The sequence below is a fragment of the Setaria italica genome, chromosome III, assembly GCF_000263155.2.
Source record: "Setaria italica strain Yugu1 chromosome III, Setaria_italica_v2.0, whole genome shotgun sequence".
Lineage (NCBI taxonomy): Eukaryota > Viridiplantae > Streptophyta > Magnoliopsida > Poales > Poaceae > Setaria > Setaria italica.
In genome coordinates this window covers 11770738-11891846 of record NC_028452.1, presented here as the reverse complement: position 1 = coordinate 11891846, position 121109 = coordinate 11770738, and the positions used below count along the sequence as shown (strand labels likewise).

Below are 121109 nucleotides of genomic sequence, written 5' to 3'. Positions count from 1 at the left end.
CGATTGCGATGGGGGGAACGTCATGGCCCGTTAGGGAGGTGGCATGGGGGGGCGTTTTCTGGCATTGCGCCGATGTCTCCTGGGGATGGAGTCGGCGGCTGTGGCATCGATGTGGGAGGTGGTGGCGCCATCATGCGTCCGAGTAGGGCCGCCGCTCCACCCACGTCTGCTCCATCGCGCGTGGTAGGTAGTGGGAGAGAAGGGGAGGAAAGGAAGGAGAAGGGTGGGTGTGGTGGGGCTTACATTCTTCCATAAGGGTAAAATCGTCTTTTCACAGGGCATTTAACGGTGATCGGATGAAAAATCTAACAAAGTGTCATAGAAGGAACCAAAGTTATACCCGGTGTCAAATAGGGAACGAAAAATTTTTAAGGATCAAGAAAGTAACTTTTCTGATGTCAAATAGGAAATTATCTCATTATATAGAACAAGAACACTGCAAAATCTCTGGTAGATTGCCGGTCATCAAGGTATCCACATCTGTAAAACTACTTACTAGTAACGACGAAGACTTGCCAATCTTAAGCCAGAGTTTTGCCGTATGCTTGAGATATCTCAAAATTCTTTTCACAACTGCCCAATATATAGTTGTAGGAGCATGTAGATACTAAACACTTTATTTATTGAAAAAGAAATGTCAGGTCTTGTCAGAATCGAATACCGTAGAGAACTAACTACACTTCTATATTGGGTAGCATCATTCTGACCGAGTAGATCCTCTTCGTGAACCGAAAGCTTTTCTAAGACAGACATAGGTCTTGTTTATTTTCGCTTATATGAGTAGCAAGCTTATCTGATAAGCCTGGTGTTTGGAGAACCCGTTATCTGAATAAAGCTAAGTGTTTAGCAATTTTGATTATTTTCAGTCGATTATCTGACCTGAGTGCTAAAATGACCCGAATACCCCTGAAGCTAGTAATAACTTTCTTTTTGAATATGAGGATAAATCAATAATTCTAATGTCCAGTGGTTGGAGTTCGGATTGGTGCAGCCTTTGCAGCGACCGCAGATGGGGTGAAAACAAGAAGGCACGAGAGGCAGTGGAGGTCAGGGAGGCGGCGACCGTGGAGCGGGTGTGTGAGGCGGCGGAGTGCAGGCAGGCGGTGGCGCGGAGAGAGACGTGGAGTCGTGGTACCAGGCATTGGTGGAAGGGGTATTAGGGAAAAGCGTATGCTTATGGGATAAGCGGCCTTCAGGCCGTGAAGTGGAAAAGTCTACACGCCGTTATTTCTAGGATTGTGAGCAAATCGTCTTGTGTGGGAAGTCGAAAATAAGCGAAGTAGTTGTGTGAGATTATTGCTTATTTTCGCTGGTAAGTGAGAAATAAGAGGAAACATGCTCATAGGAGTGCTCACGTGCTTACAATCACTCATACAACTTGTTTCAGAATATCATATGCATATATTTTTTTCTTGTGATAATGTTATGCCGTCACACACTTTATTTACCTGTATGCCAAGAAAATAGTGAAGATCACCTAAGTCCTTGTCAGCCAACAATGCTGAAGTTGCACTCTGCATCGAATTTGGCAATAATTATGTCATCCGCAATGCAAGGGTCTAGGGGCAAGCCGCAATGAATTAATGCCAGTTAATTGGGTTTCCATCGAACTCATGTTTATATCTGCCGGACTGTTTCCTCCCCTACTATTTGCCATCATGAATTCTACTATGTCGCGAATGGAATGATCATAACATGGAACTAGCAAAGCAGCAAGGATTTTTAGCATCAACTTTTGCATTACGTTTCATTAGAAAACTGGGCCGCGGTCAACATTACATGACTGGGCTGGCCCACTGCACACTGGCCCGGCCCAAGGTCGCTCGTAACAGCTGGACATTTCTCTTTTCAGTTTTCACAGGACCTCTCCAATAAAGCTTAGAATTTCACAGCCGGAAGAGTGACGAGCTGGGACGATCTTGGCAGTCCATGTGAAGATCAACGGCTAGGGGTGGCCCGGCGCTGCGCTGATAGGATCCGGTTCTGGAGTCCCCGAGGGGTCAGGAGCGGGGGAGAATGGAGGAGGCATATAAAACGCGAAGGCCTTCTTCTTCTCCCTCCTCACCTGGCTTCCAGAGAGGAAGAGGAGGGAGGAACACGGGGCACAGGGGCGTCCGGAATTTCCTCCGATTCCGTTTACCGCGAAACCTCTGCCTCCAAGAATCCATTCCTCTGGTTGATCTGTATTCTTCCTGGAGGAGGAGAGAAGCGGATAATTACTGGCCCCGAAGGTGAATTGGAGGGCGTTGAGGCGCGCGCGGTGCTTTCAGGTACTGCTCCTTCCAGTTTACCGGACTGCGGTTCCTTTGCTCTTTTCTCCGATTGTTGCTGTTTCAAGCGGTAATTTCGGTGCGGATTGGAGTTGGGAGGTTCGCACTCCGATGGAAAGTTTTCCTTCGAATTGTTGTGAGTTGCTACTCGTGATTTGTTTGAATTCTCGATTTGTGAGGTTCTTCATGGGTGGTTGATTGATCTGAACGATCCACCCCCTTTTTTTCTTGCTGGGATTGGATTCTACCCGCGCTTCTCTTCCTGTGCTGGGATTCCTCTGGTTCTGTGCTTGCGGGATCCCACATGAAGTGCGGGGACATCTGAAGTGGATTAATTGAATTCAATTCTTCCTGAGCTGCATTTCGGCGTGACCTGAATCAGTTCGCGCTACGATCGAGCGCAATCTGAGCTGCTTGACTTGCGATTCCTGTGATTGGGACTTGGGAGTTAAACTGATTCGGATCGAGCGATTTTACCGAAGAATCTATTTGCTGTCTGCAATTCAGAATTCCTTTACCTGTTTCATTTGGTGTTCCTCGGTGGGACGGTTGGAGGAGGAACCGGAATCAGGAGGTGTTTGGTTGTTGTTTTGGATCTCCTCCATTTTCCCCTGTTTTCTGATCGTCAAGTCTGCACATTTCAGTCTCTTTTTCCCCCCCTTTTGCAAGTTGATCTCTTCCATGCTTATTGTTTCTTTCTTGCACTTATCCTGATTTGTTGTCGCTGTCTCAACTTGTTGAATTTGTAATAACCGAAAATTGGGTACAATACAAGCACAGTGCCCGGATTCTACATTCGATTGATTAGTTTTTTTTTTCAAATTTACTCTTGAACAAATGAGTTATATTGAGCTGAATTACATTTTTATTCCAATTCGATTTCTTGTAACTTTTCCTGGTTTGACACGGGTTCAATCAGATGACCAGTAGCTCATCAATTTCTTTCTAAGAAATTAGCTCACCATTTTCCCCCAGCTTTTCCCTTGTTGATTTGATCAGTCAGTTAAAGTTGAGTTAGATTTCAGTGGTCATCCCGTTTATCGCAGAGATTGATCGGTCAGCGGAATCACTTTATCTGTTTCCAAAAAATATTTTTGAGTAAGAATTGTTTTTGTGAAATGAATCGAAATTAAACAGAAATTTGTTCATTACTTGACGGGTCATCCCAATTCAATCAGTCTCCTATCTTCAGTCTCTCCTCCTCTGTTTGGTTTTGCATCAATCCAGGCAGATAATTAAATTGGACGACCACTCCTCTGATCTTGAGATTCTATTTTATTAGCTGATCTGAGTTTGAATTATTTTTACCAGCATTTTCCGTTCAATTTACATTATCACTCCTCCAGTTTCATTGTGATTTCATCCCTTCTATCCACTGGAATTTCAGCCTGTCGGAAAATGGAGAAAGAAGGGAGAAACCACTACCACACGCGGGGCTCCTCGCGCGGTGGCGGCGGGGGCACCGCGGCGGAGCGCGACCTGCTGTTACAGTGGGGCAACCGGAAGCGCCTGCGCTGCGTCAAGGTTCAGCGTCGCGACGTCGAGGCCGCCGCCACCGCGGCCGCCGAGAAGGCAGCCATCGGCCAGCGCCGCGCCGCCGCCGCGGCAGCAGCGGCCGCGCAGCACCACCCAACCGGCCACACCCACCACCGCGTCCTCAGGTCCGTGCCTTTGTGATCTTCTCTGAAATTTTTTATCGTTCGTGGTGCCGATGTGCGCGTTGCGTGTGCTCTCTGAATGGTTGCTTCGGTTTGGTGGCTAACTGGCTACTGGTTAAACTAGTAACCATTTTGGGGCTATTTGGTGAAGCAACAACTGGCTGTCACGTGATGTCGTCTTCGGCACGTGCCATCTTCCATGCATCGATCAGAAGAGTAGAGGCCTGAGCTGGTTTAGTTTTGATTTGAAGAGAAATTTAATTCGAGTGAACGGCGGACATCAAATTCGAAGATGTGGTCTGTCTTTTTCCTGAAGAACTGAAAAATAGCAAAATTGCCTTCTTTTTTCTTTGTAAAGGGGCGTGCATGTTAGGTAAAACAGTGATGTTTTTGGTTTTGTTGGGGGAAGCATGATTGCCTGATCGGCATTGATTGGCTTATGGTGTTGAACTGTTGATTAGTCCAACGTTCTCTTCCAGAAATATGGAGTAGTCCATGCCTAATATTGCTGAATTGGTATGTGGATGCTACATGCTGGGTTGTTCTAGTTATTTACCCCGTTGAATCTTGATATATATTCTTGGGAGAAGTACTAATCTGCTTCGTTAGCTGTGGTATTGTTTGGTGTTTCCTCACATCACTCAAATTGGGTCCCTGAAAGACTGAAAGAAGCTAGTGCTTACAACAGAGCGCCTGATTTTAGTTACTAACTCTGAATAAAAGATTCTTCGTCTTATCCCCTCTCCTTTGCTATCTGGAGTTTAAGGACCAGCAGATTAGTACTTCTTATTTCCATCTTCGATCAAACCAGATGAGTTATCTGTATTTGAATTTATTCTCTGAATTATCAGGAATTCTAGCTTATGTTTCAGTTTGATTTCTACATCTCTTATGCCATTTTGCTGGTAAACTTTTGTCAAACTGATCCGTGATTTTGCTTCACTGAAACTATTTGTGAAAAAAGAGAGCTATGAGATGAGACTGGTGCCAAGAGCTTATCAGCATTCTCTCTTTAGAAAGGCTTATCAGCACTATGATAGATGTTCTTTGATGGTTGAATGTATGGTACTTCGGTGCCTTCATCTGTTGCTATCTTTGGACTCTGAGGTCACGTCATATGAACTATATTTTGTTGACTAATTTTGGATTCCGAAGAAAACACCAATTTTATCTCAAATCAGTCACCACCACACGTAAAGTGGATGGTGAGGACTTGCTCATTCATTGCTCTCCCTTTTTCCTCTTCTCCTTGAATTCATAGCTTCTTGCCTGGACACAACAAAGTGGAATAGGTAATTGGTGGAAGTTTTGCCTTCTATGTTGCCTCTTTCCCCTAATTTGGAGGTGAATCGTGAATTTTGCAGCCTCTTCAGAATTTTAATAATGTCTTGAAGTTAATTGCATGAGGGTTGCTCGAGAAAAATTGCATGAGGGTTAAAAATCCAGCATTTGATTCTCATTTTTTTGAAATGTAACCATTGGAGTGTTCCTCTTTCTTGCCAACTGCAGTAGTCTAATCCATGCCTCCTCGTTTTAATAAACAATGAAATTTAGGCCCTCTTTGTTGACTGAAAAAAATATACACGGACTCATTGAATCTTATTCGAAGGAATATATCTTGAAGTTAGTTGCATGAACCTTCCCATTACCAGAACATGGGTGATTCTGTCCATTGTGTATCCTTCTCCTTATCATGTTTCTTTTTACTAGGCCTTACTTATGAGCAACAAGATGCTTTTTTTCTGGTAGATTCAAACTAATGAGGCATTCTTCTGCATCTTTCCTAATCGACTATGTTGTTACTGAATTTGTAGGAACTCGGAAGAGTTTGCAACCATGAAATCGCCAGCACATCAACAACAAAACAATGGCATCCACACGGTTGCTTCACCAGACAGGGAACGTCCTGGTAGAGGTAACAACAACGGAGTTCCACAGACCTTTCCAGATGACAAGAAAGGCTCTTCATCAGGGAGTGAGGGATCCATCTGGCCGAAGTTTGCAATCACCCTGTCAAACAGGGAAAAGGAAGAGGATTTTCTGGTTTTCAAAGGATCCAAGCTGCCTCAAAGACCCAAGAAAAGAGCCAAAGTTATCCAGAGAACCGTCAATGTATGACTATGATCCTCGCATATTAGCTTTCAATCTGAAGAATTTATTTTCAGTTAAATTGAATGCTCTCGGTTCACATCAATGCATATAGGATTCTATATTATATTGCAGTCCATAGTAACAAATAATAAATAAGTATACGTTGCTTCATGCAGAGAGATTCCAAACTCAAAATTCAAAATACTGGTAGACAGCAGTAATCTACTTTCTGCCTGTTTGTTTAGAAAAATAGTAATCTACTCCAAACTTTAGATATCCCTGGAATGCAAGGATTTACCAGCGCTGTCAATCATTTTGGATATGCATATTTAATAGATATAGCCATACGGGGCATCAGATCACATGGGTTATAGGGCCACCTCTGTGCACGCTGTCCCTCTGGCATAGGAGGCTTGCAAATAAAATACATTTGGCGGATTCCTTGCTTTCTTATACCTGGAGATTTAATTTGTTTGCCAAGAAGCATGATCTATATTCTATAACACCACAGCATGCTTCTGTCTGAAGCAAATAAGGTAGTTTAAAAGCTGATGCTTCCCGTTTGGTTGTCCCCTCAATGCTTGATGAGTTGCACTGACACCTGGGGTCCCTACAAGTACTATCAGAAAGCACCTTTATTTCAAACGGTAGAACTAATTAGCTAGTCTTGATGTCATGATACCAAGTTTCAATTCTTGTACTAGTTAGCTAATATTCAGTGCCTTTGGGCAGGGGTTGTTTCCCTATGTCAGTTTAAATCCATCTCTAAAAATGTTACTATGCTTTTTATTTTGCGATCAAGCATGCTTGGAACTAAGCCTAAGAAAACTTTTACATCTACTATTTTTCTCGTATGCTTTCTTGATGGTGCATATTAGAAAAGTCACCATTCTGTGATTCCTGCCTTAATTTTCTTCATCTTTCGCAGTTTGTCTGCCCGGGAACGTGGCTATGTGACTTGACTCTGGAAAGATATGAAGTCCGAGAGAAGAAGGTTTCCAAGAAGGTGGGTGGATTGGCATGCTGATACCAACTTCAGACTGTAGCTCGCGCTACAAATCCTATACAATGCTCATGAAGGAATTCAGTCACCTGATATTTTAATTGATTTTGCAGCGGCCCAGGGGACTGAAAGCTATGCACGATATGGACAGCGACTCGGAATAAAAAGAGATCACTGAACCGTGAGAAGGCGAGTATTAGAAAAGAAAGCCAGGACAGGACCAAACCCAACAGAAGAAATTGACGTAAAAGCATTCTGACGGAATGATTGTTCACCATTTCTCGCGATTGCTACCGGAGATCAATCCCTTCCAAAAGAACTTCAGGAAATCAAGGATGGCAGAAGTGGCGGACTTTGCAAAGAAGAGCACGGAGGGGCTGCAGGAGCAGGAACTTTACTAGTCTGCTTTTGCTCCTGTGAACATGAGCTACTATTCACTTCCCTGTAAAGCAGCAACTCATTTTCTCAAGCCCCTCATGTTAATAACGGCCGAGCGCATCTTCCCTTGTCAAATGGCAGAGTGATCCAGAAGGCAGTCCAGGTGGACGTGTAGTTCGCCCTGTGTCTGACAATAATACTGGCCTTCAGTAGCTTTTCTCTGTTTCCCCCTCTTGTGCATGGTGCTGTAAAGGTTCAGTGTATATTCAGTTAGGAGCATGCATGGCGCCGTGTCAAGTTGTTGATCAGGCAACACGAATGACTGGACCTCGTGTAATTCAGGACTTGTAAAATTTTGAAGTTTCAGTAAATTTTGTCACAGGCTCACAGTTCCACTGTTTCTGTTGTGGACTCATTGATATGTGGTGATTGTCCTGCCACCCGCAGCGACGCTCGGTGCGTGGCGGCTGGCGAGCGAGGAGCGGTCGTTCGCGGCCGGCCGAGGCGCCGTTCGCGGCGTTGCGGGTCGCAGGTTGCCTTTGGGCACGCCCTGCGCGTAGGCGTGGCGAACGGCACGTCGCAGTCGGGCTGCGACGACCGACGAGCAAGGCTAGCAGCCTAGCATTAACAACCACGCGTTGTTTCTTTTTTCCACATTTTTTAAGAACATCTTTTTAGAGAAATGTGAAAAGGAAAGTAAGGAAGCGGAAGTAAACTACACCATGTTCCTCGACCCGCTATCCCTCCCGTCGCCGCCCCCTATGCTGCTAGCGGATGGCAGAGCCCAACCCGCCCGCTCCAAAAAAATCCTGCGCCGCAAGCCACAACACCAGAACATGCTGCAGATCCATACATCCCCCACCCCGGTGAAGCAAAGCTCGTGGGAGAGCTTCTTCCTCGACTCCCCGTCTCCGTGCCCCGCCATGGCCGACCGCTAACCAACGAGGTCGATTGGGTGCCACCCACACTGGATCTGCGTACCTCTCAACTGAATCTAGTCTCCGCCACGCCAAAACTTCCCTCCACCTACGCGGAGGCTGTCTACCATGGAAGGTCAAGCACCCCACTTCCAGCATTTACTCCACTGGCCGCCCAAGATATACCAACTTGCCGCTCCTCTGTGCACCAGGATTCCCCTGCTACAGGCTTTACTCCTCCACGCGATCCTCCTCCATGGAAGCACATCAAATCCACCGGAGCCGAGGGGACTGCTCAAGCTAGGGGTAGTACAAGGAATGGCGTGGAGCCGGGCTAGACTGCGGCGCGAGGATGCAAACAACGTTCAATGCGCCGCGAGCTGGCAAGTCCGCGCTGACACGACGGCTGACAAGACCCCTCTTCAAGGCCATCTTCAAGACGCCAGCCCACCGCCGTTCTCCAAGCCTTCAATTGGGCAACCGCGGGGAGGTGCTTCAACTGCCTCGCCCGGGACCATCGTGTGTCTGCCTGCAGAGATCCCAAGAGCACCACTGCCGCGCCCGCCGCCAGCAACGCCCAACCCCAACTTCGGATCCCCACCGCCAACGAAGCAAATCCCAAGTGCGCCGGACCACAGCTCATCCACCGCGACCAACTCCTCTGCCCCCGCTGCCCCAACCGTTGTCGACTACACCTCCTTTGCCGCCACCACCGCCACTGCACCCAGGCGTCAAGCCGATGGCGATTGGAGATCCCGACACGCACCCGGAGGTGGACACGGTCTTCATCCCCAACTCCTTCAACCTCGAGTGGGATGTCCGTGACTGGGAGGGCTGCACGCTGGTCCCGTGGGCAATTCACTTGCCACGGGACGCCGGGGCTCAGGACTTTGAAGCCCTCCTACTTGACAAGCTGCAGCTGCGTCGTGGCGCCATCACCGTCACCATCAACCAACCGGAGCCATTCCTCATCTGGTTTGAGCACAATGACAAGTGTGATGAGGCGCTGCGCCAAGGCAGGTTCCAGGGAAACGACATTGACATATGCCTGCGGTGTTGGTGTAGCCTCACGCATGCGCTGAGCATACGGATCTTCTACCGCGTTAGGCTCTACCTCGACGACATCCCCGACCATGCCTGGACGCCGAACATCATCGAACGCGTCATTGGCAGCAAGTGCGCCCTACAGTGCATCAACACCGACCTCATCCAACCTACGGACATGAGGCACATCGACCTGTATGCGTAGACTGCCAATTCGAGCGAGATCCCCAAGCGTGTGTGGCTCGTCTTCACCCACAAGTCGTCTTACAAATCCACGCCGGTCTTCGTCACAAAGGAGCTGCCGAAACGCTGGCATCAGGGGATCTGCTATGAAATATTCCTTCAAATTGGCCTCGTTGAAGACTACTCAACAACTGCTCATGACCTTCCGAGCGCGGCGGCAAACCCCGCCGCCTTTGCTCCGATCCAGCGCCCCTATGTTTGGCACTACAACATCATGGATGGAGCTTTGGCGGACACAAGGTCGAGGTTCCCTACACGCCTTCCTAAGCCCATCTCCCCCCCTCCGCAGGAAGGACGACTGCGACTAGGAGCGTGCGTGCGGCAACGCGCACGACAAAAGGCGAGCAGCCGGCGAGCAGGGGCGCGACAACAGGCGCGACTACAAGCGAGGGGATGGCAGGCGCCGTGATGGCAGGCGCACTTGCAAGGAAGGGGGATTCACCTGGCCTCGACGCAACGATGACGGCAGCAGTGATGACTACACGCACCCTGGCCGGGGTGTTAGTGGCACTTGCCGCAACATCGAATGACACCATGTCGTGCGCCGGGAGCGGACATGGTCACCACGCTGCTGCGACGGAGCGTTCCATGGGGGACATCGTAGGAGTGAGGGAGCAGCACCTCTTCAAGCCCTCCCCAAGGTCATCCACTCCAGCTTCAGCGCCTTCTCCCCCGCCTTGCCAAATGCGGAGGAGCTCAGGGCCATGGAGCCTATGGCAATACAGGCTCTGTTCTACGTGCAGGCCTCGGCGCTCAGGAGAGCGATGCAGGCACTTCTCGGTGACAAATCGAAGGGGTTGCTCCATGATGCCATGGACTACATCGACAAAGCATCCTGCCTTGCTGACTGGCTCGGCATCGACGACGCCCCTTGTCGGTGTTTAGACCCGACAACCTACTGAGGGGGTTCCCGAAGTAGTATTTTATGTGTAGGGCTCGCTGAGATTAGGAACTCGAAGATGAACTCGAACACACGATTTAGACAGATTCAAGCCGCTTAGATCGCATAATACCCTACGTCTTGTGTGTTGGTTGTGTTGTATTGATTGAACTTGTTTGGAAGGGGGTCCCTGCCTTGCCTTATATTGCTGGGGGCAGGGTTACAGGTCGGTTGTTTATAAGAATACTAGTCGTATTCGACTAGAGGGTCCTACTATATCTGCTATGAGTAATTTTCTAATCCTCGACTAGTTCTTGTCCTCCACGTAGACCACGCCGTCCTGCACCGTAGTCTTCATGTCTGACACATCTCTTTGTACAGTCCCGTATCTAGGACTATCCAAACCTTTAAGTGGACCCATAAATGTATGGACGACAAGCCCTCGAGTACTTTTTAGTCAAATGTAGCAATCTCGAGTACTTCTGTAGACACCTCCGGCTAGTTTGTGGTGCTTTTTTAGTACTCCATCGGATTGAGTCTTCGAATGTAAACGAGTACTGCCATGCGGCAAGAATGTGCTCAAGCCTCATTCGACTTGGCCTTGAATCTTCAATCTTGAATCTTATTTGGAAGTGCGATGAAAATCACACTCCAGATGGAGTAGCCCCCGAGCCTTAGGTTGAAGGTTGAATTGAAGAATCAGGCTGAGGGCCAATCTTATAATTTCACATCTCTTTTACCTTAAAACCCAAAGAAAAAACTTTTTAGCCAATGGGCATGTGGTACACAACCCTTGAGTTGTTACATGACTAGTTTGGGTATAAGGGTCAACCACTGGTCAACGTGACCGTTCGTCAACAGTAACCTTATCTCTTTTTGAAAAAATTGGAAACTGTCAAGCGATAACTTCGGACGTTTAAAAATGGAATATTCCCGTTAATCTCACCTTTGTTTTAACTATGCTGCGGTTATAAATAACGGAGGAAATCATCCCTTCCGTTTTCACCTAAGCCATCTGCCCTTTCATCTTCCACATTGTAGCCCTAGTGCCGCCGCTTGCTTGAGCTCAAGCGCCACCGACCCCCACCGTTTAGCCCCCAAGCACATGCGCAAGAAGACCCTCGTGAGAACATGAATGAGGAAGAAGGCAACATCCAGCAAGGCAGCGTTGAGCAAGAAGAAAAAAGGTTGAGAAGAAAAAGGAGATCCAGTTGCCAGCTCTGAAGTACGGCAAGACGGACCAGACAGCTCCGCCAAACCAAGCATGCGCCTGAAAGAAATCCATGTTGAAGGATACAGGTATCCAAGCATTGGTGATGGCCAATCTTCTCCAGGAGCCAGACTTCATCAACTGGAGGGTGTCCTGTAGCAAACCGTGGCCAATGGAGAACTATACCCATGAAACGGTAATTTTCACGCATTTTATTGAGCGTGGTTTGGCTTTGCCCACATCAGACTTCTTCCACGGGCTTATGCATTATTACAAGTTGGAGTTAGTCCACCTCAACCCCAACTCGATTCTGCACATAGTAATTTTCGTGCATATGTGCGAAGCGTTTCTCGGAATCCAGCCACACTTCCAACTCTTCTGCAAGTTCTTCAGGGTTAAGCCCCAGCCCAGAATGGATCATACCGAAGTAGTCGAGTGGGGGGGGGGCAGGCATTCAGTTACGGGAGAAGGTTAAAGGCTTGTACTTGGATTACGAGATGATTGACTCTCATTCTGGCTAGAAGGAGAGGTGGTGTTACATCAGGAATCATGAGCCCCGACTACCCAAGGTGACAGGCCACTGCCCAGTTTGGAACAATCAGTGGTTGGACGAGCCTACGCATGGAGATAGCCTTCAGCTACCCAAGCTTCTAGAGAAGATCTCCGTACTCAAGTCGCAAGAGCTGACCAGAGTCGGGGTAATTTTTAGTTTTATGAAGAGGCGAGTCCAACCCCTTCAACTGCGCTACACCTGAGGGTACGACTACTCGGGCCCTAATGATCCATCCCGGATGATGTCAGACAACATCTCTGTGGATGAAGTCATGGCGCGATTGAGGCACCTTTTCAAGCGCGCGAGCATTATCCGAACTATTCTTCGGGAGTTTTGCACCGTGAACCCGCCAAGCAGTGCAACTACCCGTGGCCTTAGCCCCCGAGTACTAATTTTTGTACTTATCTTTCTTTTTGCAGGAAGAAGTTCACTTGTTTTGCTCCGCTCCTCCTCCACCCAGATCGGATGGCTCTAACACCACTCTGCATGTACATACAACTGTGGATGTACAGAAGGCAGTCGAGGAGGAGGAGTCGGAAGTTTCTCTTCCTTCAACAGCTCTGACTCAGAGGCTACCGAGGAATTTGTCATAATGGCCTGACCATCGGACAAGGCTGGATCTTGCTCTAGGACATCAAAGTGTGAAGCTGAAGATAATTTGGAGGCCGGATTAGTGCCACCACCAAAGAAGAGGTGCACTGTTGCCGTGAAGCGTGTGGTGAAGAAGCCGCTCACCGCCGAGGACGTCCCTCCTCCGGTAATCACATACGAAGAAGGATAAAATCCTGAGGATCAAGTACTCTTAAGTTGTTTCCTTACTACCATGTTTGCTCAGTTATGACATTAGAGGATTGCAGGTAGTCGGGGAGGAGACAGAGGCGGAGAAAATGACTACAGAAGTTGTGTAGTAGGAGCTGCCAGCGATCAAGGAGGTCATCGAGCTGGATGATGACGAGGAGCCTCCCATTGCTAGAGCCAACCCCATCAGTGCGTAAACTACTCAAGAAGCGGAGATGGCAACCAAGGTTAGTGAAGATCAAGCTGCGATCCAACCGGCCGCACCGAAGAAGCTGTCACCCACTATCAAGCCTATGCGCTTGACGGGAGAGCCCTCTTTGAAAACAAATAGGTCCACCAAGTAAGTACTAGAATTTTATCCGAGTACTAATTGTGTCTTCATATTGCCTTGCAGTGTGTCTTAACACTTGTTGTTTTTAGGAAATCTGCCAGCGTGGACATTGGAGGCCCGAGCCCAAAGTCTGCAGCTGATGGCAGCAGCCGTAGCCTAAGACCTCATCCCAGCACCCACAATTCCACCGCTGGAGAAGCAACCTGCGCCAGAAGTAGTTCCAGGTGTTGTATCCCTTATTGCTGCACTTATGCATGATGTTATTACATCACTAAATGTCACTTTAGTGCCAGCCCCCGAGCTACCAGTAGCCAAGCCCATCGCGGCAACTACTTCTAGTGTGGTGGCTACATTTGTAGCCCTCGAGCCGGAGGCAGAGACCGGGGCGGCAGAGGCAACTATTTCTGGTATCGTGGCTACACTTGTAGAGGTGGAAGCTACTGGAGTCCTTCAAGTATTGCTGTCGTTCCCACCTTCTGAAGCGGGACCATCTACTAGGCGCGCCATGGCCTCCATCTTGTCTTCTGAAGCTGGTCCATTGACTAGCTGAGCTCTGGTTCCTCTTGGTGCACTAATTGCTGAAGAGCACGAGGAACCTTGGATAGCTAAAGGGGTGAACCTGGAGGATATCCAGCTCCTTGCTGACCCTCTGACCATTATAGAGATAAAGGCTACAATTAAGGAGATGCACTGCCATGTAGGTGAATACATAGGGGTAAGTTTCTCCTCTGCCTTTTATCTTCAACTTGAAATCAGTACTCAATCCTTATACGAGTACTTGTTCTATTTTGCAGGATTTGATCAATCGCTCCCACTGGAAGTCGGAGATGCTCCAAGGCTGTGGGGACACCATAATGCGGGCTGAGGTGCTTGAACGCGAGCTGATCAGGGAGTGGCAGTACTCCTCCTAGCTACTTATGAAGTACAATGGCCAAGCCGCCGAGTACCGCAACCTCGTCCAGAAAGCTGCAAAGGAGAAGAACTACCTTCGAAAGTGCAATAAGAAGTTGAAGCATCAGTTGGAAGGTAACTTGTCACCTCCTGTTGGAGAAGGAGCAAAAGTTGCGCACCGACGGAGAAGTCGATCTGGTGAACGCCATGACGACCCTCTGAGAGCGTGAGGCTGAGCTAGAGGTGACCAAGCTTGATCTAAAGGAGCTAACAGAAGCTGCTCAGCTCATCGCTGATATGGTGGAGCCCCTGACAGTAGGTGTGAAGCCCCGTCCTCTAGCGGAAGAACTCAAGGAAGTGCTTGCAAAGATAACCGACTACATCCAGAAGATGGCAAAGTCCATCCCAAAGTAGTTGTTGGCAATGGTGAAGTCCTTCTACCCGCAAGCTGACTTGGCTCCAGTTATGGAGGGGATTGTACAAGGCTGCTCTAATGAGCAGTTTCAACAGTAGCTACAAGAGGTGGCTCCTATTGCCAAGGAGGTAGCCGGTCAGATAGACCTTAAGTAGTTGTTATGTAAAACATGAAATCATTGTAATATAAACATTATTCGAATGAAAAGTAAGTTATTTGAAGTCTTGTTGCAAATTTTATTGCTAGTCGACTTGTTTGAAATCTTTGTTTTAGTGCATCCCCCAAACTACCCTGTTAGTTGTTCATACGGTAGTCGGGGGTGTCTGCGCACAAGGCTACTCTTGTGAGCCTCTTCAGATACGCAGTGTAGAGTACGTTAAGGATGCAACCCCTTTTTGTGGAGCGAAAGTACTCGGGTATCTAGCTAGTCAGACTCTTTAGGCGAGTAGACTCTTCAGGACTTCGTCATCTGGATCCTATCTTTGCGAGCTCTCTAGGTTGTTCGGATGTTGTGCTCCCGAAGACCTAGAACTACAAAATTGTTATTACAAGCTGCGACTAGATAGACTTGTCTAGGTAAGAGTTTGGGTAGTTATGAATAACCCCCAAAACACGGACAACTTCTTTTCTGAAGGCTGCTGATGGATAGACTTGTCCAAGGAGCTGACCAGCTCACAATTTTTTTACGCAGGCTTGTCTCTACAAGTCGCTGTTATCCAACGAGTTGAATAATAAATATGTGTGTAGACTTGTTATTACAAGCCACATGTGGACAATTTTGCCCAAAGAGTTGAATAACTCCAAAATATCTTTTGCAGGCATGTGACCACAAGCCGCGAGGGGGGCGATAGTATCCGAGGAGCTGAATAGCTCGGCGAGGGGGGCAATCAAGCAGAAATAGATAGTCATTTTAAGATAAAAATAAATCTGATTTATTAAATTGTAATTGTACAACTAAGGCTGATGGCCAAATTTACATGAATATGTAAACTATGGGTAGATTCGACACAGGTGTTCGATGTTCCATGAGTTGTCAACTTCTTTGACATAGAGAGATTATAGCCTGTATGACCTAGGTCCAGTGACCTTGGAGACGATGAAAGGACCCTTTCATGGTGATTTTAGTTTGTGCAGCCCCTTGGTATCTTGAATATGCTTGAGGACCATGTCGCCAATGTTGAACGAACTTTCTTTGACGGTGCGATCATGATAGCAGCGAATTACTTCAAGGTATCTTGCTGACTGGACGAGTGCTGCACAACGAGTTTCTTCGAGGCTGTCTAAATCTACACGCCTTGTTTCTCTTGCCGCGCCCTCCTTGTATTGCTCAACTACTGGAGATTTCCAGATGATGTCGACGGGAAGAACGGCTTCTGATCCGTATACAAGGAAGTAGGGTGAGTACCCTATAGACTTGTGTGGCTGGGGGAGAAGCTCCCAGAAGATATTGGGTAGCTCCTTGAGCCACTTGCCCCCTTTGGTGTTTTCAATATTATGTAGTCTTTTCTTGAGAGCCTCCAGTAACATCCCATTAGCGCGCTCAACCTGGCCGTTGGCCCGCGAACGAGTGACAGAGATGTACCGAACGTCAATTCTGTTGTTCTCACAGTACTCTCAAAACTCGTAATTGTTGAAATTTAAGCCCAGGTCTGTGATGATGTGATTGGGGAAGCTGTAGTGATGGACAATTTCATTGAGAAAGTTGAGTAGTCTATCTGCCTTGGGGCAAGTTACTGGCTTCACCTCAATCTACTTGGTGAACTTGTCGATCATCACGAGTACTCGGTTGAAGCCCCCAAGCGCTGTAGGCAGAGGGCCAATCATGTCTAGCCCCCAGCATGCGAAGGGTCAAGAGGGTGGTATGGTGATCAACTTGTAGGCAGGAACGTGTTGTTGCTTGGTGAAGAATTTACACCCTTGGCATCGGCGGACTAGTTCTTCGGCATCAGCAAGAGTTGTAGGCCAATAGAATCCTGCTCCAAAAGCCTTTCCCGCAACCATTCTTGAAGATACGTGGTTGCCACAGATGCCTTTGTCGATTTCCTCCAATATGTCCTTGCCATCTTGCTGTGAGACGCACTTCATGAGTACTCCCGATGATACACCTCGTCTGTAGAGCCTGTCCTTGACTAGAATGTAGTTCTTGCCGCGCTGTGAGACTTGCTCTGCTTCTCTCTTGTCAGGAGGTAACTTGTGCACCTTGATGTAGTCGATGAAGGGTTTCTCCAGTCTACATCGATCATCATAACCTCCCGATCTAGTGCATCATGACCTCAATCGGTGGTTTTTGACGGTGCCGGCTCCACTATGGATGGCTTATGTAGTTCATGGACGAAGACCCCAGCTGGAACTTGAGCACGAGTAGATCCGAGCTTGAATAAGACATCTGCGGCTATGTTGTTATCACGAGGCACATGATGGAACTCCAGACTAGAGAACTTGTTCTCTAGCTTTCGTACTTCCAGGCAGTATGCATCCATGTTGTCCTTGTGGCGATCCCACTCATCGTTGACTTGATTGATGACTACCAGTGAGTCACCGTAGACCAACAATCGCTTGAGTCCCAGCGAGACTGCCAGGCGAAGCCCGTGCAGAAGCGTTTCGTATTTAGCTTTAATGTTGGACACCTCCCAGAAGATTTGCAACACATATTTGAGTTGTTCGTCTTTGTGAGAGATTAAGAGTACTCCTGTGCCGGCGTCCTTGAGCTTGAGTGATCTATCAAAGTACATGACTCAATGCTCTAGGCGCTCTGCCGGCGTTGATACTTGATTTTCCCACCACTCTGCCATGAAATCGACTAGTGCTTGTGACTTTATGGTAGCTCTTGACTTGAATTTCTAGGACAATGCTCTGAGTTCAACTGGATCCGCAATCAAGTCGTCAGGATTTCTAGTTTTTACGACCACATCATCCACATACGCTTCTATGTTGCGGTGTAGTTGTTTCTTGAAGTACTCATGGATGGCCCGTTGATAGGTGGCACTTGCGTTCTTCAACTCGAAGTACATTGTAGTATAGCAGAATGATCCATTCGGGGTGATGAATGTGGTCTTGATTTGGTCTTCTTCCTTGAGAGCTATCTGGTGATACCCTAAATAGCAATCAAGCAAACAGAGTAGAGCACACCCAACCGTCGAGTCGATGACCTGATCAATCCTAGGGAGCCCGAAGGGATCCTTTAACAGTGCTTGTTGAGGTCTGTGTAGTCGACACACATCCTCCACCTGTTATTTTTTTTTCACACCAAGACCGGATTGCCAGCCACTCTGAATGATAGACTTCTTTTATGAAGCCAGCCATGAGTAGTTTGGCCAACTCTTTTTTGATTTCTTCTCTTCTATGTTGAGCGAATCGATGTAGTCGTTGTCATTCTGGCGTAGCTTTGGGATCCACATTTAGTGAGTGCTCGATCAACTCCCTGGGCACCCCTGGCTTATCTGATGGCTTCCATGGAAAGATGTCTCGGTTGGCTCGGAGGAAGCTGACGAGCACATCTTCCTATTTGGGGTCCAGCCCCGAGCCAATTAGGGCTATCTTCGAGCTATCACTAGTCTCAAGGTCAATGGTTTTGATATCAACTTCACTTGCTGGCTTGACCTTGGTTGCCTCTGACTTCTTCTCTGGGATCTCGAGTTCAGTTGAGGACAGTTTTTTGGAAGCGGCGAAGACTTGCATCATCGAATGTGGCACTTGAGTAGTCGCTGCCAGCTCCACGGCTTCTCTGTCGCAGTTATAAGGTCTCTACAAGTCTTCGCGCAGGAAGAGTACTCCCTTGGGTCCCGGCATTTTGAGTACTAAGTACACATAATGCAGGATGGCCATGAATTTGGCCAATGCAGGTCTTCCAAGGATAGTGTGATACGAGGATTCGAAATTGGCTACCTCAAACCAGATGTACTCTATCCGGTAGTGTTCTTTGGTTCCAAAGGTAACTGGCAAAACCACCTGACCAAGAGGTACAGCCTCATTGCCTGGGACAATCCCACAGAATGGAGAGTTCGTCAGGGTGAGCATATCCGTAATGTCGAGGCCCATCTTCCTCAAAGTCTTGGAGAAGAGTATGTTGTGACCACTACCACCATCAATGAGTACTTTTGTAAGTTTGGAGCCTGCGACTACTGGGTCGAGGACGAGAGGATAGCACCCTGGATCTAGAAACTAGTCCATTGATCCTTTCTGGAGAATGTGATTGGCATCTCGAACCACTTGAGGAACGTAGGGGTGCTGGTTCAATGGACATATTCTCTCAGAGGGCTAATTTCTAGGACCGCTTAGTGACAGTACCCGGTGTGCCACCGAAGATGACATTGACGGTGTTGGATGGGTTCTGGAATTTGCCGTTGTCGCCATCGTATTGGTCTTATTTCACCTTGCCCTTGTCATTTGCTCCTGAAGGTTCTGGCAGACCTTTCATGGCTCTGCGTAGACTGAAACAATCCATCGTAGAGTGCTTATGGTGTGGCTGCCACGGGCACTGCTTTTTCAGGAGCTCACTTAACAGAGTCCTTTCTTGATTCTTGCCGCCTTTCCTGGAAGACTGGGACATTGCCGCGATAGTATTGTCTCGCTTTCTCTTGCGATTTTGACCACTTGAGTAGTTGCCTCGGTTATCATTATTGGGGCGATTGTTACAGTTCTTATCATTGTGTTGGCCATTATTGTTTTGGCCTCTGTTACAACTAGACTTGAACCTCTCGATCTCCTTGTCTTCTTCATCCGCCCAGGCTTGTATCATGATCTTGAGAGACTTTGTATCTTCGGGGTGTCTCCTGCCGAAATCTAGGAACATCCAGCGGTCATAGAGACCATTTTGCAAGCAATCTATGGCATCCCGCTCCGTGATGTCTCGCCTTGTTGCTGTTTAACTTGAGATAATTCAATATTGTTGCCAGGTCACTGCATTGCCCCTGCGAAGTTGTTTGTGAACACCGCCTTTAGGTGCTTCCATGTGTCGATGGAGTTCTTCTCTAGAGACTCGAGCCATGTGAGTGGCCCTGCCTCCATGCAAATGGGGAAATAGATGACCTTGGTGTCATTGTTTCCTCCCGCCGCCTGGACTGACAACAAGTAGCACCACAGCCATTAGACTGGGTCCTCCTTGTCATTGTACTTGGTGATACCTGGAGGTTTAAACTTGTCAGGTAGAATTATCTTTCGTACTCATTTTGAGAAGGCAGGAAACCCATCAGAATCCTCTCCCAAATACTCGACTTGTTGATGGTGCTCACGGCAGCGCCCTTCAATGATTGTACGGGCGTCGCGGCTGTTGTTGATCTTCTAACGAAGGTCATGTACTGGGGGCTCAGGCTCTAGGTGGGGCCCATGGTGGCCACGGCCTCCCGAGGGTTCCGCCCAACTACCCTCTGCCCTATTTTGGCTTGGTCTCGCACCCTCGTTTCTACTTGGTCATCTATGGCTACTACCATGCTAGGATGAGGTGTGTCGAACCGAGTGTATTGGACTCTGTTGATCGAGTTGCTCGTATGCGTGCTCTGCTAGCTGAGCCAGTTGCCGGATGTACTTGGTTTGTGGCATTGCCCGAGTAATCAGGTTAATGGATGCGATGGTGGTGAGAGGAGTATGATGTTGATGCAATTGAACTGCTTCAAATGCGTGATCTAAGTTAATGATGGGTAGTTCAGTTGTGAGGCGGCGGCGACGATCTGCTCCTGCAGCGTTTCTTGCTCACCATCGATTCCTTTGAGCTTCAGTTTTTCTCTTTCTATGTTGGTGGTGAGCTCATCCTGCAAGACACCATCTGGGTGACGTTAGCGTCACGGATTCCTTTCTGGCGGTTCTTCATCGTCGCCTTCTTGTGCTATCAAGAGGGCGAAGAGTTCCCGCTCCAGAGAGAAACTACCCGAACTTGATGTGATGATCTCTGTGGGGCTATTTTCTTCGTAGATAGGTGACAGAGGGGTTGTCTCCTAGTATGGAAGAGTGTCAAGGTAGGCAACAAGATGGGACTCGTCGTCCTTGGCGAGAGCAGGCGCCTTCATGTTCGCGCAGTAGACGAATCTACTTTTTGGAGTAGATGTGATAACCAGGCCTTCTTGTGGACCTAATAAAGGAATCTCCTCGTCCGGATCCAAGTAGTAGTCGAGGTTCTCGATCATATCCGAGTTGGACTGTGATGTGGACAGGGTAGCTTGGTAGGTAGCACCCGAGTTTCAAAATCCGAATGGGAATCGACTTGTATTATAGACTGATTCGCATGATGGCTTAAGCGCCAGCTCGTGGGAACCAATCCGGCTAGTGGGAGAAGTCAAGTTGTACTTTGACTCGTCCCCCAAGCCTCTAAATAGGTCGAAAGTTTTGTTGAATTTCTCAACGAAATCCTCGACAGCTTGGCGATGAAGGTTGATGTCGTACTGCTTCTCCTCCGAGGCCGGTGCAATGTGGCGGTGGAAGTTTCCAGCACCGTCTGCGACGCAAACCCAGGAGCTGAAGATAAATATTGTGCCCGCTTCGAACGCAACGGTGTGCTTGATGATGACTTGAGCCATCAAGTTCACCAGTGGATTCTGATCGAGAGCCCCTAGCTGGCACACCAGCTGTCGGTGTTTAGACCCGGCAACCTACCAAGGGGTGCCCGAGGTAGTGTTTTATGTGTGTGGCTCATCGAGATCAAGAACTAGAAGGTGAACTCGAACACACAATTTAGACAGGTTCGGACCGCTTAGATCGTTTAATACCTACATCCTTGGAGTTAGTTGTGTTGTATTGATTGAACTTGTTTGGAGGGGATCCTTGCCTCGCCTTATACTATCGGGGTAGGGTTACAGGTCGGTTGCTTACAAGAATACTAGTTGGATTTGACTGGAGAGTGCTACTATATCTGTTACAAGTAATTTCCTAATCCTTGACTAGTTCTTGTCCTCCACGTAGACCACGCCATCATGCACCATAGTCTCCATATCTGATACATCTCGGTGTATAGTCCCGTATCTAGAACTGTCCAAACCTTCTAGTGGGCCCATAGATGTAAGGATGACACCCCTATCCCAGCGCGCTGGGAGCTCACCCCCGGGAATGGAGCCTAGTCCATGCCTAGTGCGCATAGAGAGTCACTGATCCCCGTTGATCGAGTTTTTGATGGGATTAACATGGCGATAGCAGCTGACGTCGAGCACGCTCTAGACCACCTGGAGATCTCTGTGGCGGCAGCGGCGACTACAGCCACGACTACGAGGCCGGGAGCGGAGGCCCCACCGGCCACTGCTGCGGCGGCCGTTCCAGCGATGCTGGAGATGATTTCGCGGCGGCTGCGGCCACGACGCTGGGAGAGGAGGTCCCAGCGGTGGATGCTGTGGTGGCCACAGTGGAAAGACCGAGGCAAGAGGCCCCGACAGATGTGGAAGCTTCAAAAATAGCCAAGATGTTGGGCCAACAGGCTCACACAGCGTCGGGCCAAAATGCCCCAATGGGCCAAAAGCAGGCCATGCCAAGTGGGCCTCCTAACCATCCTGCCGGGACAATGGCGAGCGGGCCTTCCAACCTGGCCCAGGCGGAGAAGCTGATGACGGAGAAGATGAAGACCACACAGCGCCTCTTGTCAGCGAGCTAGAACCGGCCGACGGTGAGTCTGCGTTGATGTCGTCCGTCTATGACCTCTTCACCACCCCTGCACCGCCCGCGCTATAGCTGCAACCAGCACGACACGCGCACCAACGCCACACCTTTGACATGAACGAGGTATGACGAAGTGTGCAATTGGCAAGGAAGCCAGCGATGCCGGCCATGGAACGCGCCTAGAGAAATCTATGGAGGAAACTTGGCGTCGGCAATGATGAATTTGCCCCAATTGAACAGGTCCTCCAAGACTTCATCAACATGTTCTAGGGGCTCTTCCAGACTTTGTCATAGCCGCCATGACCGCTATCTTCGACCTCGATGACGATGCGGCAGAACAGATGAATGAAGCACTTCTCCAGTGGTGGGTGACGCCATAGAAGACCTGCAGCAGGAGTAGAACATCATGTTATGATGCTCCTAACAAGGCAAACTACCTCCGCGTGTCACCTCCATGCTATGTATCTCCCTTCCAATGGCAAAACCTATGTTGTTTCGTCAAGTCCTCACCCTGCTGGCTGCGACCTTCGGGGAGGACAATCGACTAGCCTTGCTAGCATCGACCTTGTGCAAAACCTGTGAACTATAAACTCTGCCTTACTGGTCATGACCTTCGGACGATCTAAGAACTGCACATCGAACTATGCCATGCCGCTCTACTACGTTCCCCCACTCGTGACCACCTCGCCAGCGAACAAAACAACTTCCAGATGATTGGTAACTACAAGATAATGTGCTAGAATGTGCGAGGACTAAACGCTCTAGCTAGATGTTTGACGGTTCGCGAAACACTTTCAACAACAACATGTCACATAGCATGCTTGCAAGACACGAAACTACAAAACATTGACGCAGCTCTAGCTACCTTTTTAGGGGGACATCGTCTAAACAAATTCATCTACAAACTGGCACTAGGCACAAAGGAAGGGATTCTCATCCTCTGGGATTACACGGTGATCGACATAGAGGACGTCCAAATTGGCTGATTCTCTATTTCAGCTAGAACGGTGGTTAAGCACAGCGCATCATCCTTCCGGCTAACGACAATATATGGCCCGTCACGACAATCTGCAAAAACCTGCATTTCTACGACACCTACGCGCTATGAAACTAGCCGACAACATGCGATGGCTTGTTCTGGGGGATTTTAACCTTATTTACAGGGCGAGAGATAAGAATAACAGAAACCTTAATCGGCGATTGATGAGGCATTTCAAATTTGAGAATTTCTAGACATGCCTGCCCGGCTTCCATGATGTAGTCACACGGGAGTGATCCAAGCTGAAGAGCCACACAAAGCCTTTCCACAGACTGGGGCACAAGCTGCATGCCACTTCCTATGCGCTTCGAGCATGGAGTAAATCCTTCATTTCAAACACCAAACTGAAGCTACACATGGCCCAAGAGGTCATCCTACGCCTTGACACGGCTGAAAAGACAAGAGCGCTATTAGATGCAGAATACTTCTTGCGCCATAAGCTAAAAGGAGACTGTTAGGATGGGCGGTGATTGAACAAGCAAGGAAAAAAAATGCTCCAGAATCACTTACCTGCGCGAGGGCAACACAAATACAAAGTTCTTCCATCTCAAAGCAAACACCAAAAGAAGGAAAAACTTCATCCAGAGGTTAAAGAAGGAACATGGTTGGGCACTAACACACCAAGACAAGCAAATGGTAATTCAAGATCACTTTGACAACATGATGCGACTGCCCCAACATCACACCAGAGACCTAAATTAGGAGATTATGGACTTTCTAGAGGTTGATCTACACACGCTTGACAACCCCTTTTCAGAGGAAGAGATATTTTATGCAATCGCAAAGCTTCCAAAGACCAAAGCACCAGGACCGGACGGCTTCACCGGCCTTTCTTCAAATCGTGTTGGCACATAATTAAAGGTGATGTCACAGCAGCCGTTAATTCCTTCCACAGCATTCATTGCAAAGACCTGAATCTTGTCAACACAGCTAATGTAGTATTAATCCTCAAGAAGAAGGGCCTTGCAAAGACCTGAATCTTGTCAACACATCTAATGTAGTACTAATCCCCAAGAAGGAGGGAGCCAAAGGCATGCAAGAATTCAGGCCCATCAGCCTCATACATGCCATCGCCAAGATTATAAGTAAAATCCTTGCACTACGTCTAGCCCCATTTATGGAAGCACTAATATCACCATGCTAAAGTGCCTTCATCAAAGGAAGAAGTATTCATGACAACTTCTTGTATGTCAGGAATATGGCCTGCCGATTCCATAGGAACAAAATACCTGCTTTACTAATGAAGCTTGATATCTCAAAGGCCTTTGACTTGGTGCACTGGGATTACCTACTCTCACTGCTACAACACAGAGGTTTCCCCCCTAGGTAGCGGGATTGGATCATGGCGATGCTCACAACATCCACTTCAAAAATCCTACTTAACGGCATCCCATCTGACCCGATTACGTGTAGTCGCGGACTACGACAGGGAGACCCGTTGTCCCCCTTCCTCTTCATCCTAGTGATTGACCCACTTTACCAGCTAATACACAAAGCGACGAACATGGGACTACTAAGCAAGTTGGGGAGGGGGGGAGACGCGTGCGCACGTATCTCAGTGTATGCCGATGATGCAGTGATCTTCATAAAACCAACAGCTGTAGACATCGCAAACACCACACAACTACTGAGCCTCTTCGATGAGGCAACCGGATTGAGAACAAACCTTCAAAAAACAAGCGTAGCTCCCATCAGCTGTGAGTGCGTCAACCTGGAGGAAATCCTATCGGAGCTACCAATAACTCGAACAGGATTCCCGATAAAATAACTAGGGCTACCTCTTGCGATAAGATGACTAAAGAAAATCGACTTCCAACCTTTGATCGACAAAGCAGCAGACAAGCTCTCGGGATGGAACGGCCACAACCTCAACCAAGCAGGCCACATCTGCCTTACCAAAATGGTGCTTACGGCACAACCACTATACCTAATGACGGTACTCAAGGTCCCAAATGAAGTACTCGAGGATCTAGACAAAATAAGGAAAAAATTCTTGTGGGCTGGAAACAAGGAACTGACTGGTGGCAAATGCAAGCTAAATCGGATCAAAAGTTGTTTGCCAAAGGAAAACAGAGGGTTAGGGGTTCTTAATCTTCGCAAGTTCGCAAGAGCACTCAGATTACGATGGCTATGGCATGAATGGGAGTCACCGCAAAAAACGTGGATCGGAATGGAAACGCGTGTTCGCATCTTGCACGAACATCACCATAGGGAATGGCCAGAAGACGAGCTTCTAGCAGTCGGGCTGGCTGCAAGGCTGTAGGCCAAAGGATATTGCACCTAACATTTTCGTGATCTCCAGGAAGAAAAAAAAGAAGCGTGGCAGAGGCCTTGCTGGGGAATAATTGGGTCAGGGACCTTAAAATACACGGCGGCATTACTGCACTGTACCTTCAAGAATTTATGACGCTTTGGTGACTCACTACAGAGGTACAACTACAACCACAATAGGAAGACATTATTCGCTGGAAGTTTACAGAGAATGGCAAGTACTCCACAGCCTCGGCATACAAAGCAGAGTTTCTTGGATCCACCAATGCACTGCATACCAAAACACTTTACAAAAACACTTTGGCGCTCCTGGGCGCCGCTGAAATGCAAATTATTTGCATGGCTCATACTACAAAACCGAGTGTGGTCAGCTGACCGCCTCGCGCGCAGGGGATGGCCCCATTCCTCTTCATGCCCCCTATGTAGATGCGAAATGGAGACAGCCCATCACCTACTTGCCGAATGCAGATTCACCAGAAAGATTTGGAATCTGGTGGCGGATTGGGCAGCACAACAAAGCATACACCCCTCAGCATGGCGACAAAGCGACAACGCGCTAGGCTGGTGGATAAACATGACAACCAGAATAGAAGCGCCCAGGAAAGGAATGTGTTCGATTGCACTGCTCATCATGTGGGAAGTCTGGAAGGAAAGGAACAGGCGTGTTTTCAATCGAAAGAAAATGGCAACCGTTGCACTGTTTGTGAGAATCAAGGAAGAAGCCGGAGCGTGAGTAGTAGTGGGGGCAAAGGACCTAACGCTTTTTTTATCTCGCGAGTAATTGCGTATTTTGCGTGTATTCTAACCGGCTAGTTGGCTTCTCTATCAATGAAATATGTACGAGCCTGTTGGTTAAAAAAAAGAAAAGGCAAGTAAATGGTATGGGTTACTACATGAATTCGAGATAGCTTCAGACTCCCTCTGAATCCAAATGGATTACTACATGAATTCCATCGGTGATCACTGATCAGCTGCAAGCAGCTCGTATGCATAATGTAAAACGATAGATTTGATTGCATTATTTTCGCGTGTAGCTGCTTTACAGCAGAGAGAGAGCTGCTTTGTTAACCTGCTTTAATTTTACGCTTTGTCCCTTTTTTATCTCAACTAAAGCGTTGCTTTCCTCTGCGAATGAGATGCAAATACCCAAAAGGCCATACGTGCATACGTGCCTTTCGACTTTGCAAAGAAAAAGGCACAGACCATAGCTTGGGAATTGGGATGGGGGTGAAAAATAAAAAATAAAGCGACACATTCCCTCATCATCAGATGAAAATTCAGTCTCTCGATGCTCGAAAAACATCATCAGAATCTAGGCACAAATGATAATTATCACATTGATGAATCAATGCTGCTACAGAAATGGTCTGAATCTCTGAATCTGAATGAATAAATCTCCATGCGCTCGATCGGTAGTAGAAAACACAGGTCAGGAAACAAGCAAGCAAGTAGTAAAAGATATCACGCGACGCATGTCAAGCATGTTTTCGGCAAGCAGCTTTCATCTACGACGATCCGCCGCGAGCTCGGCTCCACTGCGCAGGCTCAGTGGCGCAGGTTGCCGAGGAGGAGCGCCACGGCCGGGCAGAGGACGGCGGCCACGAGCGACGAGGAGACGGCCGCCGCGCCGGAGGTGGGGCTCGGCGCTGGGGCGTCGGCGGCGAAGGCGACGCCGGCGAAGGAGGACACGGCGACGGCCGCGACGACGGCGACGTACAAGATCTTGGAGGCCATGACGGTTGTTTGCGCGTGCTAGCTTTGTGTTGTGAGCGCAACGACTTGTGAGAGGCCAGAGAAGGTGAGAACGTGTTTTATAGGCGAGAAGAGAGAAGGTTTGGACCCCACGTTTAATTCACAGTCTGGCCGACTTCCATCAGCCAGCTCATAAAATTAGTTGCAGACCATGATTAGCTTAAAGATAGGAGGCTTGCTGTTTTTCAACTGCACAAATCGAGCTATGGTTAGCAGATTCCTAATATTTGAAATTCAAAATTTGGAGGTTGCTTTTAAAAAACTTAACACTGCTTGGCAGGCAATGCAAGAAAAGTGCATGATGGTCTGGACACCAGACAACAGTACACCTCATCAAAGAATTTGGTTAGGTCTTGATTATCTCCAGCAAATATCTCCAGCAAAGCACAGTTCAGCAGAGCTTTAGGTTGCAATACAGTCTGGTTTGATGATACCAGTGCATGCATAGGAAATCCCAAGGGACAAGAGGATTTGGCTGTCAGACTGCTTATTTGATTCTTGGCAAATTAATTCTTAAATTTGTAATGATAGCATTGCCTGGACAGGAAACTGTAGCTCAAGAATGTAAAGAGTGGATTTGAGCAGTTTGATGGGCAATTTGAGCTGCTGACAGTATAAATGAAAAGTGAATATTAGATGGCCTGTCACATACAGGTATTTACTTTGAAGCCACAGGTACCATAATTACTGCAAATGTGGTGAAGCTGAAGCATGTTCCTGAAGTTTCAGAAAATGACAGCTACCTCTTATGTGCTATTAATGTTTTTTTTTCAGTCACGAAATTTTTCGTTTTGATAATGTATGAAGTTCTACTGATTCTACATAGATTAGTTGTGTATTATTGGCTTCTTTTGGACTTTATGGGCGCTGCCAGCTAAGATTCTCCTGTCCTGTTGGTTCAGTGGTACCCAATTAGTTCTCCACAATGATCATTAGGCACGTCACAATATGGCTTTATGGATTGTGTGTTGCCATGGACATCTGGCATTACATACATGGAAGTTTGGGTGATTTGATCCAGATGAATATGGCTGCAATTTTTTTTTTTTTGAGGGTCAACGGGGGGGAGATCCCCACCTGAATTTTCCATTAGGGCCTTGTGAAGGCCAAAATTCTTATACAATAGTTTGTTCAGCAAGAAAAACTAGGAGAGGGGGAGGTTTTACAGGTAATATGGCTGCAATTTATCAGAGACTCTGACAATAAGCCTGTTCGTTTTGGCTACAATAAGAAAATATAATACGAATTCTTCAACAAGTCTCCCAGGAAAGCCTGCTTTGTATTTTCTCCTGCTTTAGTGAATGAAATAGGCGCTATCTTGTGCACAAAAGAAACTTCAGCAAAAATATGCCAAATGAGTTATTCTCCCTTGCCAATGATGCTGCCAGCTCCACGGCATCCTATTCTCCAGTGTCATGATCATCTATCAGACAACCTATATCTTTCATGTTTGTTCTTAGTCCTTACTGAGACGACATGGCTTGACCAAATTGAGCAGTGTAATCGTTGCACCTCCCTTTTTCTTGAAGGTAACTTCATAGACAGTTCCTCAATAAATACATAGATTCTTTTCAGAGGCATGCTAAAATTGAACTGTAACCTACCCCTATGCTCGAAATTCTTCATGAGACTTCTCGCTGAAGAACGAAATGCTCTTGTGCAATATGCTTATCGTTCTGGACAGCAGTATGCTGACCCTCAAGGCATCTAATTCTTATCCCCAGTTATCCCCCCACATCCTGCTGCCTCTTTAAAAGAGTTACACCTTTTGGTTTGTTGTGCAATTTCTACGCTAGCTCTGACTGAACCTTCAGCTGCAGACCTTACCACCTGTGCACCTCTGCAAATCTCTGGAAGCAAGCATGGTACACAAATGGACTTTACTAGTATTCTATTAGATTTTCCTTTTCATTGTTGCAGACTGCACACCTCTTTGTGCCTATGTTCAGACTTCAGACTAACATAACCTGCTTAGAAACCCGTAGGTATACCTCTGAACACTGAACTTCATATTTTTTTTCGACAGCAGCAACCTCAGAGGAAGATGGTTGTGTCCAAGAAGCTCATGAAGGTCGGCCCATGGGGCGGCACCGGGGGACACCCATGGGACGACGGCGGCCACTCCGGGATCCGCAGCATCACCGTTTCCTACGACCGCTTCATCGACAGCATCAGCGTGGAGTACGACCACGACGGCCTGGCCGTCCCCGGCGAGCGGCACGGCGGAGCCGGCGGCAACCACACGACCCAGGCACGTTCAATATATGAAACCATCGGTTGGTTGCTCCCGCTCACAGTCACATGTGGTTTTGTTGGCTGGATGTGCAAGCGCGCAGATCAGGCTGGGCTTCCCGGACGAGCACCTGACGGGCGTGAGCGGGCACTACTCCCCGATCGCGGCCGGCGGGTCGCCGGTGATCCGGTCGCTGGCGTTCCGGAGCAACCAGAGGGCGTACGGGCCGTTCGGGGTGGCGGAGGGCGCGGCGTTCACGTTCCCGGTGGACGGGGGCGTCATCGTCGGCTTCTGCGGGCGGAGCGGCTGGCAGCTCGACGCCGTCGGGCTCTACGTTGCGCCGCTGCGGCCGGAGAGGATGTACGACCGGGTGCAGAAGCTCGGGCTCTCGGCGTACCGGGCAGTGATGCACCGGATCGGGCCGCCGCCGCCGCAGCAGCAGCAGGAGCAGGCGAAACAGGAGAACGGCAAAGCTCAGAAACAGATAACCCACAAGACGTAGTGGCTACTGTCACTTGTCAGGATGCGAACCAAGGCTGTTCCTGTATGTATCCAGCATTCCAGCTAGTGTATGAATCTAGACATCTAGTGTACCTGAAGTGCTTGATACACTTATGCAGAGATTCTAGTAGAATACAACACGATTTGAATATCAGCGACTGCAGCTTCTGTGCTTCAGAGAGATGGCTGAAGCTGGAAATGCGCGCCGACATGGGCAGAACGCTGCCGCCGGCTGGTGATTCTACGGCCGAGTCGCCAGTCGACATTGGCTGACCTTCACAACTCCGATTTGCTGTCGCAGCGACAGATAACCTGGTTGGCCAGCTGGTATACGCGCTGCGTAGATATAGTGAAAATTACGACCTCTAAATACGGTTCCCTACACCATACGATTCCAAACTCGCTGGTCATCTAGGTCATCACAAGCAAAGTGGCCAGTCCTCTACTCTTGACGAGCAACCGGCAGTACGTGGAGCAAGATACCAATTGGAGCGGACAGCTAAAATCTATGTTCAGCCTAACCACAAATATTCAGGCGTTGCAAATGGAGAGCTTAGTCAAAATGAAGATCCGCAAGACGGCAAGACAACTAGACTAGCGCAAAGTACCAGACAACCATTTCATTTGTTGGAGGTTAGACCCGGCGGAGAACAAAACCAAAATCTGAAAACGGAGTAATCATGCGCAGCAAGTATGCAAAATAAAGTTGCAATCATCAAGTGCAAGCAATTTGTGATTATGGAACGACACACAGCAGCAGCTTTAACAAGGTAGCTCTAGTTCTAACAAGTCTCACTTCAAGTCTCAAAACTGTCGGAACAAAGATAATAAGCTGGGACTATTGAGCACCAACAGGACCCTCAACAAAACACAAGCTTAGTGCTTAGGCTGCCTGTTCTTCTTCTTGACGCCAGACTTGGCAACCTGGAGGCTGCGGTACACGGAGCTCAGCCTAGCGAGAGCCGGCTTGGTTAGGTCAGGCCTGTAGTAGTTGTCGCTAACCTGCACAGCAAACAAAATACAAATTAGAACAATCAGCAACCCTATAAGATCAGTTACAAGGACTGGTAATCATAGTGAAAAAGCTTCACATAAAGGAACATGCAAGACTTCAACCATTCAAAGACTAAGTATTCTGCAGGTTCAGCTCAGAAGCCAAGCGTATCAGCTTATATTTCATTGAAGAACCAGTTGATCAGTTGGCCTTCTTACAAGTTATGGCTCATCATAGCTACACCTTGGATATGCAGTGAAACCCAAAAATATAAAAGAGAATCTATCAACAAGAAAAAATCTCACATAGCACCATACAAGCAACATAGCAAATAACTATCTTTCAAACAAAACATAATATTTAAAATAACCAGTGTACAAAAAACAGGAATAGCACATGAAACCAATATGATAATTAGCTCAGAAGCCAAGCGTATCAGCTATATTTCATCGAAGAACCAGTTGATCAGTTGGCCTTCTTACTTGTTATGGCTCATCACAGCAACAAATTATAATAACAACAATGTGCAAAAATAATACCCAGGGTGTAAAGCAAAGATTATGCATTATCAGATAGAGCATAACAAGCAATCAAATTATCAGAGACAAGTAACCATTATGAATTTTCATGTGCTAGTACCTGGTTCTTCACAGCCTTGGCCATCTTGCGGAACTCCTTGCGCATCACAGACTTGTGGTTGAGCTTGGCAGGTGTGTTCTGCTTCTTGGTCTTGGTCGTCGAGAGGACCACAGCAGACTCCTTTCCAGCTGCAGGCTGGATTGTCACGGTCTTCTTGTTCGCCAAGCCTAAGAGAACAGAACAGACACATGCAGTCAGCACATTGTTACATACGAAGCACAACTCAAGCAATGTAGGAAACAGCATACCGGAGTACTTGTACGAGTGCACGTTGTAGAGGTTGTTAGGCTCCTTGGTGAACTGCACCTTGGCATGGCCGTTGCCGAACTGCTTCACCAGGAAGGAGTTGTTCTTCCTAACAATCTGCCAGATCAGATCCCCTGGAACCGTCGCCATTTCCCTTCGCCTACATAATCAAATCAACTACCTAGTGTCAAACACCTTAACCCAACAGTAACAGCAGGGAACACCTAAGGGAAAGAAACTAATCATCTGGCCAGAGAACTGAATTTGATTGCAAAAGTAAACTACGCCTTTCAAACAGCAGAGGAACATCTTCATTAATATTTCCAACGATACGACTAACCCTACGCGCTACATAGTTACCAGATCTAACTGGGAGAAGAAAAAGATTGCAGTCAACCACACAGAACAAGTGTATACTAAGATGCAAGAAGGCCACAGCTACATAACCAACGACCGAATCATGCACAGGAAACCTACAAATTTCCCAGCAGGATGCTACAAACCACTTAGAATAGCGGCGTGCTAAGCACGGACGCGACTGCTAAATCAGCGTCAACTCGAACTGCACAAACTTAACAACGAAATAGAGCACAGCAGGGTTAACAAATCATCGTCGCGTTCGATTGGAGGGCGATCTACACTTACCGGAGATGAGGTGCCGCGGCGTCGCCTCGCTCTGGTCCGGTACTGGGGGTGGCGGCTGCTGGAGGCCGGGAAGGCTGGGAGCCTCGGTTGTTTTATACCGGGGGCGTGCCCGTAAACCCTAGGTCTGGCACCCGGTTCCTGGGCTTATTTGGGCTGGACTTTTACATGTGGGCTGCACGGGTCGAAACACTGGCCCAACAACACCTGCGCCTCTTCTTCTTCTCGGTCTCTCGGAGACTCACCACTTGACCGCCAAACAACACGGGCACGCGATGTCCCGCTGTTTCCCCCAGCCGGTATGGGCACACGAAGGCCGCCGAGTCGCAGACTTGCCGAGGTGGAAGACGTCCAGTGGGATGCGCAATCGCAGCGCTACAGCGTGGAGGCACTAGCGCGGTCGAAGTTAGCAGGAGACTACACGGCACACGATCAAGAGTCAAGAGCCGCGTCCGGCAGTCCATCACGCCTTGCGGAGATTACAATGTCACAAAACAAGCAGGCCGTGCTGACGCCACGGCGATTCCGATTAGGTCCCGTTTGGATCCGTTGGAATCTACTTTCCACATAAATCTATGTTAAATTCATGAGTTGGAATCTACTTTCCACAACCTTTCAAAATTTAGATATAAGTCTATCTTAAATTCATAAGGTGGAAGATAAAAATTGATTCTATAAATCCTCATACTATGTGTTTAATGTGCATCTTATAGCATGCTCTTCGATTGCTTCCCTGTAGCAGAAGTGCAGCACGTAAGTATCTCTCCCATATAGCCAACAATAATATACAGACATATTCTACATACAACTATATTAGTCTAAATTATGATTATTAAAATGGAATTCAATTCCAAGGATCCAAACAGGCCTTATTGAAATTTGTAAGGCAATCTTATCTTGACTGCTCCACCAAGAAATATGGTTATGGCAAACACAATCCAAAAGGCAAAAGGTACTGGCATTCTATCAACCTTTTTGTTTCTAATGAGAAGCAAAAAAATTCAAAACTGTCGCATTGCTGAATTATGAGGTTCAGGTACAATGATTATTTCGCCGATATCATCTAAGAGTTGAAGACCGCAACTTCCAAGTTACAATCTGGTTGCAAGAAAACATGGGGAAGAAAAATGTGGGACAACATTGACAGGAGAAAACATGCAAGTTCGCTACTTTTTCTTGCCGGTGACACCTGCAACCACCTGCAGAAGTGACAGAAGATTAAAAGTTGGCACAACCATTTTCCATGACAGATTTTAGTACTTAGGCTTCCTTGCTCAAAGAATAAAATCAGGAAATGGCAGGTGAACTGTGGCCATTCATCAAATCCTCAAGTTTGAGGATGCAATGATACAATTATGCAGCAGAAAGTTCAAACAAATGCTCTCTGCAGTTTACACTGAGCAAGCAGTAATGAATTTAGAACTCATTTTCTGGCATTTTTTTAGCCAAGTTAGAGCAACTCCAAGAGTATCTAAAAAATTCTTCCCCAAAACTATGTATTGGGGGTTCTCCCAAAAAAAATTTCCCCCAAAAACATATTAGTCCACAGCAGATCGCTAATAAATAGCTCCTAATATTTCAAACACAGGCCACGTCATCGTATTGGGCCCATCGGAAGGGACGCGCGGGCGTGCGGGAATCAGGATTGGGGGAGGAACGCCAACGCTAAAATATACGCGGTGGCAGGCTGTTTTTTAGCGTCGCTAAAAAAATGGGGAAGGTTTAGGTGGATTGTTGGAGTTCATTTTTTCTCTCTTTTTTCCTAAAAAAGGTATTGGGGGTAAGATTAGCAGCCTCTTGGAGTTGCTCTTAGCTTGGAGTGACCAAATAGGGAGTTTTTTTTCCCAATTAAAGATCAATAGGAAGTTTATTTCATAAGAATTAGATTGAGAAAAATAAATATTTTGAATTGGGAAATGATGGGAAATTGAATGGAAACAGTATTAATTGTTTGAGCATGAAAGCACCACATAGAACAACCCAAAACAGAGGAATCACATACATCATTTAGAGGAGGTGGAGGAACTTTTTCCGCAGTCTCCCATGAATCCAAGATTGGCCGAACAACTGCTGGAAGAAAGAGACCTGAAATTGCAAATTATAAGGTCAGCCGAGGGAGAAGCAAGGCCAATGATAGAATGTTAGCTCTTCTCCAATCAATAATTCCATAACTTCAGCAGGCACATCTAGAAAATCTTAGGAATCAAGTTTGCTCCAAGGCAATTAACAGGAGGAAAAAAGGTTCTGGTTTCTTTCTGATATGTCAAAGTATAAAACACCAGTTCTCATAGCAACATGTGATGTTCTATGCGTTCTCTGTTAACTTGACAGATGTTGAAGTGGAGTTTTACAGTGTGTGCTTTAAATCTTACCACTTTTGGGCTGACATTTTCTGGGTAGAAACTACTCGAGAAAAATCGAATGCCTACTGCCTAGTGCTTGTATTGCTCCATATAAATTTTAATTACAATGGTTGCCAGCAAAATTAATCCAGTTGCAAGACAAAAATTGTCAACCTAAGAAGCACTATAAGTTTGATTGCAACCATAGACCATTAGTTAGCAAGGACTAATACTACTCCCTCTGTTTCAAATTGTAGGTCGTTTTAGCTTTTCTAGATACATAATTTTTGCTATGCACCTAAATATATATTATATCTAGATACATAGCAAAATCTTTGTATCTAGAAAAGTCAAAACAACCTACATTTTGGAACGGTGGGAGTACTACTTAGTCAAAGAGGATCAACTCAGGAAATCAATCCATACTAGAATCATATTGAAAAGGTTAGGTGCAACGTATGCAACCAATCTTTTCTAGCACGCAACACCAAACACATCTCTCAATCATGTAAAGTTTTAGGTATAATCCCATTTCACAGAAAATAAGCATGAGTGCCCATTCCGCAAACATGTAAACTAGAATAAAGTTATTCATTCTACTGTGCAAGAGAATGAATCCAGATGAGTTTAGCTAAGGCCTGAGGCACTATCCCCAGTCACATAGCAATTTCATATCACGTGGTCAAGACAATTTGTATGCCTCAGTCAATTTCTAGTGTCATTCTTATTATTTGTAGTCTTTCCTTGCAAATTCAATCTTTCTTAACATTACTGGAGCTGAGAGCAAACAGGCTAATGTAATCTACATCCACAAGCAAAACAGGCATTTTCTTTTTAACATGATTCTGGACAATGGTGAGTAACAATATTTTGATGCGAGACTTAAGACCGTAATAACCCCTCATATACGACAAAGAGATGTGGAAACGTAAAGGAAATGTCTAGTTCGCATACAAGCACACATTGAACTGAAAGCACACATGTTCAGCCAAATTGCCAATGGACACAAAGTACCACCAAAATATAAAAATGAAACGTCATAAGATTTTGCCAAAATATATTTATTGAACTAGAAAAGGTAGAAACCTAAATGAAATGTCTAGTTGGCATACAAGCACACATTGAACTGAAAGTGGCGTGACAGTATTACCCATTTCCTATAACATTGAACTCAAATGTCATTTTGTTGAGCAGGGAAATGATAGCTTATGCTCTGCTGGTAGCTGAATTTGTGTCACATGCGGCGCTGACAAACAGGACTAGTGATTTGGAATATAACATTATGCATCCCAGGCGCCAGAGATTTGGGATCCTGGATCTAATGAACTGTAGCAAGTGAAAAGGCCACCCCAAACGTCGTAAGCCTCTAGAAATCAACCCCCGGTGGTGTACCCACACCGAGCCACGCATAGTCGCCGAGGACCGACGTAGGGTGAGGCAACAGCACGGGAGCCTGCGTCCCCATTTCTGATGGGCGCGAGTGCATCTACTAGGGTTTGGGCCAGAGCGGAGGAGAAGGATGGGGCGAATACCGAATCCGGCGATGAGGCAAGATGCGGCGACGACGGGCTCCTTCACCACGAAGATCTTGAGCTTATCCATCACGCCCATGGCTGCCGCTTCTGCTTCTGCCTCTGCTGCCCTCTCCGCCTTCCGGTCCTTCCTCTTCCCGTCGTCGATGGAGACGAGTAAGCTGGTGGGCGTGCTCTCCAATCTGCGAGGTTGTGGGCCCACGCCGTTTCCCCGAGCATTTCCACTTCTGCATGGGCCGGTCCCGTTCACAGGCGGGCTAGGCCCATTAGCAGGGTTCATGTGTAGTTAGGCCAAGGCCCAAATAGTGAGGTTAGCAAGAAAGAAGAAAAGGCATATTCAGCGTTGCTCATGGGAATATCCTCTCGCGCGCGGGAATATTTTGCCGGGAAGAGCGAATGTACCATGGATGCCTAGTTTTCTCTCCTGCGGTCCTGCCTTGCCCCGCGCGGGCACGTACGGCCACCATTCCCCTCCTCAGTTACCCTCTTCCTCCTCGCTCGGTGCCTGGGTGTGCAAATGTGCAATACACCTTCCTATCGATCCCAAGCTTCATCTCATGTGGCCACCGGCCAATCGAAGCCGCCGGTCGCCGACGACGCGTCCGTCGCCGGGGAGAGCAAGCAACCATCCGTCGTGATTACCAGGTTAGTACCGTCGCCACGCCTGAAGAGCATCCCTTCTGTTCTGCGTCCGTGTTTGTGAGAGATTCTGCGCTGTCCCTGCTTAATTCCGTCCCTACTGCATGCGCTCTCTGCGTATGTGGATCTCGCAGCCCCTCCATGATGAGACAAATTCAATTACGCGTATGGATTGTTCGTTCGGGAACTATAGCATCGTGTCATTCCTTATCCGATTATAGTTGGTCATATCGCCTAACCGCGTCGTAGTCTAGACCAACTATATATTCCTCGGGAGTTGCCGTCATTGGGAATTCAGAATCCTCGGGAGTTGCGGTCATCGGGAATTCAGAATTCAGATAGCGCCTGCTGTGTGCTGTCCGCCGTGGCCCGTGGAAGCGGCATACGGCATACCGGAAGCGGAGCACCAATTGTGTGGAGCCACCATTATCTCAAAAATGGACCGGAGTTAACAGGTCTTGGACCTGGTGTGGTGGCTTTCGGGTTCTGGAGTTCTGGCCGCGATGAAAGCGGAAGCGGTGCCCCGCGGCCATCCACGCCGGTGCACTATTCCTGCCTTCCTGGGACCTGGGGTGTTGTTAGCCCTAATGTTTATACGTCGTGAAAATCCTGATATGCGATTTGATAGTAGCTGCTGTAGCTGTAGGTTTGCTTGCACAGCTCATGTCATGCCGGAAGTTACATAAGCGTTCAGCGACACCACGCAGATACATAAAGCAACAAAGAATCGCTTTGAAATCTCGGCATGGTATCGTACGCAGGAACATGGTGACAGGCTGACAGCACCAGCGCAGCATGTGTGGCCGTGCTTACAGAAACTCTCTTCACAGGTATTACATCAACCGTGCCCTACGACACTTCTGTCCAGGCGCCAACAACGGTTTTCCTTCTATGTTTTTGTGTCGTATTATTCAGCTAAGAGCAGGCGTTCCCTCAGAAAAATTTCACAGTTGTTGGGAGATGCTACTCTAAAATCATCATCTCCGAAGTACTGGGGAGAAGTGAAAATACCATCTCGACTCCCACAAGGTCTTGAGAATAATTTACATGTCCTTGTTCCTGCAACATCAGGGAAAGATTCAGTTAGTTCAAGGCCACAACATGGAGAATTTGTTTCAATGATCTGGCAAGGGAGCAGGGAGGATCCTTTTACCTTATGACTCAATTGCCGCCACCCTTACTGGCTTCATTACCTTTACTATGTTCCTCATGTGCTCAAACCCCATGACTATCACCCCTATGAGATAAAGAAAGCTTAGTTGCAGCTTGCCAAGCAAGTTATAGACTGCTACGGCGACGTTTGCACCTTCATCTGTTCGCATCGTGACGGTAATGGGTCTTCCGGAAACAAGTGCCCCGGTTTCTGATGAAGATGCAACATAAGATATGTGCTCCCAAACAATTATCCTTCAAGATAAATCGGAGACGTTTGGCCTTCTTAAGCGTACCTGATACATTCTCAGGCTGGGCTGACCACTCTTCAGGTTTCATCGCAGATTTGGTAGCCTTTATTAGATCCATAAGTGCATTGTTCACCTGGAATTCATAGAAAGTTACATGAGTTCTACTGTGCTATCATGTGAATTGTGAAGGGAGGAAAACGAAAATTGTCAAGTTCAATAAAATGAACTAAGAACTGTCCAGAAGAGCCAATTGTTGGTTTGCTCTCCACTCATCTCTCTATACTCTGCCAATTGTTCTTAAAGTGCTTCTGGTGTGTACAATAAATATTCTCCTAAATAGCCATAAGTTGAGTATGCGAAGGTCTACATATTAGTAGGATAAGTTTAATTTGCAACTCCATACCCTTGCTTTTATCTATTTTTCAGGAAATTCCTAGAAGCCAAATATCATAGTTCCTTGCTTCTTAGTACAAGGTATCAGGCTGAGTGGATGATGAGTTGCATGCCTCAATACTTGAGGTAACATGGCTTCAGATAAGGATTTTTTTTTTCCTTGAGGTAGCATATTGGATCCTGCAATTCCGTTTTTCTCTGCTAAAACAACCGGGGGAAACCGTTTTTTTCAAAAAGCAAAAAATTTGTTGGAGTTTTAGGGGAAAAAATAAGCTTTTAAAAAACCGGGGGGTTTGGTTTTAAGTCAAGTAACAAATTTGGAAATTTCCCCCAAATTGCAAAATTTTTTTCCTTTAAACCCCCTTTGGGCCAAAAATTGCCCCTTTTTTTTTTTTTTTTTGCCTGCCCAAGACCCCAAATTTTTTTTTTTTTTGTTTTTTAAGTTTTTTTGGGAACCCCTTTCCCCCCCCCCCCCCCCCCCCCCCCCCATGCAACAGTTTAAACAAGCAAGCAAAGCAATCATCGTATCAATGTTCTTAACATCTCAGTGGCACATGTTGCTGTTTCACCAAAGTTCACGCTTTACCTCGTCTGGTCTTTCGTGACTCACTAGATGTGCACCATGAAGTTCTACCATTCTAGCAGCAGGAAGAAGCCTTTCTGCTAGACGTTTGCATGACACAATTGTGCAATGATATCATACCTGCAGTTATATGATGTAAGTCAACCGAAATGGGCATGTACCCTCTGCATAGAATATCTGCTGTTGGCCAAACTAACCTTCCATGAATAACAGAAATTAGAAAACCGGCTGAGCGTATTGTATCTAGTTCTTTCGTAGTCATTTTGTGGGTCCAGCATGCATTAACTTGCCCTTCAAAACCACAATTAGATTGCATCCCTGTTGATGATATACCCTTCACATATTCCTGAAAGCAACACAGTACAGATGAGTCTTCCACAAATAAGTTGCCAAATGTATGTTCATCTTCATTATAATTTATAGTGTGTACCACAGTCCAGTATATGCTTATATTCTAAAAAGGGGATGCAAAACATAATTCCAGATTCACACCAAAAGAAGACCTAGTCAAAATTACATAAGTCCATGGTATGTTTTCTCGAACATGCAGGAGAGCTGTGTATCATTATATTAAGAAATCCATGGTATGTGACATTAAAGGATAATGACAAGCAAGCATTCAATGTGTAAAAGCAACACATATCATCCAAAAGACCAAGATCAATGCTTCCGGAGAGTACATGACATCACATATGCCAATCTAGAAGATACAGCATCACCAAAAGACTGTTACGAAGCGTCATCTGGAAGGTAGTGATAGCACTCACTTGATAAAGGACCATTCTCCTAGTGCATGACCCGACAGTCTCCTCAAGGTATTCCTGCATAGGAATATTGTTCAATCAAAAGAAATCAACAATGAATCGGTGAATCTGAAAAAAGAACTATTTTTTTGGTCAAATGCGGAATGATATCGGATTGTTTGTTAGTTCCTTACCTTCGTATAATGGGTTTCCAAGTCCACAAGAGCTCTTTCCTCTGGAGTTTTCGCCCTTAAGAAACGGAATGCAAGAGATAGCATCTGCCCATCAACCTACAGAAGCAGGGGAAAAAACTTCAACTTCAGGCACGAACAATTGAAAATTGTAATGAGTGCCTCTTGCAGCATTTCCTTTGTATCTCGCAGCATTGGAAGTTCCATTCAGTTCCACAAATATGTAGAGGATATCAAAGCTCGAGTACCTTTGGGAAACACTGAAAGCCACCTCCCGTGACATTAAGCAATGCCAGTGAGCACAGCCTGTGAGGCGCTATCGCCGCTAGCTTGCAAGAAATCATCGCACCTGGTTGCACAGAGCAGCAGGGTCAATGCCTATAGATCACACATTTGAAGAACAGGGTCCCGAAATTGAAAGGCACAGCACACCAAGGAGGACTAACCCATAGAGTGGCCAAAGACATGTGCTTTCTTCCACCCCAAATGATCCATCAAGGCCAAGGCGTCCTTCGCCATGATTGCCGTCCTGCCAGAGATGAGAAAACGCGTGTTCAAACCAAATATTCAGAACCACCTCCCATTTTGACTTCTCCAGCTCCAACACATGAGCGCGTGATGGAAGATATTCCCCGTCTTTCTTCTCCATCACTCATTTTCTCGTGAAAAACAATTGTGCCAGGAAACGAGTGAAATGTGGAATTTTTCTCATCGAAAGCTACATCAAGCTGCTACTATCGTCCACCAGATCCCCATGTACGACCGTTCTGAATCTCAAAGGGGGAGCGGAGCCGGAGCAAACAATCCTATCTACGGAATCGAAACGCCCCCACCGATCGTTGAAACCACTGCAACCGACGGGGAGGGATTTGGATCTGTGGGAGGAGGGGATGGGGAGCGGAGACTCACGAGTAGTAGGATTTGTTCGGGGGGATGGAGCTGCGGCCGACGCCGCGGTTGTCGAAGCAGCAGACCTCGATGCCGTCGCCGCCGGCATCATCCCCTTCCGCGGGCGCCGCCTCCGCCGCCCCTGCGGCGCCGGCGCCGGCCTCCTCGTCCGGCCGCGGTGGCTCGTCGTCGGCGGGCTCCAGCGACCCGGTCAGCCCCTTTATCTGCGGGCCCCACGAGTCGTGCGTCCCCGCCAATCCTTTGATTCCGACCCAAACCAAACACCGAACCGTTTCTCAGCGAAAAGCGGAAGAGGAAACAAAAAAGTAATCTTTCCATGAGAGGAGAACATGATGCTCATCCCCCTTCCTTCTCCTTTCGAGGTTTGATGAGGGAGATTGGCGTGCGTACCGATGATGAGGAGCACCTTGGTGGCCCCGCAGCCGTAGCGGCGGTAGAAGAGCCGGACGCCCTCCCACTTGTCGCCGTCCGCGTACCTGCCCACCTCGCAGTAAGGCATTGCTGCTCGCCGGCGACTCGTCGTCCTCCTCCTCCTACAGCTAGCTTCTCGTTATCGCCGCCGCACGCGATCGGCTTGGCTTTGACCGTTTGGGGTTGGGGAGTAGTCCAGGAATGGGCGTGGGCTGGAAGCCTGGAATTGTGAAAATGAGCAGAGGAAAAACGAGGGGTTGCGAGCGGAGCTTTGGAGGAAGAGGACGGTTATTTATAGCCGTCGGAACGGGCGCGGCGCGAGGACGGAGGCGGGCGGGCGGGGGAGGTGGGGGCCTTCCGGAAGACGGGAACACGTGGATGGATGGGCGGGCGGATGGATGAGCAGGACGGGGGACACGTCGGTACGTCGCCGTCTGCTGAGTCAAACCGGCTGTGCCTCGAGGATAAATTGTGAGGTTGAGGTCCATGTTTTTCGGGGCATTTGATCTCCAGCTTTTTTTGTTTGCCTGACGTGTTGGTCTGGATAATGAAGCAGTAGGGCTTGGAACTCTGTATTTTGCTTTTGCAGTCACAAGCCTGATCGTGTCTGTGACTTCGTGAAGTTGTGAACTTGTGAGTGATGCTGAGTCCTCCTGTTATCCTGGAACAGAGGGAATCGGTTACATCGGTCGGTTAACTCTTGACTGTAATCTGGCAGAGAATTGGACGGCCAGCTTGTCACAGGGATCAGCAGCAGATCACGGTCCACGAGTCTGCATCAGAGCATTATGGAATGCGGTTAACCTAGGAAGTAGACAAAAGGAAACTTCTAAATGCATACAGCTCATTAAAAAAACAGAGATAGAAAACGTGCTTTGGTTGCTCAATACTGTCGTTCAAGTGGATTTCGCGTTTCGACAGATAAGTGCGAATGGCGCCGCGAAATTCTGCACGACATGGGAAGCAGTCAGTCAGGTCAGCCAGTCAGTCGCACAATTTTATCGCTTGGTTTGCTCCATCAGTCACCTCCGGCTGGCTCGGACCCTCGGACCCGGTCCAGCTCGCCGCTCCGGCCGCGCGACGCGGCAAAATACTCATGCATGATGCGCGTGCGTGCACGGGCACAGTGCGGGCTGACGCGGCTGTCCGATCGGTCGGGTCGGGCGTCGCCGCCCCGCGCACCGTCCCTGTCGTCCGCTGCTGCCGCACCTGGGGCCCGGGCGGCCGCTCGGTGCCGACCCATCCGGTCGGTGCTCCTGGTGGGTGGTTGCCGGCTCGCCTTGCTTCCGCTTGCCACCGGCACGGGGCGGTGACCCATCACCGCTCGGCTGACGCGAACCCGTCCGCCGGCCGTCACCGCCGGATCCTTTTCGCCCCTCCGCTTCGTCTCCTTTTCGCAATTTTTCTATTCGCGCCGTCGTGCTTTGCGTGTGGAGCGTCTCGGGATCAAAGAGATCACCTACCGAATCGTAGCGCGCCGTCGTGGCGCCTCTTCGCGCGCGGTGCTGCATGGCTGCACGTCGGGATCCTCTTCAGACCTGCAGCAGATTGTGATTTGTGACCAGGGAAGGAAGGGCCGTCCAGGTGTGTGTACAGGAACAGAGGGCGAGCGAAAGGCACAACTTTTATCTGCAATAGTTTCTTCTTTTGGAGTGCGCACGAACAGTGTGCCAAAACTGACGGACAGCTTGCGGTCAATGATTTTACTCGGATCCGGAAACTTCTTTCACGCGTTAGAACTAGGACCGGTCTTCGCGCAAGCTCGGCCCCGTCGGTTTTGTCTGTATTATCCGCTCCACACAAACAACGAGACATCTCTTTCTTTCGAAAGCTAACTTTGTGTTCGCTTCGACTTATCAGCCGATTTAGAGGTGTTTGTTTCTTTAGCACCTCCTAAAATTCATATCACATCAAATGTTTAGATACTAATTAGGAGTATTAAATATAGACTAATTACAAAACCAATTGCACATATGGAGACTAATTTGCGAGATAAATCTATTAAGCCTAATTAGTTTATGATTTGACAATGTGATGCTACAGTAAACATGTGCTAATGATGGATTAATTAGGCTTAATAGATTTGTTTCGTGAATTAGCCTCCATCTGTGTAATTAGTTTTATAATTAGCTCATATTTAATCCTCCTAATTAGCCTCCGAATATTCGATGTGACATAAATTTTAGGAGATCCTAAACATCCAAACACCCCCTTATCAGCCACCAAACAGTGTTTTTCTCTCACAATAAATCAGCCGTTTCAGCTTTTTCAGTCGGGTTATAAGTCCAGCCGAACGGACCAAAGATATCTCTCTCCCTCTCTCTCTTCCGGCGCGGGTGCATCTCGATCCGCATTCAAGTTCCCATACCTGGGGACCCACCCGAGCGGTCGGTTCAACCGAGGGCTAGCCGAGCTAGAAGGCCGAAACCGAACTCGATCGATCGAGCAACATACCACGCCAAGACGTGCGCAGACACCGCCGCGTCTCGCTCGGGTCAGAATGCAAGGAGGGTTTTAGGCTGCTCACAGCTCGCTCATAACCGCCACCGCCACTGAGGCCCCGCGCGCGAAGGCCACCAGCCCGACGACTTAGGACGTATGGCCGGCCAGCTTCGTCACCGGCCGGCCGACGGGCGCGGCAGGCGGCGGCAGCGTCGGTACACGATGGCCAACCCGCAGTTGGGGCTTCTCGACTCTTCCTCTTCTCCCAAGCCCCAGCCCTCCCTCCCATCGCAGCATCGGCACTGCCCTCAGCGCACGCGCGCGTCATCCAGGAGTACCGTGACGTCGATCTGCACCTGCTAGCTTCGATTCAATTCCCCTCCCGCCCACTCCACCTCTGCAGATTCGATTCTATTCGATCCGATCTACACTGCTCTATAGATTTGCAATGACTTAAGGTACCACTGAACATCATAAAATATTTTCAATGTGCGAATAATAAATAGCTTGATCAATATACGAGTTCACATAGATAAAAGTATATAATTGTTTGGCAGTAATAGCCAGGACATTAGGGCTACGATAAGTCTCATCTTGCCAAGAGTTGAAAAAACTCGGTTCTAATACATGGAAAAAACTTACATAAATAACCACACAAATACCATGTTCAAGCCTTTCACCGTACATACCACACTAGCCCTTCATGGCTGGTCGAATTCTACAGCTTTCCAGGTGACCTTCACTGAAATTGTCGCAAAATAAAAAAAAGTTCACCTCTTCACTCACTGTTCCATGATAAGAAGCATCAAATCTGCACTTCCACTCTTCATAGGGCAGGTTCTTCGAAAGACCGTTGTCTACTGATGACCCTCTGATACAAAGATCAAGGTGACTGCGCCACCCCACCGCTACAACTGAACTCTATCTGCACCCAGCTTCTGTAGCACCTTCGAAGAGACGGATCACATCATTAAAACCACTGGTCTTGGCATATAACTTCAGATCAAAGCCGCAAACAGGGGACTGTGTGGACGACGCTGTTAACGAGTAACTGGTGTTGTCAAAGCACCTCCGACCTTTGGTTTTTGAAACCTTGCCGTATGACCAAAAGTGTAAACATGTCTCCATCTACTGAAACAAACGAAGCGAGGATGCCTTTGAACTACAGTATATGACAAGTTCACTGTGCTAGCTAGCATACCCGCACGCAGAAATGGAAAAGCTCGTGATGCACGTGTTTCTGTATCAAGATTGACGCCGAGTCATTTTCATTAAATAATCTGTCATATCAGTAAATTTCTACGATGTTGCAATAAAACGGTAGAGATGAGAGAAAAAAAATAGGTTCCATCCACCACGAAACTAACTTGGCACGGCTTCAAACATAAGTACTCTCTTCATTATTTTGCCTGGAAAGATATACTACAGTGGCAATTTTTAATCACCAATTAAATGTTCTATTGCGCTTGCGCATGTGACACTCAGTTCTTTTTGTAAGTTGTTAAAATTCCCTGGAATTAGTCCAAGGAAACACACGGGACAGGAAGAGTAGAGGTAGCAACACGTTCGCTGTACCAGCATATCAACCCCAGCGCCAGAAATGGAGAAAATCATCCACCAGTTGCTGCGTTGCATGATGAATCGTCCTGCACTGATGACAAATCGAGCGAGATATCCAATCGGGAGACGTCCACGGGAGGGGAAAACACGAATCCCAGCCTCCAATCAAGCACCCTCCCGTCCATGACTCCCAGGCCATGTTTAGTTGTCCAATTTTGGAGTGCTAAAATTATTGTGCCAGCACTGTAGCACACTGTAGCGTTTCGTTTGTATTTGTGAATTATTGTCCAAACATTGACTAATTAGGCTCAAAAGATTCGTCTCGCAAAGTACAACAAAACTGTGCAATTAGTTTTTAATTTCATCTACATTTAATATGATGGAGAATCTTCTTTTTGGATCTAAGGTCCTCCCGACGATTTCTCTAGCTTCCAGAGAGCCCGGCACGGGCGTGGCCGGCGGTCAGCCTCTTGTGCCGTAGCAGTTTGGCGCCACCTCGGCTCGCATCTAGGATCATGATGAGGACTGAGGCGACGGGCCATCCCTTCCTAAACTACGCACGCGTTTGGCCGGGCTAGGCCAACCGAGATCCGGCGATCGCTTAGTTAATATGAGTGCTTTTATCGTGCGGAGACTGTGTGGTTTAGGACACCGGCGAGGTGCTTAGTCACGACCTGGATGAGCATAGCCCACCGTCACGCACGACGACCAGGCACTGGAACTGGAAGGGGAGGAGGCTGAAGCTGAAGCTGAAGCCGTCTCGTTTGACCCTGACCTGTGGTGATGCTTGTCTTCGCTGAATAAAAGTCCCTGATTTGGGGGCATTCTTTGGCTGGAGCCGGAGTAAAAGTCACGAAAATAATAAAAGAAATACAGTGTTTTTCTCTAACTGGAATGAAAAGGTTGCTGCTAATTGTGTAAAAAAAAAGGTTGCTGCAGGTTGTTGGAGCTTCTGAGTTCTGACCGGGCGGGGCAAGGCTAGCTCCTAGAAAGTTTCAGAAAAAGGGAAGCGAAATGGTAGCAGAACAAGGCAACGATACAGTTCTGATCGTGATCCGTGTTGGCTGTTGCGCCTCGCCTAGCAGACGGAAACGAAGTCACACGTAGCACAGGTTTCAGCCTCGAGATTCCAGATATTATGTTTTTTTTTTCCAGAAAATATGGGAGTTTATTTTTTTTCTATTTATTGACGAGCCGTGATCTCTGCACCGGGCAGAGCCAAAGATAAGGAGTTTCAGAGGTTCAGATAAGGCTGCAGAGTCGTCGCGTGCCTGTAATAAACGCATGTAAACGGGGATGGGCAAACTTGCACGGCGACCGCGTTGTGCTAGCGATAAGTGCCGTTCGGAATTAGAAGGTGGTTACTGAATACTGATGCGAGGCAAGCTGCATTTTGCACGTAACCGGAAAAGATATGGCGAATTTTTTCAGAGCTGACTGCCCCAAAATTGGAATGTTCTGAATCTATGGCGATGGCGTCAGCCGTCGGGATAAACCTGTATATCTCAGGCTAATGAGGCGGGCGGGCACAACAACGCAACGATATGCAAGGCTGAAGGCTGTAAGCCTCTAACGTACTCGGGGGAAAATTTACAATGGTGTTTCACTTTCATACGTGATTTCGAGAAGAGAGCAATAGTTACATACTGAGATAGTGACATAGTCGTTAACTTATCTGAACAACTAAACTGAACAGCCTTAGCTTTCCATAACCAGTGCTTGAATCAGCAAACACACCTGAATGCTTGCATCAAGCACGATCCAGAACAGCTGGTCTGAAGCTCGTGTGCAACTGGCTGACTTAAATAAGGTGGCAAAGGTGCAAGCAAAAGGATCAAACCATCCTGCTTCTAGTGTTCGTTACAGTAACTCAGTAAGCAAAGGATACCAGTCCAGTGGCTGCAGCGTCATGGGTCACCCCGTCAGGCCGTCACGGGGAGTTTATCCTGTCCTCGGACATGCAGCGACATGGCTCACCGGGAGTGCCCATTCCCTGGCTTCCTGCGTGGATCGTGTTTGGGGTTGGATCCACCGTAGTCGTAATCCTGAATGTCCGTCAGAACCCTCCTGCCGTGTCTCTGCATAGGGTGAAGAGGGGTGAACTATGATTACATACATGATTCGTTTTTGGTAAAGGTTTCTTTCTAGGAGAAAAATTCAACAGCATGTTTTGGTTTTTTTTCTTTGCGAGGAAAAATTCAACAGCACGTTGATACTAAAACACTATGACCACATATCAGTTTTTATGTACTCTTACGTAACTGCTCCATATAAGGCAGAAGAAGCACAGGTCACAAAATTGTTATGACCTCTATTACTGCAAAAATCGTCGAAGGGTATTTCTAGCATCTAGCTACTATGTTGATATCCGCATTAGTTAGTTTGATTCACAGTCAACTCTAATTAAAAGGGATCCAACAAAATTGCCAAACCCGTTAGCTCTGGTATCACGCTTATTAAATGTAGTGTCAGAGAGTGGGGTACTGAAACCTTTTGGAAGGTACTCCATGACCTACATGCACCCGGGTTTGAACCTGAGCGCGAGTAGCTATCAAATATTGACACAATTGCAACTCTGGTATCATGCTTCTTAAAGCATGTACAATTCCAACTCTACCCATTTAAAAGGTCAAAAAGGGGCAAAACCAACTCTTATATTTTTGTCTGACGATTTCAACCAAAGATTAACCGGCCTGTTCGGCTGGACTTATAAACCGGCTGAAAAGCTGAAACGGCTGATTTGTTGTGAGAGAAAAACACTGTTCGGTGGCTGATAAGCCAGCTGATAAACTGAAACGAACAGGCTGATTATACAGACCTCTGCCACTTCCAAAGTATCTTCATGGTTCCCTTCTGTTACTGCAGTTTGTCCTGCATCCAAAAGACAGGAATCATGTTCGAATAACCAACCAGAGCGAGAAATACACATCTAACACAAAGACAAAGGAAACAGTGTGTGAAACGGCATACCTGAAGATGCACTGACCAATAGCAGCATCACAATGAGAACGGTGAAGATTGACCTGACCTTAGGCATTGTTGCTTTAAGCAGGTATATAATATGAATCCGGTTTCTCTCCTTCCTTGTGCAGCACAGGACTCCGGCGAGGAGCTACAACGTACCAATGGACCCCTTATATACGGACGATGGGCTGCTCCTACAGCTGGAAAGGGCACCAATAGTGCAATAGTGCAGCAGTAGCACCGATGATTTGCTCTACGGGCTAGCGATGAAAATGAACACCAATATGGGCCCCCAATGCAAAGGTCAACTTCTTCAGGATCACTACCACTGCCACAAAGAGAAGACACAGCAAACACAGAGTCTGTGCAGTAGATCTCCATCTGATTTTGATTCTCTATAAGAGCTGATTCTCTGCGAGAAGTGATTCTGTGGCTAAAAGTGATTCTTTTTTATTCTCTAGCACAAACTTTTAAAATCAGGATAGAAAATCACTTCATAGAATTAGGAGGACTATTTTTTTCAGCTCCCAGCCTCTTTGTTCATTTCAGGGAATCACTTCACAGAATCAGCAGAAAATTACTAATATCTGAAAAAACGTTTGGCACAACTCCTGCTGGAATCAACAGAGAATCAGCTCTGGGAACTCTGCCAAACACACTCTTAGCGTCACAGCGTCAGACTGATAACGTGAAAAATCAAGCTGTTCATGGCAGTATGCTTTCGACGTCTGGACTGTGCGGTTTCACGCAGCAGCACTGTACTGCACCACCATTCTGGATGCTGGTGGCGCAGTGGTGCGCGCGCTATAGTGCCACATCAATTTGCAACGCCAGCATTTGTAGCCATCACCTACGGCCGGCGGTCGAGATACATGGGCGCAAGGACGACGGGACCGTGACAAGTGCTGCTAGTGCAGCCCGGGCAGCGCCCACTACCGCCGGCAGCGCACCGTCGCCGCCGCCGATCGGTTGCCCTCGCACGCGACGTGTACTGGCCGGCCAGTAGCCAGAGACCTAAAAAGATCACGCTGCTGCTGTGGCTGCTGAGTGCTGACCCGTCGCCGATCGCGTCGCGGAAAAGCCCGCGCGGCTTTGCGCGGGGCAAGTGGAGGTTGCAGATCGCATCGCACATGGGGCGGCGGAGGCGCGGCGTTCGGGTCGCGTAGGAGGTGACTGGCAGTCCGGAAAGCGGAGGAGATGGAGGGGGAGGAAGGGGGACGACAAGCGCAACTATCGATCGTCTGCCGTGCTGCTGCTGCAGCAGCACCAGCACCGATGGGAATTTAGTGGGGATCATGCAGTGGCAGCGGGAGGGGGTCGATCGAGCCATCCAGGGTTCCTAACCTAGGAGTCAGGTCTAGCAAGAATGTACCAGGCTACCAGCGCAGTGAGATAGTATACTACCTTGGTTCCAAATTGTAGGTAGGGACGGACCCAGGCTAAGATTTGAGGGAGAGCACAAGTTAAGAAAATCTAGATTTACTAAGTTGTACATGGTGAAAAAATAGTGGTTGCCTTTGCTTCAAAATATTGAGTGAGGGCTTGTACCCTCACTAGAACTAATATAGGTCCGCCCCTTATTGTAGGTTGTTTTAGTTTTTTAGTTATAGATATTATGTAGATATAGTGTATGTCTAGGAGCATAATAATATCTATGACCTTAAAAAAATCAAAACGATCTACAATTTGAAACGGAGGGAGTACCTAATACCTGCATGCTCATCTCACCGTGTGCTTCGATGTGTGCATGTGGTGCCTGTGTATGCTTGTCAAACTGCGGGACTTTGGCAGCAAGAGCACCAGTTAGAAATGGAGTGGTTGGTGTTTGTAAAGTAGCGAAGCCGTGTGCGTCATTGGTGGCATTGCTCCATGTCACAGTATTGTTTTGTTGTAGCAATATCTTCTTTCTAATATAATCGGCAACTCTTCTGACTGATTCGTTTATTTAAAAAAAGGAATAGTGTCCGCATGCTGAATTTGCCATCCAGCGGTGGCAGACTCGAACTGGCCCCAGGAGATTACGGAAGGTGGAAACCTATACTCCCCGTCCATAAAAAACTAGCAAGATAGCCCGCGCTAATAGCGCGGTTAGTATGGCTTCAGCTATTGTACAGTGATTCCAGCTTTGTTTTTCCTCTAGACATCTCTTTTCTCTCTCACATTGTTGGGCAACTACACCAATCTTCTTTACTGCGCTTGGAGCAAGTCAATTTTCTCGCCGACAGTTATAATCTAAGCATATGTATAGTCCATGGACGTCGTAAACTGAACCTACCTCTTAATATTCTAATAGTCTATTTAGCCCTATTTAGCTCAACTTCCTTAGCCTGTGGACATCATAATCTACACTTCCCTACCTTGATATGAGAAGGCTTTTATCGGCTATGTTTACCTTTGCCTCCATTGATTCTAGTAGTGCCTTAGCTTATTTTGCGCTTCCCGCCTCGCCTTGATCTTCGTTGTATTGTTGTTTTTGGTAAGTTTTCTCTCTACCGCGCGTTCATCTGCTCCATCTTGATATGTAGTGTATTTGCATTCACATTCATCATGGTAAGCTTCACCTGCATCTCCATTGTGATGCTCATGTCTTTTGCAGCGTCTTGAACTTTACCAATAGGAATTGATCTTCCAGTGCTCTCTCAGTTATAACTGCTTTTTTTCATATTTTGATCCCAATTTTAGCTTAAATTAATTATGTTTTTGTATAGGCTCTTTATTTAGATATTTCAGGGTACTGCATTTCAGAGATGTTATCCATGTATGATATTTCCAAATCTATTATTAGCGATAGGAGATTAGTTACACCTTACCACAATACAATGTTGTTATTATATTTACAATATTTATTGTGCATTAATAGTTATATATAATGCCTCTACAATGAATTATATAATTTTGTAAAAAATAATTGATCTATGACTTAAAATAGTACAAAAGTTAATAGCTGATAATGATTGATTAGATAGTATATAAAATGAACAAACAATTATTGTTTCACAATTTTCTTTCACGTGTACCTCAAATTTCCTTCATGCTTTATTTGCTTATAAACATGGAGGGGCGATGATGGACATGGTTGTTGCACTGAATGAATGAACAGTGATGCCTTCTTCTTTTTAACTGGATTCCGATTTTATTATCTAGCTTTTGTCCTATTCAATTCAGTTTTGCAAGGCTAATTCATCTTTAGGGGCTATCGTCTAGCTCGTGGCGAGTATTCGCTCGATTATGATGGCGAAATGTTGGTTTATTTAGCAATTAGCTCCATCTTTGCTGGAGAACATTGATTGCAGTTCAAAGTCATCTAGCCAATGTTTCCTCTATGATTCATTAGCATAAGCTTTCTTCCTTTCCTCACCATCCTCATGCTTTGGTGTTTCATCCATGATTGCATACTCCATGAATGAAATAAATAGAGTTGTTCCCACTTCAACAAGAAAAAAAAGAAGTTAATTGATTTCCATTGTCTCTCTCTCATCCATCCACTACCATTGCGCAACTTGTTGCTGATTGAATCAAACCATCGTCTAGCAAAAATTGAGTTCATACCCTCTGAATTGATCATATGAAGTCAAATTGCTCATTTTGCTTAGTTATGTGCCTATTCTCTGGGCATTGATGGGATGAATGCCTCGATCTATTCCCTCCTGCTCCCTCTTGCTGTTGCTGCTGACCTGCATCTCATCACCTCAGATTAATTTTTTGTGTATTGATCTCCACCTTCCTAGATTGACTTTGGCTCCTCGAATCAATATCACAAAGGATTCTTTCCCATCAACGAATCACACAAAATTAAGGCGAAGGGAGGTGAAGATTCACTAAAAAAACCTGGCATGCTTCATGATTCCCTACCAAATGTTTAAGTAATATTATGTTAGTTTTTTAGTGCATATGTTTTATGTCCAATGCAATAATCTATACACAAATATATACACAGCCCATTTTTCAACTTACTTTGTTTTTTATAATTCCCTACCAAATGTTTAAGTAATACTATGTTAGTTTTAAAGTGCATATGTTTTATGTCCAATGCAATAATCTATAGCACCAGACTATATCAGATTAAACTGGTACACAAATACATACACAACTCATTATTTGACTTACTGTCAGGGATAGATCCCCAGTACGCAAGGAAGGAAGAAGACGGACTCCTACTAGGATTCCTCTGTAATCCTACTAGGACTCATACCATGTAATCATACTAGGACTCCTACCCTGTAACCGACTAGTAATCCCGCCCCCTGGAGTATATAAAGGAGGGTAGGGGTCCCTAGATCGGTAGGCAAAGACCTTAGAGAACCACAACAGAGGACCAAATCCTCAATACCAAACAACACCCAAGCGTAGAGCGCAATATACTCCACCAAACAAGACGTAGGGTATTACGCTATTCTAGCGGCCCGAACCTGTATAAATCTGTGTCTTATGTACTCGCTTTTACCTTTAAGTTCCAAGTTCGACGATCCCCCACCAATCAATCTACTACCTCGGGATACCCCTCGGTTGCCAGGTATAAAACACCGACACTTACTTTATTTTTTTTACCTAATCTACGAATGAACATAGCTTACATATATGCACACTGACCCGAATTTTCTATTTGCCGATAGCAATAGCTGATCCATAGATTTTTTTTTCATGGGGTATTTCTTCACACATCCTAAACAATGATTTTCCCTGTATACTAACCAAAACATGTTTCAATGACTGAGCAGAAAAAATATTGATGGCATACCATAACATTTTTAGAATTATATTTCTTGAAACATTGATTATTCCTCTTTTTTGAACTTATGTTTAAAGATTGTTTACTTAAGATTTTATCTAAAATTCTGACGTTACCACTTTTTAAATGGAACTTCAATTAGGGTGATGCTTAGGCGCCAGCTAAGCTAGCATATTTTGAGTCTTATTGTGCATCCACGCAGTAGGTTTCTTTCCTTTCCATCCATGCCTTTTTTTTTGCCAAACATATATGAGTACAAAAATGAAATTTAAATATGTGTGTCAGATGCGTGTAAATGCATATATACTTGTGCTTGACACGGACTCATGTCCTTGCTTCCAATCACGACATCAATTGCTATTTTTAAATTTTGAAATTATAGATTATTAGATATGGTCTCTTTGGGTTAATGTAGACCATTAGATCTTCATAAAATCCAACGGTGTATATTCTTCTCTCTTTTTTTAATTAATGTGGGAATTTCTAGACTCTCTCGGTGAACGCGGTGGCTTCTTTTAACACTATTGTATTAATATAATAGATAATCTTGATATTTCAAAAAAAATCTCATCAAAATACAATCCTATGGACAGTAACTACCAACCTAATTAACTAGCCAGTTTTAATTTACATGTTAAAATTAATTTCTAATTTTAGAAAATCTGATTAGTTGCATAGGAATAACAAATGAGGTAATGGCATTTTTCACATAACCACTCATATATCAAAAAAAAGACTAAAATTGCATTCTTCGTAGGATAGAGTATATACCCAATATAACTTATCACTTGTGACCTTTCTCCTATCTCACATGCATGTTCCTACTACCCCACCGTTGTCTCGCTCAGCCAGTTCTTCTCTGGCTTAGCTCCACTGTCCCACCAGCCTACCCCATCGTCGGTGTCGATTCCATCACCAAATGTTGGTGGAGCGTCACACCTATCACCAATATATTTTCTCTCCCCCTCACCAGTAACTTTTTTTTTTGCAAAAGAGCCTCTATCATAGTGGTTAGAGCACCTTAGTAGCATCCAACATGCCTAGGTTCGACTCCCTGTGGGAGCAAATTAAACAAGTCTGGAATAAAAAAAATTATAAAAAATAGGTAGGGCCTCCCTGCTGACTTCAGTCAAAAACAACTTTTTTTGTTTTTGTAACTAGTGGTGCAACATATTACCAAAACACCTCATACCCATGAATAGGGTAGGGGGATGAATCCCCTTCATTTGGGTGTGCCGTGTGAGGGAGGTGTGTTTTGGTGATCACCAAGAATTTTTTATAATGGGGATCGGATTGTTAATCTGTTTGGAGCACCTCTAATCACCAAAAGAATAGGTTGTTAGTATTAGAGGTGCTTATAAGTCATAAGAGTAGGGTTGCATGTATCTTCGTAGAACCGTAGGGACGAGTATGGGCGTGTATGTGAGCGTCATAATTCGGGGGGAAAAAAGAGCGGAGGACCGGTGTCGTGCATGTGCGAGCGGATTAGGAGGGAGGCCAGAAGTAGTAGATCAAACAGCTGATATGAGGTGTAATATCAAACGTAAAGGCACGTATGTTTCCTCCTAATCTGTATAGGATTTTTTGGGCTGGTTGCTCGCTAGGCCTCAGATCAAACTTCAGTGATGGCCCAGAACAGCGTGTACGCCGGCCTGGTCCAATGATCGGGCCGAGATCTCTTCCACGGCAGGCGCCTGCAGGCCTGCACAGTGCACACTATAGTGAAGAAGAAATTTGTTTTGCTTTTAGATAAAAGACCATACGGTCCGGCTTTATTATAAAGCGAAATTTGTTTTGCTTCCTCACGAAAAAAGAATATGATGAGGTGATTTCGCCACCTAGCCTTTGCCGTACTGCGTGTACCAGTCAGATCATCACCGGCGCCCCGGTAAAACTTTCTGACCTGTCATTCGACTGCTGGGTTTCCCAGCACGCCCCGTCTTCTGCGTTGTTTATCTGGGTTGCTGCCAGAGCGGCCTCCTTTTGCGTGGCAGCTAGCGGCGCCGGTCATTTTCGTGAACACATCACAACTCCAAGCGCATCTCGAGCATTGCTCACCACCGCCACCAACACCACCAAGTGTAAAATTCACGTCAGCATCGCGGCTGCCTACTTACCCAAGAAAGAAAGAAAGGCGCATCCAACTTGTCCTCGCCACCACGAACATTTTCATATCCATATCTGATGATACCGTGATCATCATCGGGTGCCGGGTGGGTACGTGTGCACGCTCGCCGGCACACCAAGCCGCGCGCACTCGACTTGTTTAAAGTTGTTTACGGGGTTTCTTTTATCTCTCCCGCTTGGCCTTTTGCGCGCTGCACATGCCGATCGATGACCGACGTCCATGGGCGCGAATCAGCTCCATCAACATGGGCAGGCTTCGCGAAGGTACGGAACCGTGACACAACGCGTGTCCTTTCTACGTGGCCGTCATGTAGGAGCCCCGCCGCGCTACGTGTCCCGGGGAGCGTCTCGCGGCTGCAGCTTATAAGATGGCCTGCTGCAAGGCCGTTTGCCATCGGTAGTCGAGGTTTTCAGGCTTTCAGCTCAGCATCGTCGTCAGTAGCCAAGTGTTCACTACTGCTTTTAGTTTCCCAGTGCTTTGAGCGATCGATCTGTTCGTGTTTTAGTTTGAGAAGAGTGAGAGATCATGGCTTCCCACCAGGACAAGGCTAGCTACCAGGCCGGCGAGACCAAGGCCCGCACCGAGGTGACCATCTCGATTGACTCCATCTATTTGCTTGTGACACTAGCAGCTGTTGTCCTGTTGATCGATCACGCGGTTCAGTTCTGCTCAAAATCATGCAAGTAAGGATGCTAAGATCTTGTTGCACTACGATGCGATTTGCAGGAGAAGACTGGGCAGGCGATGGGTGCGACCAAGGACACGGCGCAGCACGCCAAGGACCGGGCGTCGGGCGCGGCGGGGCACGCGGCGGGCAAGGGCCACGACGCCAAGGAGGCGACCAAGCAGAAGGCGTCCGACACCGGCAGCTACCTGGGCCAGAAGACCGACGAGGCCAAGCACAAGGCCGGCGAGACCACGGAGGCCACCAAGCACAAGGCCGGCGAGACCACCGAGGCCACCAAGCAGAAGGCCGGCGAGACCACCGAGGCCGCCAAGCAGAAGGCCGGCGAGACCACTGAGGCTGCCAAGCAGAAGACCGCCGAGGCCCTCGAGGCCACCAAGCAGAAGGCCGGCGAGGCCGGGCAGTACGCCAAGGACAGCGCCGTCGCCGGCAAGGACAAGACCGGCAGCGTCATCCAGCAGGTTAGTCTCCGCCCATTTCTCGCACATCGCAATTCTCCTCGATTTCTGGTGCTGAGAACACGACGTGTTTTTTCTTGTGCTCTATTTCCAGGCCACCGATCAGGTGAAGACCGCGGCGGCGGGCGCCAAGGACGCGGTGATGAACACGCTGGGGATGGGCGAGGGCAACAAGCAGGGCGGCGACACCGGCAACACCAACAAGGACTCCTCCACCATCACCAGGGATCACTAGACGCGCGTGCACGCGCGCTTCCGTCTTGCCTCCCGATCGATACCGCTTGCTTGTTCATGGGTCCAGTATGTACCGTGTTTTTCCCTTTCATGATTTCGACGAATTTGGTGCTGTAAGTTTGGCGTTGCTGTATTTGTCTGTAAACGAGTCGGGGTGGGAGTGGTCTGGCTGGCGATCTTTGCGCTCGCCAGGTGTCTCTCAGCTTGTGTTTTTCATTATGGTGTAATAAAGTTGGTAAATCACCTCTATATACGACTATACGAGGCGTGTATATGTTTTGTTATCTCCATTATGTTGCTCTGTGTCATGCTATGCTACGATCTCTTTCTTGCACTGCCGCTTGCCGTTACCAGCTTATCGCGAAGAAAGGCAAGGACGACTCAGCCTAGAACCGTCTCTTTCTTCCTATTAGTTAGTTTTCCTTTGCTTTTGCGGTACAGTTTTTTGATCGCTCTTCTCTATCAATACATGCTGGGCAGTAATGCCGGCCGTTTTTTTTAAAAAAAGAACGGGAAAGCTGAACGAGTAACAGTGATCTGCTGAACGGGAAAGCTGGAAGTAATTTGGTAGATCAAGGGAACGTTGATTTTAGTGTAGTGCAACAGGCGACTTTTGGCCCAGCGTAGCTTATTGTGGTACTGTGTAATTATGTGTCGCAAGACAAGGAGATGGAACATATACTGTCAGAAAAAAGACTCATTCCGGTATTCAGAAAAAAAAGAAAACCGGCTAAAGACATCTGCCAGTATGAGCAGATCTTCCCCGGCGGCAGCTGGATGGCGCGATGTTTCAGTCTCTGAAACAAGCCAAAGTCCAAACTGAACTTGTGCTAAGCCGAGCAACACATCGAGTTTCTGAAGAAGCTCATAGTCTGTTTAGGCTTGAGGCTCTGATGCCCAACCTTGACCGTTGACAGAAATGTCTCCTTATGTTGAATATATTTTAGCTCAAATCCAAGGGCCCGAAGGAATGCGTTGCCGAAACACCAGGCTGCGCCACCGACAAGCACCTGACTTTGGCCACTGGAAGTCTCTTTATTTTAATTTTTTTCATGTTTTCCTTGAGGTTTATTCTTTTTTTAAGAACCGGGTTGCAATTTATCGATTCAGAGGAAGGTTTATTACAACTTCTTTGCAAGGACATTCTTGATTGAAACAAAAATTGCATTTTGATCCTTGCAAAAACCTTCCGGTGTTCTTCGTCGCCGGAGAATGGAGCCACCACTCGACGCCGAAATAAATGTCAAGTTTGTAGTTTGAAGCTGAATCCCACCTCAACTTCGACGAAGAAGCTTTCAATTTTAATGCTACATGAGCCGGCACAAAAGATGTGCACATGAATCGTTGAATGCTTAGGCATGTGCACCTGAATCGTTGAATGCTTAGGCAAAACTTCGTCAAGATTATGGAATCCGACGCCACAAGCAACGCCGATGACCCCACAACAACCAGCAACAAAGTAACCTAACCCAATTTCTCGAGCAGGTAAAGGAAAACCTCACAGATCCATTTTCGGAGACATCACCACCATGATCAAAAATGTCCTGGAGGGACAAAAGATCTGAACAACTACATAAAACTACTGGGAACACATTCCTCCAGACTCCAGTAGCCAAGCCGTGGATTATGAGATAAGCACTGGTGTTGTTATCATGGTCCTCGATGGCGCGGAGAAGTTCACGGAGGATTCTAATATCGACGCAGAAGGAAATCTCAAAGAAAATATCGTCTATGCTTAATCCCACACATAAAACACCATCGTCGAGCACCACGAACACAACAGCCACCACCAAAATCATACCACCAACAACAGAAATAACAACTGAGAAGCTCATGAGGAAGCAAAAGACCTTACCGCCGACACCACACCAAGGCCGAAAGATGACGACGACATCCGAACCGGCGATAAGGAACAGGAAATCCCCGTTGGAGCCGACCATAGGGAGATTTATTGTAGACTAATAGCTATCCTAGAACCTATATATACACCGTCTATATATACACCGTCCAGTCAAGATCTCCAGTCCCTTCAACCACCCGAAGCCAAAGAGACTTGCAGAGGTGAAGGGATCGAGAAGCTCGCCGGCGGGAAGATCTGGAACCGGTGGACCTTCCTTTTCACCCTATCTCTTCTGTAGCAAAGAGGATGGAAGTAACAGAGACTTTCCTATGAGTTCCTTGAGGTTTCTTCGTGCATGTACCAATGAGGCATGCTAAATCTCAGAGTGGGCCATTCTCAGAGGCCCAGTAAACGTTTGCACAGAGCCAGTGCGACCTCAGATGGGCCGGCCCAACTCGATCAGATTATTTCTGGGGCCCGGCTCAGCCGCACTGGCTGGATCCGTGACCCCACCACACCGGACAGCGTGTCCTGGGCCCAACCCCGCAGCGAAACACGCCGCACACGCCACGCCAGCGACGACGCGACGCAGCCGTTCCCCACAGAAAAAGGTTCGAGCTCAGAAGAGCCCCGCACGGCCGCACCCACCAGTCCACCGCCGCCCCCAAACCCCAGTCGATCGGCGGCGACCGCGGTCGGCGGCGGCGGAGATGTCGCTGACCTCGGTGAAGATCGGCGAGGAGGTGTGGCTCACGTGCCTCTCCCATGCCCTCACCACCGAGACCGAGGAGGTCATGGGCCTCCTCCTCGGCGACATCGAGGTCCGTCGCACCCCCCAACCTAACCCATTTCAGTTCTCCCCCTCCCTCTCTCACGAATGCTTGGATCGTTTGGTTTTCTCCTCTAACGGGATCGTGGTTCCTTTTGCTTGCCTACCTGTAGCCTTCGAGCAAGGGCGGCGCGACCGCCGTCATATGGGGGGCGTCGCCGCAGATGAGGTGCGAGCGGAAGAAGGACCGCGTCGAGGTCAACCCCGAGCTGCTCGCCGCCGCGTCGGCGCAAGCCGAGATATCCTTTTTTTCGCTTCCATTCTGTTTTTTTTTTCCTTTGAGATTTTAGCTTGTTCCCTGATGTGGTGTGGATTGTGGAGTGTTGGTCTTTTGGGGGGTTGGACTTAACTCCTGTTCCCACAGAATGACGGCCACCATTAAGAAAACTACAAGGGTGATCGGATGGTACCACTCGCACCCTCACATCACTGTGCTGCCGTCTCATGTAGGTAAGTGTTTCGCATTTCCTCTAGTGGCGAATCATTTTGTGCCTAGGGTTGCACTTGCACTTCAATGAGCTCAAGTGCTCCTGGCGACTTGATGTTGGTATTTATTTGTCTCATAAATTAGCTGTGATGCTGTCAAATGATGTGTGTAGCTTTGCATGCATGCTTTAGGAATTTACTCTCGATGTTGTTATTGTGATTATGCTATTTTGAGTGATCCAAACCCTTACTACGTACCAGCTGATCCATTTGCAATTTCTGATAATGGATGTCAAGTATGCTAGAGGCCATTGGTACTAAGTAGCTATGCTTTTGATTGCTTGAGTTTAGGAATATGCTAAATTTAGATATGTAGCTTTGCTCCAGAGCTTCATGATGACAGTGACTCACAATGCCTTCATTTCAAAGGCAGAGGGTCAATTTCTTTGACCTCTTTATGGTGGCTACTGGCTATGGGGGTCTTGAGAATTTGCTAGTGCATGTTCTTTTATGGCTTCCTCTTCATTCTCTTGTGCAATCTTGCCCAGTTTGAATACATTAAAACTTTATTTTATATAATCCCCATGAGACTTATGTTCCAGATGTTCGTACCCAAGCAATGTTTCAGTTGCTGGATACAGGCTTTGTGGGGCTGATATTTTCTTGTTTTAGCGAAGATGCTCAAAAGGTACAAATGCTTATAAACTTGATCTAAAAGGCATGTTTACGTCCTTTTTGAATGTGCATACATTAGTCTTGCTGAATTGGATTTTGATAATACCTGCAGGTTGGAAAAATCCAAGTGATTGCCTTTCAGTCACAGGGTGGACAACAGCGTGCTGCCCTTCCTCTTGCTATAGCTCCAGTCATCGACCTTGATTCATCCTGGAGTTCATCAGAGAATGCATTTACCCCACATTCTGCATTCGAAGGCATCGAACAGGACACAGGGGATTCCAGAGCTTCAAAGAATAGCAAGGTTTAGTTCGATACCGTGTGTATTTACAGAATTAGCTCGATGCCCTTATATTTGCTACATTTCTTTGCTGATGTTTGCATCAATACAGAATTTTATGACTTAAAGTACATCTATATTCTATGCATGATTCAAGCAACCCTGCATACTTGCCTACTAGAAGGAGAATGTTTAAAATAAAAAGTGTACAGTGTGTCATAGCAGTTAATTAATATATACCTGGTTGTGGAATTGGATATACGATGTTTATCGTGAGCATTATGTTTAATTTTCCATTGTTTATAGTATTTTCTATATCTGGAAGTTGGTTCCAGCTTTAAACATTGACCCACATTAATCCGTTAAGTGAGATTGTTGTCCTCATGTTTGCGTTCAGAAGCTCTGGGCAGATGGCATTATACTTGAACCGTTCAGTCTGCTGGCTCAGTTAGATTAATTTATTAAGAAGCATTATATGGGGCTTGGGTGGCGCCACCACTCAAGAAATATTCATGTTGATTAAGAAAGTTCTAATTGTAGGCTTAAAATGTTTCAACTATTGAATTGTTCTTATATCCGTTCAAATTTAGTACTCTGCCTTCAATTGCATGTTTAGATGTCATCATCACATGATGGAGTAATTAATGCCCTCCGCGGTTAATGCCCTCCGTGGTTAATCTTTTTGTTGCTTCATTTAGCGAAGTATATTGCTAATAACTGGTGCCTTTGACGGTCATTCTAGATTGTGTCTTTAGTTTGGCTACAACTATGAGGTTTTAGTTTCTGATTCGCTGAAGGTACTTAAAATGCCACGTCTTCTTAATGGACGGGTTTGCAATGGAAAGAGATAAGCACTCAGATTTCATATTCTTTTGTCTCTCGATAAATGATAACCATGCTACATCGAATATGTAGCATTCCACATCTTACCTATTCGAAAAAAGTTCATATTCTGTAGGTACCTTAGATGTGGATTGTTGGGTTGCAGTTGAAAAGCTGACTTCAATACTTCCAACGGTCATATATCTTCTAAATATGATTTACTGCTTTCACGTTCCACCTGTAGATTTGTAGGGTATCTACACGATTATATGGTGAATTATTTGTCTGTGTAGCACCTACCTGTTACAATTGCAATATAGTTTTTTTTGGGCAAGCCTGTCCACTGATCCCAATCAACTGGGGTATTTTATTGCCTCTTCTGTCAGTTTCTCATGTTCCTTAGGTTAATTTGTAAGTATCATCTAGTGAGAATATGGAATACCTTGTGCTGTGAAAAGTGTGGAGCAAGCTTGTTTCTGTATAATAATTGAAACCCTCATATATGGTCTATGTTTTTAAATCTTTGTTGACCCATTGAATGGCTCATTGGGGTTGAACATTTTTAATCGACGCGTTTCAAATGATGCATGATGTTTGTTCTCATGTATAAGCCAGTAGGGACGTTAATTGATGCAGTTTTGTATGTGCCTACTTTACTTACAGTACATCGGCAAACTAACTGAGCATCTTTCTGTTTATAATAGGCCTGGGGAAGATCTCCAGATATGGATTTCTACTCCCATCCTGACACAAATCATTCAGCAAAGCATCAGCCCAGAGAAAATGCTGTCATTCCGTACAATCCTGATAACACACAAGAAGTGTCTATGGATCCATATGATTCGGATATGACCCCAAGCATCCAGGAAGCTTTGCACCGGTCAAATATGGACATAAGGTATCCAAATAATGTGTTATGAGACCATTTTGTTTCTTGAACAGCTACACTAATAGTGATTAGAAATCTTGAACAGTTGTGTATTAGCTTACACTCTCGAGATTACTTTTTTATGCTGTACCAATCTGTAGTGTAGATTTCACCCTACTTTATTTGTTGAGACTTTTGAAGGACCCTCTGCACTGTTCAAATTGTTTATTTGGAATGGAAGATAACATAGTCAACTCATAGGTTGTTATATATGCCAGAATGCCCCCATCTAGACTTCTAGTCTCTTCAGCTCAAGCATGGCTGACCATTTGTGTTTCATTAATTAAACATATAATTCTAATACCCTACCCAGGATTTACCCCTTTCTTAGGCTCCAATTCAGGGGCCTTTCTTCTTCTCAATATAAATATACCCAGTTTTCCTTTTAGGGGTTCATGTTTTCTGAATCAATGAATCTCTTGCATTTGGTTTTCAAAAAAGAAAAGAAAGGATCTTCTTTCGCGTATGGTACTATGGTTACTGACACAATTTCCCTCTCTATAGAAAATAATTGTGTAGTGGCTGTGTTTTCCATGGAAGTAATCTTATTAACTCCATGATGCTATTTTCACACTAACCCAGTTAATATGTAAAATATCAATAACAGGATGTGCCCTAGTATTGTTCTATTTGTTCTTCCCTGTACATTGTTGTTGTAATGTCATGTGATCATGTCATTTCTTACCGCCAACATATGACATGAGATCAAGAGTATGCAAGTTTAGTGTGTATGAAAAGTCCAAGATGAAATGTCTTAAGGTTTTCGTGTATGATAAAGATTCATGGATGGATTTACCAAAGGCAGTGCAGTTTAATACACCCATCTAGTTTCTAATACACAGTTTTTTTGCCAACAGCGGTGCAGAGTATGTAAGGAAGGAGGTGCCACTTATTGTGCTCCCGACAAGGCACCTGCTCAAGCTGGACACCACAATGACCTCTTACTGTGATATGCAACGAGTCCTTTTCGAAGAGGAGCAAACAGCATATAATCAAGCTATGCAACAAAATATTTGGTAACTCAAGTTCCTTCATGACAATATTACACCAAATCTTATGCTTTCTGCAGTGCTTAATGTTATACGCTGTTTGCAGTGATGGGAAAATTCATCCCCTTACATCTATTCACCATACATCTACATACAACTCTTCTCTCTGTAAACTAATGGAATATTGGTGAGAACACAGCCTCCTTGTCTCATTCTAGCCAAATATACTCCATAATGTATGTCAACTTACCTGGTTCACGTTTTGTTCATTAGTTTGAGTCCAGCTATAACTGTACTTCAGGATCGCGTGAAGGAAAATGAACTTCGGGTGAGTAGGCTAGCTTGTATCTTGTGACAATGTTGTAAGCGACTAACATTGACTTTCGCATGTGAACAGCTATCTATGTTACAAGAGGAGGCTAAACAACTTGAGGCAGAGACCCTAGGCATGAGAAATGTTTCTCCCCGTCGCTTTATGAATCATGGGTCTGTCGGCAGCAGTTCACCAATGGCCCAGAACAGGCATCCTTTCTCCAACCAAGGGAGCCCGAGGAGCCCTAGAAGCCCTAGCGGTGGCAGCCGGAGGAGGGCTTGCTGATGCCAATCTTCTCGCCCTGTTGTGGTGATGAATATTGCCTGTTGTGGCTTTACTGAATGCTTCGTGAAACGCCAGACATTAAGATGGAGGAAGGGATAGACAATGGAACTGTACATACCCATCTCCTTTCAGAGCTGTGCTGCTGTGGAAGCTGCCAACAGTCTGGCTTTGCTTTGTGGTGCTGGGGTTCCTAATCCTTCTGCCAAAGCTGCGTGGTTTCAAATCCTTTTCATGGCTGGCCTGAGCTTGTAGTCTGTATACTGTAGATTCTCTACCTGAAGTGCTGTTGCTAAGACGCGATGTTTCTGGGGCAGGCAAAGATAAGGGCGTCTTTGCTATGTAATTCTGAAAAAGGAACCTTGTAGCAATCCATTTTGTTCAAATGCTCCAGCTCCAGTCATTCACACCTTGCTTCTGTGACGCCAAAGCTTTTTATCAAAGGCAAGACGTCGACTGGAAAGAACTTGTGTGCACAAATTGTTCGATGCAAGGACATGGAGCATGCTGTCGTGAACTTCTTATCTGTATGGCATCAGGCAGTGACCTAACGTACCGGAACTGTGGAATGTCGTGAGACGTCTGGATCACAATTCACAAGCCTCCTTACTACTTTTTAGCGTCCACGGCGAGCACAGCGGGTGACGCTTTGTCGCCGCCGCAAGTTGTGATCGGACTCAGACAGGGCGTGACATGTCGTATAGGCGCGTTTGGGACTTCTCTGAAGGGAGGTGACGGGTCACAAAGGGGAGATGCTACCAAAGCACCAGTTCAGACTTCAGAGTTTGGACTCGGACTAGCAGTCAAGTTGGTGGTCTTGAGAGAGACGTGGTGTGGGACAACAGGGCACTTGTGCAATCCCATATGATCGTGATCGACCTGAGAAACCGTTTTTGCCCGTGGATCATATAGGATGGGTTGCGTCGAAGTTACGAACGAAAGGCCCGGGGACCTCGCCGAACCAACCCCGGGACCAGGGACGCCAGTACGCCACGGGACCAGGCGTTGGTGAGGTCCAGTAGGTGGTTGTCCCGACTCCAGGCGCGACTGTTCACTTGTTCAGCATTCACGCAGTTACACACTTCTAGCTCGATCATGACGTACGCCTCATGCCATTTCTTCGCCATCGTATTATGGGCGGTACGGTTTTGATCTCCCCATGAGTGACTCGCGAGTTTAAGTGTCAGGAGTAGGTAACCGGAGTCCGGAGTACACCAAATGGTCAGTCTGACCGTGACCAAAGCCCAAACTTTTTTGTTTATATCCATGCCTGACCGGAGTACTCCTTCCCATGGAGCTGGTCCACCTCCTTGGACCACCAGCTCCGGTCGTATCGTACGCGTGCCACCGCCCCCCGGCTGGCTGCTGGCTGCTGCTGCCTTGCTTGCCCGGTTGGTGAAACACCCACACGAGCTGACGAGCCAGCAAGAAAGAAGCCGTCAGGCCCAGGCAGCCGCGGCCGCGCGCATCCCATCCAACGGCCGCCGCGCGGGGCACGGATGGCATCCTCTGCTTCCTTGAACGCGTCGCCGCTTGCGCTTTGCCTCCCCCGCGAACCTCAACGGACGCACAAGGGAAACGGAGGGAGCAGGTGGGTTGGATGGATCCGCCGGTCAGCGAGCGATCAGAGTAGCATTATCGCGAGAAACCACGGCCATTTTAATTCCTCGGGTCAAACGGCCACGTCGCTTTCGGTTCCCTCCCTCCGCTCTCATCATAAAGATTTTTGATCGCATTCGCTCGCAACCGCCCCCGGCGACGACGGCTTCTTCTTCGTTCTACGTCGTGCGTGCGTACGTTCCCTCTGGTTGATTTGATTGCTTGGCCGCCGTATAACTACACGCCTCGCCAAAGTCCAACGCCGGCTCGCGTCGCCTAGCTAGCCTCGGCAGCCACAGACGCGGTATCACGCGCGGGGAGCTCCTCTCCGGCGACCGGCGGCGGTTGACGCTCTTCGTCTTCCGCGCATGGCGGGGCTGCAGCGGTCGAGCGAGACGTTCCGGCGGTCGGGCTCGTCGGGGCTGGTGTGGGACGACAAGAACTTCTCGGGCGAGATCAAGCCGGCGGGCGACGACGCCGAGCCGCGGGCGGCGGTGGAGCGCAGCCGGTCGGCGGGACACGCGCACGGGCACGGCGGGTACAGGACCACGGGGCGCGTGCCGCCCGCGCTCGACCCGCCGTCGCCGCGTGTCGGCGTGTGCGGCTTTTGCAGGCTCTTCGGCGGCAGCGGCGGCGGCAAGGCGAAACCCAAGGGAAGGCGCCACTGATCATGATCTTGTACTGTGCCGGCGTCTACCGGTAGTTTGGAGCTCTCTCAGAATCGGCAGCTTCTGTTAGTTTCCCCCTCCTCTTGTGAGTTTGTCTTGTCTCATGTCCAGGTTATTGCCATACTTAGCAGAAAGAATTACTACAATCGTGCTGCTTGTGTAGAGTAGAAGGTGTACTGCCAGAGGTCTCATGAATTTGATTATGCACTGTGCTTCCTGTCCTTCCTTCCATGAACGAACTCTAGGTCTGGAATGCAAAAGTTTACGCGAAACAGTTCAATTTCTACTGGAAAGTTGGGAAATTTTTTTCCTACCTGTCCAGTGGCTTTACTTTTTGTATAAACGTAGTATGCTGCAACAAGAAGTCACCCAAGCTGTTCGCCAACTGGTGATGGAAGGCAATTTTCGGAAACTTGTTTGGCCGTTTCTCGAATTTAGAATCATGAACCATGTTTCTTCAGGCTTCTTCCTTTTCTTGCTACGCATGGGATCAATCATCGCCTTCGACAATCTTCTGCCGCACGGCTCTGGCGATCACGCTGGCCTTCTTTCTTTGACGAGTTGAAAGATGGACTTCAGCTGAGAATCCGTTCAGCCCTTTCCTATCTGCACTCCGTCACATCGAGTTCAGGCATAGCACCATGTTCAAACTTGCCGGGCGAAAAAGATAGGAAACTGATAATTCTCAATTTGTCATTGCAGCAACCCTGGCAAAACTGACAATTCTTGAAATCACTTCACCGGCTTGAATTTTTCATTTCAGACATGATTTCTCATTTTCTAATTTCTATCCAGGATGCAGACAGACATCCCCGAACTGCAATACCACGAATGTTGCACCCCTCAACTCTCAATACCTGCCAAATGAGCCCCCTAGCCTTTTTAGGGCTAATTTAGCAGCATAGGCATATTAACTTTGGGGGCAAAATCCTCCACAAGTATTTTTCTGTACAATCGAATCCCCTCCCCCTCCCCCTCCATGGGAGATATCCCCATTTGCGATAATTCCTCCTCTACTGTTTGGAAGGTAAAATACTAGAGAAGGAAAGGCACGTGCAAATTGATAAAATAACGAACAAAAGGCTTTGGGAATAAAAAAACAAAAAAATAGGATGGAAATCAAAAGAATAACAAAAATGAAAGTGGCGTAAGAAAGATAAGGCAAATCAGTTGCACGAGAAATCGTTGCATAATTTGCATCAACAATATGAGATTAAAGGCTATAAAATTTACACCAATATTCCAAATATAGTCCTCAAATTCATACACTCACAAGAATTTCAATAAGAAAATACAGTCCGAGAGTCCAACTCGTGCAGAAGTTATATCAACTACCATCTTATAAAACGAAGCTAATCTATGGCATTCGTACGGTCTGGTCATCTCCATCCACACATTCAGATATAGATAATAAAAAATAAAATGAGAAATGAGTACATCTGAACTAGAACATACTATGACTTTAACTATTGTTCACAAGCCTGTTTGCCTAATCTTGTGATCCTTGAAGTCTGCCATTAGATCAAGTTCATGGAACAGTGACAAGCCATGAAAGATGAAACAAAAACAAAGGACCCCATAGATAACTATTATGACTTCGATCATGGCTTGTTGATCTGGTGGTGGCACTTGGCAGATCCTGTTAAGAAAAAAATAATAAATAACCTAGTTAAAGCAATATGTAGAAAATTGCATCAACTTATATTGTATCAATCTGTAGCACCCCTTAGAATTCGAAACATAAATTTTCTTATTCTAAACTTATCTCTGACTTCCAGAAGCCATTATGATGACATCTTCTCCACCGAGAGACTACATTGGCTTGCTTCCTGGTCAGGCAGGGGCATCCATTCCTTTATTTCTTATTGGGGTTACAGTAACAATCATTATTAACACTAGAGACCATACAAAAAGGACATGACTTCTTAGAAACTGTTTAATACTTATTTATTCAGTCTATGCCACATCAATGGGCAACTCATATAGCAATACTGTTTTCCCAGAAAAAGCACATAGACAATGCTGAAGATCACCAGCTACGCAGTGGTACAAAAGCACATAGACAAGTACCTTTGGGATCTTGGCAACTAACTGTCGGATCATGTAGTGCTTCCCATAAGGGCTCTGCAATTAACCAAAAAAAAGTGAAATAATTTAGCCATGTCAGCAGCAGAAGGTTCACACAAAGCAAAATTTTACATGGTTAGACATGATCAGACAAGTAAGTTTTGCATAAACCATACATTGAGCATATTCAAAGAGATATACCTGATTATTCGCTTTAGCCACAGTAATCGAACATTAGGATTCTTGGTTGTAATGAATGTCTTCCTGAGTGTCTTAGATTCAAAAAGATCCAAAGCATACGACTTCTCCTTATCGATTAATTCAACCATAGCATCCACTTGATCAACACACTTCTCGACTGAAAATTCTTCCTCACGCCTTTTCTTCAAGAGCTTCCAAAGTTTTGCTGGTTTGGCTCTTTTTTACTCCACATATCTCTCAAGAGCAAATCCAATGTGATTTTGCTTACACTTTTTTCCACCTTCTCCCTGCCTTGAATCTTGATTTGATGAGGCAGATTGAGCTTCATTGTAACCATTACGTGCACTCGAGGTCTCTTGGACATCAAAACTGGAGGCAAAAGGATTTGTACCATAGAGACTGAGATCACCATGAAGGTTTTGTTCAGAATTACTTCTTTCAATAGGAGCTGGAGGAGGGAGAGTAGGAGTTGGTGCAGGAGTAGGAGCAAAAGGTGCAGGTGCAGATGACACAAAGTTTAGGTTTCCTATAGCAACATTTCATGTTCATAGATACAATTGGAACTTAAATTAGATGAGTTTCAAAGAACCAATTAATTGTTTGTTGCTGAAAGTAACAAATTAAGATATGCAAGTGAGGGAACTTCACCATCATATAGTGATTCCAATTGGTAAAAGAGGGGAAATGGCTTTTTGCAAAACTTTGCTACTCTTGAGTGATTCTATTGAATGTAATAAAAAAGGATAATTAGTTAATAATAATAACTTAGCTACTTCTTAGCATATTTTATATAGAGTCCAAATGGCTAACTTAACATTATGTGATAGAGTTCCTTTCCTATTTCTGTAGGGAGGGGCCTTGTCTTCTGCGATGGTGATTGGTATATGAGTGCCATCGATTGCACCAATGCAATTCTGCACAGAAGGAAAGAAATTAAGGACTTGGCACGCAAGGAAAGAAAAGATTGAGGAAAGGATTATGCAGACATGAAAGAAGGGCATAAAATGAGGATCTGTCACGATTTTTATATGAGTTTGGAATAAATTTGGAAGTGTCACAAATCGATGAGTCAAGGCAGGAATTATTTTAAAAACTTCTGTTATTTTCCGATGGATCATCTCGCCGCTATGTTGAAAAGCTTTCTGTAGCCTTTGGTTGCTAGCATTGTGTGAGAGCATAAACATGAACATCCCAACCTGCTCCTCAACAGCAACACCTCGTGTGTCACGGAGCAAATTCTCTCTTCTAAGAAAGTCCGTTGTGGCTTTAAATATTTCAGGCTCCATTCGGAACTCAACTTTACACCAACTCGGGTGCCCTTCAAGGATTTCCTTAACCTTTTTAGCACCAGGAAGAGAAGATGTCTGCACAGGCATTTTCTCTTCTTGTAGGTACGGAATTATGGCAGAAATAAGTACAAAAAATAGCTCATCATCCTCTTCCTCCTCCTCCAACAAGAACTACCTAACTTGCTCCTCCCAAGATCCCATTATCTAGTGTATGTATATATAAATCATATTCTTAATTAGCACAATGATCTAAGCATTTATCATATACTTAATAATAAAAAATAGGAAATGAATGCACGCTGCAGATATCAGGTTCAAGGCAGTCTTTTGCTTGTGTCCTTTCCTGTTTCTATTCTAATTGAAATATGCACCAATCACAGTACCATCCACAATCATATAGTTCTATCCATCCATAGAAATTTGAAAGATACAAATTGAAAGCGACGATATTATTTTGACCATATTTTTTTTAGAAAAGAACACGTCCAATGATAGGAAAACAAACACATCATCGTAGGTCCTCATAGAAAATAGGTCCTCGTATGATTTATCATTGTGAAGTGCCAACATACTTGGAAGAGCATGTTTTCTATTTTCCAGCAATTGATAAATTTGATGCTAGGATTCAAATCGCTTTTTCTGTTGTCCTAAACTTCTGAGATAAAACTATTTTGTGGAGAAACCAGGCTAAACCTAGCAAAAATGTTCAGCGGAATTAACCTGCAATACTCTGAACTTAATAGTTAAATGTTACTGGTACTAATCCTAATGCAGAAGAACATTGCGGGGATTGAAATTTGTAAAGATGCACAAAACACTTCACAACTAGGTGAAAACATCATTTGCTAAGATCTAATATGTGCTGCAGAAATTTAGCTAAAGCACAACATACCCTGTCACCTACTCAGCTTTTGCACAGCAATTTCAGAAGCTACCTTTTTTCCCAACATTTCGCAAAATTGAACCCAAATTTCACAAGTTGCGACCCTGATGCCCCAGTTCCACAGAACCCCGCGAGAGTAGCAGCAGCCCATGGGCTCCGAGATTCTGAGAAGCCACCGCTCTCGGAATAGAAATGCAGGTCATCTCAATGGGCGCAAAACCCTAAACCCCAATCGGCGCCCGGGGAGCACGAGCTGAGAATCGCACCCCACCCCTGAGCGGAAGCATCCATAGAACCCCCTAAGCAGCAATTACCCACGATCTTCACTGCGCTACACGGAATTGGACGTGGATTGAATGCACAACAGGTAGGGGGAATTGGTAGGGAGAGGCTGGCAGAGGAGGACTTACCTGATGCGGAGGCGGTGGAGGAGATTGCAGCAAGGGGCGCACGATGGCGGAGGAGAGAGCAGCACAGCCACGTGCGGCGACTGCGGTGACGACGATTTGTTGAGTGATAGGGGAGTCGAGTTGGGGGTGTGACGGGGAAAAATGCCATGTCTCAGTAGGTTAGGTGCGTTTCTGCACGGATAGTTGGACTCGCTCGGGCCGGAGAACTCACCGCAGCAGGCTTCCAAATGGGTTGGAAGGATTACGCGTGGAAAGTTTTCGTGTGGGCTTCCACGGGAAAAAGGTCGGGAACCCGCCGGGGAAGTGGGCTATCAAACTAGCCCCTAAACTGGTTTCTACCCCGCGTTTCACTGGTTTTACTATTTTTCCTCCAAGTCTTTCTCCATGTCAGCCACTTTTTCTAGCGTTTGCTCTCTCAGTCTCTCCTTAGCTACCGCTCGGTTTAACAGACTCGAGGTCTCGAGTGAAAGCAACATGGCAGCTAGCGGACAACGATGAGCCGCACGGGCCGAGCGGACGAGCGTGCGCGTGGCAAGCGTAGATACGCCGGCGTAGTGGACAGACATGGCCGAGGCCTAGAGGACGAGCAACATCGTGGACAACGGAATCAGCGAGGAGCTCCGACGAACTGCAAACTGAGGCGACGAATCGCCGACGCATCTTGAAGGGAACAACCACCTCCGCGACAGCGGACGGGCAGACAGGCCGATTCCGCAGAAGCAGTTGGGAAAAATCAAGTAGGCTGGCAGTGGCCACATGTTCCCCAATCCAAGCTTCTCCATTCGATCCACGGAGGTGCACGCGCACAACAAGGCAGGGTACACGGGAACAGCGTCAGCAACATAAGGGGGCTGCGGCTGGAGCGGGGAGAGAGGGAAGGATGGGAGAAGAGATAGGTGGATTGTGGACGGTGGCCTCTTGCTGAGATGGCAGAGAAAGATTATCTAGTGTGTGAAGTCTACTGCCACATAAGCTAAAACAACCGTGAAAACCACTTTTGAATGCCAGTGGGGGTATGGTACAAGGTTCCTGGTATTGGAGTTCGGGGTTGTCTTTTAGACTCGGTGACTAGATCAGGGGGTAATTTGAACTTATCTTTTGATACAATTTGAATCCTCAAAATTCTTTCTTGACGGGATAAATAAAAGCATTTTGTGGCACACATGCCTTGTTGACACACAGACACACACACAAACAATACAAGGCTAGACATGCGACGTGTCTAAATTCTCATCTGAACGGCATTTGGTGGCTGCTGAATGCTGATGCGTTCCATCCTAGGGAACAAAGGCATGCCCCCAATTCAGTTCCTGCTGCGCTGTCCCCGAAAGAATCAAGAAGATATTTCTTTTAAACAAGCCAACAGGAGAGCTACTGCTATATTAAAAAAATAGAAGAATGCCCGACGGGCGAAGTACAAAAATTCCATACATACTATGCACGCACATCTCAAAGCAAAAATGGGAAAAAAGCAAAAATGGGAAAATGAAAGAGTGCTAAAAAAAACTCGATACTACAGATCCCTCACCGTGTTAATGAAGAACTCTAGGTGCTTAGCACCTGCCGCAATCCATGTAGCCGTCTGATCTTTGATCTTATTTACCTTCCAATGTATTGTCTGCTCCTTGTTTTGAAAAATCTTGATGTTCCTTTCATTCCAAATTTCCCATAGGACGAATAGGACGAGAATAATTAAGCTTCGCAGCCCTTTCTTGTTGGCCACCTGAGCGGACGCCAAAGCAGCTTTTACTTGGATAGAGCGAAAGCATAAGTAAGCGTCCACCAACTATGCAGAGACTCATGTCCATCCCAGTGGCCTGGGTCAATATAAGCGCATCATGTCCATGCACCCATCTCTGCCCATATTGTCTTTGTAAAAGAGCACTCTATGAAAAGATGAAGGCCGGTCTCTTGACTTGTGTTACATAGTGCACATTGCGGCCGATTAGGCCATCTACGTCTCTCCAGGCGATCCGCTGTCCATATTCTATCCTGTACGGCTAGCCAGCTAAAAAACTTACACTTCGGCGACGTCCATGTTTTCCAAATGATGGTGTCGAAATTAGTTGTCGTTGATCCTAAGAATTGAGCTTGGCAGGCCGATTGCGAATTATACTGCCCATCCGCCGTAAGTTTCCATACGATGGTGTCCGGCTGATCTGGGCATAGCTGTATCCGATTGAATGCAACCCATAGATGGTGGTACTCTACAAAATGTGTCACAGAGAAGCTGCGGTGTAGTAGGTTTAAGTCTAGTATCCAAACATCATCGGTCATAGCATCGTGCAGGGTCCTATTCTTCGTCCTGGAGATATTGAACAAATTCGGGGCCATGTCTCTCGACCTCTATCCCTGTGCCCAACTGCTGCGCCAGAAGGATGCTTTCTTGCCATCCCTAATTGTGATCATGGTTGCCGCGGCAAAAAGTTTGTAGTCTGCTTGTGAGCAAGGAATATCCCGTTGGTCCGAGAGCGGACCCTCGTTCATCCAGCCATGCCAAAGCCACCGTAGACGCAACGCTCGAGCGAATTTTGCTAGGTGTAGGACCCCTAAGCTGCCCTATCTCCTCGGCCTTGCCGATCGCACCCAGTTTACTTTGCATTTACCGCCCATGATGCGTTCAGTTCCCGCCCATAAGAACTGTTTTCTCTTATCATCAATGCTCTTCCTAATTTCTTTAGGCACCTTCAAGGCCGTCAATAGAAACACTGGTTGAGAAGTCAGCACGACCTGACGAGCGTGAGTCTGCCTGCCACAGTCACTGTTAAGTTTCCCAATAGCTTTGTCCACTAGAGATTGGAAGTCAACAATCCTTAGGCGTTTTGTGGACAATGGAAGGCCTAGATACTTGATAGGGAATAATGTGCGCTTGGCAAGTAGGTTATGCAGAACTTCATTGAGTTGTACTCCCTCACAGCGGATAGGGACAACCGTTGATTTGTGGAAGTTTGTTTTGAGCCCTGTTACTTCACCAGATTCGTCTAGGATATTGACCAGTGCATCCAGTTCCTCCTCCTTCGGTGCAATAAAAATCGCCGCATCGTTAGCATACATTGATATACAACATGATGGTGTCCGGCCACGTAGTTTGGTAAGGAGTTCCAACTTAGTTGCCAGCTCCAAAATCCTTTGAAGTGGATCAATCGCTATGATGAAGAGTAGTGGAGACAAAGGATCACCTTAACGTAGCCCCCTGCCCTGTGTGATAGGCTAGTTTGAGACCCCATTTAGAAGGACGCGGGCGGAGGAAGTGGAGAGAATCTCCGCAATCCAGTCACGCCAGCGTGTCGGGAAGCCTAGGCATTGTAGAAGCGAGAGGAGATAGTCCCACCTAATGGAGTCAAAGGCTTTTGCAATGTCCAGCTTGATGAAGATGGCAGGTACTCTCCCTCTGTGATACCGCCTCACTGTGTTACGCATCGTCATGAAGTTGTCATGTATACTGCGTTTCTTGATGAAAGCACTCTGGCATTTAGAGACGATGGAGTTCATGTGTGGTTGCAACCTAAGCGCAAATGCCTTAGTGATGATTTTGATGAAAGAATGGATGAGGCTTATGGGCCTGAAATCCTGGATGCAATCTGCTCCCTCTTTTTTCGGTAAAAGGATAATATTAGCCGTGTTGATTAGCTGGAGGTTGTTGCAGCGGAGGGCGTAGTACGTATTTACCGCTGCCATCATATCGTTCTTGATGTTATCACAACATGATTTTAGGAAGAGTCCCGTGAATCCATCTAACCCTGGCGCTTTATCACTCGGCATGTTTTGAATGGCATATTTGATTTCGTCTTCGTAGAAGGCCGAGTCTAGGGAAGCTAGGTTGTGCTGGTTCAGTCCCAGGAGATCCCAATTAAAATCCCGACGTTGGGGTTGAGGGCGCTGCATTGTGGCTTTGAAAAAATATGCTCTAGTAGTTGGTGGGAGCTGGGGAAAATGTACTAAAGAAAGACATTCATTTCGGGCGTCAGTACTAAAGAAAATGTGCTCTGGTAGTTGGTGGGAGCTGGGGAAGCTGGTCGCCACGGCGATAATGAGCATACGTACATGCCGTATCCAAATAAAATGGGCTTAATGCCGTCGGGCCCTCTCCCATTTTCCTCATCGTGCTTGTGTAGGGAGGGTCAATGAACGTAGGGAGTATATATGAACTCAAGCTGTTCAGCAACGGTTGGTGATTGACAATTTTCAGGAACTTGTTTGGCTGTTTCTGGAATTTGGAATCACGAACAGATTGTCTTCAGCCTTCTTTCCTTCTTCTTACGCATGGCATCAATCATCGCCGTCCACCGTCATGGTGGGCTGCTCTCCCTGACGAGTCGGAATAAAGGAACACCCGTTAGTTTCCCTGCTATGGAAAAACTAAAAATTCGAGTTCAGACCTAGCAGCATCTCCAACTTCAAATTCGGAGGCTAAAAAGAAAAACATGTTAAAATTTTCATTTCAGTGCGGATTAGATTTTTCATTCCTGTCAAGAATGCAGACAGATTGATACAGTAGGTAGTACTAGTACCAATGTACCATGGTAGTTGGTGGCTGCTGGGGAAGTTCTCTTTTATAGGACGGCTTGTGCCTGCTGAGGAAGTTGGTCTCTCTATGTGCTTCGTGCTTTTTTACTTCATGGATATGATTGCACATCACCATGCATACAGGAAACTTTGTACCAAAAGGAAACGCTTGTCAAAACCATGAGTCAAAACTCAAACCTTGGCAGTTGGCAGTCTGTAGCGTGCCACATAAATATGTTTTACGGCCGATGTTTTTGTCACCCGAATTTGGAGAAATTCGATCGTCTCCTTTGTTGGCATTATAATTTACACCAATCCTTTATTTGCATGCCACTTTCAGCGATACAAGGAGATCTATGTGTCTCTGAGGTCTCTGAGACATCAATGGCAAATAAGTGATTGTTAAATTTGCAGTGGCAAATAAGAAATTGCCGCGATTTCGATTTGGTTTGGCTCAAACCTCAGAGTCAGTTATAAGGACAAAAACTGGTTGATAGTAATAAGAAAAGAAAAAAAATCACTCGGCAAAACTGAAAAATGAGTGGTATTGATGATTTGGCCAATGGCTGCTTTTCATTTCAAGGGACGGGAAAAGCGCGAGGTACTTGATTCGACAGGCAAAAGGCAGGCATGTCTGATGGTAGCAATTCTTGCCTTGCCTAAAGTCATCCTGGTATTGCTCGAGGAACTACGCTACCTGGGACAAAAAGATGAAAAGGAGAAGACCAGAAGACGATGTGGATTTGGACTCAGGTGGACGGCGCAAGTTCTAGTGCACCCCCATCCTTGTGCAGGTTATGAGTTCTGACATGCCGCATACGTGGCGTGCTGAACCAGGTGTTGGAGTAAAGGAAGGACCGGGACGGCCTACTGTGAATAGGATCCTTTAAAAATTCTCTCTAAGAATAAGACCTATATCCCAATTGCTACTATGTCCCGATTGCCACCCTAAATAAATACATCTTGCGTCTGCTTGCTGAGATGACACAAGTCAACTAGTAACAAGCTTACTCTAGGAACGATTAGATACGCTTAAAGTAAAGCTAAACCAAAACTTCGAAAAGCTTGCACGAGAGATTCAAGCCAAAACACTACTAGATCATTGCTCGACTAAACATGCTCGAATTAATTAATCGAATTAATTAATGACTAAACAAGATTAGCAAGCAAGACTACTGAACAAGATATATTCAGTAAATGGTTTACTATCGAGAGTGACACATCAAAAGAAATTAATCGTTCTAAGCCGCTGCATGCATCTCCAGAACAAACATACAGTGCACACTGTACTACTAGCAGGCAAAACAGATCATTTCACTGAGAGCTAATTAAAGCTGAGAAAACAAGGCAGCCGAGACAAGCAAAACAACAAAGCTTAAATAATAAACTAAGGGATGTTTGGATGCCGGGTTAAACTTTAGTCGCTATTACATCGAATGTTTAAATACTAATTAGGAGTATTAAACATAGACTATTTACAAAACCCATTGCACAGACGGAGGTTAAACGGCAAGACGAATCTATTAAGCCTAATTAGTCTATGATTTGACAATGTGTTATTACAGTAACCAATTGCTAATGATGGATTAATTAGGCTTAATGGATTCATCTCGCTATTTAGCCTCCATCTGTGTAATTAGTTTTATAATTAACTCATATTTAGTCCTCCTAATTAGCCTCCGAATATTCGATGGGACACGGACTAAACTTTAGCTATAGGATCCAAACACAAACACGAGTAAACAACTCGCAATGATGGCCTTGTCATTAGTCAACGTAACGTACTATGAAAGTGACATTTCCCTCAACATAAATTCACCTGTTGTGGTCGTCGCTTACCTGCTTACCTGATAGAGAAATGCCGAGCTTGAGCAGGGGACACTGCAGCTGTTGCTACTCGTGATCACCTGGCCCGAGTAGCTGCTGGCTAGCCTAGTGGCTGATCGCTGGGCCGAGAGCCAACACCCGCCTCGGCTGCTTGCTCCGAGGTGATCGTGGGGATCATCATATATATTCTTGCACATGTTCTATCACCAAGTTTCCCAAGAATTCTTTCAAAAAACGCAGCCAAACTCGAGATCGAGAAATTCTTCAAAATAGCTTCGGAAATAGGGAAAAAGATAAATTTTAGATTCAAAACTATATATTCTTGCACATGTTCTATCACCAAGTTTCCCAAGAATCCTTTCCAAAAACGCAGCCAAACTCGAGATCGAGAAATCCTCCAAAATAGCTTCGAAAATAGGGAAAAAGATAAATTTTAGATTCAAAAAGGATGGAACAAGATGGCACGAAATTGATCTTTGTATTACTCCACCACGTTCGGTTACAAACTACTCGTGAGCACAATCAAAACTAAAATGGCAAAAATATCAAATTAATGGCAAAAAGATCAAATTAAAGATCCTTTATCTCTCCCTCTTTCACCTCCCAAAGACTCTCACCACAACATGAGAAGTCCACCACTAAAGAGCTCTAGAGATGTGTCTGCCCAACAACCCTCTCCACGTATATATATAGACATTTGGCAAATGATCAAAATGCCCTTACATGAAGTATCAACTCAAATACCCCATATAGGGGTAAAACCGTCCAACTTTTCTTTGGTACATCGAACGGACCGGCGCTTTCACGACTTCGCTTCACCTCGAAGCTAGCTTTGTGATGGTGCCACGCGTCCTCTAACTCGACGCCGTCCGGCCGCACTGGACTCACCCCTCGGTTCTGAAGCCAAACCGGTCAAACTATCTTGCACAACCTGCAGGCGTGAGTCACCCCCGATTTCGAGGCCAAACCGGTCAAACCCTCTTGCACACCCCTCAAGGTGTGACTCATCCCCGGTTTTGAGGTCAAACCCTCTTACACGCCGCACATAACGTGACTCATTGATGTCGACGCGTGTCCAGCCTCCACCAAGCCTTCGATGCCTCCAAGTCTTTCGCTTCCAGCTCCTGGGCCGCCTACTCGACTCGCCTCCTTCCCGCTTGACTCGACTGACGCCATCTCTATCCTGTTCGTTTACTCTTGCTCTTCCGGGCACTATGTGGATCGCCCATGACTCCACCCGGACTCCTCGAATCCCTCGGTCCAAGCCTACTCGTGTCCACCCTTCACAACCCTAGTGCATCGGCATTAACATTTCGTTTGACCTTCACCTCATGTCGTCGACCGCCATGTCGCATCCTACACCTGCACATCACAAGCCAAGAGACACAACACACAACATATGATTTACACAAACACCACAACGCACACAACACAGCACATCCGGTTAGTCGTTAGCATGATCATGCACATATGAAATATGGACTCAACCGGTAAAGTCTCAAATCATCTAGTCAATCACTCATTACCAATAGACTAAGGCACATCTCAACTTGGTCTTTCAATAAATAAAAATACAACTTTTTACTCTGCTGCAACTGCAAATCGAAGACTAGTTACAGTTTGGCCTGTGTAATCTAGTGTTATTTCATCCTTTGGAAGTCCTAACGCCCCTGCATGGCTCATGCTGAGAACGTTGCCACTGAATCCCCCTGATCCTTGGATAAACTCCTCCAGCCTTCATGCCCTGTTACCATCCAATAACCGCGCAGAGATAAAGGAAAGAGCCTTTCCTATCCCAGCTTAGAGTAATCTAATCAGATATTCAGAGTCAGACACACCGTCATCCCATTTACCGGTTGCCACACTGGCCTACCAGCATGAATCGAGAGATCTTTTCCATCACCAATCACGGACGCTTTGCCCAATCAACCAATCCGCAGATGGGTACTCCCATTTCCCCCCTTGCCACATGCAGAAATCTCGTTTCCGTCACGCATCACTCACCAGCTTCCTCACGGAAAAGGCAGACCGGCCGGCCACCACCGCGCTACAAAGCCGGCACATGCATGCTACTCCTCGCTAGGTGTCGTACTACTACTACTGCTGCTGCCACAGCGCTGGTGCTACAAGTCCACCACCTGTTCGTTTAGCACCCGCTTCATTCTCCCGTCCTCTCAAGTCTCACGGGCCCCGCCTGGCCTCGCGGCTCTCCCGAGGCTGTTCGGTGCCTGCGCGCCCGCCACCACCGCGGCGCCGAGCAAGCCGCCGGCCACCCAGCTAACTTACTGGTCGGAGCAAGGATGGCTGCGTCCTTGCCACCACCACCAGCGCTCGCGCTCGCGGCCCTGGCGGCGGCGGCGGCGATTCTCCTCCTGTGCGGCGCCGGCGCCGCCGAGGCCCGCGTCCTCCTCACGCTCGACGACTTCGGCGCCGTCGGCGATGGCATTGCCAACGACACCCAGGTACGCGCCTTTTCTGTTTAGCTACCCGGGCAGGGCACAAAGAAACCTCTGGGCACGATCGGATCGACCGCTCAGCTTCGGAATCTTTCCAGGCATTCCTGGACGCGTGGGCCGCGGCGTGCGACTCCAGCGAGCAGGCCGTGCTCGCCGTGCCGGTCGGCAAGGCCTACCGGATCTGGCCGGTGCAGCTCTACGGGCCCTGCAAGAGGAAGCTCAAGCTGCTGGTACGTGCGTGCGTGCCCTGTGCTTCCGGCCGTATACACTGTCCGGCTACAACGCGTGCAGTGCACTCTTTCTCTTCGTTCACGCGCGTGTTGTCATTCTATGGTTCTATCTGCTAGATTTCCGGCTCCATCGTCGCGCCGGCGAGCCCGGACGAGTGGGCGGGGCGGGACCCGATGAAGTGGCTCTACATATACGGCGTCGACGGCCTGTCCGTCAGCGGCGGCGGCACCATCGACGGCTCCGGGCAGCAGTGGTGGGCGAGCACCTGCAAGCGCAAGAAGACCCCGGTAATAAATTGATCGGCCGGTCCGGTTTAACCACCAACCACCTAACCTGTCTGGGCTCCTCTGCCCTTTCTGCCTGCACTGCACTGATGAAGTCACCTGAATTCTCTGAACCCGTGTCTTTGCTGTGCTCCTGCTCTTGCAGCCTTGCTACTCGGGGCCTCGTCCAAAGGTGAACGCTCTGCTTGCTCCCGTTACGTTCCTCAGAGTTCAGACGTGCTCGTCGCCGGCGGCGAGGGGATGATCGCGAGATCGCGCCTGATGCTTTGGTTGTTCTCTCCTTGGCGTGCAGACGGTGCACTTCGAGGAGTGCCGGGGCGTGAGCGTGCAGGGCGTGACGCTGCAGAACGGGCAGCAGTTCCACCTGACGTTCACGCGGTGCTCCGACGTGAAGGCCAGCTTCCTCCGGGTGATCGCGCCGGGGGACAGCCCCAACACCGACGGCGTCCACCTCAACTCCTCCTCCCACGTCCAGATCACGGACAACCTCATCTCCACAGGTCCGTCGCAAATCCGTCCACGCACGCACTCACTCACCCGATTAGCATGCACTGATTACTGATTATAAAGCTTCCGTTGTCACATGATGACACGCTAAGCATCGTGAACATGTGACGACGTGGATGTGTTGTGCAGCTTAGTTCAAAGAATTTTATTCCGTCAGATAAAATCAAGGCCGGCGGCTAGTTGACCGGACAGAGTTTAGTCAAAATAGTAGCGTGCACACTGATGCTGATATATACACAGCCAAGTCCAAATTGGCAGCTGCTGATAATATTCCGTTGGATCCTTGCATCACAGAAATTTCCAAATCCTTAAAGAATTATTATTCGTGGCTGCTACTAGTACTCAATTATGCAAACCGAAGAAATTGTTTTTTGGATGATTAAGCAGCATTATTGACAGATCATATCTTTCCAGGTGACGATTGCGTCTCCATGGTCGGCAATTGCTCTGACGTCCGTGTAAAAGACATCTCATGTGGGCCTGGCCATGGTATCAGGTGACGGCACTGTGCTCTAGTACTGATCCAGCCTCTTCCATGATCCGATCTCTGCTTCCCCTTCTGGGATTAACAATGCCACCCGCACGTGTGCATGCCAGCATCGGAAGCCTCGGCAAGAACCGGACCACCGACATGGTCGAGAACGTGAAGGTCGACACCTGCTTCCTCACCAACACCACCAACGGCGTACGGATCAAGAGCTGGCAGGTATGCCGTATGCCTCCACTCTGACAGGAACGATCTCCTCAGGTTCAGAACAACACCTGCGTACTTCTCGTGTGTGTTTTCAGGGCGGCATGGGCTTCGCGCGGGACCTGCGGTTCGAGAGCATCGTGATGAAGAACGTCTCCAACCCCATAATCATCGACCAGTACTACTGCGACCAGCCCACGCCATGCGCGAACCAGACGCGGGCGGTGGAGGTGCGCAAGGTGGAGTTCGCGGGCATCCGGGGCACGTCGGCGACGGCGCAGGCGATCAGCATCGCGTGCAGCGACGCCGTGCCGTGCCAGGACCTGGAGCTCAAGAACGTCAACCTGACGCTGGAGGGCGGCGGCCACGCCACCGCGTCCTGCTACCGGGCGTCCGGGAAGACCGCCGGCGCCGTGGTCCCGCCGTCCTGCCTCGCCAAGTCCTGATCTTTGCAGGTTTAAAGCTGTCGTCATACCAAAACTTGTCGATTGTACACGCCATTGGTGTCGAGAGGGAAACACAGAAAAAAAAAAGGGGAATCATTGTTTTCGTCGAACTCGCATTTACGGTGCAGATTTGGTACATGTGTGTTTATTTGGGAACGCATCAAAGTTCACCTTGTTCCCTTTTCAAAAAAAAAAGTTCACCTTGTTGATTCCTTAGAGCATCTCCAACAATATATGTAAAACTGGTGACCTAAAACTGATCAGTTTTAGGTACAGAAGAGAGAAAAATAAAGTATTTCAGAAATAAAGTATTTCAAAGTTACCCTCTCCAACGACATATCTAAAGGTTTCCCTATCCATCTAAAACCGATGACTTATAATCTTTCAAGGACTAATTTGCGAATAAAATCTTTTTTCGAGGGCCAATCTGTAACTTGACTCGTCTTCTTCTTCCTCCTCCTCATCCCGCCGCTGGCCTCTCCTCACGCCGCCGCTCGCCCCGGCGCCGATTCATCTCTCCGCCACTGTTCCTCTTCCGTCCGTCCCCACGGACGCCGCCTCCTCCTCCTCCTCTCCCCATGTATGGCTTCGCCTCCTCGTGGTCAAGGGTCGGCCGCCCCTATCGGCGATAGGGTCAAGCTCGCCCGCGCGGCGGAGCTGGCCGCACCCACGGCGAGGCTCAAGCTCAAGGCCGAGCACAAGGGTGTGCGACCGGTTCGGTCGAACAGGGCCCCCAAATTGGAGGGGCCCAGCAACTGGTTGGTTAACTATAGGCCTATGGCCCGTCAGTCGATCAGTGAATCAGTCGATGCCACTATGAGAGCCTGGCAGGCGTCAGATGGCCAGATGCCCTCTCGCAGGTGCAGGTCTGCAGGACAGGATCATAGGACGCCAAGGGGCCAGGGCCGCAGGGCGCCATCGACCAGGATGGCAGGACTTCATCCATATCCATCTGTGATCTGTCGCCTGTCTCGTGCGTGACCTGTCGAATACTCGAATAGTCGAATAGAATAATAGATCCATACGGCGTCCCCTGTCGAATAGTCGAATAGAATAATAGATCCATACGGCGTCCATCCTCCGTCGCAGAGACGCAGCCTGCAGGTGCGCGATCGGCCTGCCGGCGATTGGGCGCTGGGGCCTGCATGGCTGCACTCAGGACTCCATCCTTTTCGCTAATCGCCGGTACGCAGCGCCGCAGCGGCAGCGTCCTGCCGACCCTGCCGTTGGGAATCGGGATTCGGTATAACTGCAGAGGACTTTCTTTCCGCCGATGTATACTAATCTGATTTCTAACCTAATTAATTTGATATATTTTATTATGATATATATCATATATTTTATTTACAGTTCTATTTTTTAGGGAGGTAGGTCTCATTTTAGAGTTTGGTACAGCGCCTCGATTTTTGCTGGCTCGGCCCTGCTCGGGCACTCGACGACTTCGGCGGTGGCGGGATTAGCTGGAGACGGCGCGCGGAGCACCGGGGGCCGCGAATCGGGCCTCGGCGCGGCGAATCCCCCGCCGCCCTTTGCTCTCATCCCCTGCGCCCTCTACTCCCTCCCCTCGCCGGCCTGGACGGCCGCTTCCTCGACAGCCTCGGCGACGGCCTGGCCTCGCCATCCGAAGGCGGACGTAAGCGCGAGGGCGTCAGCAAGCGCACCAGAGCTAGCCGCAGGCGAGCCCGCCATCGACGGTGAGGCTCGAGCTCGCCCGGGTCTGGTGCGGGCGTGCGCCAGAGGGTCGCCCGGGGCCTTTTTGGCCCGCGTCCTTGCTCCTCCGTCCCAAATCCATGATTTGCTGCGTCGACGGTGCCTTGCCCGCGCCGCTGCTCGCCCAGCTCCGCCCGCGCCTGCACCGTCGCTCACTGGAGCGCACCGAGGCGGCGGATTGTGGGGGGCGGAACGTTCCAAGCCGGAGCAGTTGGTCTTAGTTTTTAGGATAGAAATCCATTTAAATAAGCTGTTGGAGAGCCCTTTCTCGACACTGACTGAGCTGAACAGAACCTTCTTTAAAAGAAAGAAAGAAAAAGCCTTTCAAAACCTGGGCCTTGTTTCAGGGTTGCCACGCTTGTTTCACCTGGGCTTTCAAAACCTGGGCCTGGATTAATCGAACTCCGAGTTGGGCTCGTACTATAGCAGCACTCCATTTGACAACTGATCGGATTCCCGCTCGAAGTGTAACCGGAATTTCTAACTGTCTCGCGGGTGATTATGTGTTGGTTTCTCACCCAGATTTCTAAGGCTAGGATCATTCCAAGATTCGTGAGCCTGTTGTGGTTGTCGGGCCATTTTTTTATTTTCTGTTGCTTTTTCGGCCCGTTTGTCGGCCCGTAGCCATACACCAAACACCGCACCGCACGCGTCGTCTTATCGATAGCTCCGATCTCCCGATCTTTCTCGGGGTACATCGTTGCGCTTGCTGCAGCCTGCGGCGGCGGCAGAGAGAGAATGGCGGGTCCGCGGGTGGCGGCGATTTTGATGAGCCTCGACGTCGCTGAAGGTAATGATTTTGACGAGCCTCGAGAGTAAAAAATCTCCTTCACATTCATTTTCTCGCGGAAGCTCTCTCCATTTTCGATTATTTTGAGATTTCATGTCACTTTGATTTCTGCAGTACATGGCTTTTGTGGATGTGTGACGTAGCAGGTCGGTTACCAATTTTGGTTTTAGTGTTAGCTCAATTTTTTTTAACCGCGGATTGCAAATTTTTGTGTGCGGTTTCCGCAGTCGGGGAGTGAATGGAGGATTGGGTTGCAGTTGCCGCGTTAGTGGTGTGTCGGGGGATTAGCTGCCCCATTTTCTTGTGCTATAAATTTGTCAGTTGTTTCTCTGGACAAAGTAGTGTGTTCGACTGTTCGTGGTTTCTTTAGATGGAGTAGTGTGTTCTTCCCGGCACGAACAACTTCTATGATTAGTCTGTCACTCTGTTGTTATAGTGTATGAAAACAAAAGAAAAGGGAAGTATATTGGACAACGACACTCCTCCCAGATTCGGCGCCGGTTGTGGTCCAGGCCCGGGTGGTGCTCAACAACAAAGCCTGGATCGTGGTGCCAAGGTGGTGGCAAGGGCGCGCCTCAAGCCCTGGCTATGGAGGTCGTCTAGTCTATCATTGATTCTAAAAAATGAATATTCGGTGTTATGTTCTTTGTCTTCGTGCAGCAATATCTGGTTCAGTTTATCAGGTTTATGATGTTCGTTTGTCTCTGAGTCTTCAGTGTCTTAGTATATTCATTTCATCAGTATGGGTTCTAAATCTTCATTTATCTCTAAATATCCAGTGTATTTAGTTAACATTGTCAGTATGCTAAGGTTTTTAAATATTCATTGACCTCTGAATATTCGGTGTTCTAAATGTATTAATTCATTTTGTCTATTTCTAGTAACCTTTCTGATTTGTTCCATTTTTTTCTGCTTTCAGTTTCTTCTTAGTTCAGTGCAATATGGTTGAGTGCTTTTTCCATTCAGTTCTTGCTCCATTCTTTGCTTTTATCCATTTTTCAGTTTTATGCCATCTTAAGGTTGTTCCACTTTCTATGCGTCATGTCTTTTTTCTTCTTCTTTTGAGAAACACAATTGAAGAACTATATAACATTCTCCAGATTTTAATTATCTCATCTTTTGATGGATTAGCTTTATTAGTATTCAATTTACTTACTGATTTAGACAGCATTAAAATGCACCGCGTATGTGTGCTGGCAGATGCAGACTCATGTGAGAGACATGGTCATTTTGTTGCCTCTGATGGATCACATCCAAGGATATTTGAGGATAAAGATGATTGATTGTTTTATATTAGCGGATAAAAAAGAACATGATAGTGATATATCAATTTCATTCATTTCATCAGTTAGGTTCTGAATGTTCGTTTTTCTCTGAATATGTACTTTTCAGTGTACTAAGTTAACACTGTCAGCTGAATATTCATTGCAACCACTATATAGCAGCTACCATTGCTGTGTGAAACCACTATACAGCAGGTTGAAGATTTCCTACAAACAAGATCAATTGTTCAGAGTCATTTAGTATTAGTCAATTTAGAGTCCTATTCATTTCTTTAGTGTAGTCTCAGATTTCATTTTTTTCAGATTTTCTAAATATTCAGTCTATGCTCTAGGCGCATGAGCACCGCTGCCCATCCTTTATGTCTCCATTTTTTCTAAATGTTTCATTATATTGTTTTTTCGATCTGTTGTAGCTGCACTACCATCGTCTTTCAGGTTAAATAATTCAGTGATTCATTATTTAGTTATATTCTTTTATTCGATAAAGTCAAGGCTGCAGCTGCAAATGGATCTTGGCTCTAAAGCATTCAGGTCTCAGATTTAGCTGCTGCATGCAGGTCTCGATTTTGTAGTAGTTCTATTTTGTTTTAGTGCAGTCTCAGAATTCATTTTTTGATGTCTAAATAGTCAGTATATGCTCTAAGCTCGGTATGAGTACAGATGCCCGTCCTTTTTCCGTCTCCATTTAACACTGACCATGCATGCGATTCTATTTTTTTTTTCAAGATCACTAACAATCTCTACTATGGTTCAGGATGCAGGGCACCTTCATCACCATCAAGTCTGATGGCGTCCAAAGTGGCCTGGTGTTCAATATTCAGCTTAGTCTCATGTACATTGTACAGTTTATTTTGTTTCATGTCCTTATTCTGTACATGAACAAAATAAACGCTGAAGCAAAATTATTCTGCGAGTATTATGCACAGATAGTTGCATTGTGATGTTATGCATTTCCAGTTTCAGTTTTGTCATCTCCATATTCAATTTTCTTTCAACACTTTTATGAACCAAGCAACAATTAATGATCATTGTTAAATTTAGAAGCAGAGATCAATGGATAGTAAATGAATACCACCCCTGCACCATTTTTTGTAAGTTCAACAATTTTAGTGTCAAATTTAGAATCAGGGAACAATGGATAGTAAATGAATACTACCTTCACCATGCAACACAATACATGAGTTTCTGAGTGATTTATGGTCTTCTTGTCACTCAGTTTCCCCCTAGTTATTTCTTTATTTTTCTGGGTGAGAAAAAGCTGCTGTATCACTCAGTTTTCAATTTGCATCTTAGCTGTGACGTGCCATCACCCCATTGGGTCAAAAGCTAATTGGAAAGTCGGCTGACGGGTTGGTGGGCCTTTTCTATCTGGGATATTACCAGGCCTCAAAATTCCAGGCCAGAGCATCCGAATAGGTCCATCATCAGCCCAATACTCATACGACCAGCTTCACCATGGCCCCCCGTCCCAGGCCCTCTCGTCGCCGTAATCGTCCCCGCAGGCTGGCTACGCTAATCTTACCTGGCTTCGGGTAGCCCGTTAGTTATATAACTTCTATTGTTGAGATCTGCGAACAATTCTTATCTCTTAAATTCTCCTTTCCCTTCAACCTTAGAGCAACTCCAAGAGTATCTAAAAAATTCTTCCCAAAATTTTTTTTTCCCCAAAAACATATCAGTCCACAGCAGATCGCTAATAAATAGCCCCCAATATTTCAAACACAGGACACGTCATGGTATTAGGCCTATCGGAAGGGACGCGCGGACGTGCGGGAATCAGGATTGGGGAGTAACGCCAACGCTAAAATATACGCGGTGGCAGGCTGTTTTTTAGCGTCGCTAAAAAATTGGGGAAGGTTTAGGTGGATTGTTAGAGTTCATTTTCTCTCTTTTTTTCTTAAAAAAAAGGTATTGGGTGTAAGATTAGCAGCCTCTTGGAGTTGCTCTTAGCCCTGCTACTGTATGTGCTGCCGCCTCCGAGTCTTCGACCACGCCGTCGTCGCCCCGACGCCCGCGCCGCCCCCGGCCCCCACCACCGTTGCCCCTGCTGCTCGCTGCCGGCCGCGCACGCCGCCGGCCCCTAGCTACTGCATGCAACGCCGGCCTCGCGGGCACCGCCGCCGGCCACGCGCGCCATCCCTAAAGCTGCCGGCCCCGGAGAAGATGGACATTTTTCTTAAAAAAATGTTGATGTAGGTTTAAAAAAATGTTGAATATGTTTTCTATGTGTTTCGAAATGTTGAACGTATATTTCATGAAATGTTGAATAAAGTATTTTGCGAATGTTGATATGATTTTAGGGGGTGTTTACTTCCACCTTGCCAAACTTTAGATGCTAAAGTTTAGCAACTTTTAGTTGCTAAACTGCCAAACACCCTTGCTAAAACTTGCTAAAGTTGAGTTGCTAAAGTTTGGCACTTTAGCAAGTTTTTAGTTGCTAAAACTTGCTAAAAGGTGGGCTGGACAACATATACCCCTCATTTATTGCTTGTCTCTCCCCTCCTGCACACCTTTAGGCCCTGTTTGGGAACCTTGTGCTAAACTTTAGCACAGTGCTAAAGTTTAGCACCTTGAAATAGAGTGCTAAAGTTTAGCACTTGGGGTTGTTTGGATACAGTGCTAAAGTTTAGCACCTTGAGTGAGAAATGACTACATTGCCCTCATTTATGACTGGCTTGGGGAAAAGTGGAGAGGAGAGAGAGGGGGCAACTAGGGAAAAAGTGGGCTTGGGGACCACTTTTAGCACCCATTAGCACCTTTTAGCACCTCTTGGGTGTGCTAAAGAAAACAAGTGTGCTAAACTTTAGCACTCACCTTTTAGCACTCCTGTTTGGAAGTTCAAGTGCTAAAAGTGTGCTAAAAGTGGGGTGCTAAAGTTTAACACCCCCTCTCCAAACACCCCCTTAATAAAGGTAGATAGGTTCTTTTACAGCTCATTAAATGCCTTTTAGCAAGAGTATCCAAACAACTTTTGCTAAAGTTTAGCAACTAAAGTTTAGCAACTAAAGTTTAGCAAGTGGAAATAAACACCCCTTAACACAAATGTTGAATCTGATATGCTAAAATAATGAATCTGATACAAAATGTTGAATATTTTAATTTGGATCTGATGGACTTTAAAGCGATGCTGCTTATCCAGCCTATGGGAGCTACGTAGGAACCCCGGCTGGCTACGCACGAACTCGGGTGGGCGCGCCAGCACACCATTCTCCTGCCCAGGAGAACATGGCCATGAGTCTGTTCGCTTCAGCTTATTCAGCTGGCTTATCAGCCACCAAACAGTATTTTCCTCTCACAACAAATCAGCCGTTTCAACTTTTCAACCGGCTTATAAGCTGAAGCGAACAGGTCCATGGCTACCGTGCGCACGAGGAAGGAGGGCGTCAAGCTAACTAGCTAATCCTGCTTCTTTGCTGGGAAAAGCGACGATCTGGCCGGCGCCGCGCGGGAGATGCTCGACGAAATGCCCTCATCATTCTAATTCTAATGATGTCGAGGACAAATCAAAGTTCGTAGCGGTCCGTGAGGCTGGGAGTGCAGCACGGCGCCATCTTTCAGTCCAACGCGGGAGGCAGACAGGCAGAGCCAACCGTCCCGGAGATGGACCGCATCAAGTGATTACACGTGCCCTGCGTAGTGCTTTGCTCTCTCCAGGTGGAAAATTATAGAGAAAATTCCCATTATACCACTAGAAACTATATCCATTCCTTATGTTCCATCTAAATTATCTTATGTGCCATCTAAATTATGCCGTCACTTCTCACGTAACTGAGTTAAATCTTCTCTCACTTCCGTTCTTTGCTTCTGCCTCCCTTGCCGCACAAATCAACCGCCGGCGGCAACATGCTCCTTCCAATCTCCCACGCAAAATGGATTGCTAAGAGCTTGGATTTAGCAACAAGAAGCTTCCCGCTCGCCGGTAGCGTCATATCCGCGCGACGCCTTGATGGTTGCCGAGGACGGTCGGAGTACGTTCATGCCCTGCCCGCGGATGGGAACGGCGGCGCCCCGGCTTGGGCCCTCCCGTGGATGGGAGCGGTGGCAGGCTACGGCGCAGACGGCGAACGACGCGTGCGGCGGCTGCGGAGGCTCAGCGGACGACGACCATGGGGGTACAGGACGGCGCTGCGGGGCTCTGAGCGGGACGCTGCCGTGATTCGTGCCAGCCAGAGCGGTCCGTGGACTACGGGAGCGCGGCGCGGGTGTTCGTGCGCGAGTAGCTGCCGGCTTTGCAGGTGACTTCCTCGGTCGATTCCGCCTTCCAGCCCTACGCTCGCGCCGCCGTCGCTCCAGGCGTAGGCCACCGCCAGTCCCATCCGCGGGAAAGGGCGACATGGGACGCCGCCGCTCCCATCCGTGGGAAGGGTCGAACTGCGGCGCCGCTTCTCCCATACGCCGGACCATCAGGTACTGGTGCTCATCCTTGGCCCTGAGCACACGCGATGGCCGGGAGTGACCTGGGGAACGAGCTGCGCGGAAGAGAATGGAGAGAAAAGAAAATTTCTTTAGCTGACTGTGGGACCCAACACAATGGAGCTAGCGGACGAAACATTGCTGATTTGATGGACGGTGCGCAAGGCTCGGTACAAAATTAACGGCGATGGCACACAAGGGACCGAAACTATAAAACCAATGGCAATGAAGGGACGTAAAAGGGATGAGCTAAATTTTCGATAGCGTAGAAGGAATTTTCTTAAAATTATACGACCACGCCCACCGTGACATTACCAGAGATGTCAGTAAGCCATCTTCTGACATGGAGGAGTTGCATCAGTGGCTTCAGTGCAGACCGATCGATACCACCCGTAAAGTAAAACCGGATCTTGTTGTGTACTAGCGCCAATCCCAGAATGTTATAGAAACCCTGCTCGATGCCTCGATGGACCGTGAACGATGGTGCACCTACCCAGGCTACCCTACCCATAATGTGGGGCTCTGGGCGATCTGGAAGACTGGCACGACCGTCCCCGCGCACGTGTTCGGTGTTCCCCGTCCGGCTCTCCGAACGCACGCCGCGCCGTGCCCTCGCACGTCCGCTCCGCTCCGCCCACGGTGCTCTGCGCGCTTCGACTTCAACTGCTCGAGTACGCTGCTCGCGGTTGTCCGGCCAGCCGCCAGCGAGTGGCGCGCGGACACTCTTCTGCTAGCGCGGCCGTTTCGTTCAGTGATGGCGCGGGCGGCGGCTGCCGTGCCGCTTCTGCTCGCGGCCGTCGTCGCGGTCCTCCTGCCGGACGCCGCCGACTCCCGCACCCTCCTCACGCTCGACGACTTCGGCGCCGTCGGCGACGGCGTCGCCAACGACACCAAGGTACGCCAACTGCTGCTGGGCGTACAAGCCCGCCTCGTTCCTGTACCACCACGCGATTGGCTGTTACCTGACAGCATCTGCCAACTGGATATGCCTTCTGCCGTTTCTTCCTCCAGGCCTTCGCCGACGCCTGGGCGGCCGCGTGCGCCGCCGGCGACAGCGTCATCCTCAACGTGCCCGCCGGCAAGGCCTTCCAGATCTGGCCGCTCACGCTCGCCGGGCCCTGCGGCAGCGAGATCAAGCTGCTCGTAAGCCACGCGGCTCGATTCATTCCCACCCGCTTCCGTTCTTTCACTCGCCGTATATGCAACTTTTGCCTTGCGTTTCCGTCAGATTTCCGGGAACATCGTCGCGCCGGAGAGCCCCAGCGACTGGGGGCCGGGGGACCGCACGCAGTGGCTCCACTTCCACCAGGTCCAGAACCTGAAGGTGACCGGCGGCGGCATCATCGACGGCAGGGGGCGGCAGTGGTGGGCGCGGTCGTCGTGCCAGGAGAAGAAGGTAACCGTAACCGATGGCGCCACCTGACGCCGGGTGTTGGACTGACGGCATGGCCAAACTAACCGTGTGCTTTGCTCGTGTTCCTGCAGAATTGCACCGCGCAGCCTGCTCCCAAGGTGAGCTCTCGCCCCGCTCGATTGGAGATTTGCTCGAACCGAATCGGTCACCGGCTAGGAGGAATCACCATCTCGCTCTGCTCTTCAATCTGCAGGCGGTTCACTTTGAGGACTGTCAAGGGATCAGCGTGCTGGGCATTACCTTGCAGAACAGCCAGCAGCACCACCTGACGTTCACCCGGTGCTCACACGTCAAGGCCAATTACCTGAGGGTGACCTCGCCGGAGAACAGCATCAACACTAATGGAATCCACCTCGTTGACTCGAGAAATGTTCACGTCATGGATAGCCTCATCTCCACAGGCAAGCGCCCTTTCTGTTAGAACTTCCTGCTGCTGCAGCGTATGCAGTTTCAGAGCAGCTGATTTTTCGGAAGACACTTTGGAAAGAATGCGGTTGACTGGAGATTCAGTACTGGAATGAACACAAGAAACTGAAAACAGTTATGATGTGTTAACCATACACGTTGCAGAAACTTGGGGATATTTTTATTTCGTTAAGCATGTCGTTTGATTTGCCCTTATTTCCCAATTTTCCCTTTTTCTTCAGGTGATGACTGTGTCTCGATAGTGGGCAGCTGCACCGATGTTCGCCTAAGAGCCATCTCATGCGGACCTGGTCATGGCATCAGGTAACTGACTATAACTGTTGCCTCTTCAGATATCCATTTCCCCACATGTTCATCAATTGCTAGTACAGCTAACACTGTCCGATCGCGATCAGTATTGGATTTTTAGGAGTAAACAACTCCGTTGATTATGTGGAGAAGATCAAAGTTGACACCTTGTTCATCTCAAACGCCCAGAATGGTGTGCGCATCCGGACCACCAAGGTAACAGCAACTGTCCATTTCTCCACCTGAATCAGAACAACCATCTGTCATGAACTCAGGTGAAAATACTGTGCACTTGCTGATCGTCCCGTGTGATTTTGTTGTTTTCAGATTGGTGGCGGTGGTTTCGCCCGCAAGGTGAAATTCGGGAGCATCATCATGAAGAACGTCACCAATCCTATCATCGTCGATCAGGGAAACTTCTCCGATCTGGCAGATTCATCTGAAGCACGGGTACATATACAAATTTGAATCCAGCATCCAGTACTGTCTGACAGTCTGGTGATAGCCTACCTCTGAACTTGCGTTGCAAAATTTACACTGCAGGCTGCAGCGACAGGCGTGCAGGTGGAGAAGATCAACTACATCGACATCAGGGGCACGTCGGCGTCGGAGCACGCGGTCACGTTCTCGTGCAGCGACGCCATGCCGTGCAGGCGCCTGTCGCTTACCAACGTGAACCTGACCCGGGTGGACGGGCGCAACGCGTCGTCTTACTGCCATAAGGCGTTCGGGAGGAGCATCGGCACCGTCATCCCGGAGTCCTGCCTCTCCAAGGAGGATTACGTCCAGCACGTCCCACGGCATTCTGAAGAAGACGAAGCAGATTCAGATTCCTGAATTTCTGGCAGTTCGTTCATGGCAGGTTCCACACGGAGTACTAGTGAAGATTTCCGTGTGAACTGAAAGAGCCGTGTTGCTTCAACTTTGGCTTTCTGTAATCCGGTACGCTTTCAGCTAAGACTACTGTATATCTTTCTGTGATTAATGAGCCAAATTACCATTTTTGTGTAAGGTTGACGAGATTCTTGTGCCAAGGCTTGAAGGCACGTTCAGAGGATATCAGGCTAGCTCCGTAGGCTTGAATGCTTCAACGGATCGATCGTTGGCATGCACAGAACGAAGCAAATGGCAGGTTGGCAACACAAGCTATGTTTAGGGGGAGCCTAAAACCAAGGTGCGACCATGGCGCGGAACCACCAGAACCAAGGAAATGAAGCCATGGCCAAGCCGTGCCCCCCTCCACTCGCCTCTCCTATATAAACCAGATCCCGTCCGGAGGCAGAACCATCAACCAGTACCTTCTCAGCCTTCGTGTTCCCTGTTTCTCACCTTCTCAGGCCGCCCTCTACACCTCCGAATAAACCACCGAGGGCGGTCATCAATAAGAGAGACGAGCACGGCACACACCATGGATCGGTTCATCCTCGCCTTCCTCCTCCTCCTCCTCGCCTCCGCGGCCGCCGTCGAGGGCCGCATGGTCCGGTCCGTCTTCGACGACGGCAAGCCCATGAACAGGTCCGGGGTCCGCCTGCTGATCGGCCCGGACGCGTGCCAGCGGACATGCGACCAGGTGCGCTTCAAGGCGATCTGCCGAGGCCTGGCGAAGCTCCCCGGGGTGTCGACGCCCCGGCAGCTGCTGCTGGCGTCGATGCGGGTGGCGGCGCAGAAGGCGAAGGAGGCCAAGGCCCGGGTGGAGGCGTACGGGGCGAGGTCGCACGAGGGCGGGCCGATGGTGTCCATCATCTCCACCTGCCGCAAGGGCTACGACGACGTGGCGCAGTCGCTGGAGGAGACGCGGGCGCTCATCGAGGCGCAGGGCACCCAGTTCGTCGGCTTCAACAGCAAGGTGTCGGACGCCCTCACGAGCGCCAGCGACTGCGACACCGCCTTCGAGGACTTTCCGGACATCCCGTCGCCCTTCGCCGCCGTGCAGAAGAACGTCTTCCGCGTCGTTGACAACGTCCTCAACATCGCCGTCGTCGTGCAGCAGGCCGAGGCGCAACTCCCCAACGCGCACGTGCCGCAGGCCCACTGAACCCCACTGATGGCCTCCCTGTAAATTAAGGCAGGGGTGGTGCTGTACTACCGATCTCTAGCACCCGAATATTTATATATGAACAAGGCTTGAGAAAAATTTGTACGCAGTAGTTGTAACTTATGAAGTTACGAACACGGAATTACAGGTTGAGCTCTCGTATCACATCTTGAGTCATCATTCCTACGATAAAACTACAAAAATTTGTCCCATGTTGAAGATTCCCAGAGTGACGGTGAGCTTGAGTTCGCCATGTTGCATGGCCTTGGCCGGCTGGAGCGATTAAATAAACTGGGTGTTGTTATCAGCAGCGACGAGCCTCTTCTCGCCCCTTTTCTTCGAGTAATTGGGATGCAAAATGAACACCTATGATCTTCGTCAGTCCGTATCAAAACTGGCTCGTGATGTGGCTGCGCATGAACATGAAAGACCAACCATCAAAATCTCTTCAAAGCCTTAGCATCAATGCCAACATAAGTGGACTACCCGAGTGGATTAAAAAGCTTCATCAACTTTCCAAGATAACCCTAAGCCGTACCTTGTTATGTTGGGTAGGCTTCGCAACTTACACTTCATCAGGCTCAGCAGGACTCATCTTATCTTATACTATTACTAATTGAAGATTTCTTTTAAAGCCTCCACATGAAAGGTCCTAGGTGGATATTATAGAAAAATAGAGAAGTTCTAAAAATTCATTGAGGGCTCAGACGTCACCAACATTCATTTTGAGCAGGGTGCAACATCCCTTGGCTTGTGTTCGTGCGTGTGTGGTGGTTGTGTGCCATTCTGAAGGTGCATCTGGGTGGGCGTGTGCTTTTTATTATGCATCGAGTGTTCTTGAGCATACGGTTGTGAATGCCTAGGAGCTGGATTTGTGTGGGTTTCATTCAATTGCACGATCTCGTACTTTGTTATCGAAATAATTGTTGTGTGCCAGTGTGATGGAACAGGCCATGAGTGTACCCGTGTGCTTTGCTTTGACTGTGTCGTCTAAAATGATGTAATGTGATACCAACGTGTTCAAATACAAGGTTTGATGTTTCATTACATCCATGACAAGATAGTTAAAGCGTATTAAGTCCAGGTCCCTTACCACCCCTGGAATTTCCATTCCAAGAATTTGACATTGAGCCAAACCCGACTCCTCATAGCACCTTGTGCAGCACTTGATTCTTACTATTATTAATGCAGGCTTCTTTTAAAATCTCTATGTTAATGTTAGATGCACTATAAAAAAGATAAAACAAGAATTTCTCACAAAAAGAGAAACATTCAGCTACTAATCCAGTAGACTCTAATCATCGTAGTTATTGGATATATTTTGTTTTTTCAAATTTACACACCTCTATCATTATGAAAATAATGTAAACTAATGCACTAATCTAAATCTAAATTATCCACCCTTGCCATTATCAAATGTAGCCCAATGTAACCCACTAATCTTCATCTAAATTACTAATATGCACCATTGTAAAGAGAAATCTAAAGTAACCCTTAATATTTCATCTAAAATCATCTACACTTGTCATATAAAAAACACCATAAACAAACTCTTAAATTGGCATCTAAATTAACTCGGTGGTGCTCATAGGGGTAGTTTTGTGTGCATGTATTCATATGAGTGAGTGTGCATGCATGTATGTGAGCGCCTGAGCATGTACTAAGTTTTTCAAAAGAAAAACTACATATATTTGTCATTATAATAAAATTCTAAAAATATAACAATATATTATTCCAAATTACCTATTTGGCTATTTCTCACATCGTTAATATAGAAAATACTAACTCAAGGTATGTATACATGGTGCGTTTAACCATACAATGTATATATGTATGGAGAAAAATGATTAGAATACTGGTTTTAATGTTAAACACATAGCTTTAACTAAGGGTTCAATTAAATGCATGTCAAACACATATTGAAGTGTGATGCAAAAGTACAATAAAAATATGAATGTGAATGAAAAAATATAAAATAATTGCTAACTAAAGTCTATCACAACCCAATAAACTGATAAAGGTAAGTATGCATCTATTTGAGTATTGTGTTATAACGTTTAACACGTGTGTGTGAGAGAGAGAGCACGTAAGGTACGCAATTTTTTATTATTAGCTATGAGTTGTAAGTTTTTATGAATTTATAGTACTCATGTCTTTCAAAATCATAAGTACATGTGCGAGCATGGGTTGATGGCCTAGTACATACAATGCATTGGTCAAATATTGCACACCATATGAAGAAAATCCAGTTCTACTACACGTTCACCCTACGCCAATCCCACAAGTCGTTGCTCAAAAAGCTTGCAAGGCGTATGCTGTGGAGGAAGACAAGGATGTTGGCGCCATTATAGTTACTAGTAACTTGCACGTGTACCCGAGTATGTACATACGGGGTTGAACGCAGTCTAAATAATAATAATAATAATAATAATAATAATAATAATAATAATAATAGAAAAAATAGAAAACGAGGATCGCACGATCACAGCAATTAAAAGTTTGGACATCATTGAAAAAAACCTATTGTACTATGATAAATTCACTCAAGTGAAGATTGTGACCCAATTCTTTGAATCTTTGAGTCCAGATGAGTATATTATGTTCAATCTGTATACGCATAGATAAATTCCAAAGGTGTTAAGCTTGTGTACCTCCCTATGATTTGGAAGGTAAAAGTTCCATTTAGAATCCATTTTTTCTTTAGTTGTTAACTAGTAATAGGTTGCTAACTAAAGATAATTTAAGCAAACAAGGGAGCTTGATGATATGTCTTTTCTGTTTTGTACATGTTGGGGGAAGCGGTCACCGTCCCGAGCGGATGGGATCATCAGGGGTGCTGGAGGCCCCTCAGGCCGGAAGGTCCTGGAAAACCCCTTCCTCCCTTTCAAAGGACCCCCGGCCGTTGGAGGCCTTTTCTCAGCCTTTCAGGGAGAGGGATGAGAGTCCCCATGGAAAGAGATACGAATGGTGGATAGCGCCCCCTCCCCTTACGGGGCGAGACCCACCACCTTTCTTAGTTGTCCTCCTTCGACCTCCAGCCCGAGCTAGGAGGGGAGACCAGGTTAGGGTAGGAAAGGTACGAGAGCACTTGGCAAGGAAGAGTACCAACAATGTAAGGATCTTCAGGAGGAAAGGACCAGACTACCCTCAAGACCCGCTCTCTTTGTTCGGACCACAACAGGGCTAAGGATAGGGGCATAAGCATCTTTAGTCTGGAAAGGTGTTAGACCCTAGTCCTATAAAAATATGAAGCTGCTCGACTTGTATAGACATGGTCAACTAGCCACTCAGTCCCCTAGAAGCCCTCTTGGACACCATACGGCAATCCAAGGGATCCCTCAACACTTGTTGGGCTTTCTAACCACCAACAACACACATAATGAATCAACTTCTCACTTGTTCTTTGAATGTTTAAACTACTTTGGTCCAAAATTTTAGAGATAATAGGTGTTGATGTAGGGGATATTTTTAAAGCATAGCTCGGTGGTGGGTAAACATGCTGTTGTTAACATTTGTTATTCACTTTGTGGTGTGTATGGAAACTAAGGCACTTGCCTTGTTTTCAGCTGTGGCGGAACCACCCAAATTAACATGGCTAAAGCACACTTAAGTCACTTAACACACGATCATGTACTTTAAACAAGTCAACTTGGTCATCCGTCGGATTTCATCCGATAAACCACTTAACTCAGGATCGAGAAAGCAAGACTCGCACGAAGGTGAGTGGTTACAGAGATTACAACAGTCCATCTCAATTAAACAAATGCATCAAATTATTACAACCTCAAGTTCAAAATTCAAGCAAAGTTTGCGGAGTTCTCAAATAACAGAAATAACTGAGCGGAAGCTAAACGTCGTTGCAGGATATCATGACGAAGCCGATCATGACATCAATGATCCCGGTCCTCGCCATCCGAGAAGGGATCCCACTCAACCGTCCAATCAGGAGGAAGTTGGGGAGGCCAAGTGCCACTTGCAGCGAGCTTAGGGGTATCAACATCACCTGAAAAGATGTGCCACAACAAGGCTGAGCGACTACGCTCAACAAGACTTAACCGACCGGTGGTACTACTCCACCAACACCTAGACATGCAAACTTTTTGGCTCTGGGGTTTGCTTTTGCCAAAAGCGACTAGTGTAGGTCCTTACTTTCAATATTTTAGCCACAAGTTCTACTGTTGTTTTACCATTCTAAGTTAGCAACTATACTAAACCAAGCATAGTTTCCAAGCAAATAATACAGGTAACAATATTAGATCATCATCATCTTTCATTCTTACTCAGTGTAGCATAGAGATCAAGCAGTCCCAAACTATGAGAGGCAGACGAACCGATTCAAATTTATTAACCATGCATGGCGAACCTAATCCCATGACATCCGCGCACCGCGAAGGGTCGCTTCACTTGTCAGCCGTCCCCATCAATTCCCAGACCCGTGTCGGCCCCACTTCCCTTGGTATAAGGCTCCATAGACCCGGCCTCTGCCGTTCTATGACCGCACTTGTCACCACATGTGCCCGCAAGGGAACTCTGTTCCAGAGACAGTGGAACGATCCGCTCACGTTCCGGTTCAATCAGGTACTAGGCTTCCCCATCCCATACTAGGTATGAGATTAGTACTTTCAAACACTTGATCACGAACACCATCACATCTCGACCTTAGTCCAATTTCATGTAGACTGACGGGACAATCCACCGACCACCAAAATACTTCATAGAGCCCTGCCCCATCCATCATCCTTATAGCTGTAACAAAAGGAAAGCAAACAACTCCTATAACTCGCGAGTGACAGTCAATCACTCGACTTTTACCGAGTTCTATTAAGCATTGCAACTACTTGGCTTATCATACTAGTGTTCAAATCAAAGGGTACTAAGTCATGCATCTACGGTTTCAATCAACTCCTGGAACGTAAATGCACAATCAAGCAATCAATTGTATTGCAAGGATTTAAAGATAGGAAATCATGCTCCGGGGCTTGCCTTCACACGGGAAGTTAGCGAACTGGTCCTCGGCTTGCTCCGGTACAGGCTCAGCTCCGACTTGCTGCAGATCAGCTATGGCTCCTTCTTCTGGTGCTGGGTGAAGCTCGTATGTTCTGTCAGTAAGGTTCAGCTCTACACGAAATGCAAATGCATCAAGTTCAATTTCCATGCTTTCTCATAGGATGCAAAACACGAGTTAGCACTGAAGTATAAATCACATCATGACCACATTCACCTAAACAAGGTTCTACACCTTCTTTATCTGCATAAGGTAAGGTGTGTTATGGTATAAAACCCGGGGTTGACTTGATGGTGATTGTGTATATATATACACTTAACTTTATTAAACTTTAGATCGGAAAGTTATCATATTTCTGAATGTTTTTTGTACCTCTTTCGAAAAAGACTATTACCCTTACTTAAGGTTCTTTCTTCCATTTAATTTGGTTCATCTCCCAAATTTTATTTCAGTCTTCAAACAGTAAGCTATGAAGTTGCACAAAAATAATTAAAACTATTTCATTATGATAAGGTAGTGTGTGCTTAACTATTTTTAAGACAGAAACCATAATGAATTTGGGTATGAAATTTTAACAATAGGTTCCAGAGATGAAATAGAGCCTTTGGTTAATTTTTCATAATTTTTAGCGAAGAGCATCTTTTTCCATACATTTACCCTAATTATTCTTCCTCAAAAAGGAAAGTGGTTTTCCTTCTGCTTCTGATCAAGTTCTATATTTTTCCTATAAACTAAACTACACCACTGACTTACTCCAATTTGTTTCACATTTTTCCCATCTCTGGTCTAATTATTATGCAAAAGACAAAAGCAACCCTAGGTTTTCATGGTAAAACTAAAATAGAGATTTAAACATCTGAGCTAGGATCCACATCATTTTATAAGTTCCATTCTCTGAAACAAACACTTGAGAGTTGGGTTTACCATTTTAGCATTTTTTCTACAATTTACTATGATTTAAATGGCTTAAACAAGGATTAAAACATATAACATTAATCCTAGCAAAGACATGTGCCAAAATTATTTTTATTAGAAACTACACCATATACTAAGTCTAGCAAAATTGGTTTGATATTTTTCTGAATTTTCTATGAGTTTTGGTGAATTCAAAGTTAAATACATTTTCTGCCGATCATAAAACAAAAACCGAGGTGAACTTGCGATCTAGCCCTCACCTCTATACTTTATTTGCATAGGGGTCCCTGGTTTTTGCACTAAAGCCTCTAATTCAATTTTTTCGATCGCAATCGGGTCCCCAGGCGCGCAGGTGGTGGCGGCCGGCCGAAATTCCGGCGAAGCACCGACGGGCTTGGGGCTAAAGGAGGCCGGGGAGGCGCGGGGGCTCACCTGCGACCGGTTTGAGGCGGTTGCGGGCGTCAGGAAGGTCCGGCGGGGGTGGAACGCGGCAGCGAACGGCGAGCGACGGTGATGGCATCAGGCGGCAGCGTTTCGGCGCGGCAGGGACCGGGCGGAGGCTATGGGCGGGCGCAACAGCTTCGCAAGGTCGCGGCAAAGCGGCTGGGGACGTCGGCGAGGGGCGGGGTCGAGCGGAGGTGGGGGCTCCGCGGTGAGCTCACTTGGCGGCACGTGAGCGCGGAGTAGAGGAGCTTGCGGGCGGCGAAGCTTTGGCGAGCGGAGTGGGGTCTCGGGCGGGGAAAACTGGAGTGGAGAGCAGCGAAGGGGAGCACGGTGGTGCTAGCGGGGTTCCTATAGGTGCCGAAGCTCGTGGTTGGCCGGTGGGTCGGAGGGGAGTGGGGCGCGTGCTACCGGGTAGACCGGTCGTGGCGGCGGCCATTGGCGGCCAGGGCGGCATGCAGGGCGGGGCAGGCGAGGCGTGCTGGCGTTGGGTGAGGGCTCGTGTGCGCTGGCGAGCGGGTTTGCCGGCTTGCGCGATTGGCGACGTGGGCGCGCGAGGCGTCTTGTCCTGAGCTGGGGTTGGCGGAGGCAGCGGGGTCGCGGGGCACGAGCGTGCTGAGTGGCGGTAGGGCTTGATGGGCGAGGTGAGTAGCGTCGGGGTGCGGTCGGAGATCCTAGCGTAGAGGATCACGCGTGAGGTGCGAGGTAGCACCGGTCGCAGCTGCACCTGCTTCGGCTGTGGAGTGGCTAGAACGATGATGTGTCCGTAGCGCATCGCGCGTAGAGCACTCGGCACGACTGGCAAGATCTCGAGCGAGGCGAGACGGGATGGAGGAGCTGCAGGCAGGCGCGGTGCAGAGGGCTGCAGGGTGACTTCGAGCTCGACTGGGGGAGCGAGGCATGCCGACCCATTCTATTGTGGTCGGGGACTGGGTGGCGCGGCGGAGCGGGTGGACGGCGTACACGTGGCAGGCGATGGCAGGCGCGAGGTGGACGTGCTCTGGCGCGCGCAGGATCCGCCGAAGGACTGTTCTTAGGGAGCAATTTTCTCCAGATTTTTGAACTGTTCGCACCTACCTCCCTTTACAAAACTTGTAGGCCTAGCATCCTAATTCAATCTTTGTTAAAGGAGTTTGCTCAGATTCAAAATCGTTTGTGAGATAAATCGCGTCAAAGTTCGAAAAATTTATAAAATTCAGACTTAGACAAATTCTAGAGTTTGACAGAGTTGACCGATTTGGCTATGTTTGACTTCCCTTTTGAAAACCTTTTGTGCTGATTGTGGCCTAACTGTAATAACCAAAGTTGTTTATTACGCGTAGCTCTAAAACTTTTGTATAGGGTTCAGCTTGAGTTTTCATTAGTAATTTCGAAATAAAGAGCTCCAAAGTTCAGACTTTGTCTTGTTTGGTATAATTCAGTACAACTTCGTATTTTGAGTTTTTGAAGGTCCTCTGCTCAGATTCAAGTAAAACAACAAAAATAAAAGTTGTTAGGAAAGTTAAGTTCTTAAACTCTTAGTTGGATACATTTTTATGTTCTTAAGCAAAAATTTGAGTTATGGTTTAAACATTTGTTTATCTTGTGAGGGTAAAAGTGTCTTTTTACTTGCCTTCACCCCTGCCAAAGGTTCTTCTTTATGCTCAAATGACTTTACTTAAGATTAAACATGGTTTAATTGGGCTAGGTTGTTACATCAGAATGCGAGGTTGCGGGTTGAAAAATAGGTGCTCAGCAAAATTACAAGAACGTTGAGAAGATGGTGGGTGTTATGCACGGGGCAAGACATTGCATCAAGGATATGTCGAAGAATTTTGACAAAATATACTTTCTATTGTTTGTAGAACTTGTACTTTTGAGATTCTAAGGTATTAGACTGGGAGGTTGATAAGTCTCAAACTCTTCTTTAACCTGTAAGCATATAAATAGACATACCATCCTTCTTACCATGACAAAGTAGGAGCATTGCAAGTGCATGATAGTCTATAGGCTGATAGAAAAGGCAGTTTAAGAATAGAGTAAATGCGTGTTTTTTCAATTATGACTTTTCTATAAGCTGCTTCTAAAATGATGATTTCACAAAGATGTTGATTATGATAATTTTCCATGACACATTAAAGATAGAGGAAATTCCTTATTTGACACTATAAGATGAGTTAATTCCTCTATTAACCTTGAAAAGTTTTTCCTTCCTAATATGACACCAACTTCTAACTTTCATTCCTTATTTGACATTTTCGTCACTTGTGTTAGTTAAGTCAGGTGAAATGATCTACAAATCACCTCAAAAAATCATAAAACTTTTTATAGTAATACAACAAATGAATATGAACCCATATTATTAAAAGTACAGATATACCTTCACGGTTTTAAAATTAAAATTCACCAACTTAGGATACCTTTATAAGTTATGTGAATTTTTATGGCACCAAAAAACTTTTAAAAAGTATAAGAAAATAACTAATATTTTTCATCAGATGCTCGAACTTATTAAATTATTTCCTAGCAAAACTTACATAGAGAATTGTGAAGAACCATAAATTTGGGTAAATTTAAAAGAACCTTGCAATTCTCTATGTAACTTATGATAGAAAATAATTTTATAAATGACTACATCTCATGTAAGGAATATTAGTTGTTTTTTCATAATTTTTGGAAAGTATTTGGTACCATAAAAATTCAAATAAGCTTCAAAAGTAGTCATATTTGGTGAATTTTATTTTTAAAATGGCAAAGGTACATGTGCATTTTTAAGAAAAATGGACTCATCTTCATTTGTTCAATTATGAGAAAAAAGTTTCATGAATTTTGGAGGTGATTTGATGGTTGTTTTGTTCGACTTATGTGACAAAAGTGACAAAAATATCAAATAAGGAATAAAAGATAGAAATTAGTGTCATATAAGGGATGGAAAAAATTTCAGTGTCAAATAAGGAATTTTAGGCCAAAGAAGTCTAACAATGCTTATTTGTATTTACAACTAAACTTTCATGTATGAGATATTTTCAAGACAGTATACCAAGAACTTGAGAAGTATCAAAGCTCCCATTATACTTATAAATATAGGTAACATCTTCCTTACCATTAAATACTAGGAGCAATAGACGTACATGGTAGTCGCAACTGTAGTCTAGAAAGTGTATTTAAGAGTAGAATGAGGGTACTTTTATAAAGTTTCTTATGTTTTGAAAAATTATTATTCAAAACCATTTATTTATATTATAGAAATGCATTTCAATACCAATAAAATATACAATGTCCATGATATATAATGATAGTTTCAAAATATTACTCATCAGAATAACATTATTATTTGGTCATTACACATCGGTAGTGGACCACACACATGAATGCCAAGAGGTTTGTTATCTGGTCATGTTTAGAGTCTAGTTTATAGGTTAAATGTTTAGATTTCATATATCATGTAAATGTTCCATGTTTATGCATAATCATTTCTGTTTCCTATATATCATTTAAGTGTTCCTTGTAGTTGTTGATACAGTGTTGCTATTTATTTTCCTCGCATGACATATAATTCACAAGAAGTAGTACTACACAAACACAATTCTTGAACAAGTCTTGAGAAAAAAATTGTATCTAGTAGTTGTAACTTGATGAGGTTACGGACATGGAATTATAGGTTGAGCTCATATCATATACATCTTGAGTTCTCACTCCTATGATAAAAGTGTTGTTGTATGTGTTTTGTCTGCTCAGTTAACAACTACAAACAACGTCGACAGCTGGAGGGGTCATAGAGGCACCAAACTAGCTAGGAGGGACGCGACACATAGACTTGGTTGGCGTGGCGTTCCTAGGCATGGTGGAGGTAGCAGGCATGGCCACAGTGGCGGTGTTCGTGGGCATGGCCACAGTGGTGCTGGCGGTACTGGTCGTGGTGGTGGTGGTGGTCTAGCACCAACCAACGGTGGTGAAGGCAGTGCAGGTAGAGTTTATGCACAATAGCTACAGGAGTCGTCGTTGTCAATATCTGCCCTTTGCCCATGATATTCCCAAGCTCAGGTTGTTACGGTTTGATTACATGTTGTAATTGCTCGTGTGCTTTCTCGATCCTTGAGGACCTCTTCCTACCTATGCTAAGGGACGTGGTACTCTACCGGGTGGTTGCATTTCAGTCCAGGAACTAGCTTGAGTATCATTTTGCCAACAGTTTCTACCAACATTTAGTTACTGTTTCCACATGGGTTCGCTAATATCTAGGACCTACCTACTAATGCCCCAATGGTGCTTATGCCCCATTTTTTGTTGGTATTGTTAGAACCTAATAGATATGTATATGAATTGAATTCATATGGTTTACTAGTTAGTAAATTTTGCGGATGTTTGTGTTAGAAACTTGTTATTATTATATCAACTATGGTTTACGATTCTTGTTTCATGAGAGATTTAGTGAAGTAATTCATGAACACTGCCTCCGTATATAATGGGTGCATGATAGCGTGATATCCGTCATCTATCTCATCAAGTCATATTATGTTAAGACATGGAAAATACATTAATTAGAAAACTATAATTTGAAATCAAGCCAAACACAACTCCTTAGAGGTCTAAAGACACAACATAGCACGCAAGAAAGTTGTCCCATGTTATCTTATGATTAAAATGCAAGTCCACTCGCTCAACCAAGGTGAATTTTACTTAATGTTGGTGCCAATATTTTGGGTCTTACATCCACAACGTGGTGAAGAAAAGGATGTTGTTAACATTATTAGAGCTTTAGCATGCGAGGAGGATTTATTTTCTTAATGAAAGGTCTCACCCATTTTTATTTCTTTTTGAAACAAAGCATAACTTTTATATTGCATTAACATCCAATATATTTGAGGCGCGCCCACCATCATTCGGAGGCATATTAATTCGAAGACCTCACCAATCTCACTAGTCACATACTCAACTCTTCTTGCTCCAGCCTCTACTAAAATTGTAGTCTCAAGCTCAATTGGCATCCAAATTGAACTCACAACACCCACCAAAACTTGGATATTCTCCTTTTCTTCTTAGATGTGGCCAGGTTAGTGGTTGTCACCAATCTTGTGCTTGTTGTACCAAACTTGGATATGTTTTCTAAAGCATTGATGTTTAGCATCTTCAAATGCACACTCTTGTTCATATCTCCTTCTAATTGTATCAAACAACCAGAAACAGGCATATAAATGCATCTAAGGAAAAAAAACACCTAAATTTTTTAAAATAATTTAGAAAGTATATTAAAATATAATACTTGTCACTACAAACATGTGATTCGACTAAGATGGAGCTAGGGCCAAAGAGATATGAACGTTGCAAGATCTAGGGGCCTTTTCTAAAAAAGGACATTTGCTAAAACTATTTGATGAAGAGAGAAAAAAAGAATTATGCCATCATCAAGGGATTTAATTGGAAGGGTCGTTACAAAAAATGGATAAAAATATTCAATGGGGATATTCCTTCGATATCCGAATTTAGAGAATTCAATGAGGACAAATTAAATGGACCATACTATTTATTTATCCCAAAAGGGGTACGATGAAGTCTAATATGGTTGTCGATCCTAGATCCAAGGGTCGAGCTTTGCCACATATTCATGGTTATCGACGGTAACCACAAAGTGGCAGCTATAGTACTTTACACGACGAAGGGCCACCGGATGAGACCTAGATGGCTTATCATGTGCACATCATGATGGAGAGTTAGCGAAATCAACGATTCTAGCATGCTTGGATTGAGGCTATGGTGGCAAGGTATAGGCAAGGTCACTGGAGCTCGGTGGATGAGGGTTTCTAGCATGGATTAATGTAAAGGGATGACAGGGTAGGTTCCTTGTTTTCTTGCAATTCCGTTGAGTTTCTTGCGGGTGACTAGCGTGTTCTGGAGGCAGAGATCAAAGCAGCGACAACGTCGTTGACGAGCACCCATGGTGGCATTGCGATGCTTGAGAATTGCTGGGAAAGGTGGATGAGGAGAAAAAGAGTACATGTGGTGTTGTGAGGGCCCCTTTTATAGAGGAGGAGAGAGAGGGTAGCACCCATGGGGCGTGACTTGTGATCTTGATGGAATAAATGGCCATTAGGGCCTTGATTGCTTGGAAAGGGTGACATTTCCTTGTATTGATGAGGGAAGGTGATGACAGGGAGGTTTTGATCTTGTAAGTGAGACCAAGGGCTTGTGGGATTAGGCTTGACATGAGCTCCCCATAGCCAGGAATGGCGGAGGTGTCGGGGATTTGGGCGGACGAGGTTATAGGCACAAAACGATTTTGTGCATCCCTGTTACAAATCCAACTCCGTGCAAACCCCCCATGGATGCCACGTGTCCCATCTCCTAAATCTCAACCATTCCCTTGACTCCTCACTCCTCTTGCATGGTGCTGAGCTTAGCAGTGAATACAGAGCCGAGGCGATTTGTGGCAATGACGGTTGTGACAACCAAAGAGTGATCGCGAGCAAACGCAATGGTGACCAATTTACGAACATGGAATAAGGTAGGCCCATGAGTATAGTTGAGTGGAGCACCACATAGGAGCTTGGCACTTCCCATGAGCCGAGCGCCGTGGCTGTTAACCCGCCATCAACAGGGCACATCTTGGCGGCCGCAAGCAAGCTCATGTTCTGGCTCCATGGACGCTCAGACCACCAGGGAACTAGCACAGTGTGAATGCAAGTAGCCGTGCTAATAGCCCGCCGATTGTATAGCCGCAGGAGAGGGCTTCTCCTTTTTATCATCTTCACCGGCGACGACGACGGTATGGTTACGGGCTCCGGCGACGACGGTATGGTTACAGCCTTACGGCGTGCGGCAGGCGCATCAAATGGTGACGGTAAGAAGAGGATAAAATATAAGGTGCATGGACAGTTTCATCCTTTCTTCCAATTATCTTATTTGAGATTTTTTTTTGATGAAATATCTATTTCGCCATGTGTCAAAATCACTACAACCGCCAACTCAACTTGAAACGGAGTAAAAAACAGTATGGGAGTTAAAAATAAACCGGTTTTCTGAGTTGGAGGAGGTTCCGTATCTGCTGCTTTCGTAGTTGGGAGAGAAAAGCGGACTAATTTTTTTAGGGTAGGACTTTCATCATAGTTGAGGGATTCACAATAGACGTTTTCCTTTTCTTTTTTGCTAGTTGACATCCCTTACGGCCCAACTATCATTGCCAAAAACTGAAGGCCCAGTTACAAGGCTCCGTTGTAGAAAAGAAAAAATAGAAAAAGAGGACATCCTCCTGCGTTACCAAATTGACGATTGGAGAGAAGATCGAAAATCCGGGCGGCGGCGGATTCGACTGTAGAAGCCGCCATCGCGGACAAGATGGCGGCGGCGGCGTCGTTATCGCAGCTGGACGACGAGATCGTCCACGGCATGGCCATCGGCGCGGTCTTCACCGATTATGTGAGTTCCCTTGCTAAAATCCCCAACCCACCTGCTCCCTCGACAGTTTCCGCTCCACACCTAATTCACCGTGGTGTCTGCTCGAATTCGACTGCAGGCCGGGAAGATAAACTGCCTCGACTTCCACCGCAAGGAGGATCTCCTCGTCACCTCCAGCGAGGACGACTCCATACGCCTCTACAACATCACAAGCGCAACGTGAGCACGCTTCCTCGCTTGATTTTTCCTATGGATAGGGCTGTAATGTGTAGTGTCTGATGCTTGAGATTGCCATATCTGGTAGGGAAAAGTGTTGGCTCTACCGGTTGATTTCAATTAACAGTTTGTGTTGAGATTTCATTTATGGGGTGCCCTATTGCTAAGAGATTCCAGATTTTCAATGATGCTAGAATCAATATTACTGGACAGTATAATCTCGCAAGCTATTGAAGTTAATTCCCTAGTGGGTAGATGCAGCATTTGGCCAACGGGCAGTTTAATCCATTTGATAAATACACATGGAGCTTGCCTTGATGTTGCTCTTCTGTCATGTTGACTATATTTGCTAGAGATGTGATGTACTTGTGCTGTCAGGCAAAATGCTCATTCTTGATGTTTCAAGAAATCTTTGGCTCATCCAGAAGTCTAGTTTTGATGACCTTGCTTTTCCCTACTAATGTTATTGTTCTTATGGTTGATACAAAATTTGTTTTGTTTCATGTACTTCATCACAGTATTCTTCAAGTTAGTACCGCTTAAACTTTCTATGTACAACAGTTGTAGTGATCAGTGCTAGAACTTGCTGGCGATTGTTTCAGGTTATTAAAGACTACATATCATAGGAAACATGGTGCTGACCGTGTCTGCTTTACTCATCATCCGAGTTCTATCTTATGCTCATCACGATACAATCTTGAGTCTGCAGAGTCACTTCGTTATCTATCATTGTATGATAACCGTTGTTTAAGATACTTCAAAGGGCACAAAGACAGGTTTGTTTGGTTGTTTTTTGTTCTTCTTCTGCATTTCTTGTCTGTAGTAACAAATTTGGAGGTGCAGATGCTGAGAGGTATTCCTGTTTCATCTCAGGGTTGTTTCATTATGTATGTCACCCGTCAATGATAGCTTTATGTCAGGATCACTTGATCACAGTGTCAGAATATGGGATCTTCGTGTAAATGCTTGTCAGGTTGGCCACCAATATTCAGTAAACTTAGTTAATGAGCTCATGATAGCAACCATAAATGCTTAGTTCACATTTATCAGATGAAAGGTCCTATTTATCCTCTAAGCTCTTTCATGTTTACTTATCCATTCAGGGCATACTAAGACTGCGTGGCAGGCCTTCTGTTGCATATGATCAACAAGGACTTGTTTTTGCTGTAGCAATGGAAGGGGGTGCTATTAAGTTATTTGATTCCCGATCGTATGATAAGGTACCTCATGAACATAGTACAGAAGAATCATACATTTTTTGAAGGTGTGTGAAATGTTTATCTTGAGAATCATATCCAATTTCAGGGTCCGTTTGACACTTTCTTGGTCGGTGGAGATACAGCTGAAGTTTCTGACATCAAATTTAGCAATGACGGCAAGTCTATGCTTTTGACAACAACTAACAACCACATATATGTTCTGGATGCATATGGAGGGGACAAGGTCAGTTTAACTATCTTTTTTTTTCTGTGATTCAGAGGCTGATCCTTGTGGTGCACAATTTTATGATCTTATCATTGATGCCCTTACATCCTTTTGTTAACATTTTGCTAATATCCCCAATGTAATTTGCAGAGGTGTGGCTTTAGTTTAGAGCCATCTCCCAATGTAACAAATGAAGCTGCTTTCACTCCAGATGGTCAGTATGTTATTTCAGGTAAAGCTACATTCTGATACATATGCTAGTTCATAAGAAAAATTGCTCTTTAGTTTCACTGCAGTTAAGGCCTAAAAAGTTGCTGAAATTTTGAAATTGCCACCAACTTCTGCCTTTTTTGTACATGTTATCTACTTTTGTGAAGAGATCTAACAAGTGACAGAAATTCACCAATATATTATTTTGCTTCAGCTTAATTTTTGCCACTGACCATGTGAAAAATCAATATTTTATTAGCAGGATCTAGACACCAATATTGCCTCTTAGGTGTTAGTGACCAATAAAAAATTGCAATGGTGATCATTGTGCCAGTAGTATGTTGCGCATACATCGTTCTGGCACATCACTGCTGAAAGTAGTGTCTTATATGTATATGCTCATATGAATGAACTTTGGAAAGCGCTACCTGTTGCATTGTGAACTCTTGAAGACAAAATATGTTTGGTTTTGCAGGATCTGGTGACGGAACCCTGCACGCTTGGAACATCAATACAGTACAAGAGGTGCTTTTCTTTAATTAGGCTTTTAATATGTTTTGTTAAGTTGCTTGTCTTAATGTCAGATTTCTTTTGCAGATTGCTTGTTGGAACAGTCATATTGGCCCTATCACAGCTTTGAAGTGGGCCCCTCGTCGAGCAATGTTTGCAACTGCATCAACTGCCCTAACTTTCTGGATTCCCAGCCAATCGAATTAGAATTAGGTGCCTGAAAAAAATGGATGGAAGTTCAGATATGCTAACTTAGCCAATGCTTTATTACCATATGCGGAAACAATGACATAGTTCCAGGCAGATACTTGTTCTAGTGCTCCCTGTCTTATTTATGTGTGATTTACACTTGCCTGCTATATTATGATTATATTGCTAACGCTTATAAAGCTGTGTGCATCATTTATACCCCCAAACAGAAAAGAATAGTCACTTATTGCCAACGCTCATAACGCTCCCTGTATTTCACTCGACTTTTGCATAATCCGAACAGAAAAAGAATAGTCACTTATTGGAACCACTTATATAGCATGCGCGTGTTGTTGGGGAATCATTTTATTGCGCAGAGTGTGAAGCAACGCTTGTTGCTCTAGCTCCTGGATCATAGGTTTTGTAATATTCTTCTCCTGTCACGGAACTTTTGTTTCCACTAGATTTTATTCTTCTCCCATGAAGTCATACGAAAAATCATTGCCTTGATCGCGTCAGAAGTCCTTGTGCCCCCTAATTTTACGTCAGAGGAACTGTTCCGCGTATTGCTAAATTCCCTTGACAATGTACACTTGGGATTTACTTTAAAGCAACGAGGGTGGTGAGAAAAAAAAGAGAGAGGAGCAAATAAATTGACAGGATCCAAATGACAAGACAACCAATGTATTATGCGGTGCATGCGGTCCATCAAACCGAAATAGCACCTTGCCTCGTTATTATCCGGAGCAGCAAGGTGCAACATACTACATCGAATTTTTGAGCTAGAAGCGCCACATCACAGATCAGGAACTCCAGTTATCAGTCAAGCATGCAATGGAGCAACGGCTCCCTATCCAAGAGGGCCCTACTTCTGCCTCTTGTAGATCTTGTGCAAGAAGGACTTCAGTACGTTCTGAACGGCGATGCTCGGCTGGGCTTCAATATCCGCGATCAGCTTCTTGTAGCTCTCGCTTTCGTACTCCTGGAATACAGCCTAGAACAAAATGATAAACAAAATGTCAGACTTAGCCATGGACTCAAGTCAGTGTTTCCTACATGTCACATATTTTCAGACTATGATAAGTAACAAAAAAGTTCAGCCATGTAGCTGCTACTTCGTCCATTGGAAATTAAGTGCCACTTTGGATATGGTTATAGTCTCCGAAACATAGTACCGTTTCAGGGACACATATATCTAGGATCAGTCGTCGAAACAAGGATAATATGAAAATAACACATTACACTTTTGGTAATCTTACTTCAACAAGCGATATGAATACAAAGCATCATCAAGGGTAAAGAGTAAAGACAAACCTCTAGGTTAAGTTCTATGTAGAGATTCTTCACTTTTGCCACACAGGCTGGATCTTTCTTGCCATAATTTTCCTGTGGGACATTAATTGTTTAGACAACAGTCCTCAAAACAATTGAGAAGTGGTTTGCAGATTACTTACAAATAGAATGCGCTTTTGGCTCTCATCAGCACGCTCGAGAGCTTGCACAACTAGCCAGGAGCATTTGTAATCTTCAATATCAGTTCCGATCTATATAAAACTTAACATTGATCAGATCACCAGAGCTAAAGAAAAAATTTCAATATGACAAGATGTTCATTCAAGTTACTGCAACACATAAATGCACTAACCTTGCCAATGAATTCAGGGTCACCATAGCAGTCTAGATAGTCATCCTGCAAGGGAACAATTATATTAATGCTAAACAGAGTAATGCTTGTGGCAGGAAAATGGTTTGTATTGTTATGAGCAGCCAAAATAAGGGTTACCTGAACTTGAAAGTACGTTCCCATTTCAACAAGAATGTTCTCTACAGTACCATAGTTTTCCAAATTCTCACCAGAGAGCAGCAGTGCACATGCAACCTTTTGATAAAGCATCGTATCAGTAATAATGCGTCTGGTATTGATAATCTAGATGGGGATCATGTGAAAATAGTATATGCAGATGTAAGGAACTGAAGGTTCATTACCGGCAGATAAAATGAATAGTAGGCTGTCTTGTATTGAACAATACGCCGGTGACTGCAAAAGTACCAGTTGCATGCGATCAACGGTGAATAAAGAGTACATACTGAATCAGAATTACTAACACTACGCTATTATGTGAAAGCCATTTCTCTATGGTTAAACCTGACAATATGATAATAGTACTTTTGTTCACATGATGGTTGAACACTCAAAAGAAGGTTGCCCCAATGCATTAACTTACACTGTTATGTTATATTTTGTAAGATCTTTTTCTCCCTCATGGGTTGTGATAAGGTCCAACAGCTGACCTGAAGCAGTCTTGAACTCAACCTAACAATGCGAAACAACATAATCAGTATCTGTATTAATCTGACCAGTCAGGTTAAAGATAATCAATCAGAACGTATAGTTACCTCATTGAATAAATCAACGAGATCAGCGTAGTAAGGTTTTCCCTTAAAGTGACGCTTGAGGATCCTGCAGATATGGTTGCGAAGGATAACCCCATCATTGACAGCAATGAAGCCAACCTAATGCACAACAGAATGCATCCTTAGATATCACTTAACAAAGGGAACTAGCAGGTTCTCTAAACCGACATTACTACACAAAGGACAGATAGATGAATGCTGTAGTATTCAGAATGGACAGTTTTTGCTTCACTAACCTGAGGCACCCTGAACCAGCAAGGCTGGCCACGACGAGTGTGGGAGCCATCCATGATATCATCAAGCACCAGAAAGAAAGCTTGAAGCTGTAAATACAATAGCATTCTTAGAGGCGCCACTCGGTTGCTTTACAGCCATTCTTCCTGACAACATTGGGGAGAAAACATTACCCATTCAATGCACCAGCCAAGGGTGCAAGCATGGAACATTTCCTCCTCGCCCAGAACATCAGCACCCTTCAACAGCTTGTAGCTGTCAACCACAGAGAGCCCACGGTTGCACTTGCCTGTCATTGAACAATAACTATGAATCAGAAGTGTAATTATTTTACCGTATGATGTAAAAGCGAGCAAGTCAGAATCATCTCCTCACCTCCGAGTACAGTGTAGTCAATCATCTGTTCAGAGGAAGGTAAAGAAAAACTCAAATTAGCGATGCACATCAAAAGCACTAGCTAACAGAAACTAACAGCAAGCATTCTGCTCAAAGAACCAAATTCCGTTTAAGTGTCTACTATTCATTAATAACTGGCAGGGCAGTTTACATTCAACTGCAGAGCTTAATAATCATAAGCTCTGCTCTGTTTTAACTGCAATTCACGTTCGTCTGGCAACAGCAGAGGCAGTCAACCCAACTGAACTGAAGGGGAAGTTTCAGCCCGTACTCGTTGATCCGTTCAAGCCCACGTAAAAACTAACAAGCAGCAGTAATAAGCTGCTCCCACCCAGAGGATTAATAATCCTGCTTCATTTACTTACCCGTGATCCAGCGCTTTTCTACCTCATTTAATCACCCTTGTCCACGTGCAAAGCCAAATTAATTCTACTCCCCTACGAACCCGGTGTCCCGCGAAGTTAATAGAGCCCGCTGATCCGGGCAGGAATCTAGCGGAGCCTGCGAAGGACTCGCTCTGCCACGGCGACGCGGCAAGGAAGGAGCCCCACGCCACAAGGATCAAACCAGGAAACAGCGACGGAAAAGGAAGGTGGGCCGAGAGAGAGGAGGAGGAGGAGGAGGGATCGTTACGCGGTCGATCCACTGGTGCGACTCGGCGGTGAACTCGAAGGCGGGGTCGGCGAGCAGCTCCTCCTTGAGCGTGTTGTAGATCTGCGCGAACGCCGCCTTGGTGTCGGTGCCGCCGCCGCCGGCCGCGCCATTCCCACCCGCCGCCATTGCCTCCTCCTCCTCTCCCAGCGAAGCAGGGCCCCCCGAGAGCGATTGAGGAGAGCAGAGGAGAGCCGACTGTGATGCCGCTGCGCTGCGCAGGTGGTGAGGGGTGGAAGGGGAAACCAAAGACAACGTGGGACGCGGCTTTATTAGGAGACGGGGTGCGGCCGAGAGGGGGACGGCGCGGCACGCACGGCACGAGCGCGGGCGGGACACTGCTGGCAGGCAGAGGCAAGGCAGCGAGGTGTTGTGCAAGTAGGAGTTGGTTTGGATCGGGTCCAGGAAACAAACAAGAAGACAGAGAGAGGCTGACGAGACGACGGGAGGGAAAAACAAAAGGAAACAAGGGGCAGCGGCAGCGCCGGGTCGGGACGGACGATGCGCGCGTCGTGTGGATCCAGATCTGCTGCTGCGACCCCAGTTTCAGGCTAGCTATCCGGTTGTTTATACTTTGCAGCACTGGCAGAGTGGGTTGGTGGCTGGCCTAGGAGGCTAGGAGGAGGATCTCAAGCTCTGAAATCGGGGTTACTTTGGCTCCATCGTCGCCGCCATGCGGTCGGTTCCGTCGAATAACTAGCTGGATCGCCACGTGATTGGATATCAAGCAAAGATCGGGTTGATGCCGTTGTGATGGGTCGTAACTGATATTATACGTCTGCACACCGTTGGAATGTTGGATCGTCGCTGCAAAAAGTGGTCGGACTTGTTTTTGGAGAATCATTCAGGTTACCCTTAACTGCACACCGGAGAGGTTGGGTGCTAGAAAGAAATGCTTAGAGGCTGTGACAATTTGAGCATATATATGGGATACCAATTAAATAAATTATTACTCTGATAAGTGGTGACGGGTCCGCGGAAGCAACCGTGCAACACACATACCAAGGTCGTGGGTTGGAAAGTTGGCCGGAATTGTATTTTAGTTCTTGGTGGTCCAACTCTAGAGATACAAACGGAAGCTAAAAGTTTGAGCGTTTTTCGGTGTATTGATAACTGATGATGTGACTTACTCGGCACCCTACCAAAAAAATAAGCAATGCACCTACTCTAGGACTATCAATTGTAAGCTTAGAGAAGTGGGTATCACAGGTATGAATAATTGGGGTATGAATAATGGTTTATTACAATCAGGGCATGAGTATTTGAGCACCGATGTAATAAATAAACAAATTATTTTTGTGAGTAGTAGGGTCCCCAATAAGCAATGGCTCAACAAACATGTAGAAGCTATATACAAGGGAAAAGGTTAATTAAAATTATATTTTAATTCTCATGGATCCTACTCGATATGAAGAGAAAAAGGAAGTCGAAAGGCAGGGGATAACCAATGATTTGACTTGTTTCGCACGCTACCAAAAATGACGTGGGTACGCGGCCCGTGCACGTACTCAACACACATGCCAATGTTGTGGGTGGGAAAGATTGTTCAAATTATGTTCTAGTTCCCAATGGATCCCACTCAATATTAAAGGAATGAAAGTTAGAGCATTTTTCGCTTTTAATTTATTGGTAACTAGGGTAACTTGACTTGCTCCGCACCCTACCAAAAATATAACCATTGCACCTGCCCTTACTTATGTTTAGATGTTCGACATGATCGATGCACCTCCACCTCTGCCCCGGTTCATAGTGATGCTTAAACAAACTCCTTTAAAGATTCAGATTTATATTAATTTAAATCAATGCACTTAACTAGCACTACTGATTGTATGTTTAGAGAAGGTGGGCACCACATTACAAGTATGAATAGGGGTTGCTTGCAAGGCTATAAGTATTTGAGCACTCAGAGCAACAAAATGAACAAATTATATTTTGAGTAAGAGTGGTGTACGGGGGACGTACCTTAGTTAGGGCCAATAGGGGCCATGCATGCCCCTTCCCCCCCCCCTCCCCACCCAAAAAAATGTTATAATCCCTTGATGAATGTAATAGGTATTAGGTCATTCCTAGTAAAGCTTCAAATTGGACCCCTCTCCCTTGTGTTATCCACCATCCATTGTGTGTTGGTCCTCCTCTCAATTCAGGATCAAACTCTACCACTGGTGGTGTAGGTCCACACAAAGCAGCAGCTCACAAGCATGGTGTAGGTCCATACAAAGCAGCGGATCACAAGCATGTAGAAGCTGTAAGGGAGAAATTTGATGAAATTGTATTTTAGTTCTCACGAGTCCAACCCGATACCAAACCTAGGAAGCAAAAAACGAAGCGGTTTTTTATCGGTGATTTGACTTGCTTTGCACCCTACCAAAACTGATGTGGGTCCACGTCCTCGAGGCACCGACTCAACACACATGTTGAAGTTGTGAGTGAGAAAGTTGGTTAGAATTGTATTTTGTTCTTAATGGGAGCGTTTTCCTCTTTATTGATGAACGACAATCTAACTTGATCCGTGCCCTACCAAAAAAATATTGTGTCCGCCCTTACTTATCTGTATATGTTCGATGTGATCCATGCACATTCACCAATGCCCCTTCTATAGTGATGTTTAAAAGAATCCCATTAAGGTTTATATTATTTTGATTGAAATCAATGCACCTACACTAGTACTGCCGATTTTATGCAGAGAAGATGTGTGCCATGTTTTTCTATGAATAATGGTTTATTAAAGTGAGGGTACAAGTATATGAGCACCCGGTGTAATGAAATAAACAAAATCATGTTTTGAGCAGCAACAGTGTAGGTCCATGTGAAGAAGTGGCTCAACATGCATGTAGAAGCTATTAGGGAGAAAGTTGATTAGAATTGTATTTTAGTTATCATGGGTCACACTATATGAAAGGAAGCCAGGAGCCAAAAGCTTTTTTTTGCTCTATTGATAACTGGTGACTTCAGTTCCTTGTCATCCTACCCCAAAAAAAATATTGCGTCCGCCCTTTTTTGGTTTAGATGTTTCCTATGATCCATCCACCTCACCTCTATCCTGCAATCTCTTAGGTTTATCATGATTGAAATACATGAACCTAAGCTAGCTCTATCGATTGTAGGCCTTATCAGGGTACAAATAGTGGTCGGTTACAATTAGGTATGAGTATGTGACATGTGAGAATGTTGTAACAAATATGCAAATTATTTTGAGTAGTAGTGGCATGGATCCACATGAAGCGCCAGCTCAACACACATGTAAGCTGCGATGGAGAAAGCTTATTATAATTGCATTTTTGTTCTCATGGATCCTACCCAACATGAAAGTGAAAGTTAGCTGAAAAATGAAGTATCCTTTGCTATAGTGATAACAAGTGACCTGACTTGCTTCGCATATTACTAAAAAGATAGCATTGGGTTGCCCTTTCTCGTTTTAGAAGTTACATGTGATCGGTGCATGCACCTTTACATTTAGTGCTCTACCCTGTCTATAGTGAATTAGTGATGCTTAGACAATCCCCTTTAAGATGAATTCATCGTGATTAGAATCATTGCAGCTATGTAAATGGGTGGTGGCATTACCAATTGCAAGTATAGAGAAGGTTGGTGGTATAATTCCAATTGGGGTACGAATAGTCATTGAATACAATTAGAGGACGGGTATTTGAGCATATAGTGCAATAGATATACTAGTTTTGTGAGTAATAAATAAACAAAATGGTGACTTGACTTGCTTGGCACTGTAAAAAAAGATAAACCTTGTGGCAATCCTTACTCATCTTAGATGTTTGACGCGATCTATTCACTTTTATCTCTACTCGGTCTATATAGATGTTTATACGGTCTTCTTTAAGTTTTGAATCATCATGATAAAAATCAATGTGGCTACATGTATTGGTCTTAGCAATACCAATTATGGGTTTAGAGAAGGTGACTGATAGAGTTTTAATTTCCGCACGAGTAAGATTAGTTTATTACAACTAGATCATGCGTTTTTTCACACCCCGTGCAACAATAAATAAATTATTTTTTGTGAACATTAGTGTCATAGGTCTACATGTCACAAAGCACTAGCTCAACATGCATGTAGAAGCCGTGGGAGAGAAAGTGGATTAAAATTGTATTTTAATTCATGATGGAGTCACACTCGGGGATATGAAAAAACACCAAAACCTTTAGGTCCCGTTTGGGTTCCTTCATTTTGAAGGAATTGGAATCTATTTAATGGAGTAGGCTAATTTATGTTGGAATGTGGCATTCCACAACTTTCCAAAGTTTAGATATAAGCCTATCTTAAATTCATGGGGTGGGAGATGGAAATTGATTCTATAGATTATGGTTATTAGAATGGAATTCAATTCTTATAGCACGCTCTTGGACTCGCTTCTCTATAGTAGAAGTGCAGCATATAAGTATCTCTCCCATATCACCAACTATAATATACAACTATATTCCACATACAATTATATTAGCTTAATTAATTTGTGTCTAAATTATGATTATTAGGATGGAATTCAATTCCAATGATCCAAACGGGGCCTTAATGATTTTTGCGGAATCAGAATTAGTGACTTGACTTGCTTCACCCTGAAATATATATGGTTGCCCTTGTTCATCTCTTTGTATTCATTGTCATCCGTGCATCACCACCTCTAACCATATCTATAGTGAAACGGTGATTTAGACGACACCTTCAAGATTCCAATTCTTCATCATGATTGGAATAAAGATCGATGCACATATGGGCAATGTCACTATCGATCTTGAGCTTAAAGAAGGTACTAATTTGATAGAGCTTTGATTGAGGTACGAGTAGGATCAGCTTATTAACAAGAGGTGGTACTGGACAATTGATTCGGTGGTAATGATGAATCAAATATGGGAAGATGCTAAAATGTCATAGAAGCAGGTAATACCGAGACATGACGCTATGAGATATAAACATGTCTAACTTAGTGTAACTCGAGCTTTGGCTATACACAAATATTCCCTTCAAACGACAAAACTAATACTAAGTTAAATTATATAAGATACGATGACTCTTTGTGGATGGCCAACAATTTTATGTAGTATCAGAAAAACCATGTGGTGAGTCACCGCAATCTTATATAATGAATAATGTGCTATTGTGATTTTTTACGTAACTGAACTAGAGGAAATCAACAAGTTGAGAACAAAGATGAAGGAGGGAAAAAATGACTACAACTATTACAGCAGAGCAAGAATTCCAGAAACTCTATTTCTTCCGGAAGGTAGATAAACAACTCATCTTTAAAACCTATATAAGTTCATGCACAATATTTTTTTAACTGTTATCAACATTTGTTGACATACATCAACATTTTTTTTAAAAAAGGCTGACTTAACTGTTATCAACATTTTTTGACATTGACCAACATTTTTTTATATCTACCAACATTTTTCTCTAACTTTTTTACATTCTTCTTAACAATTTTTTATATGCACCAACATTTTTTTTTGCACCAGCAACATTTTTTACATTCACCAACACTATGTAAAAAATTTTGACGAATGTAAAAAATGTTAAGATAGTTCATATAAAATATTGAGATAGTTTGTGGGACCGTTGTAGACTAAGTTATTAGGCTACTGCTGGGTTGTAGATATTTAGCTATCTATGTCTACGGCCCAGATACAATACGTAACGGGGCCTCCTGTTACACAAGTTACGGCCTGTTGGCTGGCTCAGTGCGCTATTTGCAAGAGAGAGGGAAGGCCCATTCCCCACAAGAGAGGGGGAAAAACTGAACCTTTAGGTTTTGTGTCTCGACTCTCGAGTGTTCTGATGGAATCGAAGGATCGTCAAATGTTGGGCCTCGACAAGAACTGGGCTAATGATCGCCGTCATCCGAATATATTTGTCCATTTCTGTGAATTGAATAATGGTCACCGAACAACACATCTGACGAAGATACATGCAGGTATTTGTCTGTTTGACATTCGGAGTTCCAATGTGAAATCCTATGCCAACCAGCGACCAAGCTTCTTTAACAAACTGCGACCAAGCACTTCGGTATCAGTCAGGACTTCCAGCAAACACTGCAGATCTGCAGCGGCATACCGCATAACCAATCCAAATTCCCATCACAAACCTGGACATCCCGACACGACCAGGCACAGGCCGCAGGCCTGCCCGCATTTGCCGCGCGCGCGGGCGGCGTCACCCTCCAGACCAAAACGCGAGGCCGGGGCGGCCACGCCGCGCCTAGCCCTAACCACCACCGCGCGCACGTCGCCGTTGCCGTGAAGCTACTCATCGTGCGCGCCGGGAGAACGAGCTCTGAAGTCTGAAGCCTGATCTCGCCCGCGCTGCAACCCATCGCAGGTCCCGCAAGCAAGCAAGAGCCTGACTTTTACACCGGGCGTGTCAGCGCGTGCCTGCCTGCCGGTCTCCTCCTCG

General features: G+C 46.2%; 12 protein-coding genes, 1 long non-coding RNA gene and 2 pseudogenes across 14 annotated transcripts; 10 read left to right on the top strand and 5 right to left on the bottom strand.

Moving 5' to 3' along the window:
- The first annotated feature begins 2016 nt into the window (after positions 1-2016).
- Positions 2017-7800, top strand: LOC101762134. Its single transcript, XM_004961301.2, has 5 exons — positions 2017-2270; positions 3658-3931; positions 5743-6040; positions 6948-7025; positions 7136-7800. Exons 2-5 carry the CDS (start codon positions 3669-3671, stop codon positions 7184-7186), a joined length of 690 nt encoding a protein of 229 aa, XP_004961358.1. The 5' UTR covers positions 2017-2270; positions 3658-3668; the 3' UTR covers positions 7187-7800.
- A 20572-nt stretch (positions 7801-28372) lies between these two features.
- On the top strand, positions 28373-30655 carry LOC101761717 (jacalin-related lectin 19). 2 transcript variants are annotated; one of them, XM_004961300.4, is made up of 3 exons: positions 28906-29184; positions 29346-29570; positions 29656-30207. In XM_004961300.4, the coding sequence occupies exons 1-3, from the start codon at positions 29182-29184 to the stop codon at positions 30052-30054; spliced, it is 627 nt and encodes a 208-aa protein (XP_004961357.1). In that variant the 5' UTR covers positions 28906-29181; the 3' UTR covers positions 30055-30207. The 2 variants fall into 2 exon arrangements, with proteins under 2 accessions (XP_022680800.1, XP_004961357.1); XM_022825065.1 differs by having other exon boundaries at positions 28373-29184; positions 29346-30655.
- A 73-nt stretch (positions 30656-30728) lies between these two features.
- LOC101761330 (60S ribosomal protein L28-1) lies at positions 30729-36743 on the bottom strand. The gene is made up of 5 exons (XM_004961299.4): positions 36449-36743; positions 32578-32635; positions 31935-32092; positions 31687-31853; positions 30729-31055 (listed from the first exon to the last, which is right to left on the bottom strand). Exons 1-5 carry the CDS (start codon positions 36726-36728, stop codon positions 30930-30932), a joined length of 789 nt encoding a protein of 262 aa, XP_004961356.3. The 5' UTR covers positions 36729-36743; the 3' UTR covers positions 30729-30929.
- A 10-nt stretch (positions 36744-36753) lies between these two features.
- Positions 36754-47125, top strand: LOC111256687. Its single transcript, XR_002676869.1, has 2 exons — positions 36754-37093; positions 46652-47125. It is a non-coding gene; the product is annotated as an uncharacterized LOC111256687 (long non-coding RNA).
- LOC101760508 lies at positions 37723-42052 on the bottom strand (annotated as a pseudogene).
- Positions 47126-47267: 142 nt separating the features above from the next.
- On the bottom strand, positions 47268-49225 carry LOC101760100. The gene is made up of 3 exons (XM_004961297.4): positions 48693-49225; positions 48541-48593; positions 47268-47800 (listed from the first exon to the last, which is right to left on the bottom strand). The coding sequence occupies exons 1-3, from the start codon at positions 48757-48759 to the stop codon at positions 47696-47698; spliced, it is 225 nt and encodes a 74-aa protein (XP_004961354.1). The 5' UTR covers positions 48760-49225; the 3' UTR covers positions 47268-47695.
- A 6693-nt stretch (positions 49226-55918) lies between these two features.
- LOC101759437 (late embryogenesis abundant protein, group 3) lies at positions 55919-57208 on the top strand. Its single transcript, XM_004961296.3, has 3 exons — positions 55919-56128; positions 56270-56689; positions 56781-57208. Exons 1-3 carry the CDS (start codon positions 56069-56071, stop codon positions 56919-56921), a joined length of 621 nt encoding a protein of 206 aa, XP_004961353.1. The 5' UTR covers positions 55919-56068; the 3' UTR covers positions 56922-57208.
- A 2149-nt stretch (positions 57209-59357) lies between these two features.
- LOC101759035 (lys-63-specific deubiquitinase BRCC36) lies at positions 59358-64727 on the top strand. The gene is made up of 10 exons (XM_004961294.3): positions 59358-59581; positions 59703-59828; positions 59952-60039; positions 60618-60703; positions 60803-60994; positions 62497-62690; positions 63578-63736; positions 63816-63896; positions 63983-64037; positions 64107-64727. Exons 1-10 carry the CDS (start codon positions 59471-59473, stop codon positions 64305-64307), a joined length of 1293 nt encoding a protein of 430 aa, XP_004961351.1. The 5' UTR covers positions 59358-59470; the 3' UTR covers positions 64308-64727.
- A 1177-nt stretch (positions 64728-65904) lies between these two features.
- Positions 65905-66843, top strand: LOC105914125 (uncharacterized protein At1g15400). The gene has a single exon (XM_012844894.3). It carries the CDS (start codon positions 66272-66274, stop codon positions 66569-66571), a length of 300 nt encoding a protein of 99 aa, XP_012700348.1. The 5' UTR covers positions 65905-66271; the 3' UTR covers positions 66572-66843.
- Positions 66844-68527: 1684 nt separating this feature from the next.
- Positions 68528-70329, bottom strand: LOC105913955 (annotated as a pseudogene).
- A 9479-nt stretch (positions 70330-79808) lies between these two features.
- On the top strand, positions 79809-82585 carry LOC101757928 (probable polygalacturonase At1g80170). The gene is made up of 8 exons (XM_012844893.2): positions 79809-80216; positions 80309-80440; positions 80558-80728; positions 80871-80897; positions 81018-81225; positions 81647-81728; positions 81830-81938; positions 82022-82585. The coding sequence occupies exons 1-8, from the start codon at positions 80055-80057 to the stop codon at positions 82367-82369; spliced, it is 1239 nt and encodes a 412-aa protein (XP_012700347.1). The 5' UTR covers positions 79809-80054; the 3' UTR covers positions 82370-82585.
- Positions 82586-91081: 8496 nt separating this feature from the next.
- LOC101758346 (probable polygalacturonase At1g80170) lies at positions 91082-93704 on the top strand. Its single transcript, XM_004961293.4, has 9 exons — positions 91082-91460; positions 91577-91708; positions 91794-91961; positions 92051-92077; positions 92173-92380; positions 92627-92708; positions 92801-92909; positions 93021-93143; positions 93237-93704. The coding sequence occupies exons 1-9, from the start codon at positions 91320-91322 to the stop codon at positions 93528-93530; spliced, it is 1284 nt and encodes a 427-aa protein (XP_004961350.1). The 5' UTR covers positions 91082-91319; the 3' UTR covers positions 93531-93704.
- A 159-nt stretch (positions 93705-93863) lies between these two features.
- On the top strand, positions 93864-94893 carry LOC101757532. Its single transcript, XM_004961290.3, has one exon. The coding sequence runs from the start codon at positions 93904-93906 to the stop codon at positions 94726-94728; it is 825 nt and encodes a 274-aa protein (XP_004961347.1). The 5' UTR covers positions 93864-93903; the 3' UTR covers positions 94729-94893.
- Positions 94894-108307: 13414 nt separating this feature from the next.
- On the top strand, positions 108308-111268 carry LOC101757146 (protein ANTHESIS POMOTING FACTOR 1). Its single transcript, XM_004961289.4, has 9 exons — positions 108308-108481; positions 108579-108679; positions 109279-109452; positions 109550-109649; positions 109780-109896; positions 109982-110119; positions 110252-110333; positions 110787-110836; positions 110909-111268. The coding sequence occupies exons 1-9, from the start codon at positions 108401-108403 to the stop codon at positions 111026-111028; spliced, it is 963 nt and encodes a 320-aa protein (XP_004961346.1). The 5' UTR covers positions 108308-108400; the 3' UTR covers positions 111029-111268.
- A 367-nt stretch (positions 111269-111635) lies between these two features.
- LOC101756726 (farnesyl pyrophosphate synthase) lies at positions 111636-115065 on the bottom strand. The gene is made up of 12 exons (XM_004961288.4): positions 114689-115065; positions 114035-114059; positions 113833-113948; positions 113662-113748; positions 113408-113524; positions 113236-113324; positions 112997-113048; positions 112794-112889; positions 112656-112700; positions 112465-112554; positions 112325-112396; positions 111636-112004 (listed from the first exon to the last, which is right to left on the bottom strand). The coding sequence occupies exons 1-12, from the start codon at positions 114833-114835 to the stop codon at positions 111876-111878; spliced, it is 1065 nt and encodes a 354-aa protein (XP_004961345.1). The 5' UTR covers positions 114836-115065; the 3' UTR covers positions 111636-111875.
- Positions 115066-121109: the final 6044 nt, after the last annotated feature.

What these genes read in the sequence shown, in the direction of transcription:
- LOC101762134 (XM_004961301.2), top strand. Translation starts at nt 3,669, where the DNA reads ATGGAGAAAGAAGGGAGAAACCACTACCACACGCGGGGCTCCTCGCGC. An exon ending in ACCCACCACCGCGTCCTCAG is followed by an intron (nt 3,932 to 5,742) that starts GTCCGTGCCTTT and finishes CTGAATTTGTAG; the next exon opens with GAACTCGGAAGAGTTTGCAA. An exon ending in AGAAGAAGGTTTCCAAGAAG is followed by an intron (nt 7,026 to 7,135) that starts GTGGGTGGATTG and finishes TTGATTTTGCAG; the next exon opens with CGGCCCAGGGGACTGAAAGC.
- LOC101761330 (XM_004961299.4), bottom strand. Translation starts at nt 36,728, where the DNA reads ATGAACCCTGCTAATGGGCCTAGCCCGCCTGTGAACGGGACCGGCCCA. An exon ending in GCCGCGGCACCTCATCTCCG is followed by an intron (nt 32,093 to 32,577) that starts GTAAGTGTAGAT and finishes TTGATTATGTAG; the next exon opens with GCGAAGGGAAATGGCGACGG. An exon ending in GCACTCGTACAAGTACTCCG is followed by an intron (nt 31,854 to 31,934) that starts GTATGCTGTTTC and finishes CTGTTCTCTTAG; the next exon opens with GCTTGGCGAACAAGAAGACC.
- LOC101760100 (XM_004961297.4), bottom strand. Translation starts at nt 48,759, where the DNA reads ATGCCTAAGGTCAGGTCAATCTTCACCGTTCTCATTGTGATGCTGCTA. An exon ending in ATTGGTCAGTGCATCTTCAG is followed by an intron (nt 48,594 to 48,692) that starts GTATGCCGTTTC and finishes TTTTGGATGCAG; the next exon opens with GACAAACTGCAGTAACAGAA. An exon ending in ATACTTTGGAAGTGGCAGAG is followed by an intron (nt 47,801 to 48,540) that starts GTCTGTATAATC and finishes CACCCTATGCAG; the next exon opens with AGACACGGCAGGAGGGTTCT.
- LOC101759437 (XM_004961296.3), top strand. Translation starts at nt 56,069, where the DNA reads ATGGCTTCCCACCAGGACAAGGCTAGCTACCAGGCCGGCGAGACCAAG. An exon ending in AGACCAAGGCCCGCACCGAG is followed by an intron (nt 56,129 to 56,269) that starts GTGACCATCTCG and finishes TGCGATTTGCAG; the next exon opens with GAGAAGACTGGGCAGGCGAT. An exon ending in CCGGCAGCGTCATCCAGCAG is followed by an intron (nt 56,690 to 56,780) that starts GTTAGTCTCCGC and finishes CTCTATTTCCAG; the next exon opens with GCCACCGATCAGGTGAAGAC.
- LOC101759035 (XM_004961294.3), top strand. Translation starts at nt 59,471, where the DNA reads ATGTCGCTGACCTCGGTGAAGATCGGCGAGGAGGTGTGGCTCACGTGC. An exon ending in TGTGCTGCCGTCTCATGTAG is followed by an intron (nt 60,040 to 60,617) that starts GTAAGTGTTTCG and finishes CTTATGTTCCAG; the next exon opens with ATGTTCGTACCCAAGCAATG. An exon ending in TTAGCGAAGATGCTCAAAAG is followed by an intron (nt 60,704 to 60,802) that starts GTACAAATGCTT and finishes TAATACCTGCAG; the next exon opens with GTTGGAAAAATCCAAGTGAT.
- LOC105914125 (XM_012844894.3), top strand. Translation starts at nt 66,272, where the DNA reads ATGGCGGGGCTGCAGCGGTCGAGCGAGACGTTCCGGCGGTCGGGCTCG.
- LOC101757928 (XM_012844893.2), top strand. Translation starts at nt 80,055, where the DNA reads ATGGCTGCGTCCTTGCCACCACCACCAGCGCTCGCGCTCGCGGCCCTG. An exon ending in ACTCGGGGCCTCGTCCAAAG is followed by an intron (nt 80,898 to 81,017) that starts GTGAACGCTCTG and finishes CTTGGCGTGCAG; the next exon opens with ACGGTGCACTTCGAGGAGTG. An exon ending in GGACAACCTCATCTCCACAG is followed by an intron (nt 81,226 to 81,646) that starts GTCCGTCGCAAA and finishes ATATCTTTCCAG; the next exon opens with GTGACGATTGCGTCTCCATG.
- LOC101758346 (XM_004961293.4), top strand. Translation starts at nt 91,320, where the DNA reads ATGGCGCGGGCGGCGGCTGCCGTGCCGCTTCTGCTCGCGGCCGTCGTC. An exon ending in GCAGCGAGATCAAGCTGCTC is followed by an intron (nt 91,709 to 91,793) that starts GTAAGCCACGCG and finishes CGTTTCCGTCAG; the next exon opens with ATTTCCGGGAACATCGTCGC. An exon ending in GGATAGCCTCATCTCCACAG is followed by an intron (nt 92,381 to 92,626) that starts GCAAGCGCCCTT and finishes CTTTTTCTTCAG; the next exon opens with GTGATGACTGTGTCTCGATA.
- LOC101757532 (XM_004961290.3), top strand. Translation starts at nt 93,904, where the DNA reads ATGAAGCCATGGCCAAGCCGTGCCCCCCTCCACTCGCCTCTCCTATAT.
- LOC101757146 (XM_004961289.4), top strand. Translation starts at nt 108,401, where the DNA reads ATGGCGGCGGCGGCGTCGTTATCGCAGCTGGACGACGAGATCGTCCAC. An exon ending in GCGCGGTCTTCACCGATTAT is followed by an intron (nt 108,482 to 108,578) that starts GTGAGTTCCCTT and finishes ATTCGACTGCAG; the next exon opens with GCCGGGAAGATAAACTGCCT. An exon ending in ACATCAATACAGTACAAGAG is followed by an intron (nt 110,837 to 110,908) that starts GTGCTTTTCTTT and finishes TTTCTTTTGCAG; the next exon opens with ATTGCTTGTTGGAACAGTCA.
- LOC101756726 (XM_004961288.4), bottom strand. Translation starts at nt 114,835, where the DNA reads ATGGCGGCGGGTGGGAATGGCGCGGCCGGCGGCGGCGGCACCGACACC. An exon ending in CGCACCAGTGGATCGACCGC is followed by an intron (nt 114,060 to 114,688) that starts GTAACGATCCCT and finishes TCCTCTGAACAG; the next exon opens with ATGATTGACTACACTGTACT. An exon ending in GAACGTACTTTCAAGTTCAG is followed by an intron (nt 112,701 to 112,793) that starts GTAACCCTTATT and finishes GTTCCCTTGCAG; the next exon opens with GATGACTATCTAGACTGCTA.